The following is a 138,983-nucleotide window of genomic DNA, read 5'->3' on the forward strand; positions in this document are numbered from 1 at the left end:
CATGTCTCTCGAGTCCCCTGCGTTGGCAGGCGGATTCTTTACCACTGAGCCACCATCTCATTACTTCCCTGTTGGCTCAGAGGTTAAAGTGTCTGCCTCCAATGCGGGAGACCTGGGTTTGATCCCTGGGTCGGGAAGATCCCCTGGAGAAGGATATGGCAACCCTCTCCAGTATTCTTGCCTGGAGAATCCCATGGACGGAGGAGCCTGGTAGGCTACAGTCCATGGGGTCGCAAAGAGTCGGACACGACTGAGCGACTTCACCTCACCATCTCATTACATAGACATGATGGATTAAATCATTAACCATTGGTGATTGAATTCAATCTCCAGCTCTTCTCCCCTCTTGAAGCTGAGGGATGGGGCTGGAAGTTCCAAACATATAATCACGTGGTTGGCTCCACTGGCTACCAGCCCCCATATTTAGTTGCTTTCCAAAAGATGCCTCAGTAACATAACTATCTTTATCTCTCACTATCTTAGCACCCACAGCATCAGGCCTGGCAGAAAGTACTTCCATGGCAACGTGTGGGTGGCAACTCAAACAAATACTTGACTATCTTTTTGCCAGTTGCCCTAATTGTTGTTTAAAACTGAGTGAAAAACAAAAGACTTCTGCTGATACAAGTGAGAATACAATTGAAGCAAAATTGGAAATTTTACAGTTGTTGGAACAGTCAATTAACCTCAAGCCTTGCTTGTGAAGAGAAGTCTGAAATTAAAGGTGGCATATAAAATGTGATACATTCAAGAATGTTTCTAAAACATGAGGTGTGGTGAAGGTAGGGGAAATGAAGAGAACTTTAGATTTTTGGATTGAGGAGAATTGTCAAAAAATCATCTTTGGACTTCCTTGGTGGTGCAGTGGTTAGGAATCTGCCTGCCCATGCAGAGGACGTAGGTTCGATCCTTGGTCCCAGAAGACTTCACATGCTGTGCAGGGCAACTAAACGACAACGCCTGCACATGCTCTGCAGCAAGTCACCGAAATGAAAAGCCTGCCCACAGCAACTAGAAAAACCCTCGAGCAGCAACAAAGACTCAGTACAGGCAAAAATAAATAAATAAATTCATCTGAAAAACTTAAAAAAAAATTAAATTATTTTTGTGGTTCCAAACATAGAGAGAAGTTCCCAGATCTGCAGAAGTGATGACGGGGAGCTGTTTATTACTGACCCCTCAGAACAAGAGGGAGAAGGCTATTGCTCAACTTGGCCTTGACCATCTTTGTAGGAAGTAAGTAAGTCAAGCCTCAAAGTCAGCACTCATGATCTTCAGCCCCATTCCCGACAAGGGCATCACCAATGCCCTTCTCAGCATCTAATTAATTTCTTCTGACTGTTAAATGTCAGCTCAAGTAAATAAAGCTAATATTTTTGTTTTGAAAACTATTTGATATTGTCTCTACAGGATTCCTCATATCCCTGGGGGTTCTGTTCCAAGACCCCCCCATGGTTGCCTGCAACCTTGTAGAGTTCTGAGTTACCTGTATTATAAGCTTTTCCTACGCTTACATAACTTGTTGGGCCTCCCTGGTAGTTCAGATGGTAAAGAATCCACCTGCAATGCAGGAGACCTGGGTTCTGTTCCTGGGGTGGGAAGATTCCCTGAGAAGGGAACGACTACCCACTCCAGTATTTTTGCCTGGAGAATCCAATGGACAGAGGAGCCTGGCAGACTACAGTCCATGGGGTCGCAAAGAGTCAGACACTGACAGACTTTCACTTTCACTTTACGTACCTGCGATAGAGTTTAATTTATAAATTAGGCCCAGTAAAAGATTAACAATGTTTCCCCTACTATATAGACAGGACCTCATCAATCTTGTGCCCAGTGTTTATGGGGGTCTGTCCAAACATTAGATTTTTAATCTTTGATAGTATGATATTACAAAGAAATTGCTTTTCTTCTGTTATTGTTGAGCTCAGGCATCTTCACATATGCTTAAAGCGCACTAGTCATTTGTGTTATTTCATTTTCTTCTGTTTTTTTTTTTTCCATTTTTCTTGGAATAGCAATATCTTTGTTACTGGTTTCTAAGAACTCATTTATTTATTTTTAGATTTTTTTTAATTTGGATCATTTTCTAAGTCTTTATTGGATTTGTTACAATATTATTTATGTTTTATACTTTGGTTTTTTGGCAGCGAGCCATGTGGGATCTTAGCTCCCCGACTAGGGATTGAACCCTCACCCCCTTCATTGGCAGGCAAAGTCTTAACCACTGGACCACCAGAGAAGTCCCATAAGTCCCACTTATGACTGAGGATGTTAACCATTTGTCATGCAACGCAAATGAAATACTGTATTTTATTGCCATCCAAACAGAGGTTAACAACAGTAACTAATAATAAAACAGAACAATTTTAAGTTTACTGTAATAAAAATTATGTGAATATGGTCTCCCTCCCTCTCTCAAAATACCTTATTATTAAGATTTAATGCCTTATATTCGCAGTGATAATGTTTACTGCAATGTCACTTATCCTGCAAAGGTGAGTGTAACTTCTTTATTGTGGCTTATACTTTTCATCTTCATGATCATTTTTTTCCCATATTAATGCTTTGTCTTAGAACTTCCCTGCAGCTCACATGATAAAGAATCTGCTTGCAATGCAGGAGACCTGGGTTCGATCCCTGGGTCAGGAAGATCCTCTGCAGAGGGAATGGCAACCCACTCCAGTATTCTTGCCTGGAGAATCCCATGGACAGAGAAGCCTGGTGGGCTACAGTCCCCGGGCTCACAAAGAGCTGGACACAACTGAGGGACTAGGCACACAATGCTTTCTCCTACGGTAACAGAACTTATATTTGTTTGTTTCCACTTACCAATTTCTTTCCTATAAGTCTTTTGGAGTCATTTTTTTGGAACATAGCTTTTATAAAGAAAACATAATGGTAAAGCAATTTTAAAAATTCTTTTTATTTATTTAATTTATTTGGCTGCACCAGGTCTTTAGTTGTGGCATGTGGGATCTAGTTCCCTGACCAGGGATTAAACCCGAGCCACTTGCACTGGGAGCATTGGAATCTTAGCCACGGACCACCAGGGAAGACCCTAATTGCAGAGTTTTTCAAAAGCCTTTTCCTCTTAACTAGGGACTTACCGTGCACCATGGCCGTAATTTTTGCAGTTGGAGGTGCAACAACAAAACTAACACAGATTTTTTTTTCTTTTTTCACAATTTCACAGGTAGAAGAGGTGTACTTGTAGGTTTTAGCAGCCTCAGCATATGATTTTTTTTCCTCCTTTACTTAGTCAAGAATGTTCACCTTTTCACTTAAAAAAGTACTTTACAGCTTCTCTTTGGCACATCTGAATTGCCAGTGTCACTCCTCTTGCACAATGGGGCCATTTTTAGTAAAAAAAAAAAAAAAAAGGTCACTTGAACCCAAGCCCTGGGATACCTCATCAATCTGATAACCGAGCTGGCTCTATTAGTAAGTGACTAATGGGCAAGATATGCTGGACCACTGATGATTCACGTCCTTTGCGGGTTGCGGTAGATGGTAGGAGAAAAGGGTGCAATTTCAAACATAAGAATTATTTCTAAAATTTCTTATTTCCTATTTTCTTGGAAATCGAACCAAAGGTAAGGGATGTACTACTGTACTCGACATTCAGTCTACATTTTAAGTGCTTCAAATGCCTGTCACATATATACATGAGATAGTACGCCCCAGTTAGGGATTTTTGTCACATATTTTAACCTTCTAGGTCTCCTCCTGGGCTTTTACACATTGTACATTTTGAGAGATATTCATTTATTGTGGAATATTAAAGACACACACAGGGAGTTCCCTGGTGACCTAGTGGTTAGGATTTGGTACTTTCTCTGCAGAAGCATGAGTTCAGTTCCTGGATGGGGAACACAGCCTGGCCAAAATACAAACACACGCACACACACGCAGATTCGGTTACCAAAGGGGAAAGGAGGGGAAGCAATAAAATTAAGAGTTCAGGATTAACATATACACCCTACTATATATAATATAGCTAACCAACCAACAGAGACCTATAGAGAACTATAGTCAATATTTCATAATAACTTATAAGGAAAGAAGAACCTAAAAAAATAGATATCTATGTATGTATAACTGAATCATTTTGCTATACCTGAAAGTAACATAATATTGTAGATCAACTATACTTCAATGAAAACACACCAGAGAGGGAGAGAAACCTACAGAGAAAATAACAACCACCCATGTATTTAACCCTCCCCAGTATGGGGTCGCACAGAGTCAGACATGACTGAAGCGAGTTAGCAGCAGCAGCAGCAGCAGCAGTAGCAGTGAAACAGATGTTAAAATTTTGTGTGCTGAATGTTAAATTTAACACGTTAGACATCCCCACCCCTCGAGAGGCCATTGCTCTTCTGATTTCCAGCTTCCTAGATTAATGTCACCTGTTCCTACGAAAGGATTCATATTATACAGTTCTGGTGTCTGTCTTATTCCACTTATGACAAAGTTGAAATCCATCCACGTTGTTACCCATATCTTTGGTCTGTTCTCTTTTATTGCTGACTAGTAAGTGCTCTGTAGGAATTTACCAGTTTAGTTGTCCATTCTCCTCTTGCTGGGCTCTGCTTCTTTATTCTTTAAAAAAAAAAAATTTTTTTTAAGTCTTTTTTAACCGTGCCACCTAGCATGTGGGATCTTGGTTCATCAACCAGGGATCAAGTCCTCACTCCCTGCATTTGAAGTGTGAAGTCTTAACCACTGGACCACAGGGAAGTCCCTGGGCTCTGATTCTTTAAACAACACCCTCAGCCATGCTCCAGCCCCCCCAAGTACCCAGGCAGTGGTCTGCTCCTCTCCAGGCTCATGTCCATGCAGGGGGCCTTCTGCGGCCTTCTGTCCTGCCTCTTCCACTCATATGCAGCCTGATTCCTGAGGCCCCAGAGAGCTCCCAGGACCCTGGCATCAAGCAGGTCTCAAGGGCCGGGGGAGGGTGGTCTGGGGCAGCCAGGGAAGCCAACTCCCTGGACGTAGAATGGGAAGGAGTATAGGGCCTTTTCCCCAAGGTGTCTTTGCCCCCGCCTTTCTGTAAATAACCAAGTACTTCCTCACCGAGCCTTCCTCCTGCCACGTCAAGCCCTGACTCGTTATTTTAACTCCCCCGGAGACACTGAGCACCCTCCAGTGCTCTGCTGCCCAGTCCTCCTCTTTTTCTCTGATGAGCTGCTTGGGGATGGCCTTTGCAGTTGTGCTGTTCCTGACTGGTGAGTGGGGCTGTGAGAGGCCTTCTGTGGGTTGGGGGAGCGGTGGTCTCTGCCTGGTAGGGCAGGCAGGAGGAGCTGAAGGAAAAGGAGAGGACTCCTGTCCAGTCTGGTGTGGTGGGAGGAATGGCCTGGAATCTGGGGAGGGGCAGGAGCTGGGCAAAGCTGAGGGATGTGGGTTCACGGGTTATGCTTGGGTGGAAGGTGAGCTGCTCTCCAGGTTGCCCATGGCTTCTCTCTCCCTTCCTTTCCTGGGGGCCCTGGGGTGGGTGCTGGGAGTGAGGGGCGTCTGCCCCAGGGCCCCTGGGAGGGGAGGCCACACCATCCACAAGAGATGGCAAGACTTTAGTTTAGACAGCACTTCCTTGGTCCTGCACATCTCCTGAGTCTTTCCAGCTTCTCTTGAGAAATGGGAAGGTCTGGCTGCTCTGGGTACCAGAGTCTGGGAATGGATGCCGCCTTTACCACCCGGGGCTCAGACCCGCCCACTTCACTCTTTGATGTCACCTCACTGGCCCCTGAGGCATCTGGGTCTGAGTCTCTTGGTATCCTCTACCTGTCAGATCACAGGGGCTGCTTCCAGACTAGGAATAGAATCAATCTTTGTGAGAAAGATGTCGGACGTGAGGTTTCCTTACATGTGGACCCAGTAAGGACCAGCATCCTAAACATCTGGCCTCTGCCCAGAGCCCCAGGGTTCAGGTGTCTGGACCCTCCTTGTCACTGCCTGGCCTGATGCCTGGTCTCCTTAAAGCTTTCCTACTTTTGGGGTTGGAGTCAGCGCCTCCATCCAGAGACAACCAGGCTTCTTGGAGGAATGGAGAGGAAAGGTGATTGGTTAGGAGAGAAGGGATTGGGAAAAGCTCTTGAAATGTAAAGTGTCTTCCCCTGGGGCTTTCTAGCTTAGCCACTGGGATGAGTAAAGAATCGGGAGAGTGAGTTGGAATCCTGGTTGTGCCAGTGACCAGCTGTGTGGTTCAGAGTCATTCAGTAAATGCTAAAGTCACCTGCTAAGGGCTGGGCACTGTTCCAGGCACCAAGACAAGGCAGGTGGAGCTGTCCTTGTCCTCCTAGAGCCTGGCACCAGGAACGAGGACACGGAGAATACAAAATGACAAGTAATAAATCACAGAATTCTAAGTCTGTTTCCTAAGCCTAATGGGAAGATGCAGTAGGACAGTTTTAAGTGGGATGACCACACACCCTAGTTGCCTGGAGCCAGTACCAATGTTCCTGGTGTAATTATTAATGGTGCCCCCTCCCCTCTTGGAAGGTCCAAGTTTAGACAATAAATTGTACAGTCACTTTATCTTTAAGGGATATTCCTGCTCTATTTAACCTACCAGGAGGTGACTGGCCTAATTTCAGACTGTGGGTGAGGGGCATTTCTCTGGATGGTTGCCCTCTGTATTGTGATTAGACTATTTTTAAGGGAGGAGGAGACATGGGAACCACACAGGTGGCGATAATAAGAATGCCTTTCTCTCGGGCAGATGGGGAAGCAAGGCTGAGCGTGGTGGGTGTCATGACCCCGAGAAGTCAGGGGTTCAAAGGAGAAGGGGCTTCTCTGACTGTTCTCCCCACCTCCCCGTATTCCTCAGGCCTGGCTTCTTATCACGGATTCAACTTGGATGTGGAGGAGCCCCTGGTCTTCCGAGAGGACATAGCCAGCTTTGGCCAGAGCGTGGTCCAGTTTGACAGATCTAGGTAGGCCCCGCCCACTTTCCCCAACTCTGCCCCCTTGGCCTGCAGGCTGGCATTCTGATTGCTACCACCTGGAGGAAGGGCAGCATGGGCTACAAACCTGTCCATCACACCTGCATGAGGCGGGCGAGGTTAGGGTCTGCTGTACCTGGCTTGCCCAGCCTCTAAGGATCTGTGCTGTATTCCTGGTGTATGAAGGAGTGTGACACTAAATAGCAAATAGGAAACACCAGGACAGCAGAGAGGGAGGGCCTGTAGAAGAAAGGGAGATAAAGTCTTTTTTCCAAGAACAGGAGGGAGGCCTCATAATTTTATTTTGCATTGGGATCGGCAAATTATGTATCCACGCTGCCTCCAGAAGGGCACATTCTTGGGTCCCAGAGACCGGGACCCAAGGAGTTGAAGTCACAGTGTGATGCAAGCATAACCAAAGTCTGGAAGCCACAGGAAGGGAGACATCAAACCCAGGAGAGAACTCCAGGAGGACTTCACGGAGGCGGTGGCACTAGCAATGACCCTGAGAGCACAGGAAGTTTCAGTTAGCCAAGACAGAGCACACAGAGGTCACTGAGTCCCAAATGTACATCCCTTCCTTCTCCCTCGACTGGCAGGCTGAGGACATGGAAGCAGACGTCAGGCCCTAGAGTTTTATTTTCTTTGTTTTGAAATATAACACAGAGATTGATATGCACGAATCTAGAAGGTCCAACTCAAAAAATTTTCCACATATGTGTATCCAGGTAACAACCACCTAGAACAAGGTGTAGAATCTCTCCACCACTTCCCCCCATTGGCTTCCCTGGAGCCCCACACAACCACACAACACCCAACAAATCCAGCAGCTTCTGTCCCACTTACCGTCAATTTGTGTTCAGGCCCTATTTTTTTCAAAAATGAAACTCTTGATTGTCTGCTGTTCATCAGTGCTTTAGTCCATGGGGTCGCAAAGAGTCGGACACAACTGAGTGACTTTCCAACCAAGTATATAATATATATTGGATGACATTCTGATTGCTACAAAGCTACTGTTTTTCCTGGTTTCTGCTGAGTGATAATGAAAAGGTTGAGCTGACATGTAAGGAATGGGTTGGGGTAAAAAAAAAACCCTTGTAGGTCAATAGTTTAAAACTAAAAGTTTATTTACCCGATTGTGCCAGAAGACACCAAATGGCTACATCTCCAACCACCTGATTCAGTGTCATCCTCAAGTCTTAGACAAACAAGGATTTCAGGTTTCCATAAGGGAATGGTCCTCTAGAATGAATCTTTAAAGGCAAGTTCAACAAATCTTGCATGGCTAATCAGTTAAAATATATTAGTATTTGTCTAGTTCCCTCACCTGAATAGCGAGCTTGTTGGTAATGAGAACATTTTTCTCAATGAGAAATTAAAAAATTCTCCCCTCTCAAGGTGTTTTGCAAATAAACAGTTGCATTTATAAATGAATAGAAATGATATGAAGCAGTTTCTGATACAGCTGCTTTAAATTAAATTGTTTATCATATTTAAATTATCCAATTTGGGAATTTCCTTGTGGTCCAGTGGCTAAGACTTTCATGCTCCCAATGCAGGGGGCCCAGGTTCAATCCCTGATCAGGGAACTAGATCCCACATTGCTGCAACAAAGACCCGGAGCAGCCACATAAATAAATAAAATTGTAATTGTAAATAAATAAATAGTCCAATTAATTACAGAATTATCTATTGGCTTCAGAACATTTTTCCATTTAACTTGAGGTGACCTATTTTTTGGAATAATGGCTCTCTCAGAATGAGGGCTCTTAGGAGACAAACTGCACTGACTTGTGGTTGGGAAATGCTATTTTTTGTTCTGAATAGTTTTATTCTGAGTGAATGTTAAAACACGCACACACAATCTCCAAAACTATTTGCATATACAAATACATGTATATTTATATACGCACACATGTACCCAAACAGACAAACAGAAAGCCCAGCATGGCCTTTCAGCCTCTGTGGGTTAGACTCAGGCCCTGATTTTGAGTAGCCTCACACAGGCCAAGGCCGAGGGCTCCCATCGTGAAATCTCACTTCCCCATGACACTTCTTCAACCAAAGCGCCCCATGCCCCCACCCCTCCTGCGACTGTCTGTCCTGGTTGTACCTCCAGACTCGTGGTGGGAGCCCCCTTGGAGGTGGTCACAGTCAACAAAACAGGACGTTTGTACGACTGCATGCCTGCCACCCGTCAGTGTCAGCCCATCTCGCTGAACAGTGAGTGACTCGCCCCAGGGATTGGGTCCTTCAACCTCCTACACAGGACTGCCCCCTCCTCAGCCTCCAGCCCGGACTGTCCCCCCAAGTGAAGGCGTACCCATGGGTGTAACCCTGTGTGTCTGCCCTCTCAGCCCCCTCAGAGGCTGTGGACATGTCCCTGGGCCTGTCCCTGGCGGCCTCCACCCATCTCTCCCAGCTGTTGGTGAGTGTTTCTGGGTCCCTGGAGGGTCTTGAGGGAGAAAGAGGTTGACGGGGTTGAGGGAGAGGAGGCTGGGGCGGAGGGAAAAGGAGGGGGAGTGTTCTGGGGGCCCCCTCACCCACACGGGCCTCTGCCCCCAGGCCTGCGGCCCGACTGTGCACAAAGCCTGTGGGGATAACATGTACATAAAAGGCACTTGCCTCCTGCTGGGCTCCCACCTGCAGGTCATCCGGACCATCCCCACTGCCCTACCAGGTAGGTCCCCCAGAGACGCCAGTTCTGGGTGGAGCACGTATTGGAACCACTCATGCTAGCAGAGCATGAAACTTGGGTCCCCACCTTCTGGGTCTTTGTTTTCCTGGGCCTCTTGTGCCCCAAGCCCCCTCCCAGAGGGCTCGGCAAGCTCAGCAGGGGCTGGGGGCACAGTCTGGCCCAACAGGAAGTGAAGTCACAGCAGGACCCCCTAAGCTGGGGAGCTGTGATGACTGACGGGGCAGGAAGGAGCCTCGGGGTGCTGCTGCAGGAGGCATGAGGGTCCCACATCAGCCAACAGGTGTTGGGGTGCCTCCTGGTTTCCAGAGGAAGGGTTTTGGGTGGTGAAAACGTGAGGTGAGGACCATAGATCCGAGAATCCAAGAGGGAGGCAGTCCTGGGGCATTCTACTAGTCTGCCAAGATACCCCCAAACTCACACTTCCCCTTACAAGGGCAGAAAAGGACCCGATCATGGCGAGTGTGAGGCACAGTTTTGCCAGCACTGATGTCTCCCGCAGAGAATGGTGCCTAGGCGGGCCCTGCAGCTGTCTCTCTCTCTGAGAGTCAGTCTTTTTTTTTTTTTTCTTCTTTCTTTCCTCTTTTTTTTTTTTTCTTTTTTAAAAATTTATGGCTGTGCTGAGTCTTCATTGCTGCACACAGACTTTCTCTAGTTGTGATGAGCAGGGGCTACTTCTCTAGCTGCAGTGGGAGGGCTTCTCACCGTGGGGGCTTCTCTTGTTTCAGAGCACGTGCTCTAGAGCGCACACGGGCTCAGTAGTTGCAGCTCCCAGGCTCTAGAGCGTATGAGGTTCACTAGTTGTGGTGTATGGGCTTAATTGCTCCGAGGCATGTGGAATCTTCCCAGACCAGGGATCGAACTCAAGTATCCTATATTTCAAGGCAGATTCTTAACCATTGGGCCACCAGCGAAGTCCTCTGAGGGTCAGTCTTTACAAGTTCATCTTCTGTGTCCTTGGGCAAGTGGCTACATTCCCTGGGCCTCAGTTTCCTCATTGGTAAAATGGAACTCAATAATTGAGGTGGCTATTAGGATTTAAAAGATTTAATATACGTGTCTAAGTGCTTAGACTCCAGCCTGGCATGTGTATGTGATTGCCTTTATGACTAATTTTCTAACTGAAGATTATCTGTTTGGACCAGGAGGAAGGCACAGGAAGGAGATAAACAACCCCGTGTGTGGCATCAAAGGAAACAATGGGCCCCCAGGGAGAGCCAGGGACTGCACAAGGCACATGTTTTGTTGTTGTTGTTTACTTATCTGTTTATTCATGGCTGTACTGGGTCTTCATTGCTACGCAGGCTTTCTCTAGCTGCAGTGAGTAGGGGTCACTCTCTAGTTGTGGTGTGTGGGCTTCTCCCTGCAGTGACTTCTCTTGTTGCGGAGCATGGGCTGTAGAGCTTGGGCTCAGTAGCTGTGGCACACAGGCTTAGTTGCCCCACAGCATGTGGGTCTTACTGCCCTGACCAGGGATCAAACCCATGTTCCCTGCATTGGCAGGCAGATTCTTAACCATTGGACCACCAGGGGAGTCCCAAGGCATGTGTTTTGGCCCAGAGAAAATACAAACCCAGACTTCATGGGTTTTTAGCCAGAAGTGAAGCAGCAGCAGAAATAGCCCCCAGACAAAGTTGTGAGAGCAGAGTCTACAGAGGGGACAGGGAGAGTGGCAAAGACTCTAGTGAGTCCCAGGCCCCACCGGGGATGTCTGTGCAGCAGGGCAGGAGAGGTAGCTTTGAACACTAAGTGGTAAATGTCTTCTCTTAGATGTTTCTGGGGCTCCTGAGATGTGATGTCTGATGAAAATGGGACATACATGTGTAAAACTGGTGCAGATAAGGCAGGTTTGAATAGATATGGAAAGACTGTGCGCCAGGCAGTGCTGGGTACTGGGTGCTGGGTGTGAATCCCCTTCTAGGTCCTCATGAGATCCTCGTGGAGGCCAGGATGATCCCCGTTTTATAGATGAGAAGACTGAGGCTCAGAGAGATGAGTTTCCACTTTAGGAAGTGGCAGAGCCCAGAGCTTGAACCAACCTTGCCTGATTGGCTTGGTTCTTTTTTCAGAAGGCAATCACCTTCAGCCAGGTGCCTGCTGTGGGATACAATAAAAACAGCAAGAAACAGAAGTGACATTGCAAGGGCACTGGCCACAGGCCTGGTCTGAGAGAGCATGTGGAGAGGGAGGGTGATTTTGTCATGGAGCTAAAAAAGTGGGTACGAGCACAAGATGTGGTTACAGAGAACACCAGCTACCCAGCTTGGGAGCACCTGAGCACACGCTCAGCCTGCCATGTGGATGGCTGGATTTCCTAGGAAGACTAGAAAGCAGGGAGGAAAGTGACCTTCTATTCTTCCATTTCTTCTCAGCACTGGTGATACTGGTTGAGCAGGCAGGGTGGGGGAGGAGTGAGGAGCTGGGAGAAGGCATTTTTGCTTCAGTGACTTGAGGCCGGCTGCCGCAGCTCAGCCTCACACCTCAATGTGGTGGCCTGATCTCCCAGCACCCCGAGACCAACACAGGATGTGGGGTGCTGGTAGAGGCATCAGCTGGGTTTTGCACCGAGACCACAACCCCCAAAATAAGTTTGGGGACAGCCTGAAATGTCTTATTTCTTCATATGCATATGCTGTGTCTCTCTTCTACTGTGTGGACTCCGCAAGGGCAGGAATGAGATTTTTTATAAAACTTTGGTCTTCAGTCCGATTTCCCTAGAGACGGGCTCTGCGGCTCCCTTGAAAATATTCTCAGGAGCAACCCCCATGAGAGTATGAGGGAAGCAGGACTGAGTAGATGGACAGGGTAGACAGGGAGAGGCCTCAGTCGCCCCACCGGGAGCTTGGAGCATGGCTGGGTACAGGTTGCCCCCTGGAGCAGAAAGGGTAACCTTGGGCAAGACACCTCCCTTTTGAGTAGGGTGACACCTAGGGAGGAACTCCACTGGGAGCCATTGACAGCCAACTCCCTACAGCTGGGAATGAGCACGTCCATCCTGATGGGGGACAGGTCTTGAGAGCACACCTTAGCATCTGTTCCAGGTGTGTCCTTGGGCACAGAAAAATGCCTGGTAAATGGTGATGATGGTGATAACAACTAGCCCTTATGGGGCACCAAGCCCTGTCTTAAGTACTTTACGTACATATTCATTCCGTTTTCAAATTGGAGTAGGACTCCTTTACACTGTTGTGTTAGTTTCTGCTGTACTACAAAGTGAGTCGGTTACATGTAATCATATATCCCCCCCTCCTGCGCCTCCCTCCCGCCCCCTCATCCCACCCCTCTAGGTTATCACAGAGCACTGAGCGGAGCTCCCTGTACTGTCTAGCACACAGCATGGGAAGGAGAGGGTGGACAAATGGAGGGAGGAGCGCTGACATGCTCATTGTTTTCATCCTTGCCATAATTCTGTGTGGGCGGCCAGGTGGCTACATGGTAAAGAATCCATCTGCCAAGCAGGAGACAGGGTTTCGATCCTTGAGTCCGGAATGTCGCCTGGAGGAGGAAATGGCAATGTTTAAGTATCTTGCCTGGGAAATACCATGGACAGAGGAGCCTGGTGGGCTACATTCAGTCCATAGGATCACAAAGAGTTGGACACAACTGAAGCGACTTAGCGCGCGTGTGCACACACACACACACACACATGCACGCAGGCCACAGTATCCCTGACATGTGTAATCAATAAAAATTTGTTGACTAACAGAGTGAGGAGCCCACCCAGCCCCCATACTCTACTTCTTTCTCCCCTTCTGTAAGCCTTGTGGGAGGAGGGGAGAAACAGGGACTCTGCTAAAGGGAAAGGGGCTGAGACAGCAAATTTGGACCTCCTCTGTGGATAGTGTGGGGATTGGTCCCTGTGCCAAGAATGGCTCCCCAACTCTGTGGAGCAGAAAGGGTTTCTGGGCCCCAGGATGTGGCTGGGACCCACACATGAATTTCTTTACTTTTGACTAAGCTGGGCCATTGTTGCTACGCGCGGGCTCTCTCTAGCTGCAGCAAGCTTGCTGCGCGTGGGCGCTCTCTAGCTGCAGCAAGCAGCTGCTTCTCTCCGTTGTGGTGTGCTGGCTTCTCACTGCAGTGGTTTTTCTTGTTGCAGAGCACAGGCCCTAGGGCACATGGGCTTAGTAGCTGTGGTGCACAGCTTAGTTGCCCCGAGGCATATGGAATCTTCCCGGATCGGGAATCAAACTCATGTCCCCTGCATTGGCAGGCAGGATTCTTAGCCACTGGACGACCTGGGAAGTCCCCGCAAACATATGTTTCTGATTCCTCTCTCCCTCTGGACAGAGTGTCCAAATCAAGAGATGGACATCGCCTTCTTGATTGATGGCTCCGGCAGCATTGACCAAACCGACTTTAAACGGATGAAGAACTTTGTCAGAGCTGTGATGGACCTGTTCAAGCGCACCAACACGCAGGTGAAGACTAGGCCCTCTGAGACCTGGGGAGTGGGGTGGGGGAGGGTCTACCTCTGGGAAGGTCAACTTGGGAGGCTGCCTGGCATCACTGGGGGCTGGATCAATAGGCCTGTGCCTTGAGGAAGCTAGGGTCCAAGGTCAAGGCATGGTTCCCATGCAGGGCCAATTGGAGACCTGACCTGGGAGGAGGTTTCCCCATCACATTTACTATGTCCCCATGCGCCACAGGAAATAGGTTTTTGCTATTTAAATACATTGAAAGGAATATAAAATAATTTTGCTGTGAAATTTGACTGAAGGTAACTTGGCCAAATAATTGATGATTTCTTTATCATGTTTTGCATATAACTCATGATTTCTTTATCTTATTATTTTATTTCCCAGTAACCAGTGTGTGTGTATATATATGTGTGTGTGTGTATAAATTCTTGTTGCCCCTCTGTCCTTGGGATTTCCCAGGCAAGAATACTAGAGTGGGTTACCATTCCCTTTCCAGGGGATCTTCCCAACCTAGGGATCAAACCCACGTCTCCTGAGTCTCCTGCTTTGGCAGGTGGATTCTTTACCACTGAGCCACCTAGGAAGTCCATAAATTCTTGAGAAACAAGGAAATATAGACTTCAAATTGATTTTGTATATTATAAAAATTTTTTTAATCTAAATTTAACAAATATGGTAGTTGGCAAGGTTATTCTTTGTAAACCATGAAAGAAGCAATATTTAGCTTTGATTTCCCAGTTTTCTTTTTCTGGGTTTCAGTATATACTTGTCAGGCCTCAAAATCACATGGAACATGGTTTGTAAGTGCAAAATTATTCAAAAATTTAAAGCTTACTAAAAACACACACACACAAACAACTCCTGAACACCAGGGCCCTTTTCTTGGCCTTCACAGTTCTCGCTGATGCAATATTCAAACCTTATGAAGACCCACTTCACCTTCAACCAATTTCGGACCATCCGGAGCTCTCGGAGCCTGGTGGATCCCATCGCCCAGCTGAATGGTCTGACATTCACAGCCACCGGTATCCTGAGAGTGGTGTAAGCTCCGACCCCTGCTACCTGCAGATAAAATGCTTCCCTGCCACTGTCTGGCGCTGGGTCGAGGATCTGGAGAAAGGGCTCATGGGGAAGCGAGGGGGCCGTAGGCAGAGTCTTCCTGGAGTGTTTCTGGTCCCCTCACTGGTTGCAATTCTCTGAGGCAGGGTGAGGGCCAGACTCCTTTCCCCTTTGCCTGGCTTTGGATTGGCTGGACTCTGAGCCCACTTGGGTTTGCTTCTCGGTTCCCATCCTGGCTCCCGGCTTGCTACCTGGGTCACCGTTGGAGTAATCGGCTTTTTCTAAGTCTTGGAAAACTGTCAAATGAGGATAAATTCACAACTTGGTTGGAAGGATTAAACGAGATGACATGAGCGCAGTGCTTCTGCCCAAGAAGTCTGAGATAAACGGCTGTGGATTTTAATTTAAAAAAAAAAAAAAAATGCAGCTCCTCTTTACCTCCCTGGAAGGGACTCAGGAATTATTGCCAAGTGTCTTCTTTGTGCTTTTCTCCCCACTCAGCTCCTTTCTCTTCCCCATCCCTCATCCATTCTCGCTCTCTACATACCACCACGTGCCTGCCCAATACTGGAGGCCAGGTGGCCCAGGAAGAAAATGGCTTAGGTGCTGGGGCCAGTAATTTTTGTCAGTAATGTTATGAAGCCATGACTTAACATGCCTGAGTCTCAGGGTACCAGGCCTCCCCAGTCTCTCCAGAGGAGCTTCTAGTGCGCAAATGATTGCTTCCCAAAATCTCAGTAGAGTTACCCCCTCTTTCTTCCTTGACAGGAGAGAACTATTTCACAGTAAGAATGGGGCCCGTAAGAGTGCCAGGAAAATCATCATTGTCATCACAGACGGGGAGAAATTTAAAGACCCCCTGAAATACACCGACGTCATCCCCGAGGCAGAGAAAGCCAACATCATCCGTTACGCTATTGGGGTGTGTCCTTTGCTCCTGGCTCCCCCAGACTCAGCCTTCACCTCCCCCAGGCAGAAGGGCTGGTGGGCCCCTCCTCCTCATGTGCCTCTCTGCTGCAGGTGGGAGATGCTTTCCAGGCACCCGCTGCCAGGCAGGAGTTGAACATCATTGGCTCCATGCCTTCGGAGGACCACGTGTTCAAGGTGGACAACTTTGCAGCACTCAGCAGCATCCTAAAGCGGCTTCAGGAGAAGATCTTTGCTGTTGAGGGTAAATGGGGAGTGAGTTTGGGTGTCGGAACTGAAAGAGCCGAGATCCAGTTGTCCCCCACAGTCCCCAGGATCTGTCCCTACTCATGTTGTTGTTCAGTAGTTCCATCGTGTCCGACTCTTTGCGACCCCATGGACTGCAGCACTCCAGGCTTGCCTGTCCTTCACTGTCTCCCGGAGCTTGCTCTAACTCATGTCCAGTGAGTCGGTGATGCCATGCAACCATCTCATCCTCTGTCGCCCCCTTCTCCTCCCACCTTCCATCTTTCCCAGCATCAGGGTCTTTTCCAATGAGTCGGCTTTTCACATAGGTGGCCAAAGTACTGGAGCTTCAGCATCAGGCCTTCCAGTGCACATTCAGGGTTGATTTCCTTTAGGATTGACTGGTTCCATCTCCTTGCAGTCCAAGAGTCCTCTTTCTGGATCCCTACTCCAGCTCGCCCCAAATCGTTACCCAGAACTCAAGCCCCAAACCACATTCTCCTCTCTCTGCTCTGAATCCTCACTGTCTCTAGGTCTCTGGGAGCCTAAATGACCCATTTCCCCCACAGGAACGCAGTCGGGGACAAGTAGCTCCTTCCAGCATGAGATGTCTCAAGAAGGCTTCAGTTCCATCCTCACAATGGTGGGTGGAGCGTGTGCTTGATTAAGAGTCTCAGGCACCAGCCTGGGGCTGGGAGCCGGGACTCAGAATAAATAAGAAAGCGGACTCAACCCTCAAGCTCACTGTCTAGTCTGGGAGAGACACGCAGGCAATGAATATAGGTGCTAGAAGCACAGCAGAGAATGGGATAGCTGAGGTCCCTGCTTTCCTGGAATGTGTAACTAGTGGGAGGGGATGATAAAAAAACGAAGAAATGAAAGACTTTCAGATGGTACTAAGCACTGCAGTAGAAGAAGAGAGGTGATCAGAGGAGGGCTAAGGAATAACCATGGAGGCTGAATGATGAGCAAGGGTGAGGCCTGGAAATATCTAGGGAGAAATTGCTCCAGGTAGAGGAAACAGCAGGTGCAAAGGTCCTGAGGCAGGAATGGGGTTCCTACGCTAGAGTGAGAGAAGGGCCAGCGCAGCCGGAGCCAGGGGAGCTAGGGGCAGCATGGAGAGAGAGCTGGAGAGTTGAGAAAGACCAGACCACGAAGACCAGAGAAGTGACGGTCAGTTCAGTTCAAAATAATGATAGAGACAGACAGCGGTCTGAAAGGAAGTACATGTTCAAAATATTCAGAAGGATATTATCCAGAATAATTTTTATTGATATATTTATTTGGCTGCACCAGGTCTCAGCTGTGGCAGGTAGGATCTCATTCCCTGACCAGGGAATGAACCCTGTCTCCCTGCATTTGGAGTGCAGAGTCTTAGCTCCTAGACCACCAGGGAAGCCCCTTACCCAGAATAATTTTGAGGGCAATTGAGGGGGACCGAGAAATGGAACAAGGTTTGTCATGAGGTAATCAGTGATGCTAGGTCACGGGTACTAATGGGTTCATTACACGTTCCTTTTGACTTTTGTATATGTCCTAAATTAGCCATAATCAAGAGTTTGAAAAGGCAATAAACAAAGTATTCAGAAGAGGAAATGCCTAGCACTTTCTGAGGGAGCCAGGAACATCTCACAGACGTAACTTTGAGGTTGACTCCTCCAGAGAGAGGAGCTGAGTCCCAGAAAAAGGAGAGAGGAGTGTCCAGGTCAGAGGGTTGGTGTGTTCTGGAACACCGGGTAACTCCATAGACTTGATTGCGAAGGCTACTAAGTGCCACCCTCGGGGGTTTGATGACAGGAAGTCTCTTTGGTTTGCCAGCAGGGTAGTGGCCTCACATTTGGGTTTAAAAAGCCCAGCTCTGGGACAGTAGATGAAGCAGAGGAGAACAAGCGAGGAGGCAGAAAGGACAGTGGCTGAGAGGCGCTGGGGTGACTCTGGCAGTGGCAGTGGGGATGGACTGAGAGATGTAGGAGTCAGGGACACGAGGCTGCTGATGAGAGCTAGAAATGACAAGAGAGACTTCCAGATGAGTGGCGGAGTCAGCGGCAGGCATTTCTTCAGAACAGGCTGTCTTCTTCCCACCTGCTCACCCTGGAATCCTTTCTTTTCTCCCAGGATGGACCAGTTCTGGGGGCTGTGGGGAGCTTCAGCTGGTCTGGAGGTGCTTTCCTGTACCCCCAAAATAAGAACCCCACCTTCATCAACATGTCCCAGGAGCATGTGGACATGAGGGACTCTTACCTGGGTGAGACAAGGCTGTGGTTGGGGGCTGGGCAGGAGATGGGCTGCCTGGGAAGGACAGGGGCCTGGGGGTGGGGGATGAGGGGACAGGGGTGGGGAAGCCTCGGTGCTGACCCTGGCCCCTTCAGGTTACTCCACAGAGCTGGCCCTCTGGAAGGGGGTCCAGAGCCTGATCCTGGGGGCCCCCCGCCATCAGCACACCGGGAAGGTGATCCTCTTCACCCAGGTGTCCAGGCAATGGAGGCCGAAGGCTGAAGTCACAGGGACCCAGGTTGAGTGTGGAGGGGGTCTCCAGGGGCAGAGAAGGAGGAGAGGAAGGGGGTGCAGGGCCTCTGGGGGAGGTGTTGGTGTCTGGGGAGAGGCGGGACCTGGCCCAGGGGGCGTGTTCCTGGGAGAGGGCAGACAGGATGACTCCCGACTCTGCCCTCCAGATCGGCTCCTACTTCGGGGCCTCCCTCTGCTCCGTGGACGTGAATGGAGATAGTAGCTCTGACCTGGCCCTCATCGGGGCCCCTCATTTCTACGAGCAGACCCAGGGGGGCCAGGTGTCTGTGTGCCCCTTTCCCCGGGGGGTGAGTAGCTGATGAGACCCGGGCTGGGTGGGGTCTGGGTGTGGGTGAGCCCTGACACCATTCTCATTCTGCAGAGGACTAAGTGGAAGTGTGATGCTGTCCTGCGAGGGGAGCTGGGCCACCCCTGGGGCCGCTTTGGGGCAGCCCTGACCGCGCTGGGGGATGTGAATGGGGACAGGCTGGCGGATGTGGCCGTTGGGGCCCCGGGAGAGCAGGAGAACCGGGGTGCTGTCTACCTGTTCCACGGAACCTCAGAACTGGGCATCAGCCCCTCCCACAGCCAGGTGAGGCCCCCCAGCCTTCACCTCCTTTCCCATGTCTTAGGTTCACCTGGTGCCACCTCCTGTCCCAGTCTCAGCAGTGACCATTCCCCTGCTCCTTTTAGTGGTTTATTTCCCTGAATTGCTCCTGGCCCAGCTAAGCGCAAATGCTCTCTCTTCTCTCCTTTGACTCCAAACAGACTTCAAACTGTGTGGGCAGCTTAGTGGTTAAGAGATCACAGGCCCCAGGTCAAACGCCTGACCAGCCCTGTGGTCTGTGTGGCTTTATGCAAGTGACTGACTTAGCCTCTGTGAACCTTGATTTCCTTCTGTGAAACATAAAAGGATGAGCAAATTCCATTGACTTCATGTAAAGATAACTCGAGGACAGCACTAAGCTGTCCATTCCTCCAATATTTATGAATGAACTTACAGAGGACGAGTAAATGAATCTGTTATGCTCTCTTCATGATGCTTTGATTTTGTCATTAATTTGCATCCTCAAGGTCCTCATTGGACCAAAAGTGCTCCGATCTCTGTCTGGGGACCCTGGGGACCTCATTTTGTTTGCTCTCCACTCTTCTCCTTTTTTAAAATTTTATTTTTTATTATTATTTTATTTTTTGGCTGTGCCCTGTGACATGTGGGATGTTAGTTCCCCACCCAGGGATCAAACCTGTGCCCCCTTTACTGGAAGCATGGAATCTTAATCACTGGACCACCAGGGATGTCCCCTCCCTTCTCTTCAACTACTCTATTCAGTGTCCTTTCCAAATTTTCCTTCTCAAACCTTTCCCATCCCCTTCCCCTGACTTGCACTTTTTTTTCCTCTCTCCGGCCAGCGGATCGCAGGCTCCCAGCTCTCCCTGGAGCTCCAGTATTTCGGGCATTCGCTGAGTGGGGGTCAGGACCTCACGCAGGATGGACTGGTGGATCTTGCTGTGGGGGCCCGGGGGCACGCACTACTGCTCAGGTGACAACCCCCCCTCACTTGCCTGCCCCTTGTGTCTGATTCACCAAGCTGCCCCCTCCCTTGTTTTCCCTGCCGGAGGCCAGAAGCCGGTCCTCAGCCCCTCATGTACCCTCAGGACCCTGCCAGTGCTGAAGGTGAACGTGACTATGAAATTCATACCCCCGGAGGTGACAAAGGCTGTGTATCAGTGCTGGGATGAGCTGACCACCACCGTGGAAGCTGGACAAGCCACAGTCTGTCTCACCATCCACAAAAGCTCACAGGATCACCTAGGTGAGCTTCCTCCTGGTAGACCAGACCCTTACCTCCCAGAGGCGCCCTACCCAGCCCTCTCCTCAGGGCCAAATGGAGCCAGGAACCCAGATCTCACCTCCACGTCCACCCAACTGCCCTTCTCCCTTCCTCTTCCCACACCCAGGCCTTTAGGTTCCTTCTCCAGGATTCATGGGAGGTCTGCCCTCTTTTCCACCTTCCCAGCGGACAAGGCTTCTCCATCCCACCCTCTTTGAGCTGTGTCCACAGCTATTCTTGCTCCCTCCCACCCACTCTGCACCAGGTGTAGTTACCTTGATTGGTCCTGAACACAGTTCACCACTCCTCACCCGCTCCCATGTTGTATTTATAAAGACTAAAACTCTTGCCCACTGTGACACCGATGATTTGGCCCCCCTGCCTCTCCAGCCTCCCTTACTCCAAGCACTCCCCCTCCTTTTTTTTTCTGGCCACACCAAGGGTCTTGCTAGATCTTAGTTCTCTGATCAGGGGTCAAACTCCTGGCCCCCGGCAGTGAAAGCATGGAGTCTAGCCACTGGTCTGCAAGGGAATTCCATCCATACACTTAAAATTTTTTAATTTATATTTGGCTGTGCTGGGTCTTCCTTGCTGCGTGGGTTTTTCTCTAGCTGCAGTGTAGAGGCTTCTCTTGGTGTGGAACATAGGCTTTAGGGCGCAAGGGCTTCCGAAATTGTAGCCAATGAGGTCAGTTGCTCCAAAGCATGTGGGATCTTCCAAGATCAGGGATCAAACCTGTGTGTCCTGCATTGACAGGCAGATTCTTCACCACTAATCTACCCAGGAAGCTCTCCTCAGTATAATTTTTAATTAATGTACCAGCCTCCCTCTCCCTTCTGGTCTTAGCCACTGTTCCCCAGATATGGGATTTTCCCCTCCCCACTTTTCACCTGACTCCTGCTCATCCTCTAGGTTAGAGCTCAGACAAGGTCCAACCAGGAAGGCATCTCTGATCGCCAGATCTGAGTTAGCAAGCCCTCTCTGGTACCACTGAGGATCTGGCCCTTGCAGGGATCAAGCTGTGATGTTATGTCCTTCACGCTGATCTCCATTTCTAGGCTGCGAGCTCAGGAGGACAGGGACCATATTTATCCATCTTCTCCACCTGTATCCCAGCACCTGGTACAGTTCGTGGCCCACAGAAAGTGCTCAGCAAATCTCCATTGCATGAAAAAATGAAAACAGAACCTTCGCGTTTCTCTCACTTTTCGTCTTCCGTCCCTTCTGCTTCAGGTGACGTCCAAAGCTCTGTCACATACGATCTGGCGTTGGATCCAGGTCGGCTGATTTCTCGTGCTGTTTTTGATGAGACCGATAACTGGACTTTGACTCGAAGAAAAACCCTGGGGCTGGGAGAGCACTGTGACTCCATGAAGCTGCTTTTACCAGTGAGGACTGTGGGCTCTGGGAGAGGGAGGAAGGAGCCCAGGGCCAGCCTCTGACACCTCCACTCCCTCCTGAATGAGGCAGGAAAGGCGGGGAGTCTGGGGCAGGAGAGGAGAAAGTTGAGGCTGGGGAATCGGGTTTCCACGGCGTGGATGTGGTGGAGGAGAAATCCCACCAGGGTAGCAGGTAAGGAGGAGGAAAGCAGGTTCTTTAAAGCCCCTTCTTCTCCAGGACTGTGTGGAGGACATAGTGAACCCCATTATCCTGCGACTCAACTTCTCCCTGGTTGGGGAACCCATTGCCTCATCTCAGAACCTCCGCCCCGTGCTGGCTGTGGGCTCCCAGGACCTCTTCACGGCCTCCGTGAGTCTTCCTAGGAAGTCCCAGGGATGTGCTGACTCTTGCTGTGTCTCTGTGTGCTAAAGAACCTAGGCTGGCTCCCAGGTGCCCACGAAACCACATCACATCTAACATGCTTCCGCCCCATTCTCACAGCCTGGCCCAGCTTGGAGCCCTACCCACATCTCGGCTGATTATCCACTTTGCCCCAACATAAACTCTCTGGTTCTCATTCTGCAGACCCTTTGAACTTTTTCTTTTATTTTTTTAAACCCACATTTTAATTTATTTATCAATTTTTTTTTTATTTTGACTGTGTCACTTGGCCCATGGGATCTTGGTTCCCTGACCAGGGATCAAACCTGCACCCCCTGCAGCAGAGTACAGGATCTTTTTTTTTTTTTTTTTTTTGAGGTATAGTTGAATTGGGCTTCCCAGGTGGCTCTGGTGGTAAAGAACCTGCCTGCCAGTGCAGGAGATGTGGAAGACGAGGGTTCAATCCCTGGGTTGAGAAGATCCCTTGGAGGGGGGCAAGACACCCCACTCCAATATTCTTGCCTGGAGAATCCCTTGGACAGAGGAGCCTGGAGGACCACAGTCCATGGGGTCACAAAGGGTGTGACACGACTGAAGTGTCTTAGCACGCACACACACACATAGTAGAATTACAATGTTGTGTTAATTTCTGCTGCATAGCAAAGCGACTCAGTTATACATACATGCACATGTTTTTCATCTTCTTTCCCGCTATGGTTTATCACAGGATGTTGAGTATAGCTCCCTGTGCTATGCAGTAGGACTTTGGTGTTTATTCATTCTGTATATACCAATTTGCATCTGTTAATCCCAAACTCCCAGTGCAACCCTCTCCTTTCTCTCCCCCTTGGCAACTACCAGTCTGTTCTCTATAATCTTGATTCTGTTTCTGTCTCATAGGTTCATTCCGGTCATATTTTAAACCCCACATATAAGTGATATCAGGTGGTGTCTGTCTTTTTCTGAGTGACTTCACGACCGTCTCCAGTCAGATGCAACTTTTGAAACTGGAGGATAATTGCTTTCCAGTGTTGTGTTGATCTCTGCTGTATAACATGAATCGGCTATAAATATACATATATCCCCTCTCTCTTGAGCCTTCTTCCAGCCCTCCCATCCCACCCCTCTAGGTCATCACAGAGCAACAGAGCACCAAGCTGAGCCCCCTGTGTTATCTAACAGGAGGCATGGAGTCTCGACCATTAGACTGCGGGGGAAGTCCCCCAGCTTTTCTCATTTCTACCTCTATGTCTTTGTCCATGTTGTCTGTCTTTCTTTTTCATGTTGCAGTTCCTTTCTGTTTTCAAGAAGAGGCCCTGTCAAGTGACTACAGGTACCTGTAATTGCTCATAGTGTTCCTAGTAAGGGCAGCATAATAAACAGATGAAGACATGGTTTGGCAGTTGATTTCTATATCTTTCCAGCATGTCATATTTCTTATTTGGAAAAACATCTTCTCTCCACCTCAAAGATCTCCTCTCATCCCTAGAGCCCAGTCTTATCTCCTTCTCTTTTGAAAACCACTGCTCAGCACTTGTTACTTCTTCTCTGGCCTCCTACTGTGTCATGGTGATACCCGGCCAAATACCACGTGACTGGACTGATAGCCATCTGCCTCCACTTCTGTGGACCCCTCAGGGATTGTAGGTTCCTTGAATGTAAGCACCACCATGTCTGATTCACCTGCAGTTGCCACCTTCCGAGTGCAGAACTTGTCTCATTAGCGACTGTTAATAATGTTTGCCGAATGCTTGTTCCAGTTGAATGTGACTCCTCAACTAAACATTACGTTCTTTGAAGCCAAGGATCTTGTCTTCTCTTTCTCTTATGTTCTAACTGCCCCTCTCACACTGTCTGCCCCACCTCCTTGCCAGAGTCTAGGACAGTGAGTGCTAGGACAGAGTCTGGCACAGGGTGGGCGCTCAGTGATGCTCAGTGTTGACGGGTGTTCCTAATGAGACTGGGGATGGATTGAGACACGGATGGGAAGAGAATGTACTGTTTTGCTGCAGCTCCCCTTTGAGAAGAACTGTGGGCAAGATCACCTTTGTGAAGGGGACCTCAGTGTCAGCCTGAGCTTCTCAGGGTGAGTGAGCTCTGTCTCCTTTCATAGCCATACACTAAAGCTTTGGAGGCTCCCATCCTCATGCGATGGGAAGTCCCTGTGTTTCCCTTTGCCTCTCCTTCTAACAAAGAAGTGCTTTGGATTGGATGGTCATCAGCACGTAGCTCATGCGTTCCCACAGCCCTGCCCCCACTCCTGAAACAATTCCAACCTATTTCCCTGGAGTCTCTCTCCCAATCTTGTCCTTCCTGTTCAGGCTGGAGACCCTGGTGGTGGGGAGCTCCCTGGAGCTCAATGTGACAGTGGTGGTGTCCAATGAGGGCGAGGATTCCTATGGCACGGTGATCAGCTTCCACTACCCAGCAGGGCTGTCCTATCGACGCACGTTACCAATCCAGGTAAACAGCTCCCTCGGGCTTCAGTGGCTGGGACCTCTCTCCTGCTCCGGGTTATAATAGGTTCCTTTCATTTTTTCTATGATGAAATATACAACACACACAAAGAGAGAAGTGCACAGGGCATATGTATAGTTTAATAACAAAATATTAAGCAAAAATCTATGCAATTAACATCTAGATGAAGAAATAAAGCACTCCAAAGGATTTTTTAAAATAATAATAAATTTAAAAGATGGGGAGGATTTTCCTGGTGGTCCAGTGGTTAAGACTCTGCGCTGCCAATGCGGGGGCAGGGGATCAATCCCTGGTTGGGGAACTAAGATCCTACATCCCGCGTGGCAAAGTCCAAAGATGAATAAAAAGAAAAAGAAGGAAAAGAAAAGAAATAAAACACTTCTAGCACCTCCAGAAGCCCTTTATATAACTTTCCTCATCCTAACCTCATACTCTCTGCAAAGGTAATCACTATTCTGCCTTATAATACTCAATTCCTTGAATTTCTTTACCACTCATAAATATATCCCTAGATTATGCTGTTGAGTTTTGCCAATATTTGAACTTTATATAAATGGAAACGTGTTCAGTTCAGTTCAGTTCAGTTCAGTCATTCAGTTGTATCCGACTCTTTGTAACCCCATGGACTGCAGCACACCAGGCTTCCCTGTCCATCACCAACTCCTAGAGCTTGCTCAAACTCATGTCTATTGAGTCAGTAATGCCATCTAACCATCCCCTTCTCCTCCTGCCTTCAATATTTCCCAGCATCAGGGTCTTTTCCAATGAGTCAGTTCTTCACATCAGATGGCCAAAGTATTGGAGCTTCAGCATCAGTCCTTCCAATGAATATTAAGGACTGATTTCCTTTAAGATTAACTAGTTTGATCTCCTTGCAGTACAAGGGACTCTCAAGAGTCTTCTCTAACAACACAGTTTAAAAGCATCAATACTTCAGCACTCCACTTTCTTTATGGTCCAACTCTTACATCCATACATGACTACTGGAAAAAGAATATCTTTGACTATATGGACCTTTGTCAGCAAAATAGCGTCTCTGCTTTTTAATATGCTGTCTAGGTTGGTCATAGCTTTTCTTCCAAGGAACAAGTGTCTTTTAATTTCGTGGCTGCATCACCATCTGCAGTGATTTTGGAGCCCAAGAAAATAAAGTCTGTCACTGTTTCCATTGTTTCCCCTTCTGTTTGCCATGAAGTAATGGGATCAAATGCCATGATCTTTGTTTTTTGAATGTTGAGTTTTAAGCCAGCCTTTTCATTCTCCTCTTTCATTTTCAAGAGGCTCCTCGCGTTCTGCCATGAGGAAACATCTTGTATGTTCCTTTTTTCTGAAACTTTTAAAGTACTGTGGATTTACAATCTTATATCAATTTCAGGTGTACAAGATAACAATTCAGTATTTTATAGATTACATTCAATTTAAAATTGTTATAAAACACTGCTTATATTCCCTGTGCTACATAATATATCCTTGCATCTTATTTATTTTATAAACAGTAGTCTGCACCTCTGACACCTGATCTGTTTGCTCCTCCCTTCATTCTTCTCCCCACTGGTGACCACGTTTGTTCTCTACATCTCAGTCACTGCAGCGTGTCTGACTCTGTGACCCCGTGGACTGCAGCACACCAGGCTTCTCTGTCCTCCACTATCTCTGGAAGTTTGCTCAAATTCATGTCTGTTGACTTGGTGATGCTATCTAACCATCTCATCCTCTTCTACCCCCTTCTGCGTTCCCAGCATCAGGGTCTTTTCCAAATGAGTCGGCTTGTCATACCAGGTGCCCCAAGTATTGGAGCTTCAGCATCAGTCCTTCCAGTGAATATTCAGGGTTGATTTCCTCTAGCATTAACTGGCTTTCCTTCCCTAGATGGCCTTAATTTGATTGTGGTTGATTTTTATCAAACTTTTCCTTTGTATTTAGTATTTTATATGTGTATCATGTTTAAGAAGTACTTCCTTACTCTATGGTTATAAAGACCTTCCCCTCTATTATCTTCTAAGAGATTTATAATTTGCCTTTTACATTTAAGTCTTTCATTCAGTTGGGATTTATTCTAATGTATGGAGTGAGGTAGGGATCCAGTGTTTGCTTGTTCATGTGTTTGCTTGTTTTGTATGGGCCAGCTTTCCCAGAACCATTTACTGAGAGCTTCCCCTACGGCTTTGCAATGCCCCCACTGTTTTGCATCAGGCCTGTATATGCATGTGGCTAAGTTTTTAAAAATTCCTTCTCCTCTGAAGCAACCTGGTCAGCGTCCCCTGCGCCTGGCATGTGAGGCACTGCCCACCGGCAACGAGGGCCTGAGGAGCAGCAGCTGCAGCATCAACCACCCCATCTTCCGCGAGGGCATTATGGTCAGAGCTCCCCCCAATTCTCATTGCTCTTCTCCCTCTTCCTGACCCCCTTTCCTTCCCTCTCTCCACCACGGCCTTCCCCATCCTCAACCCTTCTTTCTTTTCCCTCAGGGCATCTTCATAGTCACATTTGATGTCTCCTACAAGGCCACCCTAGGAGATAAGTTTCATCTCAGAGCCAACATAAGCAGGTGAGCTCAGGCCAGGTAGGGTGTGTCCCTCTCTCTCCTGTTCCATGCTCTAGCTGGAGACTCTTCCTGGATACCTTCCCAACCAGGCACCCTTCTCTCCTTCCAGTGAAAATAATAAACCTACATCCAACAAGACTACCTCCCAGCTGGAGCTCCCAGTGAAATATGCTGTCTACACAGTGATCAGCAGGTACTTAATCCCTGTCCTCCCCTTGGACCTTCTTCCAAACCTAGTACCTCCTCCTGCAAGCCAGCCTGCACTTTTGAGGATGAATATTTAAGCTAGCCCCTCTGATTTCTCACATGAGAATTCTTGTTGATCAGCCATGTACTTACAGCATAGCACCATAGCTTCCCTGGTGGCTCAGATGGTAAAGAATCTACCTGCAATGCACAAGACCAGGATTTGATCCCTGGGTTGGGAAGATCCCCTGGAGAAGGGAACAGCTACCCACTCCAGTAATCTTGCCTGGAGAATCTCATGGACAGAGGAGCCTGGTGGGATACGATCCATAGGGTCGAAAAGAGTCCAACACAGCTGAGCAATTAAGCACACCATGTCCCATAATTCTTTTTTTTTTTTACTGCTATATTTATTTGCTTTTAATTTCTTTTTGGCTGCACTGGGTCTTCACTGCTGCCTGCAGGCTTTCTCTAGTTTGGACATCAGGGGCTACTCTCTAGATGCTGCGGCTTCTCTTGTTGCAGAGCACAGACAAATGGGCTTCAGTAGCTGACACACAGGGGCTCACAGGCCCTAGAGCGTGCAGGCTTCAGTCGTTGTACTTCGCGAGCTCTAGAGGGCAGGCCCAATAATTGTGGTGCTCGGGCTTAGTTGCCCCAAAGCATATGGGATCATCCCAGACCAGGGATGTCCCTTGCGTGGGCAGGCGGATTCTTATCCACTGCACCACCATATCCCATAATTCTTGGTTCTCCTCTGATGAACTGACCTGCTGGTGGGACACACACACACCTTGCCACCCCTGTGCATCCTCTCTTCTCTCTCCAAGGTGCAGACTTCCTTTAACATGAAGCCAACTCTAGCCTTTGTGCCAAACACAAAGACGCTGGACTGGATCTACTAGATTAAGAGCTGAGGCTTTTCTGAATACTCTGAAGTGGGGAGCTTGTCGCCAACAGGATATGGTCTGTCACCACACAGGGCAGAGAAAGGTCAGGTTTTCTCAAAACTCAGGGGAGAGCAGAGATGTGCGAAACTGTAGGGATGGTTTGTAAGAGCACAAGCCTCAGCAGGCCACAGGAAAGGCAGGTGAAGGGCTGCTGCTCTGGGCTCTGAAAATGGTGGAGGGAGCAGGGGCGGGCCAGGCTGGAAGCAAGACAAAGAGCCTCACCTACCTGGCTAAACTCCAGAGACTTTAGAGTTGGCCATAAGCTTATAATATTGCCATGGGACAGAGTTTGCTGCTGCTGCTGATGTACCAATTTTTAGGGGAACTAGAGAGGGGGGTCAAGCAGTGTCATTGCCCTTCCAAACTCTATGTGTGAATTTCCCCTTCTGTCCATGGGAAAGCACTAAAACTCACAATAAGAGCTTACTTTTATATACTTATGACATGCCAGGCCTTGTTTGAAGTACTTTACATGTATTTACATAATTTAACCCTTCTATTAATGGCAATGTTAGTCGCTCAGTTATGTCCAACTCTTTGTGAGCCCCCAAGGACTGTAGCCCACCAGGCTCCTCTGTCCATGGAATTCTCCAGGCAAGAATACTGGAGCGGGTAGCCATTCCCTTCTCCAGGGGATCTTCCCAAGCCAGGGGTCTTCTGCATTGCCAGCAGGTCCTTTACCATCTGAGCCACCAGGAAAGCCCAATCCTCCTACTAGGTCTAGGATACGGTTATTGTTATACCCTCATTTTAAATATTTATTTATTTGGCTGCACTGGGTCTTAGTTGTGACATGCAGGATCTTTCAGTTGCACTTGTGAGATCTAGTCCCCTGACAGGCTAAAGTTGAGGCTGCACAGGCCCATGGGGACCATCACCGATCCCCTGGGTCACATGCTGGGCCCCTTCCCCAGCACGTGCAACCAAGGATGGTCCCCGGGCTGTTTTTCACCCATAAGCCCTCTCTCTCTCCAGGCAAGAAGAATCCACCAAGTACTTCAATTTTTCAGCTTCGGACCAGAAGAGCAGAAAAGAAGCTGAGCATCGATACCGCGTGAGAGACCAGGGAGTATCCACGTCTGTCCCTACCGTGGGGATGTAGGGAGCCGGTGGGGGAAGGATGGAGAAGAGCTGGAAGCTGGAGCCAGGAAAGCGGTGGGTCTTGGGATGCTCCAGGGACCACAGTCATGTTTTGTCTCTGTTTTCTGCAGGTGAATAACCTGAGTCAGCGTGAACTGGCCATCAGCGTTCATTTCTGGGTCCCCGTCCTGCTGAACGGTGTGGTCGTGTGGGATGTGGTGTTGGTGGCCCCTTCACAGGTGCCTGCCTGCCTTTCACCACTCCCCAGAGTCTGATCCCACAATGCCCATACCCTCCAACCAGCGGATCATCCTGTAGCTATTTCTCTCTTTCCCTAGAGTCTCCCCTGTGTGTCAGAGAGGGAACCTCCCCAGCAACCGGACTTCCAGACCCAGATGCCAAGCAGTCTCGTGCTGGTGAGAAAGGTCCCACTGCAGGACCAGCTGGGCACTGGAGACTCCCAGGAAATAGACTGCTTAGCTTCAGAGCCATGTTTATGTTCTCTGATGGTTTATCTATTCCCCATCCCCAAATCAGCTAGATTCCATTCTCTCTTGTGGTTCCTGCTTAAGTGAAGATCCTCTCCAACTTCACTCCTCTCCTGTTCCCAGGACTGCTCCATCGCTGACTGCCTGAGGTTCCGCTGTGACATCCCTTCCTTCGGCGTCCAGGAGGAACTTGACTTCATCCTGAAGGGCAACCTCAGCTTTGGCTGGGCCAGCCAGGTACGTCCTTCCTTGACTCAGATGGGGCTTGAAGTGTCTGTGCCCCCCTCAAGCCAGGGTGTTTCTCTATCCCTGAGCTGCCTGCATGCCCCCCTAACCCCTATAGAGCTAGTTCCCAGATCTCCCCTTTTCTTTTGCAGTTGCTGCAGAAGAAGACGTTGGTCGTGAGTATGGCTGAAGTCACATTCAATAGATCTGTGTACACCCAGATTTCAGGACAGGAGGCATTTTTGAGAGCCCAGGTAGTGACCGTGTGGTAGGCAGTGGCCGGGCTGGTCAGGGAGCTCTGGATGCTAAATCTGTGATGCTGAGTGGTTGGGGGGCGGGGAAGGGCTTGCAAGTTTGGAGAGAGAAAGAATGGATGGAGGCCCCTGGATGGGACAATCGTCCCTAAGCCCATGAGAGCTTCTGTATGTCACCTCTTGAGGCAGAGCCTGATGAAAGAAGGAAGGGAGTTAAGGACTGGGAAACTGAAGAACTTCCCTGGTGGTCCAGTGGTTAAAACTCCACACTTCCAATGCAAGGATGCAGTGGGAGAGGGTTCAGTCCCTGGTCAGGGAGCTAAGATCCCACATGCTGTATGATGCAGTCAAAAAAAAAGAAAAGGGAATGTGGGAGGCCTGATACTTTCTGACCCCGAAATCCCCAAATCAGGTAGAGATGGTGCTAGAAGAGTATGAGGTCTACAGCCCCATGCCCCTCCTTGTGAGCAGCTCCATGGGAGGACTGCTGCTCCTGGCCCTCATCACAGCCTTACTGTACAAGGTGAGTGTTTTCATCCCACTCCTGAGACCACCAGCATCCGGCCCTGCCCTCCCACAGACAGGATCGTATAGAGGGAAGAACTCAGACAATGGAGTCAGGCTCTTACTCCTTGTTTAATGTCAGGCAAGTTGCCCAACCTCTCTGAGCCTGTTTCCTAATTTTTGAAATGATAATAATGCCTATATCACAGAATGGCTGAAACAACAGAGACATGAGGCCAGCGTATGCAGAATCTATGAATGATGTGTACAGATCAGAGCTCGGCACACAGCAAACACTCAATCGGTGGTAGCTGTTGTTCACATAAGTATCCTAACACACAAATACAAGGCTACTTAGTTCCCTTCTGTCTCAGCTTCCTCCTACTCCCAACTTCCCATTCTGCCCTCTTATCCAGATTTTCTGATTTATTTCCCTTCATAGTGTGGCTTCTTCAAACGTCAGTACAAAGAAATGATGGATAACAAGCCTGAAGACACTGCTGCATTCAATGGGGAAGATATCCACAGTGAGGCTCCAGGTCCACTTCTGTCCGAATAATCCACTTTCCCATTTATTTCTATTTCCATTGGCTGACCTTGGCTTCACCTACCAATCTGCGGGGACAGGCCCGAGCAGCTTACCAGGTACCAAGACATCTTCCCAAGGGGTCAAAAGATTTTTGTGTTTTCCCATATCCACCAGACTTCTTCAGTGATGACCCACTTTTCACAGAAGCGGGCATGATGCCAGCGTGAATTCTCTTATGTATAAGAACTGTCACATTAAATGAGGATGCTTATATGATAACTATGCTGTAAGGAAGAGCTCTAATTCAGGAACCTCAGTGCTGTTCTGCAGCCCATGGGGTCACTAAGAGTCGGACACGACTGAGTGACTTCACTTTCACTTTTCACTTTTGTGCATTGGAGAAGGAAATGGCAGCCCACTCCAGTGTTCTTGCCTGGAGAATCCCAGGGATGGGGGAGCCTGGTGTGCTGCCGTCTATGGGGTCACACAGAGTTGGACATGACTGAAGTGACTTAGCAGCAGCAGCAGCGCTGTTTTAGAAGGGTGGGGCTGTTCGTGGGTAGAGATGTTTCTTACTCTCTCAGTTGACTGGGACCTGTGAGCATAAGTGCACTGTAAGCAGTGTTAGGAGAGGAGGCCAAAAGTAGTTCTGTGTGTGTGCGTGTGTGCGTGTGTGTGTGTGTATGTGTTGGTCATGGGTTTCCGCTCAGGCTCCCTGGTAATGACAAGTGAGCTGACTGTCCTAGAAGGTGAATGAAATATCCAGAGCTTGAACCCTTGAACGGGGTCCCCAGAAGCTAGGAGAATCAGACTTCCAGAAAGGGAGCATCTAACTTCCCCCAAATAATACAGAAGACCAGTGAACGGTGGTGTAGAGCATGACTGAAATATTCCAAGTCCGGAATTAGCTCAAGAAGCCTCTCACATGGGGCTGTAGACAGTGTTTGAAATCACTGTTGTCTCCACACAGCGGGAACTCAGAGAGGCCCTCAGGGCGTGTCAGGCAACCTGTGGTACTTCAGGGCCTGCAGCCCTGAGTTCCCACCGGGCCTCTGTGAGCCGCCTGAATTTCAGTCATTTAATCTCTGAGCATCTCAAATTCCTCCTCTGGAGAAGAGAGAACCGAAATTATGCCTTGCTCCCAGGGTTATCATGAGAAATCAGCGTATGCGAAAGCCTTTTACAACCTAGAGCCCTAACCATGAATAGGTGAAAGGGGAGGGGCTATCTCCTACCTGTCCATCAAGGATGCTCTCGCGAGTCCCTGGGGAGTCAGGATCTCCGGAAGAGCACGTGGAGCACCCGCTGCACTGTGCGCATGCGCCCAGCTCGAACTAGCCCCGCCCCGTGGTCCCCAAGGAGCCGCGGACACACAGCTTCCACAATTTTATTGTATCTGGAGGCATCAGCCAAGCCTCAAGGCTTTTCATAGCCCGTGGGCAGAGGGTTGACCCGGGGATTGTGGAAAAAAGTGTGGTTGCCGTCTCCCCAGGAGAAGGGCTGCGGAGAGAGAGGGAAGGGGAGCGAGATGTCAGTTTGGGGGTCCCCCATCCCCTGACTCACCCGCCCGCTCGCGTCCGCAAGGGTGTCGGTGTACCTTGGTGCGGATGCGGAGGTGATGGTAGGGGATGAACTCCGGGCGCTCGCGGTGGCCCGAGTGGAGCCAGGAGTTGAGCGTGCAGAGGGCCACGCTCGGGAGCGCCAGCGCGAAAGTCAGGAAGCGCCAGGTGCGGGCTGCAGCGGAGGGCGGGGGAGGAAGGCAGGGGTGAGAGAGAGATAGGGGGGTCGCCAGGACCCTGGAAGGCCCCAGGGGCAGGGGATTGGGGGGGAACCGAGGGACAAGGTGAGGAAGCCACAGGTCAGGCCCCAGCTGCACTCACCTCCTGTCCCGCCATGCTCTCCCTTGGCCGCACTGGCCAAGCCCCGACTCAAGGACTTCAGAGGCAAAGCCATGTCGGTGGCAGAAGCTGGGGACAAGGGCACTGTCCTTTCCTTCTCCTTCAGTGAGGCCTCGGTTCCCCTCCCCTCTGTTCCTGCCAATCACCTGTTGAGTCCCTTGCATGGGTGGCTATTTTTGGGGGTTTCTATATTTAAAATGAGGCCTGACTGGCAAGAGGTCTTTCTCTCCAGGCAGCTTGCTCTACTGTGCCTCTTATTTTGGTAAGGGGACATTTAAAGTACAATAAGCCGTGCTTTTCTTAGTTGGAGGGAAGTAATTTTGCTCAATACTCTAGACCCCGTGATTGGCACACAGTAGGCCTTTAATAAATATTTGTAGAATGAATGAAGTGTCCTTTTGAATCTCAGGTTTTTTTCAGGTGTATACTGTATAATAATTTGTACCTTAGATGATCTCAGTGAAGTTTAAGTAATGTAACAGAGGAAGTTTTAGTAACTTGTTGAACAGTTAAATGTTATATATAGTATTGCTAAATTATTCTGGGGCCCTCACTGAGCTATAATGGAATTCTTCCTACAGTTGCTTTTTCCCAATCGGACTTTGGAATTGCTACTGAAAAGACAGGGCCTTATTTCAGTTACAATTACTTGATTTCTTTGTCCACAGGCAGTCCAAATCTTAAACCTCCTCCCTACTCAAGATTATGGCTCTTGGTAGAAACAAAAATGTAGTATTTTTACCCGAAAAGGTCCTAGGTGGCTCTCTCTCCCCTCAGAGTTTTGCTGGTCATCACCAAACAATTCCCTGGGGATTCCCATCCCTTAGTCTCACCCTGGACGATCCCACTAAGAGCTCTTCTGCCTGGTGCTTGGCCAATGGCCCAAGGGCTGCTAGCATCCTCTGCTGTTGTCGCCCTCTTGTGGCGCACATGCTCAAGTACACCTATTGCAGAAACTGATGAGACCATCCTGGCAATTTGTGATAATCTCATTACTACAGATTCTGGGCTTCCTGGATGGCCCAGTGAGTAAAGAACTTGCCTGCAGTGCAGAAGACACAGGAGACGTGGGTTTGATCCCTGGGTTGGGAATATCCCCTGGAGGAGGAAATGGCAATCCACACCAGTATTCTTGCCTGAAAAATTCCATGGACAGAGGAGCCTGGTGGGCTATAGTCCACAGGGTCACTAAGAGTCAGACACGACTGAGCAACTAAACACAGATGTGTGGGGGAAAGGCACTGGACCCAAATAAAAAGCATTGTTTAGTTGCTTTTCTATGTTATTGCTACAGAAATAACCACGATCTCATTGACTGGCAGGCAAAGCCACTGGGAAGACTTAAATTGGGTGTGGTCACTTCCTTGGTCACTTTGGTTAACTTGCCAAGTGTGTCCACATTGGAAAGAAGACAAGGATAAAAGAATCTGAGTTTGGGGACTTCTCTGGTGGTCCAGTGGCTAAGACTATGAGCTTCCAATGCAGGGGGCTTGAGTTTGAGCCCCGACTGGGGAGCTGGATTCTACATTCTACAGATTTGATTTGCCACAACTGAGAGTTCATGTGCAACAGTTAAACAGATCCTCCCTGCCGCAACTAAGACCCAGTGCAGCCAGTGAAAAAGAGAGAAAGAACCTGAGTCTTAGCATTAAAAAACCTGAGCAACCAGAAGTGATTCCTTGATTCAGTTAATATTTATTGAGCGCCTACTGTGTCACACACTAGGCCAGAGACTCTGGGGGAGTCACACAAGTGACCTGATGTCGTGATGAAATCTAATGCCGCTGAAGCAGACGCCACATCGAGTGTGATAGGAGAGTTTGGGAAAACTTTCAGTGGAGCTGGGGCTCATATAATTAGGACTTCAGGTGATAGAAAAGGGGGAAGGGCATTCTGGGAAGTCAGAAATAAAATAAGTACAAAAGCATGAAAAGCCATAGCCAGTAAAGCTGCAGAGATAGGGCAGAGCTAGGGTGAGGATCTCTGATGTTCGTGCTGGAGCATTTGACTCTTGTGCAGGCCACGCTGGGGGTGGGGCTTAGGACACAGATGCTTTGAAGCAGGGGAGTGACATCAGATTTGATGTTGGAGCCTGGGGTTTAAGGGAGCACTATCATTGGTGGATTATACAGATGATGAACTAGAACGCAAGGACTAGAGGCAGGGGAGGCTGATGAGGAGTCTTCTGCAATAATCCGGGCAGGTGATGACAACAATAGGCATGTAAGGTAGTAGTACTGGCAACAGCAAGGAAAGGATGGACTTGAGAAATCTTCCCTGAGTAGAACAAAAAGGTTGGGGACTTCCCTGGTGGTCAAGTGGTCAAGAATCTGCCTTCCAATGCAGCGGACATGGGTTCGATCCCTGGTTGGAGAACTAAGATCCCGCATGCTGTGGGGCAACTAAGCCCGCACCTCACAACTAGAGAAGCCCCTGAGCACTGCAACTAGAGAAAGCCAGAGCACCGCTCTGAAGACCCAGCGCAGCCAAAACAATAAATCAATAAAATAAAAAGGATGTGGTGCCTGAAGGCACTTGAGTTGCAGCTGCAGAGCTACGGGAGAAAGAGGAATCAAGGGCTCGGCTAGTAAGCCTGGAAATGCGATGGGCAATGCAATGAAGTATTTCTGTGCAGTCTGAATTCTCACCGGCTAACTGGACATTTTTTTTTATGCTAATAGCACATTGTTAGGAAAGCCGGCAAATAATTTGTATAAAACATAAGGGAAGTCATTTATCACTGATGTTGAGACATCGTTTAGTATTATGTTTGTCCATACCAAGAAGACACGGTTTCAGTAACTTACCTTTGCCTACCGCCTCTCCAAATCCTTCTATAAACTGTGAAGTTTGAGGGACCGGAGAGTTGTTCCTTTTCGATCTCAAAATGATGTTAGACCTCGGGACTTCCATAGTGGTCCAGTGGCTAAGCCTTCACATTTCCCATGCAGGGGGGAGGGGCTCGATGCAGAGTGAGAGATCTCGATCCCACAGGCCACAACTAAGAGTTCGCGTGCTGCAAATAAAGATTACACACGCCGCAGCTAAAAAAAATAAAATGTACCACATGTACCACAAGTGCAACAAAGATCAAATATCCCATGTCCGGCTCAGCCAAATAAATAAATATGTATTTTTTTAAGTAATAAAATAAAATAGTGAGTACTTACTATGGGCCAGGGGCTGTTCTGACAATTAACCGAGAGAGAGGCTTTCCCACTTTACAGATGACTAAACTGAGGCACTGAAAGGTCTTAACCTTGCCAGTGGATCATTCCTATGATAAATGGCAGAACTGGGACCCAAAGGGTCTGGCTCAAGAGAGTTTCCTCCTAATTCCTCTGCTACAAATGCCTGTCTCATTAGGACACTTTTGAAATAGAAACTTCCTTTTGTCCATAAGTCCACCAATTCTAAGACTAATACCTCCACATTTTCTTCAGCACGTTTAGCACTCAGCAGGCTTATTCAGGCTTTGCCAACACACCTGCATATTTAGACTACTCTACAATCACAGTTTAGCTACTGAACAAGAGAAAACCACCCCAAGCAAAAGATGAGTCCAAGTTTGCTCTTCTAAAAGGATATGTGCACTCCTTTTATTTTTAATTCAGCTGTACCAGGTCTTAGCAGCAGCCCTAGGAATCTTTACTCTTCCTTGCTGCATGTGGGATCTTTAGTTGTGGCCTGTGGGATCTAGTTTTCTCACCAGGGATCAAACCTGAGTCCCCTGCATTCGGAGCACAGAATCTTCCCCACCAGGGAAGTCCTTGTGCACTCTGTTTTTTTAACTCATGAACATTTTCTGGCTCATTCATATTCTTTCATCACGATATTTTAATGGCTACATACAATTCTTTCATTTAAAAGACCACATTTTATTCATCTCTTTCATTATTGAAATATGTCACTACTATAGAAAATGCTGAAACGAGCATCTTCACACCATGCACAGAGCTTATTTTTTGAAGCTCACATAGGAATCATCGTCAGGAGCACAGCTGATGCCCCATGTAGGCAAGGGCCTTTGGTCTTCATAAGGCAGATGTTCTTATAAAAATATGAATGGCTGCAGTTCAATTTGCTCATGTCTGAGCCTGAGCCTAGCTTGATGACCCTAGTCTGTTCATGGTCTTGGGAGCCCTAGGTAAAGCTCAGCAGCGCTGGGAATGCTCCTGAGTCAGCAGGGACATAGCCAGTGCAGTCAGCTCTTCTGACAATAAAAAGTGTTACAGGTTTGCAAGAACTTTGATCTAGTTAGCCACCTTAATTCGTTACTTTGTGACTATCCCAGCTGTCTCCTCCTATTGGGTTGGCCAAAAGATCATTAGGGATTTTCTGTACCATCTTACAGAAAAAACTGATTGAACTTTTTGACAAACTCATTACATTCCCCATCTAGCTCAGGCTTTCCTTCCCCCTTGCTGGGATTAGTTTGTTTCCTACTTGGCCTTCCTCCCAATTGCCTTACACAAAGCTGTCAAATATATTTCTTACTACAGGGCAGAGCTTCCTTTTCGCACAGCCTGGGACACCTACAAAATGTGAACAGTGATTTGTGAACCACACTGGGATAAAGGGTGGAGGCTGCTCCCAGCTGGAGGTGCCTGGCCCAGTGCTTCTGGCCATCCCAGGCCCCACCCATCTGCCCTAGGAGATAAAGCAGTGGTCTCAACTCTGGCTGCACAATAGAATTACCCAGAAGTTTTGCAAAATTCTTTTGCGTACATTGCACCGAGAGATCACAATGACACACAGGTGACTCAGACCATAAAGAATCTGCCGACAGTGCAGAGACCCATGTTCGATCCCTGGGTCGGGACGATCCCCTGGAGAAGGAAATGGTAACCCACTCCAGTATTATTGCCTGGGAAATCCCATGGACAGAGGAGGCTGACGGGAGACCATGGGTCGCAAAGAACTGGACACAGCTGAGCGACTAACACACACATAAGGTTGAGAACCTTTGAACTAAAGGAGTATCTGTTGGCCCTCACTGCAGTGCTTCCCTTCTGAGCCACAGGTCCAGGGTATTAAGAAACTAAGATCATGGTCCTGAACTTGGGTGTGCACAGCTCTCAGTAGCTGGATTCAATGCCACATGATGATAAAATTTAACTTCACCAAATAGTCTAAATCTAAATGGTTGTCTCCCAGCTGAGGGTACCCAGTGGCCTTGTGGAAAGTTGAGAAAGCGGGTCCTGCCAGAAGGCGGGTGTTTAGGTCGGTGTGAGGGGTGTGGTGGGTGAAGGCGGTACCCGGCTGGAGACCTTAGGAACAGTAGTTCAGTTCAGTTCAGTTCAGTTCAGTCGCTCAGTCATGTCCGACTCTGTGACCCCATGAACCGCAGCACGCCAGGCCTCCCTGTCCATCACCAACTCCTGGAGTCCACCCAAACCCATGTCCATTGAGTCGATGATGCCATCCAACCATCTCACCCTCTATCATGCCCTTCTCCTCCTGCCTTCAATCTTTCCCAGCATCAAGGTCTTTTCCAATGAGTCAGCTCTTTACATCAGGTGGCTAAAATATTGGAGTTTTAGCCTCAACATCAGTCCTTTCAATGAACACCCAGGACTGATCTCCTTTAAGATGGACTGGTTGGATCTCCTTGCAGTCCAAGGGACTCTCAAGAGTCTTCTCCAACACCACAGTTCAAAAGCATCAATTCTTCGGCATTCAGCTTTCTTTATATTCCAACTCTCACATCCATACATGACCACTGGAAAAACCATAGCCTTGACCAGACGGACCTTTGATGGCAAAGTAATGTCTTTGCTTTTTAATATGCTATCTAAGTTGGTCAAAACTTTCCTTCCAAGGAGTAAGCGTCTGCCGGAGTCCAACTGCAGCAGCCAGGGATTCAACCTGAAGAGCTGAACGGTGTCAGCGAATGAGACAGCCTCTCATTTTTCTATGGACTGCTTGTTTATTCCAAGTTTAAGATTCTCTTTTATACTTTTACAAAAACATTAGGCCAGAGGTTTGACATTTTCAGTTCCCCTCTTCCAGATTTATTGTCTCCATAAATCATTGTTGCTCTTCAAACAGAGTTCCTGCTTCAATGATTCTCTCGGAATCAGCCTTATCATCTATTATCTACCTCTTCTAATGTGTCCTATAGTTAACTTGTGATTACATTGTTACTCATGATACATTCCTCAGTTTACTACTTATCTTCCTAAGCCTTGTTTGCCCCTAACATCCTGAGCTCACTATCTCTTAAAAATGCTTCTAGCTATAGTGTCTCTAAAAATTCCTAACTTCTATAAGCTATAGTGTTTGCTATGAAGACTCTACACATGGACATCACCAGATGGTCAACACCGAAATCAGATTGATTATATTCTTTGCAGCCAAAGATGGAGAAGCTCTATACAGTCAACAGAAACAAGACCAGGAGCTGACTGTGGCTCAGATCATGAACTCCTTATTGCCAAATTCAGATTTAAATTGAAGAAAGTAGGGAAAACCGCTAGACCATTCAGGTATGACCTAAATCAAATCCCTTATGATTATACAGTGGAAGTGAGAAATAGATTTCAGGGTCTAGATCTGATAGACAGAGTGCCTGATGAACTATGGAATGAGGTTCGTGACATTGTACAGGAGACAGGGATCAAGACCATCCCCATGGAAAAGAAATGCAAAAAAGCAAAATGGCTGTCTGGGGAGGCCTTACGAATAGCTGTGAAAAGAAGAGAGGTGAAAAGCAAAGGAGAAAAGGAACGATATAAGCATCTGAATGCAGAGTTCCAGAGAATAGCAAGAAGGGATAAGAAAGCCTTCCTCAGCAATCAATGCAAAGAAATAGAGGGAAAGAACAGAATGAGAAAGACTAGAGATCTCCTCAAGAAAATTAGAGATACCAAGGGAACATTTCATGCAAAGATGGGCTCGATGAAGGACAGAAATGGTATGGACCTAACAGAAGCAGAAGATATTAAGACGAGGTGGCAAGAATACACAGAAGAACTGTACAAAAAAGATCTTCACGACCCAGATAATCACGATGGTGTGATCACTCACCTAGAGCCAGACATCCTGGAATGTGAAGTCAAGTGGGCCTTAGAAAGCATCACTACGAACAAAGCAAGTGGAGGTGATGGAATTCCAGTTGAGCTGTTTCAAATCCTGAAAGATGATGCTGTGAAAGTGCTGCACTCAATATGCCAGCAAGTTTGGAAAACTCAGCAGTGGCCGCAGGACTGGAAAAGGTCAGTTTTCATTCCAATTCCAAAGAAAGGCAATGCCAAAGAATGCTCAAACTACCGCACAATTGCACTCATCTCACATGCTAGTAAAGTAATGCTCAAAATTCTCCAAGCCAGACTTCAGCAATACATGAACCGTGAACTCCCTGATGTTCCAGCTGGTTTTAGAAAAGGCAGAGGAACCAGAGATCAAATTGCCAACATCTGCTGGATCATGGAAAAAGCAAGAGAGTTCCAGAAAAACATCTATTTCTGCTTTATTGACTATGCCAAAGCTTTTGACTGTGTGGATCACAATAAACTGTGGAAAATTCTGAAAGAGATGGGAATACCAGACCACCTGACCTGCCTCTTGAGGAATATGTATGCAGGTCAGGAAGCAACAGTTAGAACTGGACATGGAACAACAGACTGGTTCCAAATCGGGAAAGGAGTACGTCAAGGCTGTATGTTATCACCCTGCTTATTTAACTTCTATGCAGAGTACATCATGAGAAATGCTGGACTGAAAGAAACACAAGGTGGAATCAAGATTGCAGGGAGAAATATCAATAACCTCAGATATGCAGATGACACCACCCTTACGGCAGAAAGTGAAGAGGAGCTAAAAAGCCTCTTGATGAAAGTGAAAGAGGAGAGTGAAAAAGCTGGCTTAAAGCTCAACATTCAGAAAACGAAGATCATGGCATCTGGTCCCATCACTTCATGGCAAATAGATGGGGAAACAGTGGAAACAGTGTCACACTTTATTTTTCTGGGCTCCAAAATCACTGCAGATGGTGACTGCAGCCATGAAATTAAAAGACGCTTACTCCTTGGAAGAAAAGTTATGACCAACCTAGATAGTATATTCAAAAGCAGAGACATTACTTTACCGACTAAGGTCCATCTAGTCAAGGCTATGGTTTTTCCTGTGGTCATGTATGGATGTGAGAGTTGGACTGTGAGGAAGGCTGAACACCAAAGAATTGATGCGTTTGAACTGTGGTATTGAAGAAGACTCGAGGGTCCCTTGGACTGCAAGAAGATCCAACCAGTCCATTCTGAAGGAGATCAACCCTGGGATTTCTTTGGAAGGAATGATGCTAAAGCTGAAGCTCCAGTTCTTTGGCCACCTCATGCAAAGAGTTGACTCACTGGAAAAGACTCTGATGCTGGGAGAAATTGGGGGCAGGAGGAAAGGGGACGACCCAGGATGAGATGGCTGGATGGCATCACTGACTCAATGGACGTGAGTCTGAGTGAACTCCTGCCGGGAGCCAGTGTGAGGAATCCCGCCCGTGACAAGGTCATGAGGAAGGAAGCTGACATACGCAAGGCGTGCTCAGACTTCAGGGACCCCTCTGGAAATTCCTAAGCATGTACCCCAACAAAAATCTGCCGGCTTTTGTGCTCTGCGTTTCCACTCTTCTGACATTTTCTGGAAAAAGTCAATTCAGGGCTTTAGTCTTCTGCATTTAAAAGAGTGTTTCAATCCAAAAAACCCTCTGATGGCTTTCTAGCCTGCCTGCAGGACTCGTACAGCTGCGCGTGTGATTGTTTGAGGCCTCCTGACCGCAGGAGGCACAGGAAGCTTAAAACATCCTAGGAATGTAGGAGCTTCCGAGGAGTCAAAATCTTTAGAATAGGACTGATTAAAGGTTTCATTTGTTGAGTCAATATTTGCTGCCAAATTTTCACATCCTTTAGTTGTAGATATAGTTAGAAAAACAAGTAGTAGACCTTGTGTTAGCAACATTAGATCTTTGAGTTAAGTACCTTCTTTGTTATATCCCACTGCACCTTTGTTCTATAGAGATGTAACTTTAATGCTAATGCTTTAAGGAAATGTAGATTAAAGAAAAACACTTCAGGGGAAACAAGATTAACATTCATTAAGGAAGAGAGCCAAAAAGTGTTAACAAGCCTCTTGGCCAGAAGATGATGTAAATCACCTGAGACCTTTTGTATGCCAAATGATGTATAGAAAGAGCTTGAGCTGCGAACGCTACATAATCTTACTGATCTCTGTGTTTTATCAAAAAGTATAAAAGGCCTTCTGAACAATAAAGGATGGGGCCAGCTTCTTGGACCAGCTTCTCTAACTAGTCTCCCGGCCTGGTTTCTTGGCACTCTGGCTCCCCCCGTGTCTCTCTCTCTTTCTTCTTCTCTCTCTTTCCCTCTCTCTGCTCTTTACTTTAATTTCGGGCTGAATTTCCACCTGGAGCGCGGAGGCTCTCCACGTCTACTTACTTGCCCCGGCTGTTAAGACCCGCGAGAAAGGGAGCTTAAGGCGAGGCACCCTTAGATATTCAAGCGGGCGCCGGTGGCCCAACGTAGATGGTGCAAATTCCTTGTCTGGGATTTTATTGGCCTTCCGCGTAAACCAAGCTATTCAGCCCTCTTCTTCCACTTAATCTTCTTACTACACTATAGTTTCTTAATCTAATCTTTCATTAATAAATAAACAAGTCTTTCCACGCCGACGCCGTCCACCCTTCGAATTCCCTGGATCCACCGGGGCTGGACCCCGGCAAACTCCAGGAGTTGGTGATGGACAGGGAGGCCTGGCGTGCTGCAATTCATGGGATCGCAAAGAGTCGGACACGACTGAGTGACTGAACTGAACTGATGAGCTATAGTAAAATATGCTAACTTTACAACGTTCCTTAAATCTTTAACTTCTCAGTTCAGTCAAGTCTTCGCATGAGGTGGCCAAAGTACTGGAGTTTCAGCTTCAGCAGAAATCCCATGGCTGATCTACTTCAGAATGGACTGGTTGGATCTCCTTGCAGTCCAAGGGACTCTCAAGAGTCTTCTCCAACACCACAGTTCAAAAGCATCAATTCTTCGGCGCTCAGCCTTCTTCACAGTCCAACTCTCACATCCATACATGACTACTGGAAAAACTATAGCCTTGACTAGATGGACCTTAGTCGGCAAAGTAACGTCTGTGCTTTTGAATATGCTATCTAGGTTGATCATAACTTTTCTTCCAAGGAGTAAGCGTCTTTTAATTTCATGGCTGCAGTCACCATCTGCAGTGATTTTGGAGCCCCCCAAAATAAAGTGTGACACTGTTTCCACTGTTTCCCCATCTATTTGCCATGAAGTGATGGGACCAGATGCCATGATCTTCGTTTTCTGAATGTTGAGCTTTAAGCCAGCTTTTTTACTCTCCTCTTTCACTTTCATCAAGAGGCTTTTTAGCTCTTCACTTTCTGTCATAAGGGTGGTGTCATCTGCATATCTGAGGTTATTGATATTTCTCCCTGCAATCTTGATTCCACCTTGTGTTTCTTTCAGTCCAGCGTTTCTCATGATGTACTCTGCATAGAAGTTAAATAAGCAGGGTGATAATATACAGCCTTGACGTACTCCTTTTCCTATTTGGAACCAGTCTGTTGTTCCATGTCCAGTTCTAACTGTTGCTTCCTGACCTGCATACAGGTTTCTCAAGAGGCAGGTCAGGTGGTCTGGTATTCCCATCTCTTTCAGAATTTTCCACAGTTTATTGTGATCCACACAGTCAAAGGCTTTGGCATAGTCAATAAAGCAGAAATAGATGTTTTTCTGGAACTCTCTTGCTTTTTCCATGATCCAGCAGATGTTGGCAATTTGATCCCTGGTTCCTCTGCCTTTTCTAAAACCAGCTTGAACATCTGGTACGGTAGTAGATGCCCGGATTATAAGGCGGGGGTAGCTGGAGTTGCTTGAGGGACTACTGGGAGATGAGCTAATGGAATAACTAAACTCCAGGAAGAGAATGGAGGGTGGGAAGCTGAAAAGGGCCGTGGAGGTGCTCGTCCCGCCTCTGATAACATCCATGTGCTTTCGGGGTTCAAGGCGCGCAGCATCAATGGGGCTCGGCGGAGGCGAGTGTTCAGAGTCGCCCCCCTGCTCCGGGAAGAGACGGCTGCCCGAGAGGCTGATCGTCGCCAGCTCTTATCCACGGAGACCCCGCACCCACGTGTCTCCTGCATGACTCCCGAGGGTGCAATGAGCTAGCGTTGTTCGACCCCAGCTCAAGGAAAGCCACCCGCTGAGTAGCAAGGGCCCCCACTCCACACGGCAGAACCCAGAGGCGAGCGGGAGGCGAAGGCTGCGAGGCACGCCGCCAACTCTCAAGGCCGGCAGCCTCCGCCGGGCCTGCTGGGAAATGTAGTCCGCAAGGTGCCCTGGGAAAACGAGGTGCGTTGACCCCCTAGCCCCAAAAACCCCGAGACCCGGATGTGGAGGGCCTCGGGCATCCTTACTCAGCTTCCGGCAGGGGGCGCTCCACCCAAGGCCGCCCTGCTTGCTTAGCACCTCCCCTCAAAACGCCCCACCTGTCCCCCAACCTTCCCAAGACCTGCTGAAACGGTCAGAGCAATGAACGCAACACAAAGAATCGCGGAGAAACGGCATCCCAGTCCCTAATTAGAATGTGAAAGGAAACGGCTAGGAGCGGTTTTTCCTCAAGCGAGAGATTTTTAGATGTCACCGCACCACGTTAAGCCATATCACCTTGGCCAGGGCTCGCTCTCCTGGGCGTCCCAATCGCGCGCTTTTGTTTCATTTGCTATACAGTCTATTACTGGAATCACTGGTGTAATAAGGTCCGTTCATTAGATGATAGTACCGGAGCATGGATAATTTCCAGACTTTGATAATGTCCTTGTTTTTAGAAAATACACATTATTTAGGAATATAGAGCGATGTTAGCATTTTGAACTGGGAGGAAACAAGAGAAAGGGCCAGGGTATCCTGAATCCTACGGAAGAAAGTCGGCAAATCACCTGGGCAGTGATCAGCCCTTCCTAAAGTTGATCTGCCCCTGTCCCATCTGGGATGCGGGGACTCAGCAGACATGGAGTTCCTGTCCTCCCGGAGTGTGACTAGCTAAGGGAGGGAAGGAGGGGTTGTGGCTTGGGGCTGCGGTGCTGTTCCCATCCCTAGTGCATGTCCAAAGCACTTACCAGCCACTGTGGAGCTTCTAGGTGGGTGGGACTCTCGCTGCCAGCCTATGGCACACCCAGTACATAGCACCAGCCTCTGTACCGCCCATCAGGCTCAGAGGTGGAACCTGGGTCCCAGGAGTGGATGAGATCAGAGACAGAACTGGATGGAGTCCGAGCTCATGTCCAGAACTAAGCAGAAGCAGAGCCAGCCCAGGGGAAATGGTATTACTGACTCCCCCTCCCTCTGAGCCCACTGGGTGTCTCCACACTTTCTTGCTTCCCAAAATAGCCTTTCCAGGGATGTCTGCCGGGGCAACTCCCCCCGAGGCTCCCAGGGTCCAGTACTCACCCTCTGACCAAGGCACACGGGTTTGCCTTGCCTTGCCTAATCTGTAAGCTCTGTCCCTACCCCCTCGCAGATATGGAAAGGAGCGTCAATATTGGAGGGTGATATCTCAGATGGGGAGACAGGGGATTCAGGGGAGGAGGGAAGAGGAGAAAAAATGATTGGGGGAGGGGGCAGGAAGGGGTGACAAAAAAGAGAAACTGCCTCCACTGCATGAAGAGTCTTGGTCACTCATGAAAATGTAGGTCACTCCCAAATGCCTTTCTGTAGCAGTTAGGCAAGTAATACAAATGAAACACACTGATTCAGGGATACAGGGAGCAGTGTGGACTGTCCATGTCCCAGGCAGACATTACTCAGCCCTGTCAATAGCTGTTGCTGGAGAGAACCAGTGTTGCTGAATTTTCTGATCCTCTCCCCTCTCCCCAAACCAGATATCTAGATTGTGATGTGAAGTCTCCCGATTTAAATGTTGGCTCATGGGGATTCCCTGGCGGTCCAATGATTAGGACTTCCTGCTTTCCCTGCTGAGGGCATGGGTTCGATCCCTGGTCAGGGAACTAAGATCCCTCACGCTGCAAAAGTGCGCATATGTGTACACACACACACACACACACACACACACACACACAAAGTTGGCTCAATAGTTCACACACACACACACACACACAAAAACACACCATGAAGGCCAAAGCTAACGTGTTTGCCATCTCTGCCCTGAACACTGGTGACATGCCTGGGCATTATCACTGCCTCCCTCCCAGCTCAGGGCACAGTGAATGCTGAATAAACCCCAGTTCCTGTTTCCAAGGTCCGGTCTGCCTCCCTGCTCCAGGCAGAACGTTTCTACAACTGAGAGGATGGAGCGCAGGGCTACTTACATTAAAGTGAGAATCAGCTTCAGTTGACAGAAAGGGATTTTGCAAACAGATCCCCCTCCCATGCCCATCTCCTCCATGAACCTCACGACCATCTGCACCTACAATTTGGCAGAGAACAGAATCCAGATTTGAGGAAGCTGAAGCCTCAAGGTCACGAGTAAGAGGAAAACAGGAGCTGATCATAACATCCATTTATTGAGCGCTCACTATGGATGTGCCCGGCTCAGGCCTCTCGCTCAAACCCTGGCTTGTGCTCTTTGAAATGCTGTCGGCAACAAGGAACATTCCAGAACCCTTCCCTTCATCACAGACCCAGATTGAGGAGGCAAGTGGCATCCATTAGATGCACCTTCATGAAGACTCTTAGACTCGCTGCAGGTGACGCCCTTTCTCCAGCGCCAGCACTGGGTTCGAGTCCATCTCCTTCATGACACCACACTACCCCGGGGCTGGGGCCATCTCCCTCATTTCTGTAACCTTCAGGAGGAGGCAAAAAGTGCGCTGGTGTGATGCCTGCAGACTGACACCCCCACTGACAGGGTGCTCTGCTGGAAGCAGAGTTGGCAGCCAAGTTTTGCCGAGTTACCTCCTTGACCCAGGTGTTTCAAGTCAGTGATCCCATGGGAGCTTACTACCGTCCTGGGAGGCAACCATCACCCTCAGTTTTACAAATGAAGAAACTGAAGCTCAGAAGAGGCAGACTTGTCCAAGGTCATACAGTTAGGAAGAGATACTCTGTGCTAGAAGCTCACATCCCTTCCCTTTGGCCCTTATTCTCTGCGGTACAGTTCTACAAGCACCGAGCTGCTAAGAGGCAAGATTTCGGGACAAGGCACCAGAGGCATGGGTCTCATGATTCCTTGGGGCAGGCACTAGGCCTCCCCCAACCTTAAAAGGGCTACGTTCTGTGCCCCTCCCAGGAATACTGCCGGCTACAAGGAGGAGAGCAGAGCCCCACAGCTTAGCCTCTGCTCTGGGCGCACATTGTGCTGTGCTTCGAGAAGCCTCCCTCTGGCTCCCATAGACTGTTTTACCAACAGAAACACATTTGTTTACATAGGCAGCCCACCCCAGTGGTCAGACTACAGTGCTGTGCGCAGTCCCCAGTGTCTGGACACACTAGATTGTCATCATTTCCTCCTCTTTGACGGGTCAGAGAAAGAACCTGGGAAACCTTCGAGGGAAGAGGCTAAAGGAGAGGAAGGGGCAGATGACCAACCTCTTTTGCCCCCGCCTAGAAATGCCACCAAGCTTCCTGGTCTGTTGCTTTGGTCCTGGGCCCCACCAGCTTCACTTTGTAGACAGCTGTCTTTCAAAGGGATCATACACCCCTGAGCTCACCTAATGGTCCCCAGTTCAACCTCTCTGAGCCCTGTGCTAGGACACACCCTTCCTTCTGGTCCCCTCTGGGGGTGAGGCCCTCCCTGACCTCCTTCTTCTCCACTGTCTTCCTCACAGGGGTTTGCCTGGCATCTGGCCCCAATCTCCTAAGCGGAGGGGGCCACAACTCCTGTGTAATTCGCCCCCTCACTCCCTGGACCTGTGAAGGGATCTGATCAGCGGCTGTCTAAGGTGCTTTGCATCTTGAAGCAACCTGGCCAGTTCAGTCCATCCCCAAACTCTCCCTCCCTCTCGAGTCCCATCTCCAGGGCCTCAGAGAACATGCCCAACCCCACTTTTCTGTCCCAATTCCTCCAGCCTGGGCTTCCCTGATTCAGCCCACACATCAGCAGCCTCAGAGGAGCAGAAGAGGCCTGCTGAGAAATCCTGGTCCCCTCAGTCTCCTGAAGGACTGCACCAAAGTCAGAGCTGAAGTTTGGGCTGCAACTTAAGCCAGGAGTGTTGGCAGGGGCTGCCACCCTGGTGCGTCCGCTGTGCTGGCCCAGGTATGGACCTGGGGGCAAAGGCCTTGCCCCCAGCAGACAGAGGGCTTCTCTCCGCGGTGCGCCACCCGGTGGATGAGCAGGGGAGAGCTCTGGCGGAAGCTCCTGTCACACTGGCTCAAAGCCCAAGGTTTCTGGCCCAGGAGTGTTGGTGCGGCAGCAGATTTGAACTGTCTACAAAACTCTTGCTGCAGCTGAGTTTGGTGCACTTGTTTCTTGCCCGTGTGCGAGCACTGTATTTAAGAAGCTTGGATTTGTGGGAGAGGTTTTGCCACATTCTGGGCAGGGTTGTTCGCCCACATGGACTTGCTGGTGCTTGGTGAACTGGGTGCGCTCTTTAAAGCCACGCCCACACTCAGGACACTTGAAGGGTCACTCTCCACTGTAGGTGAGTCGGTGCCTTAGGCAGTCGGAGTTGTGGGTGAAGTTCTTGCTCCTCCTCCGCGTGCGATCGCTGGTGCTTGAGCAGATAAGAGCTGCACCCAAAGCGGTCACCACACCAGACACAGAGGCAGGGCTTCTCACAGGTGTGGGAGCGCTGGTGCTGCGCCAGGTTGGAGCTGAGGCTGAAGCGCTTGCCGCAGTCCCCCGCAGCTGTAGGGCTTCTCCCACGTGCGCGTGCGCTGGTGCTGGATCAGGCTGAAGCTAACACAGGAAGTCTTGCCACATTCGGCACAGCTGTCAGGCTTCTCGCCCATGTGGCCCCGCCGGTGTCCGAGCTGCGGCCAATAACAGGCTCCTCGCACGCCAGACACTTATGAGGCCGGAGGCCTGAGTGAGAGTGACGGTGTCGCATGAGGTTAGAGCTCAGGCTGAAGCAACAGTCACACTGGGGACAGGGGGACGGTTTCTCGCCGGTGTGTACCCCGTGCTGCTTAACCAGATCTGAGCCCCGTCGGAAGCTTTTGCTACACTGGAGACAGCAGTAGGGTTTATCACCGCCGTGGCTGCTTTGGTGGATTGAGATCGGGGAGGTAGTCAATCCACACTGCTGGCACTCGAAGGCTCCAGGGACCGCAGGAGAGTTGGTCTTGGCAGGAGTTTCTTTCTCCCCAGGGCCAGAGACTGACCTACCTAGGTACCGCAGGCCCAGCATCATTTCCCAGGCGGCCGGCTGCCCCGGCGACACCAAGGTCGCTTGCGTGAAACAACTCCGCAAACAAAAGCGGACCTTGGGATTTCCTGGGATCCAGACAACCGGTTCCCCCGCTGCGCGGCGCCGTCGGAGTCCTCCCTTGCCGTTTCTAGAGCCGGCGACTCCATAGCCGGAAGAGCGTCCCGTTTCCTAGATACCAATCACTCAACTCACAAGCACAACCAGAGCTGAAGACTCTCGGGACCCAGGAATCCGGCACCGGAAACGGAAATGTCCACTAGCTCGTGCCATTCTAGGAAGTGGCAGCAAACGGTCTCTGTGGGTTTAACCCTCTCGTTCACCTGGCGGAGCAACTGGTCCCATCTGCAGGCGCTATCAGGAACTTGACCCTTTCCTTTTGGCTCGAGGTTCAGACCCCATCGGCGCAGACTTCAGTGCCCCGGCCACGGCTGGGGGGCGGCAAACCGAGCTGTCGTTGCCAAGGACACGCTGGGGGCGGAGTAGACACGTCACCTGGAGTAGCACCTTACTGAGACTCCAAGGTCGGAGGTACTGGTCCACCTGAGGCCCTTTAGTTTCCCATCGATCCTAAGCTAGACGTGTTAAACTTGGCGCAGACTACATATCCCAGCATGCACCGCACGCGCCTCTAGGTTTCTCACAACGATTAGATAGATAACCACTACTCTCCACATTTTTTTCTGCGACTGTGTAAGTCAGAGCACCAGGATCGAGAACTACAACTTCCAACCTGCAGAACAGCGGCGGCGCTATTTAACAAGCGTCAGAGAGGCGGTGCCTGGCCACGCCCCTCTTTTCCAGTTCCGCTCCCTTGGACGAGCTGCGAGGAGAGGGGCGGAGCCTTAGGCCTGAGCCAAGATGGCGGCTGCGAAGTCAACCCCCACGGACTCGCTCTCGTTCTGCCTCGCGCAGCTCACGGCGGCGGCCGGGGAGGGTCTAGGTGGGGGAAAGGACACAGCTACCAGCGAGACACCCTTGGGCCGTGCGCTCTTAGCCCTCCGTACGCGCCACGTCAAGGCAGCCGGGGGAATAGAGCGCTTCCGGGCACGCGGCGGGCTCCGCCCCCTTCTCGCGCTGCTACGGCGAGCGGCTACAGCGGGTCCCGCCCCGTCCCAGGGTGGCGCAGGCTCCGCCCCCTCGTCGGTCGAGTCAGCGGCTTCTTCTGGCCCCGCCCCTTCGCCGGGCTCCGCCCCCTCTTCTGCGTCACCAGCGACACCCTCGCCACCAGCGCGCCTGCGCAAGACGCTGGACTTGGCGCTCAGCATCCTAGCCAACTGCTGTACTGAAGGGGCGTGCCGAGCTGAAGTGCGCAGACTCGGAGGCATTCTCCCATTGGGTAAGTGCTCCGCCCTCACTTCCTAGAAGGTTTCCACCCATACTTCTGTCTGGACCTGGGCGGAGTCTCGAGTTCTTTGTGCTGCAACCTGAAGGATTGTGCTTTAGGACGGTGCAGCGCCCTCAGTTTTCTTGTTGTTGAGATACGTGACGTCACTTCGCTTTCTAGAAATTATATGCTAGCCCTCCTAGATCCGATAATTCAGCTAATTACCTGAGTATTGCTTAAGGATCACCTCTCTCGCATCTGGGCTCAGTTCAGTTCAGTTCAGTCGCTCAGTCGTGTCCGACTCTGCGACCCCATGAATCGCAGCACGCCAGGCCTCCCTGTCCATCACCAACTCCTGGAGTTCACTCAGACTCGCGTCCATCGAGTCCGTGATGCCATCCAGCCATCTCATCCTCTGTCGTCCCCTTCTGCCCCCAATCCCTCCCAGCATCAGAGTCTTTTCCAATGAGTCAACTCTTCCCATGAGGTGGCCAAAGTACTGGAGTTTCAGCTTTAGCATCATTCCTTCCAAAGAAATCCCAGGGCTGATCTCCTTTAGAATGGACTGGTTGGATCTCCTTGCGATCCAAGGGGCTCTCAAGAGTCTTCTCCAACACCATAGTTCAAAAGCATCAATTCTTTGGCGCTCAGCTTTCTTCACAGTCCAACTCTCACATCCATACATGACTACTGGAAAAACCATAGCCTTGACTAGACGCACCTTAGTCGGCAAAGTAATGTCTCTACTTTTGAATATGCTATCTAGGTTGGTCATAACTTTTCTTCCAAGGAGTAAGCGTCTTTTAATTTCATGGCTGCAGTCACCATCTGCAGTGATTTTGGAGCCCCAAAAAATAAAGTCTGACGCTGTTTCCCCATCTATTTCCCATGAAGTGATAATGGAGGCCAAGAGGTTATTTGGTGACTTTGAAATGATTCTTAGTCTTCATGTTCATAGCAGGCACTCAGTGCCTGCTGTGTCTAGCCTTGTGCAGAGCTCTGAAATCCCATTTGATGAGCTAGACTTCAGGTGTAGTGCTTCAGAAAGTGGGCTCTGCAGTCAGCTAGACCCATCAGAGACTAGGATTATAAAATGGGGTAATAATAACTACCTTAAAAAATTGGAATAGGGAGAAAATAAAATACAAAGATGGAGCACAGGTACTCAACTGGTACTCCCAGTTATTAAAAACTAGCACGTTAAGAACAAATCCTGGAAATCCCTGGTGGTCTAATGGTTAGGACTTGGTGCTTTCACTGCTGGGACCCAGGTTCCATACCTGGTCAGGGAACTGCAAGCCTCCAGGCACAGCCAAAAACTAGAACAAATCCTAAGCCAGTGTTATAACTACAAATGGAATGTAACCTTTAAAATTTGGGAATCACTATACTGAACTGAACTGAACTGATATTGTGCATCTGTAACTTATACAGTGTACATTTGTAACTTATACAATAGTGCTTCTCAGGTGGCTCACTGGTAAAGAATCTGCCTCCCAAATGCAGGAGATGTGTGTTCAATCCCTAGGCCCAGAAAATCCCCTGGAGGAGGAACTAGCCACCCACTCTAGTATCCTTGCCTGGAAAATCCCATGCACAGAGGAGCCTGTCAGGCTGCAGTCCCTGGGGTCACAAGGAGTCAGACACAACTGAGCAACAGAGCACACAACTTATATAATATTGTGCATTATCTTCATTTCAGTTTTTCAAATAAGAACAAACCCAGAAGATAGCAAGCTTTTCTGTTTACCGGCTAAATTGGCGCCTTCTAGTGGCAACATTGTGAACACAGCGTTCTTCTTCATTGCCTGCCAGCTATAAACTTAGGCCTATTTTTATGAAATCTTTATTTTTTTTGATAAAGTAAAACATTATTTTCAGTTTTCATAAAATGTATCTGGACCATAATGTATTTGACAAGGGGCCTGGCGCATTAAGTCCTCAATAAACACACATTTTGTTGTTAGTGTATAACCCCATCATTCATTCACTGTTCTGTACTTTAAATGTCTCCTGAATCCATGCCACTGCTTTGCCTTCTTCCATCACATGCCCAGAGACTGTGCTGGGCTGTGCTGGTATCTGGGTCAGCCCATCTTCTTGCTGTTGCGACAGCTTCTGGGTTGCTCCCTCTGCCTTACTGTTTCCCCCTGTAATCCATTCTCATGACTGCCAGTTTAGATCATGTCATGTCCATTCTTAGAACCCTGTATGGCTCCCAGTGCCCTCACATTCAAGTCCTCATCTCTTGACCTGACAAGGCGCTTCGTGAAGTCATAACATAAACACTAGATCTCATTTTTGGACCTTTGCAAAGGGTGCTACCAAACCCGAAATGTCCCTTAACACTCCCATCCACCATCCACCTAGCAAACACCTACCTATCGAACCTTCCAGATCCCGCAAGTGTTAGGCCTGTTCTGGAGGCCTTCCCTGACTCTCTGAGGCCACATTCTTTTTTAAAAAATTTACTTATTTTAATTGGAGGCTAATTACTTTACAGTATTGTAGTGGTTTTTGCCATACATTGACATGAATCAGCCATGGATGTACATGCGTCCCCCATCCTGAACTCCCCTCCCACTTCCCTCCCCATCCCATCCCTCAGGGTCATCCCAGTGCACCGGCCCTGAGCTCCCTGTCCTGAGGCCACATCCTTGAGGTGGTTAAGGAGAGAAACAAGAAGGAGTAGAACCCTCAAGAGGCCAAACTCTCTTGCAGTGACTATTCTTCAGTGTGTGAAGACAGACAGCATCCAGAACCGAACCGCCCGTGCTCTGGGGAACTTAGCCATGGAACCTGAGAGCTGCGGGGACATCCACTGTGCTGGTGAGCAGGCTTTGAGGGTGGAGCCAGCTGGGGCTTGGGGATGAAAGAAGGGATGGGGGGGCAGGGGTCTGTCCTCACTCACCCTCCATCTCCTCCCTCACCCCAAGGTGCTGTTCCCCTGCTCGTGGAGAGCCTGACGGCCTTCCAGGACTCCCAGTGCCGCCAGAGTGTGGTCCGTGCCCTCCGCAACCTGGCGGACTCACCCCAGCACCGCCTGGCCCTGGCCCAGCAGGGAGCGGTGCGCCCACTGGCTGAACTTCTGGCTGCAGCGCCAGATCCTGCACTGACCTTGGCCTTGGTCCGTGCCCTCCTGGAGCTGAGTCGAGGCTGCTCCCGGGCCTGTGCTGAGCAGCTCAGTCTGGGTGGGGGACTCGGCCCACTGGTCGGCCTGGCCTCCCATCCCAAAAGAGCCGTGCGTGAGGCTACCATCTTGATCCTCGCCAACTTGTGTGCCCAGGGCCTGGTGCGGCCTGCCCTGGGCAATGCTGGGGGCGTGGAGGTGCTGTTGGGTGAACTCCGGCGGCGCCGGGGCCTCAACGGGGCAAGCCCAGCCTCCCAGCAGCCCCTGGTGCGGGCTGTGTGTCTGCTGTGCCGGGAGGCTATCAACCGGGCCCGGCTGCGAGATGCTGGGGGATTGGAGCTGTTGATGGGCTTGCTGCGGGATCCCCGTGCCAGCGCCTGGCACCCTCGTGTGGTGGCTGCCCTTGTGGGCTTCTTGTATGATACAGGGGCCCTGGGCCGGCTTCAAGCTCTGGGATTGGTACCTCTCCTGGCTGGGCAGCTGTGTGGTGAGGCTGGTGATGAGGAAGAAGAGGGAAGAGAAGCTGCTTCCTGGGACTTCCCTGAGGAGAGGACCCCAGAGCGGGCAGAGGCCGGAAGCTTCCGAAGCCTCCAGTGAGTTCCCACCTGATGCTGTGGGGTGAGGCCTCTTCACTACCCTCACTCACCCTGCCCCCACCCATTCTGTCTTTGTAAGACTTTGATTCTGACTCCTAATACCTTGTTCTCACTGAACATGGCTGCCTTCCAGACCCCAAATACACCTCTTCTCTCTTGGAGCCACCTTTGTTTGACCTTGGCTCTCTGCAGATGGCACAGTGATAACCCACCTGCCAGTGCAAGAGATGCAAGAGACCTGGGTTCAATCCCTGGGTCAGGAAGATCCCCTGGAGGAGGGCGTGGCCAACCACTCCAGTATTCTCACCTGGAGAATCCCATGGACAGAGGAGCCTGGCAGGCTGTGGCCCATAGTGTCGCAAAGAGACACGACTGAAGGGACTTAGCCTGCGTGCGTGCATGCCCGCGTGCTGGGCCTCTTTGGTTACTGTTCCTTGTGCTCAGGGCACTCCTCTGAGATGCCTTGATTAGATCTTATATTCATGGAGACTTGATTTAAAACATCAGCTCTTTCCTTACCACCTGGAAAGCTCAGCCCCCCACCCTGTGTTTCTATTCCCTTTTATTTTTTCTGCACGCATATCACTTCACACCACGCTGAATAGAAACTCTAGAAGGTCTTGATCTTTTTTTGCTTTTGCTTCTCTGTAGTACCTGAAACGCGCTTAGCATACACTAGCCAATAGGCAGTCAGGAATTGCTGGATGGGGGATGGGTGGGTGGGTGTTGGGATTCCCTTTTTCCCCTGTCCCCCTCAGGCTGCCTTCTCTTCTGGCCTCAGTCACCTCTTGGAGTACCGCTCGTTTGACCTGCTCCCTCCCCTCGGCTCTAGGTTCCTTATCCTTTCTCCCCACTGCAGGTCCTGGCTGATCTCCGAGGGTTATGCTGCAGGCCCGGGAGACATCTCTCCCGACTGGTCCCCGGAGTGCTGTCCGCCGCCGCCAGAACCGGCAGATCTGACCAGCCCCACCTCGCTGCGGACGCCCCGCGCCCTGCGCCCGCCTGGCCGCAGCCCCACCGCCTCTGCCGCCGAGGAGCCCTGGGGCCGCGAGGGGCCGGCGCTGCTGTTGCTGTCGCGCTTCTCCCAGGCTCCCGACCCCAGCGGGGCGCTGGTGACCGGCCCGGCCCTGTGCGGCCTGCTGGCCTACGTGACGGGCGCGCCGGGCCCGCCGAGCCCCCGCGCGCTGCGCATCCTGGCACGGCTCACCTGCAACCCCGCCTGCCTGGAGGCCTTCGTGCGCAGCTACGGGGCGGCGCTACTGCGCGCCTGGCTGGTGCTCGGCGTCGCCCCCGACGACTGGCCGGCGCTGCGCACCCGGCCAGCCCGCCGAAGCCAGCACCAGCACCGGGAGCTGGGTGGGTCCTGCGCCCTTCTCACCCTTCCCCTCCCACTGCGCCTCACCTGCTCTCTCACCGCCATCCCTGGGAACAACAGCCACCAAGTGGCGGCCGGGAAGGATTCTCTTCTCCATTGCCCCCACACATAGTTCTTCAACCTCTGTGTATTGGGGCCCAGGGACCCCAGCACCAGGCTTGGCCCAAACAGTTTAGAATCTGCCTCTCCTTCCTCAGTCTCTTCTCATTTCCCCGTATTCCTAACTTCTGCACTGTCCTTGACTCCACTGGGCAGCTCAGGCACCACGTCTTCCCAGGCTCACATCCTCTGAAAGTCCCCTTCCAACCCTGCCAGGGACTGCCCAGTCCTCTGTGCCCTGTTTTGGCCCTTGAGGGCCCAGAGTCATTCCCTGACCATCCCACTTCCTGTTCTGGCCCTTAACCTTCCAGTTCCTAGTGTTGGGTTGCCATCCCTCCAGGGCCTGCGGTCATCACCCTCTGCCTTGCCCTGAGGTCACCCCCTCCTTCCTCTCAGGGACCCAGGGGCCTCTCTTGCCCACCCCTACCCCCACCCCAGCTGCCAACCTGACCTGCTCCGCCCGCCCGCGCAGGTGAAATGCTGCTGCAGAACCTGACAGTGCAAGCTGAGTCGCCCTTCGGAGTGGGGGCCCTCACCCACCTGCTGCTCTCTGGGAGCCCGGAGGACCGTGTGGCCTGCGCCCTGACCCTGCCCTTCATCTGTCGGTGAGGGAGACGTGGGTACCTCGCAGGGGCAGGGGGCGCAAGATTGCTGTTCTCCAGCGCTGCCCTTTTCCAGCTTCTAAAGATTCTCTTTTTCCCTCAAAGGAAGCCCTCTCTGTGGCGGCGGCTACTTCTGGACCAGGGCGGCCTCCGGCTCCTCCTCTCGGCGCTTACCCGACCCGCTCCGCACCCGCTCTTCCTCTTTTTTGCCGCAGATTCCCTTTCCTGCCTCCAAGGCCTGGTGTCTCCCACGGGGAGCCCAGCTGTCCTACCTGCAATCCCCTTGGACCTAGACCCACCCTCCCCTTGCCTCTATGAACCTTTGCTGGGCCCAGCCCCCATGCCAGCTCCCGACCTCCACTTCCTGCTGGACTCAGGCCTCCGGCTCCCTGCCCAGCGAGCCGCCTCAGCCACTGCCTCCCCCTTTTTCCGGGCCCTGCTGGCTGGCAGCTTTGCCGAAGCCCAGATGGACCTAGTGCCCCTCCGGGGCCTGTCGCCCAGCGCGGCCTGGCCCATCCTGCATCACCTGCATGGCTGCCGGGGCTGTGGGGCCGCCCTGGGGCCTGTCCCTCCGCCAGGCCAGCCCCTGCTGGGCTCCGAAGCCGAGGAGGCTCTGGAGGCCGCTGGCCGTTTCCTGCTGCCAGGGCTGGAGGAGGAGCTGGAAGAAGCTGTGGGCCGCATCCACCTGGGACCCCAGGGTGGCCCAGAGTCAGTGGGGGAGGTGTTCCGCCTGGGCCGGCCACGGCTGGCTGCCCACTGCGCACGCTGGACCCTGGGGCCGGGGCAGTGCCCCCGGAAGCGGGCCCTGGCTCTGGTGGGGCTTGTGGAAGCAGCCGGCGAGGAGGCTGGGCCCCTGACGGAGGCCTTACTGGCTGTGGTGATGGGGGTGGAATCGGGGGGCAAAGGTCCCAACCTAGACTGATGTACCCTGGGAGGAGACCCAGGGATGAGTTAGCTAGGAGGAGGTCTCTCTCAACGAGAGGAGGCTGAGCAGAAGGAGTCACTGTCGAGGGCCCATGAGAGGATGGACCTGGAGCCCGGGTGTCTGAAGACTCAGGAGTGAGAAGCCAAGGCCAGGGTCTGGGCACGGGGCCCTTGAGGTGGAGAACAGCCCAGGGCCCCAGGCACCTGGCCTGGCCCAGCTTTATGGAGTTGAAATTAAAAGCTTTGGAGTCGGCTCCCCCTGTTGTGTGGTGTCTCTGCTTCCTTTCCTGTGGGAGTACCCGCACGTCTTAACCCATCCAGCAGGGTTGTGTCCAGGTGTCTGTGTCTCAGTGGGCTTCCCTGGCGGTGCAGCGGTAAAGAACCTGCTGCTCGTGCAGGAGACGCAGGTTCAGTCCTGGGGTCTGGAAGATCCCCTGGAGAAGAAAATGAGAGCCCACTCCAGTATTCTTGCCTGGGAAATCCCATGGTCAGAGGACCCTGGTGGAGCTTGTAGAGAGTCAGACATGACTTAGCAATTAAACAACAACAATTGAGTCTCAGTACAGACTACCCCTGGCATGCAGGAGTTTAATAAGTAACAATGTGCAGGTTCCTGGAGCCCTGGGATATGCTGCAGTTGCCAGGCTGCTCCTGAGGATGTGGTTTTGGGCCCCAGGGGAAGCCTGCTTCCTGCTCAGGCTACTTCATTGCTCAGACAGCCACACAGCTGGACACAGACCTGGATCGGGGCTGAGGGGATGTGTGGGTGGGGATGGATGTCCAAGACCTTGGCACTATCGTTTCATCACCCATCACCTATCTTGGACCTTCTGTCTCTGGGTCCATTCTCATCTCTTGGACCAAGTGTCCTGCTGTTCTGAGGGAAGACCTATTGTGTTCTTCAAGTCCCTGAGGCCACTAGTCATGCCCAGAGGGAGCTGGAACCCTAGGCTGGCATTGCTTTGTTTGCCCAGGCAGGGTCTCCATCAACCTGGCTCTCAGATCATTGACCACTTAGGTGGCGTTGACCCCTGACTTTGAGGACAGGGCCTGGACTGGGGCTGTCCACTAACTTCTGGGAAGCCAACGGGGCCCCTTGCTGCCTCTGAGAGTATCCAGGTCTTTGTTCTCATGATGTCCTTTACAATCACCCAGAGAGCTTTTTTTTTAATGGAATATATAAATATTTATTTAAGGACTTACTCATTTCTCTCTCCAGCTTTTCTTTCTTTCTTTCTTTTTGGCTGCCTGGCATGGCTCGTGGGAATCTCAGTTCCCTGACGAGAGGTCCAATCTGTGCCCCCTGCAGCGGAAGCTTGGAGTCCTAACCACTGGACCACCAGGGAATTTCCCAGAAAACTTTTTTAAAAGTGGTGATGCCCGGGCCCTTTCTAACTGAATTGGACTGAGGGGAGAGTGCCTTGGGCATCAGTATTTTTTTAAATTTATTTTTAATTAGTGGATAATTGCTTTACAATGCTGTGTTGGTTTCTGCCATACAACGCATATCAGCCATAAGGATACGTATGTCCTCTCCTTTCCAGCGGAGCCCCCTCCCCCCGTATCTATTTTTTTAAAAGCCCCCGAGTTGCCATTCCAGTGCTCAGTCGACCTGTGTCTGAGTTGAGACCCACAGTCTGTCTGCTCCACTGCTGTGTCTGTCCACACCTATCTCTAGTTTCTCTAGTTCCAGGGAAGCCTCTTGTTCCTTTGTGGCCGAAGTCTGTCTTGCTTTCTTCTCTATATTCATCAGTATCTTGGGAAAAGGCTCTTGGGGGACAGGTCTGGGTCATCTCGGTGCAGGGGACAGTTGGCTGAGGTCTGGCTGCCTGGAAGCATTTCTCCTGAGTCTGCGTGGGACTTGGGCCTCAAGTTCTGTTTACCTGTGTCTGTATGTCTGTTTCCAACTCTATGGCTTAGAGTCTGTGGATGGGTTCATCATCTCTGTCTCTCGGAGATTTCTTTGTATCAAGTTTGTGTGCCTTTTGGGATCTCTGTTTATGTCATTGTCACAGTCTCTTAGGAAAGATCTCTGAACCTGGGACCTGACAGATCCTTAGAACATCACCACCGCCTCCAACTCCAAAATTCTGTCTAGAGCAATCTTCTGGGAATAGCAGGGGGTGGGAGAGGAGTTCTGTCTAGGACTCAAGGTACTAACTTTGGGGATGGGGGGAGGTGGGCTTGGGGGCCTCAGTCCGTGTCCAAGAGTCTCACTGAGCAGAGGATCCCGGGCTTTTTCTGGAAGAGCCACTTCTCTTACTCCGACTCTGGCCGCCTGGGGCTCCCTACAGCTGAGGCCAAGGCTGGGGTGTGGCCGTCTGCGCAGCAGGCAGGCAGGCTGGGCCTGGGTGGGCCGGGGCCCTCCCTCCCTTACAGGCCCCCACCCCGGGTTCTCCCGTTCTCACCCCCCCCGCCGTCCCCCCTCCAGCCTTATCCCAGCGGGTCCCGGCTTCCTTACATGGTCACGGCTGGGCCTCCAGCTCCCGGACGTCCCCCGCCCCCCGCCCCCACCGGACACGGCCCCCGCCCTGCTCGCCCCGCGCGTTCTGCCCGCGCCCCGTCATGGAGGACCTGGGTGAGTGGGGTCCGGGTCCCCTTGTCCCCAAGCCCCTCACCACTGCTTGAACCCGCTTCCCCATCCTGGGGCCCCCTAGCACTCCCGGCATCTCTCCATCCCTGCCTCCCGGTCTTCTCGCTTCTGGTCTCTGCCGGCGCCTCCTTTCCGACTCCACGTCCCCCTTCCTGCCGCTCCCTTCCTGCCTTTGCCAGACTGGTCGCTCCCTCCCTTCTTCCTTCACTTTGCTCCCCCGTCGCTGGCTGCATACGGATGGGCTGGGAGGTGCAGAGCCTGCAGGCGCCTGGGCTTGGGAGCTCTGGGAAGGGAGGAGTTAAAAGGACCTTGGGTCCAGGGACTGGGAAAGTAGTCGGGAAAGGAGACAATGACAGTAAGTTCTGGAGAAGAAAATGGGTTTGCCCTAGGGTTTGGGGAACGAAAGAGTTAAGGGCCCTTAAGTATGGTAGGGTCAGGTCCTGGGGCAGAAAGTAAATATAATAGATGAGTGCTGAGATGCCAGCGAGAGAGGTTAAGGGTTCCATCAAGGCGCTCAGAGATGCAGAGTAAAGGGGCAGGGACTTCTAAATTCTGAAAGGTAAAGAGTTCAAAGGTTCTGGATCTGGGGATGGAGACGGGGGAGTTGGGTTGTGTGTGTTGGGGTCGAGGGGGGTTGCTGTCTGTCCCTCCGACTTGGGGCAGAGAGGAGGACTCACGCATCTCATCCTCCCTGTCTTTTGGAACTGGGGCGGGAAGGCTGTGCGCTCTGTGGGAGAGAAGGAGTTCCAGCACCCTGCGGTAGGGGGTGCTGCTCAGAATGAGTAACGGGCACTGGTACTGAAGAAAAAACCAATCAGAAAGCAGGTCCCAACAGACTCACCAATGAGGTGCATAGGGCGGAGCCCAGTGGCATCTGGAGAAGGGCCAGGGCTGGGAGGGGCCTGTTTAGGTGTAGGGGGTGTGTCAGAAAGAGCATCCAATCAGAAAGCAGGTGTCAGGCATACAGCCAATTGAGCAATTTGGGGTGGAGCCAAATTTGCCTCCAGTAAAGAGCCAATTTTGACTGCATTACCGAAGATTCAGAGAATTAGTCAGGTAGCTGAGCTTGTAAATGACTCTCAGGATAAGCCATGTGGGATGTTGTGACCGTAAATAGTCCGTGCTTCCCTTCCACATCTCTGCCATGGTCTGCCTTGAATTTCTTCTGATTCTTGACCTCTACTCTTAATACTGGCTTCTGTCCTCCTCAGACACTGCCCACTTAGAACACTTATTCTCTGATCTCTTAAGGCCCTGTCTCTGCCTTAACCTTGACCTCTCAACCTCTCACCTTGACGGCCTCTCCCTGCAGATGCCCTGCTCTCTGACCTGGAGACCACAACCTCACACATGCCAAGGTCAGGGGCTCTAAAAGAGCGGCCCCCAGAGCCCCTCACGTCTCCTCTGACACAGGTGAGCTCAGATGCTGGGGAGAGGGACAACCACTCGGGCCAGGTTTGGTGAAAGGAAAGGAAACCTGGGCCTGAGTAGGGCAGAGTACGGGCGTATCATCCCACACACATGTCCTTCTCTATAGATGGGGCCTGGGGAATCTTCAGGAGCCTCTGGGGACAAAGACCATCTGTACAGGTGAGAAGACTGGGTATGGGGGGATGGGGTGGCCAATTGAGACTCAGGCTTGTATTCCCCACCCCTGAACCCAAGCTCCCACCCTCTTTCCCAGCACGGTATGCAAGCCTCGGTCCCCGAAGCCTGCAGCCCCTGCCACCCCTCCATTCTCCTCTTCCTGCGGTGTCTTGGGCACGGGGCTCTGTGAGCTAGACAGGTTGCTTCAGGAACTTAACGCTACTCAGTTCAACATAACAGGTACCAGGGTTACTGGGACAGGCCTTGATGGAACAGGGGGCGGGGCAGGGCTGGGCAGAGACTAAGGGGGGTAGCCATTCCCTTCTCCAGGGGATATTCCTGACCCAAGGATTGAACCAGGGTCTCCTGCCTTGCAGATGGATTCTTTACTGTCCAAGTCACTAAGGAAGCCCATAGACTTCCCAGGGTAGCAGCTAAAGGGATGCGAGCCTTAACTGGGAAGGAGGCTAGCACATGGCCCCATGCCCAGTGCCCTTCTCTCCTCTCTGCAGATGAAATAATGTCTCAGTTCCCATCTAGCAAGGAGACAGCAGCGGAGCAGAAGGAGGACCAGTCTGAGGACAAGAAAAGGCCCAGCCCGTGAGTCTGGCATAGCTGGCAGGGTTGGGAAAGAGGTAGTCAGTTCTGGATGCTGGAGTTACTGGAGGAAGCGTTACCCTGAGACTCTGAGCTGACACAAGTTGTGTTCTTCACAGTCCTCCCAGCCCCTCCCCTGTTCTCCCAAAGCCTTCAGCCACCTCAGCCACCCTGGAGCTAGATAGACTGATGGCCTCACTCTCTGACTTCCGTGTCCAGAACCATGTGAGTCACTCAGGGAGTGCGGGGTGGACCACTGTGGATTTATGGCTCTCAACCCATCTGAGACCTTCTCACACATGCTGCCTTGCTGACTCAACTCTCCTGTCCTCACAACTGCAGCTGCCAGCCTCAGGGCCCACCCCACCACCAGTGCCAAGCTCCATGAGTGAGGACGCCCCCTCCCCACCAGGGCCTACCAGCAAAGGCAGCCTGGACACCATGCTGGGGCTGCTTCAGTCTGACCTCAGCCGCCGTGGCGTTCCCACCCAGGCCAAGGGCCTCTGTGGCTCCTGCAATAAACCCATTGCTGGGCAAGTAAGTGAAGTTCTGCAAGTAAGGGGGTAGAGACCCATGTGTGCCAAGTCACTTCAGTCATGTCCAACTCTTTGCGATCCTATGGACTGTAGCCCACTAGGCTCCTCTGTCCATGGGATTCTCCAAGCAAGTGTACTGGAGTGGGTTGCCATGCCCTCCTCCAGGGGATCTTCCCCACCCAGGAATCAAACCTGCATCTCTTATATCTTCTACTTTGGCAGACAAGTTTTTACCACTAGCGCCACCTGGGAAGCCCAGAGACCTATAGACTCATTTCACTGAGAGCCAGTGGGTATTATTGTTATTCATATTTTGCGGATGAGGAAATTGAAGCTGCGAGTCAGACAGCAAGTGAGTAGCAGAGTAAGGATTCCAACCCAGGTTTTATTTATTCTAGTCCTACTGTGTGCCAGACATTATGCTAGCTCCTTTACAAACCCCCATGTAACTTTTTAATTAATCAATTTATTTCATTTCTGGTTGCACTAGGTCTTCATTGCTGTGCGTGGGCTTTCTCTCCTTGCAGAGATTCAGGCTACTGTCTAGTTGTGGTGTGCAGGCTTCTTATTGAGGTGGCTTCTCTTGTTGCAGAGCTCAGGCTCTAGGCACAAGAACTGCAGTAGTTGCAGCCCATGGGCTCAGTAGTTGAGGCTCATAGGCTTTACAGCATGTGCTCAGTCATTGTGGTGCTCAGGCTAAGTTGCTCTGAGGTATGTGGGATCTTCCTAGAGCAGGGATCAAACCTGTGTCCCCTACATTGGCAGGCAGATTCTTATCCACTGCACCACCGGGGAAGTCCCCCCTCTCATTTACTCTTCACAAAAGCCTCATTGGCTCCACCCACCATCTCTTCAGGACCCACAAAGACTGTTTCTCCCTCCACCAGTCTGGTTTGGGAGCTCCAGTTCTTGGCTTATTGACTGAGCAGATGTTATGGGCAACTGTGCCCAGTGGTTGATCTAGATCCTCCTGGTAGATAAAGTGCCCTACCGCCATCCATTTTGGTGAGAATTTCCAATCTCAGCAGAGCAGGGTGACATTATGAATTTTCTAAGCACTTTCACCTTCATGGGCCCTTTCCTGCACTAAAAAATATATAAATTGCATTTTATGGCAGTTGGAGTGAAGATGAATACATTAATATTACATATTTAGTCATTTTCTTCTAGCAATTTTTTTTCTTCTAATTTTAAAAGAAATTACAACATTTTTGTGGCCTACAAAAAGTATGGTGGGCCCTAGGTACTGTGCTGGAAGCCGGCTTAAATCTCCATCGCTTTGGGATTGAGTTACTTGGACATTTGATACTTCATCCTGACTTCTCAGAGATAAGATGTGAAAAGTGCCACGTAAACCTTGGCTCACTGGACATCTGGCAGCCCCAGGGCCACTCTGATCCCCGCCTCAACCCCCAACTCGCAGGTGGTGACTGCGCTTGGCCGTGCTTGGCACCCTGAGCACTTCGTTTGCGGTGGCTGTTCCACCGCCCTGGGAGGCAGCAGCTTCTTCGAGAAGGATGGAGCTCCCTTCTGTCCTGAGTGCTACTTCGAGCGCTTCTCTCCGCGATGTGGCCTCTGCAATCAACCCATCCGACACGTGAGCCCCGCCTGGACCACAAGCCCCGCCTCTGTTTCACCCAAGGAGCCAGTGGGATGAGCCTCATCCACTTACGCGATTCCCATCCCCACCCCAGGCGCTTCCAGGGTTCTCTTCCGCAGCTCTTTCGACTCCGCGCTCTTTGATTCCCAAGTTCCTGCTTAGGTCTCCCGCAGCTTCAACTCAAACTTCAAGCCACTCATTTAGGTTCAGGGTGGAAGAGGAAGGGGAGAGGAAATGGGGGGAGGGCACGCTGAGTGTTCCCTTTCATTCCCCGCAGAAGATGGTTACTGCCTTGGGCACCCACTGGCACCCGGAGCATTTCTGCTGCGTTAGTTGCGGGGAGCCCTTCGGAGATGAAGGTGAGAGCTTGACTCCCATCTTGAAAGCCGCGGGTCCGCTGGACATCCCGCTCCGCTCCCTTTGGGCCCGCCCACTGGACTTCCGAAATCCTCGCGGGCCTGATTTTTCTCCTGCTCTCTCCTGGACAAGGCCTATCCCATCTGCGGTTTCCCATCCCACTCGCTCCCGCTCTGCCCCCAAGCCAGACCCTGTCCCTCTCCACCGACTGCGTCCTCTCACTACGCCGCTTCCGGCCCCCCAGTCTCAGATCTTTGTGGGCTCCCGGGGCCACCTCGCACCCTTCTTCCTCCTTACTCTGTTCCCGCTCCTAGGTTTCCACGAGCGGGAGGGCCGCCCCTACTGCCGCCGGGACTTCCTACAGCTATTCGCGCCGCGCTGCCAAGGTTGCCAAGGCCCCATTCTGGACAACTACATCTCGGCGCTCAGTGCGCTCTGGCATCCGGACTGTTTCGTCTGCCGGGTACGCGACTTACGGGGGGCGGGACCTTGGAGGGAGGGGCCAGTGAGGGCGGGACTAGGAGTCGGGGCGGGGTTAATATTCGGAGCGGGGCCCGGGGGAGGCGGGGCTTCACGCTCGCTGGAGATGAGAGGGGCTGCGGGAGTCTCTGGGGGCTCTTCAGTTCCAAAAGAGGATTTTTTGGTCTGGAGGTTGGCCCTGACCCTTCCTTTCGTGGTTGCCTTTCCTCAGGAATGTTTCGCGCCCTTCTCGGGAGGCAGCTTTTTCGAGCACGAGGGCCGCCCGCTGTGCGAGAACCATTTCCACGCGCGGCGCGGGTCTCTGTGCGCCACGTGTGGCCTCCCGGTGACTGGCCGATGCGTGTCGGCCCTGGGCCGCCGCTTCCACCCGGACCACTTCACTTGCACCTTCTGCCTGCGCCCGCTCACCAAGGGCTCCTTCCAGGAGCGCGCGGGCAAGCCCTACTGCCAGCCCTGCTTCCTCAAGCTCTTCGGCTGACCGCCTGCCGGGCTCGCCCCTCCCGGAGAGCGCAGCCCCAAAGACCTCGCCCTTCGCCCCACCTCGAAAGACCTGGCTTTCCAGACCCCAAGGCCTTGCTGTTGGAGCTTCGGGCTCCACCAGCCCGGCTTCTTGAGGCCCCACCCCACTGGAGGGACTGGCCCCGAAGGTACTGTACGTACTCCGTGGGCGAGTCAGAAAACCCTTAAGGCCACGCGCCTCCCAAAGTGGGTCCGAACACTGACCGATCCCACGTGAGCCCTTCACTTTGTTCCCAGCCTTGAGGGAGCCCCCCGACTGGAGGAGGGCCCTTGCAATTCTCACGAATCCAAGGCCTGGCCAAGACGTCCCTCTGCCCCCGCCCCCTCACTGTTCTGTGCACTTTTTTCTATCTACATAAACACACATTCCACGTCACATCGGTTCTGTGTCTCTGCGCGGGAGTGGCTCGCGTCGCGACGCCCCGCCCCTTGTACTGCTCTGGCCGCCGCATTGCGGCGGGAGCCGGACCTGCAGCCTCAGCCCTTCAGATGAGCCTGAGGCTGGAAAGGTCGGCCAAGTGCGCAGGATTGTATGGATGGCGGCCCGCCAGCCGGGATGGGAATTCAAGCGGAGCCCCATCAAACCTTCCTGTCCCACCCTTCGGTTCCCTGTACTCTTGAAATAAGCAGTTAATCTGTACCCACTCCCTTCACCCTTGGCACCTTGTCTGGTCTCCAGATTTCCCCCCTCCTTTAATAATTTAATTTTTTTTTTTTTTTTTTACTTTTTGGCCACACTGCGCGGCATGTGGGATCTTAGCTCCCCCACCAGGGATCGAACTTGCACCCCCTGCATTGGAAGTGCCGTTTTAACCACCTGGCCACCAAGGCAGTCCCACCCTCTTCCTTAAAAGACCCTCAGAGATGGGGCTCCATTCAAAAGTGCCAATTTATTCCCACCCTTTGGATCTGAGCATTAAATTTCAGCTTCTCTCATACTAGTATTGACTTAGAACATCTGCTTTAGGCAGAAGATGGCACTTAGTGTGGTCAGGGCACTGACTGAGGGAAACTGGGAGCTGTATGAACTAGAAAGAGGCTTATAACTCAGCTTGGAAGTCAAGGAGGGCTTCCTGGAGGAGGTGACACACGAACCAAGCCCTGCAGAGAAGGGTGAGACCAGGGGTTCTTAGGTGTGGAGAGGTTCAGGCTGTATCTGAATCCCCAAACACCAGTGGTCTTTCTAAGCCCAGTATCTTAGACCCTACAGTTCCCTAGGAAGGAAGCCTAGATTCCTGCTCTAACTACAGGGACCTTTGAGGCTAGAAACAATGGATCCCCAAAGGCCCTTCCAGCTCAAAGAGGGGCTAACAGCTAAGGAGAACAGCTATGGTGTGGGCAAGAGCCAAAGGTGAGGTTCTCTGCCTTGGCTTTGGGCAAACCACCTTCCCCAGATTCTTTCCTTTCTGAAGCTCCCCTCCTGGATCTTCCTAAGCCTCCGGCTCTTCCTCTTTCACAAATCCTCCCTGGAGAGTGCTGTCCATCCCTTGGCTTGTAACTGCCTCCTAGTCTTGAGCCATTCATTTCCCAAGAGTTCGTTGACTACGTATTGTGCTAGGGTCCATGCTGGGTGCTGAGAAACATGTTCCTTGGACTCCTGGTCTCGTAGGAGAGACAGATGGGGGGGGAGGGGTGGGGGAGGGAGAAACAAAACCGCAATGACAAGTGTGATAAAGTACAGAAACTCCCCTGATGGCCTAGGTAAAGCTGGTTCTTTTTCCTAGTTTCCACCCATAGCACCTCCCTAGTCCCTCACTTATCACTAATGCAAACAGGTATTTGTTGCTTGTTCATTTATTTATTTTTTTTACTGGCCTCTGTAGTTGCAGCAAGTAGGCTTAGGTTCTCCTAGGCATGTGGGCTCTTAGTTACCCGACCAGGGAATGGAATCCTTGCCCCCTGCCTTGGAAAGTGGATTCTCAAGCACTGAGCCACCAGGGAAGTCCCATGCTTGTTTATTTCTGAAATGAAGGCAAGCTCCTGGGAGCTTGTCTGTCAAATGACACATTTGTTCTGCTGTTATCTGTCCAGTATCCAAGTTGCTGTCTCATTTCAGTTCAGTTGCTCAGTTGTGTCTGACTCTTTGCGACCCCATGAATCGCAGCACACCAGGGTTCCCTGTCCATCACCAACTCCCAGAGTTCACTCAGACTCACGTCCATCGAGTCAGTGATGCCATCCAGCCATCTTATCCTCGGTCGTCCCCTTCTCCTCCTGCCCCCATTCCCTCCCAGCATCAGAGTCTTTTCCAATGAGTCAACTCTTGGCATGAGGTGGCCAAAGTACTGGAGTTTCAGCTTTAGCATCATTCCCTCCAAAGAAATCCCAGGACTGATCTCCTTCAGAATGGACTGGTTGGATCTCCTTGCAGTCCAAGGGACTCTCAAGAGTCTTCTCCAACACTACAGTTCAAAAGCATCAATTCTTCGGTGCTCAGCTTTCTTCACAGTCCAACTCTCACATCCATATATAACCACTGGAAAAACCATAACCTTGACTAGACGGACCTTTGTTGGAAAAATAATGTCTCTGCTTTTGAATATGCTATCTAGGTTGGTCATAACTTTTCTTCCAAGGAGTAAGCGTCTTTTAATTTCATGGCTGCAGTCACCATCTGCAGTGATTTTGGAGCCCCCAAAAATAAAGTCTGACACTGTTTCCACTGTTTCCCCATCTATTTGCCATGAAGTGATGGGACCAGATGCCATGATCTTCGTTTTCTGAATGTTAAGCTTTAAGCCAACTTTTTCACTCTCCTCTTTCACTTTCATCAAGAGGCTCTTTAGTTCCTCTTCACTTTCTGCCATAAGGGTGGTGTCATCTGCATATCTGAGGTTATTGATATTTCTCCCGGCAATCTTGATTCCAGCTTGTGCTTCTTCCAGCCCAGCATTTCTCATGATGTACTCTGCATATAAGTTAAATGAGCAGGGTGACAATATACAGCCTTGACGTACTCCTTTTCCTATTTGGAACCAGTCTGTTGTTCCATGTCCAGTTCTAACTGTTGCCTCCTGACCTGCATATAGGTTTCTCAAGAGGCAGGTCAGGTGGTCTGGTATTCTCATCTCTTTCAGAATTTTCCAGAGTTTATTGTGATCCACACAGTCAAAGGCTTTGGCATAGTCAATAGAGCAGAAATAGATGTTTTTTTGGCTAGCAGGTGGTAAGTACTTGAAAAATGTTTGCTAATGAAAGAAGGAATGAAGAAGGAAGGGAAGGAGGAAAGGTGAGAAGGAAAAAAATAGAGAACTAAGACAAGGTGGGGAAGGAGGTACAGGAACCACAGCATCAGAGAAGGCCTCTGTGAATATGTAATATCTACGTTGAGACTCTGAAGGCTGAGCAAAGAGCCTGAGGAGAGCACCCCAGGCAGAGGAAAGAGCAAGTGCAAAGGCCAGGAGGTAGTAACGAGCTTGGTGTATTGGAAGAAAGGAAAGAAGGCCAATGTGGTTGATTAGAGCGAGCAGGGGAGAGTCATAGGAGATGTGGTCAGAGAGGAACAAGGTGCCACGTCACGCAGCGCTCTGCAGGCTCTGATGAGCGCAGGTGTGTGCGTACTCAGTCACTTCAGTCTGTGACTCTCTGCGACCCCATGGACTGTAGCCTTCCAGGCTCCTCTGTCCATGGGATTCTCCTGGCAAGAATACTGGCATGGGTTGCCATGCCCTCCTCCAGGGGATCTTCCCTACCCAGGGACTGAACTCACGTCTCCAGCGGCTCCTGCATTGCCAGTGGAGTCTTTATCACTGAGCCACCAGGGAAGCCACAGAGATCTAATTTTAAGTGCCTACAACCCTAATGTGTCCTCTGATACTTGCCCCTAGATTTCTTCCTGACCCTTCACTTTTAAAAATTATTTTATTTGGCTGTGTCGGGGCTTGGTTGTGGCGCATGAGCTTCTCTCTAGTTGTGGTGCTCGGGCTTTGTTGTCCCGTGGCATGTGGGATCTTATGCCACCCGACCAGGTGGGATCTTGACCAGGAATGGAACCTAAGTCCTCTGCATTGCAAGGTGGATTCTTACCCGCTGGACCACTTGGCCAGACACTTCAAATTCATCACCTGCTGAAGCAGATGCTGTGGGTGCCCTACCTGTATCCACCTGGCCCATCTGGGAAGTCATATGCAGACACTTCCCAGACCCTCAGTGTCCCCAGATGCTTCCTGAGTTTTTGTCTGGAGGAGGGCCTGGGTGGGTGGGTGGGATTCTGTAACCTCAGAACCTCCAGCCAGTTAGAGATAGGGAATGGTGAATAATTCTCCCAGCTCTGTGGTTCCTGGGGGTCAATTCTGAGATGAGTTCCCCATAGTGTCTCAGAGGGTCCCCGCTGGGATTGTCAAAGTGGTAACTTCTTTAAAAAATATTTTATTTGTTAATTATTTATTTGGTTGCACTGGGTCTTAGTTGTGGCATGCAGGATCTAGTTCCCTGACCAGGAATTGAACCCAGATCCCCTGCATTGGGAGCTCAGAGTCTTGGCCACTGGACCACCAGGGAAGTCCCATAGTGGTAACCTTTTCATCAACATATCTTTACTGACTTTCTCCTTTCTTTGTCTCTCCTCCTCATTCCTTCACAGCCCTGACTGTGATCGGCTCCCCAATACAGTTCTTGCACCCCAATTCTCGTCTTAGAGTCTGTTTTTGAAGGGACCATGATGAAGGCATTCCTTAAACAACTCACCACCTTCCCCTAAAATATTATTCTCTGTTCTCATTTCCACCATGAACCCTACTACCATAATCAGACACCCAAGTCTGGTCAATTCTTCTAGAAAGAGCAGCAGGTATCTATTTATCAAACCATTCCCTTCTCGCCTCCAGCCCTGTGCTGAGCAATGGGACTCCAGGGATGAATCCAATCATCTCCTGCTCTTGAGGGAGTCGCTGGTCTATTGGGGAGACAGATCTGGATCCAGGCAAGGTCCACACAATGTGCTCAGAACTGTGTCAGGAAAGTCAGAGAAGTCTTTCCTGAAGAGATGCCGTGGGCTGAGCACTGAAGGCTGAGTAGGGGCTGGCCATTTGGGAGGCAGGGGGGTGTCCCAGGCAGAAGGCACAGCTTATAGAAAAGTTCAGAGGGTATGAGAATCCAGGGGCTGGGGAGGGCAAGGGCATGGGAAGGAATGTGATTTCATTCTGGGTTTGGTGTAGAGGATGGAGGAGAAGGGTGGGCAGGGGTCGGGGCATGGCAGGCCTTAAACCTTTGGATAAGAGGCTCCTGCCTCCTCCCGGGTGTGATGGAGAGCTCTGGAGGTTTCCTGAGCAGAGGAGTGACACTGTCAGATTTGAGTCCGAAAATAATTCCTTTGGACTTCCCTCGCAGTCCAGTGGGGCAGGACTCGGGGCTCGGGTTTGATCCCTGGTCAAGGAACTAGATCCCGAATGCTGTAACTGAAGATCCTACATGCCACAAGGAAAACTGAAGATCCCATGACACAACCAAAAAAATAAATATTTCAAAAAGAAAGAAAAAGGCTTAGTGGTAAAGAATCTGCCTGCCAATGCAGGAAACACAGGTTGGATCCCTGGTCCAGGAAGATCCCACATGCCATGGAGCAACTAAGTCTGTGCGCCACCATTACTGAGCCTGCGCTCTAGAGCCTGGGAGCTGCAATTAGTGAGCCCACACACCGCAACTACCAAAGCTCAAGTACCCTGGAGCCCCTGCTCTACAACAAGAGAAGCCGACGCAAGAAGCCTGCGCACCACAACAAAGAATAGCCCTTGCTTGCTGCAACTAGAGAAAAGTCTGCACAGCAACGAAGACCCAGCACAGCTGAAAATAAATAAATAAAATTATTTTTTAATCAATTTTTTAAAAAAGAAAATGATTCCTCTGAATTAGTTTGAACTGGGGGGCTAGCTCAGCCAGGTTCCCTAGGTCAAAGCTGAAGGATAGGCATTTTTAGCCAGTGAAAGAAGTCATTTTGAGCCCAAGTCTCTGGAGAATAGGCAGGGGCTAAGGCCCAGGAAGGGGAATACCCTTGAATTTGAAAGTGTCCAGCTCCCCAGGACCACAGCCTCAGCCTCTGTGAGGCCTGATTCAGCTAAACAAAGCCGGGTAGCAGGGGAACTTGTCGGCTCACTGCCCCCAGGGTAACCATTAATCCTTCCCAGGGGGGAATCCAGGGGCTAGTGCCCTGAGGGGCAGACCATGGGCAGAATGGAGGAGCACACAGAGGCAGGCTCAGCACCAGTGCTGGGGGAACAGAAGGCTCTAATTGACAATCCTGCTGACATCCTAGTCATCGCTGCCTATTTTCTGCTGGTCATTGGTGTCGGCTTGTGGGTGAGACGCTGGAAGATGCTGCTAGGGCGCCACTTCTGGAGCCTGGGGGGAAGTCTCAGGGAGCCCTGTGTGTGGCAGGGGAAGGATGCCTGGATCTTTGAGGGAGAAACCTGGTGTGGGACAAGTAATTCTTCTTTTGATAGCTTCAGGGCGGCCCAGGCCACACTCATTCATGCCTTGTCTGCCCACTTTGGGGCTGGACTAGTTTTAAGGGGTCAGCGGCTTTTCATCAGGACAGCATTCTAAATGAGGTCTCTATTCACCTGTCTACATAACAGGTGGCTGAGCAGAAACCCGTATCCAGGGCCCACAGGAAAGTCAGGCCCCATCTAGCCACACTCGGGCTTGGGGAGCTAGATGCTGGGTTAGGGCCCGGGTGGATCTGTGTCTTGGGAGGAGGCTGGGGGTGGGGTCGGGGGGAATCATCAGGGGAGCCACACGCTGGTTAATATTCAGCCTGGAACAAGGCTGAGGAATGTGTTGAGGAGGCTAATGAGGTCCAAAGATGTGCCCCGAACCCAGGCCTCTCCCCCTTCCCAACCCCCAGTCCATGTGCAGAACCAACAGAGGCACCGTCGGCGGCTACTTCCTGGCGGGACGGAACATGGTGTGGTGGCCGGTGAGAGAGGCGGGGCTGTGGAGCGGGAGGAGGCCTGGAGAAACAGCCTGGCTCACCCCCACCACTGGCCACCCAGGTTGGAGCCTCTCTCTTCGCCAGCAACATTGGCAGTGGCCACTTCGTGGGCCTGGCAGGGACCGGTGCGGCGAGCGGCCTGGCGGTGGCTGGATTTGAGTGGAATGTGAGTCCCTCCTTTTGGCCAATAACCGCCCCCTCACCCCGGAAACACCTGGAAGGGTCACACCTGGAGAGGCTCCAGGTGGAGGTGTGATACCAGAGTTGGGACTTCCCAACTGTGCCGTGAGGCTAGCCTTCAAGTGATGCTCAGGCAGCCAGCTTGGAGGCAGAAGCAGGTGGGAGATCCTAGGATCAGGGCAAGGGTAGGTCTAGAGGTGTATTAGCTGATCATATCAGCATTGAGGGTAAGATGCTTGAATTCATAGGAATGAGTCTGTTAGTAAGCAGTGTTGTTATAACAAAGTTGATCATAGTATGGCTGTAAATAAAACTGATCACATGAATGATAGTGTTCAATACTAGGATACAGCAGGTGGTTTGATTCGCTTTTGCTATGTGAGCCTAAACCAGCCACACCCTCATTGGCCTCGATTTACTCCTCTCTGAAATGGGGTGAACAGTCTCAAAGTTGGTACAGGGCTTCTTCTGATGCTCTCCAAAGCGGTGGCCTGTGAGCATCTTTAAGCCAAATGAAAGCCCCTCGCAGAAAAGGGCAGGAGAGGAAGCTCTGGGACTGAGGCTTGCCTCGGAGACTTGGAAAGATCAGGGCTTTGAGCTCAGGACTTCCTGGAGGAGGAGGCCTCTGAGCTGAGCCTTGAAGGACAGGTTTGGGTGGGTGGAGAGGAGAAGGGAGGCAGAGGCTGGGGTTGGGCTGAAGGGTCTGTACTTGGATTCAGGTGCTGGGGATGGGAGGAGGAGGAGTCTAGGGGTCATCTTGGGAGAGATGGCCAGGGGTCATGGCCCGGGGAGGCAAGAAAGGCTGTAGTTAAGGGCCCAGCAAAGTATCAAGAGCTTATCCAGAAGGCCCAGAGCCCAAGGTCATTGTCTGCATTTGTGTCCTCTGGGGTCCTGGTGCAACCTTGCCTTGGAGTAGCATGTTCCCCAAGACAGGAAGGTTCTTTAGACCCCTTGTGGGCGAGGACGGGCTCAGAGCAGGATCTCGGGCGGGGAGTCACCCTCCGATGTTGCGCTGTGCCTGCAGGCGCTGTTCGTGGTCCTGCTACTTGGCTGGCTCTTCGTGCCGGTGTACCTGACCGCGGGCGTCATCACCATGCCACAGTACCTGCGCAAGCGCTTCGGCGGCCATCGTATCCGCCTCTACTTGTCCGTGCTCTCGCTTTTTCTGTACATCTTCACCAAGATTTCGGTAAGCACCCGTGGTGGGCGGAACGGGCCCCTGGACGGGTGGGACCGCCCAGTGGAGGTCTCTAGAAAGCCCCAGTTGAGGAACAATCGCTGTAACAACCGTAATGGAGGCAGGGCCTGGAAGGAATCGGTTTCTGAGGCTACAGCCATAGTGGGAGGTATCAAAAAATGAGGGCGCTTTTGAGGTGTGGCCAAAAGTTTGGCCCAAAAGTGACCCAAAAGTTTTGGGTCGTGATTCTGGGCAGGAGGTGGATCTGGGTCCCCACCCTGGCCCCTGGATCCTGACCTGCGCGCTCGCTCCTTCTCCCAAGGTGGACATGTTCTCCGGGGCAGTATTCATTCAACAGGCTCTGGGCTGGAACATCTATGCCTCCGTCATCGCGCTCCTGGGCATCACCATGATCTACACTGTGACAGGTGGCGGGGGCGGGGTCTTAGGGCAGGGAGCCGCGCTAGGGGCATGGACTGTAGGCGGGGCTTAGGGAAGAAAACCGTCCTAGGGATGTGGAGTGTGGGCGGGGCTTAGAGGAGTCACCAAAGGTAGAGAGGGCTGGAGAAGTTAAGTGTGATGTGAGCAGAAGGATCTAAATCTCTGGAAAGCAAACTACACCTCCCCCAGCCCAATCCTCTACCGTCTCCCTCTCCCTCCCCCTCCTTCCGTCCCCACGTTCCTTGCATTGGTCCGAAAGTTCATAGCTCCCAGCCCCTCTTGGGCCTGGACAGCAAGGAAGATTAAAGTTTTTATTAACGTCTGGGAGGGGAGAGTGGACTTGGCCAGACTTCAGGATAACTCACCAATCCCAGTGCTGGCCCAGGGAGCCCGGGGTAGGGTCTGAGGCCTGACGCTGGCCCAGAGTGGGCGGGGCCTGGTGCCAAGGCCCACTGTACGGCCCGGCCCCTCGGGATGGGATGGAACTGAGAACTGGAGCTTACAGGATCACCTCCTTCTGTTACACAGACGAGAAAACCTGGACTTAGAGGAGGGCCTGTAGTGGAGGTCCTACACGGGGTGCACCTGGCATCCGTGAAGCCCCAAACTCAGCCCCACTGTGCTCACCCAGCCCTGCCTCCTGACGTCAGAGTGCAGGAGCTCGGGGAATGGGCCATCATTTTGAAATCTGCCCTCCAGGAAAATTAATTGGAAAAGGGGAACCCTTTTCCAGTTCCCGCAAAGACAGTCTATGTACTAGAGACAGCCTGTCTGGGCTGTGCCCCCTGACCCAGGCCGGTTGCAGGAGGGCTGGCGGCGCTGATGTACACGGACACGGTGCAGACCTTCGTCATTCTCGCGGGGGCCTTCGTCCTCATGGGTTACGGTACGGGCTCAGCCCATGGGGGAGGGGCGCGGAGGGCGCAGCTCTCAGAGCTCTCTTCCCGGGAGCAGGGACATCGCGCGTCTGGGCCGGGGTGGTCCGAGGGAGGGCCTTGTCGCGGGCGCCGGGTCCCCTGACGGCCTTGCCCTCACAGCCTTCCACGAGGTGGGAGGGTATTCGGGGCTTTTCGACAAATACTTGCGGGCAGTGACGTCCCTGACGGTATCCGAGGACCCGGCCGTGGGCAACATCTCCAGCTCCTGCTATCGACCCCGGCCGGACTCCTATCACCTGCTCCGGGACCCTGTGACGGGGGACCTGCCATGGCCCGCGCTGCTTCTGGGGCTTACTATCGTATCCAGCTGGTACTGGTGCAGCGACCAGGTGAGGGGTCGGTGCTGCGGCGGGATGAGAGGCCCGGATAGAACCTGCGGGGGTGCGGAGCTGAGATGGGTGGAGCCTGAACCCACCTGGGAAGCCAGGTGGAAGGCGTGGTCCGAGGTGGGGGGCGGGCGGGAGGCCTGCCAAATAGACCTACCCAGATGGAGGCGGATCCAAGGGGCAAGGTCTGTTCTTGGAACTGAATTGTCCGCCTCGAGGGGCCAGCGGCGGGGCCCGGATTAGAGAGGCGACTTGGGGCAAGGCCAGAGAGACGGCGAGTTACCCGGGACTGGACGCAGACCGTTTGAAAGCACCTCGTCGCAGGTCATAGTGCAGCGCTGCCTGGCTGGGAAAAATCTCACCCACATCAAGGCGGGATGCATCCTGTGTGGCTACTTGAAGCTGATGCCCATGTTCCTCATGGTCATGCCGGGAATGATCAGCCGCGTTCTTTACCCGGGTAACGTCAGCAACCCCGCCCCGCCCCCGAATCCTGAGCCCCATCCAGCCCCTTTCTTAGTGGAGGATACAAGTGCCCGTCTCCCATTTCCCTTCCCGTCCGAAGATTTGGGCCACCCAGTCCCGCCTTCCACCTGGGGATCCCATCTCTCCGCTGGGATTCCCGGTCCCCACTTAGGCGATCCGAAGTTCCAGACCCCGCCCCGCCCTAGCCACGTGGTGCCCTTCTTCCCGCAGACGAGGTGGCGTGCGTGGTGCCCGAGGTGTGTAAGCGCGTGTGCGGCACCGAGGTGGGCTGCTCCAACATCGCCTACCCGCGGCTCGTCGTGAAGCTCATGCCCAATGGTGAGGGCGGTCCCCGGTTGCCCCCCATGCCCACAGGCGCCAGTGTGAGGCGTCACCCCTCGCCCGGCCCGCACCCTCCGGGCGCCCCCTCGCGACCGCAGGCTCACGGCTCCAGTCCGCCCGCAGGTCTGCGCGGACTCATGCTGGCGGTCATGCTGGCGGCGCTCATGTCCTCGCTGGCCTCCATCTTCAACAGCAGCAGCACACTCTTCACCATGGACATCTACACGCGCCTGCGGCCCCGCGCGGGCGACCGCGAGCTGCTGCTAGTAGGACGGTGGGCCTGGGTTTTCCATCTCTGGCCCCACGACTCGGCCCCTGGGGAGGGGCAGTAGGGACGGGGGAGACCGGGTCCTGGGTGAAACCTCCTGATGGCCGCCCACCGCAGGCTCTGGGTGGTGTTCATCGTGGCCGTGTCAGTGGCCTGGCTGCCCGTGGTGCAGGCGGCACAGGGCGGGCAGCTCTTCGATTACATCCAGGCGGTCTCCAGCTACCTGGCGCCACCGGTGTCGGCCGTCTTCGTGTTGGCACTCTTCGTGCCCCGCGTCAACGAGAAGGTGAGCGTGTGTGCACATCGGGCGCTGGGGCCGGACTTGGACGCCCGAGGAGGCTGACGCGCTCTCCGGCCCCGCAGGGCGCCTTCTGGGGACTGATCGGGGGCCTGCTGATGGGTCTGGCACGCCTGGTTCCCGAGTTCTCCTTCGGCTCTGGGAGCTGCGTACGCCCCTCGGCCTGCCCCGCGCTCCTCTGCCGCGTCCACTACCTCTACTTCGCCATCCTGCTCTTCGTCTGCTCCGGCCTCCTCACCCTCGTGGTCTCGCTGTGCACACCACCCATCCCACGCAAACACGTAAGTGCAGGCCTCCCGTGGGTGGGTGTGGACCCTCTCCACCCTGAGACTGCAGTCTGCTTCCCACGACTCCCAGTGGGGAGGACCTGAATGTCTGTAAGGAGGTTTGGTGAGGACAGACCAAGGCGTCCAGGTTGAAGCTTTACTTGCAAAGCAAGCACAATGTTTTGATTCAAATCAAGTTTATTTGAGGTGGTTTTGAGGTGGCCTGAAGATCTGGGGCCCCCCAGAGTTTTGGCCTCGGTGGTGGCTGGGAGGGACCGAGTACTACCCCAAAAGCCCCCAAAGGGCTTGGTTTTGTGCTGCGGGAAGGTGGGTGCCCCAGAGCAGAGCTGATTGGGGCCCAGAAGGAGGGGTAGGACTCCACAGGTGCAGAAGGGGCAAAGGCAGCAAGAGGAAGCCTTCGTAGCAAACACCCACAGGGAGGAACACCGTGTTGGCAGGACTGGAAGACTAAGTACTAGAACTGAATTGTGAGTGTAGACGGGGGACATGGGGGTGATGAAGCCGAGGGCAGAGCAGGGCCAAAAGTTTTTGAACACTTAGTTGAGGAGCTTGGGTTTAGCCTGAGGGCAGCCATGGAAGGTGGTCCCGGGCTGCTGTGCAGGCTGGACAGAGACGCGAGGGAGTGCTGGTATGGACAGGAGACCTCCTGCTCTGGGGCAGGGTGTGGGGACGGCACTCCCACTCGGCCCCTGCTCCCTCCTTCCCCAGCTCCACCGCCTGGTTTTCAGTCTCCGGCACAGCAAGGAGGAGAGGGAGGACCTGGATGCTGAGGAGCCAGAAGGTCCGACCGCAGCCCCTGTGCAGAACGGGCGCCCTGAGCACGCAGTGGAGATGGAGGGTAAGGCACTGCCCCCGGGAGTTGGAGCGGGGGCGCCGTGGGAGCCGAGTGTCCTCAGACTCACTGTCAGGCCTCATCTTCTCCCAGCGCCCCCGCCCCCAAGGCCAGGCCTGTTTCGGCAGTGCCTGCTCTGGTTCTGTGGCGTGAGCAGGGGTGGGGCGGGCAGTCCCCCACGCCCTACCCAGGAGGAGACAGCTGCTGCAGCCAGGCGGCTGGAGGACATCAGTGAGGACCCACGCTGGGCCCGCGTGGTCAACCTCAATGCTCTGCTCATGATGGCCGTGGCCACGTTCCTCTGGGGCTTTTATGCCTGAGGCTCACTGTGTCGGATACCCTGAGTCACAGCCTTGAGGTGACTGGGCATGGGGAGCCAGCTGCAGTGAGAAGGGCCTGGGGCCAGAGAGTAGCAGGGAGCCCCCAGGACCCCTACTCTCTGCCTTGTTTCTGCCTTGGGCCCAGTCCATTTGACTGGTAGCCACACCCTGTGAGGCCTCGGCCAGCTGGCCACTGTGGTTTCCCTAAGAACAAATAAAGCTGCCTTGCTTAGTCCTGCTGCAGCCAGAGTGTCCTTGTTCCAGGCCCCTGTCCTGAGACCTGGGCCTCCAGCGGGGCTGCTCACAAGACCTTCTTTTCTGGGCACAGGAGCCACGTGGCCCTCCACTCATCCACCTCTAGCTGGTGCTTCTCAGTGCTCCAGCCCGCATCCTGTAGACCTGGGGAGAGGGAAGAGGGGTGGTGAGACTCTGGGCTAACCCTGAGGAGAGGGGTAAGGCGCAGCAAGGGCTGGGTGTACTGCTCAGGATCCCCTTGCCTCTGCGGGGTGATCTCTGGTGTAAAATGAGGCTAAAACCTCATCTGGTTGCCGTATAGATTCATTAAGCAGCGCAGAGAAAAGGGCTAGAATGGAGTAGGGGCTAAATGAAAGATCATCATCGGTAATTTGTGAGCCTTCCCCCTCCCTCCGAACCCACCACCCCACTCCTGCTCTCCAGTGCCAACTGGGCTTCCATAGTCTGTCAACACTGAGTGCCTCACAGACCGTCCTAACCTCCCCGTCCTGCAGACAGGGAAACTGAGACCCAGACTTGAGATCACAGAGAGAAATCCAGGTCTTCCACCTCCCAAATAGAGGGGTAGGGATGGGGCTAGGCAGGGCCTCTGGGGAGTAGGTCCAGGAGCCGTGGAGCAGAAGGATGTTACCTTTCAAGAACTTTGGGAAGAGCTTGTCCAGCACTTGGTGTGTCTCCCTGACAACAACCCAGCTCTCTTTCTCAGGACCTGGACAGGGGTGAAGAACCAGAAGCTCCTAGGTGTCCCAAGCAGAAAAAGGCTCCTTCCCCTCTCCACCCTGCTTTAGTCAGAAGAAGCCTGGACTGTGAGGCATTTACCTGCCCGTACTTGGTTCCTCAGTTCCTCCAGCTCTTCTGGGAGGGGTCCATCTCCCCGCAGGGCTCCAAGCACCAGCCCGTGAGTGGCAGCCCTTAGAACGGCCTCAGGTCCTGCCATCGGACTCAGGACAACCTGTACCTGGTCTGGAGAGACCCAGGGACAGACTGGTACAAGGGAGGGGCCAACTCCAAAACTCTCTCAGGCCTACCAGCCTGCTTCATCCCTGTCTGGCCCAAAGGCCTTGGCCAGGCATGAAAGGCCAGCTCCCACCCTTTCCTTTCCAACTTCATCTCCTGTCGCTCCCCAGTGCTCTGACCAAGCTAAAATGCCCAATTTCCAAGATACGACTTCAAGGCAGCTCCCTGAGGTGGGCTTATTTTGTATGTCTTTAATAGTTAGTGAGAATAAGCATCTTTTAACATACTACCAGCAGACCATTAAACTTTAGTGCCTGCTTCCTCAAGAGGTGACCTGAATAGGAGATGAAAGAGGTTCCTCAGGGAGAACCAAAGGTCACAATCTCATTTGTGTGTGCTGCAATGTAAAAGTGCTTTTATATAATTGCCTTTTTTGATCCTCACAAACACCCTGCAGATAATAAGGCAGGTATTACTAGCTCCACTTTACAGAGTGGTCAAGGGAACTCTATAGGGGCACGCAGCTATATAATTTGAATGGATTCAATCTCAGCTTCAAGCTCCCTTGAGGACAGCAGGCAGACTCCAAACTGTCCAGCATGTATCCAGAGCTTGGGGCCCAGGGGCTGGAGGAATGAGAGGCTGAGCCCAGGAGGGTGAGTCTGCAGCTGGGAGAACACAGCACACTTACTTCGTGACTGGTCCCAGTGAAGGAGGTAGGGTTCTTGGTGCCCCTCAACCAGGTGCTGCAGCTCAGAGACACTGAAGGAAACAAGAGTGTGCAGTCGGTGGTGGGGGAGAAGACAAAGCAGGCACGACCATCCAGTCACTGCACAGCCACCTAATCGTTAACCCAAACTGTCCTGCACCTCTTTCCCATCCGCCCCTCAGCTGTTACCCTCCCCCACATCAACCCGTCCTTTCTTCCCGCATCCAACAAACACATCAACAAACGTGTCTTCTTTGTCTTACAAGAGTCACTTGAGTAGCCCTACACTCAGGCAAGTAAACATCCACAGAGCAGAACTACTTTATTTGGTGGTTCAGAAAGGCCGATCTGGGATTTCTCTAGTGCTCCTACTACAAGGAGCATGGGTTCAATCCCTGGTCAGGGAACTAAGATCCCACATAGTCGTGTTATACACTGCCTGCCCTCAAGCACCCACAGTGACACCCCCGCCCCCTCCACCGCCAATGGAAATGAAGAACCAGAGAGGTAGGGCTTGGTCAGGGGAGGCCAGTGATAATCAGAGCAAGGAGCACAGGCTTCCCTGGTGGATGAGTGGTAAAGAATCCGCCTGCCAATGCAGGAAACATGGGTTCGATCCCTGATCCAGGAAGAGCTCACATGCCATGGGGCAGCTAAGCCTGTGCGCCACAACTACTGAGCCTGTGCTCTAGAGCCTGGGAGTTGCAACTGCTGAGCCCAAGTGCCGCTACTACTGACACCCTCGAATCCTAGAGTCTGTGCTCTGCAACAAGAGAAGCCACCACAATGAGAAGCCCCCGCACTGCAACTAGAGAGTAGCCCCTGCTCTCTGCAACTAGGGAAAAGCCCATGCAGCAACGACCAAAAAACCAAGCACAGCCAAAAATAAATAAAATTATTTTAAAAACAAAAAGAACCAGGAGCACATGGCGGGAAGGTGACAGCGGTGATGGGTGGGAGACGTTGGGACACTCACCTGGACGTCACACAGTGTAGGGGGGCCCCCAAGGATAGAGACACAGACGACCAGAAACCTGTGGGAAGCTGGAGTCAGGATGCCCAGGCAGAGGAAGGAGCTAGGAGACATAAGACTTGAGCCCAAGGGGTTGGGTCACCTGTCCACAGTGGCTCCATCCGATTGGCTGATGTGGGGCCCAGTACCTCTCCCTGCTGAAGGAAGTGCCTCAGGACCAGCCAGAGCCGCTGTTCATTCAAGGTCTCTATGACAAGGGCCCGGACCGCTCGGTAGTTGGCGTAGATGTGCAGGGCAGTGAGGAAGAAGAAACAGCCGAGGCTTAAGCTGGGGCGAGAGAATGAGGTGGTCTGTGGGAGCAGAGGCCCAGCTGGGCGCCTCCTCCCTGCCTTGGATCCCGGCTTACCTGGGGCTATCGGACACCAGGGGCAGCATCAAGAGGCTGACCAGGAGCCCTGCCAGGTTTACCAGTGTCTCCTGGAAAATGGCAGAGGGGTTTGGAGCTGCAGGGCTCCCCTCCAGGCCAGACTGAACATCCCTGAGTGCCTTTCACCATAGTCCTCCCTGCCCCAGACGCTCCCTACACCGATATGGGTGCCTAGGAAATTTTTAACATTTTCGATCAGTGAGCCATCCTTTGAGATACAATCTGCTTCTCTGTCCAGCTAGATGCAATGCCCGTGGAACATTTCTTTGTTTTGCAAACATCACTTGTGTAGCCCTACACTCAGGCAAGTAAGCATCCACAGAGTAGAAAGACTTTATTTGGTGGTTTAAAAAGGCCGATCTGGGATTTCCCTGGCGGTCCAGTGGTTAGGACTCCATGCTTACACTGTAGGAGCCGTGGGTTCAATGCCTAGTCAGGGAACTAAGAATCTACATGCTGCATGGTGTGGCCAACAAAAAGAGGCCGATCCCCCCCGCCCCTCGGTATGCAATAACAGGCAGACACTTCTGCAAAGGGGTCAACGAACCACCTAGGAAGAAATGCACAAAATCCCAACCTCCCTGGAGAATCAATGTTATCAGACCCCACTGATGGCCGAAGGTGGCCTGAGTGAGCCTACCTTAGGGGAAAAGACCCATGGCCATGACCCCCGACTCATCAGGAGGGAGAAGTCTGAACTGGGGTTCCTGCCTATTGGGGTCCCTGGGATAGGTGGTCCTGGTGCAGAGGGGTGGGCTGTGGGTGTAAACTGGGGATCAGGGGCCTTGGGAGCTCAGGAACAGAGGGCCCTCCACGGGGTGGGAACAGTCATCTCCAGCAGCCACATGAAGTGGGCAGCAAAGCAACAGCTTCAGAAAGCAGGGGCCTGGTCCTGGGCTGAGCACCGGCCTCGGGTGCCCCAGTGACCTTACCGCCTCTGTGAACTGAGGAAGCCCTGGGGCCCTGGAAAATAGGCCTGAGGGTGGAAGGGGCTGGAAGTTGGAAAGAGAGCAGGCAAGACAGCAAGCACGGGGCAGGGAGATCCTAAAAAGCAGGGCCTGGTGTACTCACTCCCTAACAACCTTGGAAGAGACAATGGGGAAGAACTCGTTCAACCATTTCTTGAGAGAAGGGACAAGCCCAGGGGGACCCAGAGAGAATCAACCTTTCTGGGTCTTTTTTGCCTCTGCTGTAGAGTAGCAACAATGACACCCTGCATGAATCCATTGTAAGGATTTCATGAGTTCAGACAAGTGAAATACTTGGCACATGGTTAATGCTTAAAAAATATTAAATTGTGTTGGGACTTCCCTGGTGGTCTAGTGGTTAAGACTCTGCTTCCAATGTAAGGGGCACAGGTTCAATTCCTGGTCAGGGAACTAAGATCCCAAACACTGCACAGCATGGCAAAAAAAAAAAAAGAACTTGTACTAATATTAAAAAGAGTTAGTTTAAATATTTTAAAAAACGAAGTTCTATTTCACAGAATAATATAAGAGATGGCCAGAAAGTAGGACTGGAGAGAACAGAGGTTTCTTTTTTTTTTTTGCCACACACCCCCGACTCCCTCCTCCACCCCCACCCCCACCCCCACTGGCATGTGGAAGCTGAGTTCCCTGTCCAGGGATCGAACCCACGCCCCCTGTAATAGTGCAGAGTCTTAACCACTGGACCACCAGGGAAGTCCCGAGAATAAATATTTCTAAATGGCTTCAGTGTCAAAACCGTGTCATACTTGTGACCTCCCTGGGCCTCACTTTCCACACCTGTAAAACAGAGACAGTAATAGTATCTATCTTAGAGGCTTGGTGTGAGTTAAAGGATTCACACAAGTACTTAGCACAGGAGTACAGAGAGATCCCATTCCTTAAGGGTTTGGCCGTAGTAATGTCCCCATCCCCACTCCAGGCTCCTCTGGTCAGGCCAGGGGCTGGGCGGGAAGGGCCTGCTACACTGCCAAGCAGAGGCCTCAGGCCAGTGACTCTAGGCACCTCACTTTCTAACTTGCCAGGAGCTTTAACATGTGGGCCTCACGTGGTCAGAACACGTACCTCACAGGGTGAGGCTCTGCTTAAAGAGGACGAGGTCCATGGCAGGGACTCACTCCTGGCCACAGGGCAGCAGGCAGGGCCTGGACTTGTTGCCACAGAGTCCGAGCCCTCACACCTGATGACCTGTCCGAAGACTCACCGACGCTTCCCCCCGCCTGTCTCCCAGCGCTCCCCCGAAGCCCTCAGCTGCGTCACTTCCTGTTCCCACACTGTGCCCCGCCCTTTCCCTCCGTGCGCCCCGCCCCTTCCCTCGGATTCCAGCTCTCACCTGGCTGCCATCCTTGGCTGACACGTCGGCCATGTTGTTTCTCCGGGCCTGATGCATGGTCAGTGCAGCCCGAGTGGCCCCACCAGCCACACCCACGAGGCACTAGGTGGGGAAAGGGGGAGTTAAAGTCAGAGGGGCTGTGAGCTGCGACAACGCAAGTGTTTCTGGGGATGAGCAAACAAATGGCTCAAACCAGTTTGAAAAATGTAGGCCTCAGGCCACCCCACACTGAAACCCTGAATGCTGTCCATTCTCACCCCGCATTTCCACTAGGCCCACCTCCCCTGTCTTGTTCCAGGAGAAAACTAAAGGTGTGCCTGCCGCGCCACCCTGTGGACCCAGCTCCAAGAAACTCACTTTCTTCCCCCAAGGTGGAGACCCGAAGGCCATTCTTAATCCAGAACTTCCCCAGCCTCCAGTGTCTGCTTTAGCTGCCTCCTCCCCTGGCGGAGCTCCCAGGTCCAGCTCCCAGGCCCAGTCTGGCTTGCAACTTGGCGCTTACATTCTCCCTGCCTGGAACTAACTCCATTTTCTTCCTGCCCCAGTCGAGGCCTAGCCAAGCCTTCCCGGCCAGTTCAAAACCCACACCAGTGGCCCTGACCACCTAGGGCTCTCCCTCTGAGATGGGAGAGCTCATCGAGTAGGACCACTGAAGGCTTTCACTCATTTGTCAAATATCTTAGGTGTCAGATAAACATTTCGGTGCTGTGGTAGACTTCAGATACAACTGCTACCCTCCTGAAACTTAGAAATCATCAGATAAATAAACCAGTGATGACATGGTCAGCATCTGTTCAAAGGTAAGAGGAATGCGGTATGAAAGGAGGCTGCGGTGATGGGTGGGGACCTGATCACACAGAACTGCAAAAGCCTCATTAAGGTCTTTATACCAAGAGCAACAGGCAGGGCGGTGACCTGATTTGATTTCCACTCTAATAAGGACTATGGGGTTGCTCTGAGGACTGAAGAGGGGTGAGAAAAGATTCAGGGAGATGACCTCATGAAATTACTGTGCTTTTTTTTAAGCAACAAGGACCCACCAGGTGACATGGGAATGCATCATAAAAGGACTGGAGAGATTTAAGAGGGGAAAATACAGTCTTGAATGCAGGCTTAGGTGAGGGTGACAGGTGGGAGGGTGACAGGGGGAGGAGGCGAAGGCATGGATGACAGGCAGGCTTCCGGTTGCTGCATCTGGGGGATGGAGGTGCCACTGGTCACTGGAGACTGGAACTCTGAAGAGGGGTGGGAAGAGGGGAGGGGGAAACTCACAGCCGTGCTGGAGTCCCTTATTTAACAGATGAAGAGACTGAGGCCCTCAGAGCAGAGCTCAATGTAATATTTCAGCAGAGGTCACAATCTGTTTTTCCTCTAGGGTTTCCTGCCCTCGAGGGGGCGGGGTGCTCACAGCGTTCAGTCCTGGGCCAGGGAGCTCAGCAGCCTCCACCTTGAAGAGCTGTCAGCTCCTAAATGTCAGTCGTGCCATGTGGAATAACACACCTGATTTTGAAGGGATGGTTGGGCCTTTGTAGATAGATCTTAGATCTTTTTTTTTTTTTTTTGCCACACCACAAGTCATGTAGAACCTCCCTAACCAGGGATCGAACACCAAGCCTCCTGTGGTGGAAGTGTGGAATCTTAATCACTGGATTGCCAGGGAGATCAATTACGTGTCTTCCTGACTCTTTACTCTGCGCCTGGTACTTAACTCTGTGGGGAAGACAGGCTGGGCCTCAGGTTCTGTCTTCGGATGAGGCCAACCTGAAGAAACCACCAGGATGAGCAGCCTGGCAGAGAGGAGGAGCCCAGATTCACCCCACTTGCCCCTGCAGCCCCGCTATCTGGTCTGCGCTCTGTCTTGCCACTGCTCTTTCTGCCCAGAACGCTCACCCTGCAGCTCACACTCATTCTTCAGGGCCCACTCTCAGGGAAGACCTTCCTACATCCCCTGAGCAGGCCAGAGTCCCTGCTGAACCCTCCTGCAGCCCCTATACTTCTCATCTGGAATACCTATAGCTATCATTCAATAAATATTTAATTACATGTAGCTTTCTTTCATGGAGAAGGCAATGGCAACCCACTCCAGTACTCTTGCCTGGAAAATCCCATGGACGGAGGAGCCTGGTAGGCTGTGGTCCATGAGGTTGCTAAAAGTTGGACACGACTGAGTGACTTCACTTTCATGCATTGGAGAAGGCAATGGCAACCCACTCCAGCGCTCTTGCCTGGAGAATCCCAGGGACGGCAGAGCCTGGTGGGCTGCCGTCTATAGGCTCGCACAGAGTCGGACACGACTGAAGCGACTTAGCAGCAGCAGCAGCAGCTTTCTTTCAAAGATGGGAGGGCCTGTATTCTGTGCCAAACATGCAGCAGGCACTCTAAATATTTCATGGAAAGAATGAAAGGTGGCTAGAGGACTGGTCCCACGGTGTTGACAATGGATCCCCTGTTCTATCTCTTGCTCAGAGGTCCCTTACCCACCCCCAGCTCCAGACACCACCTTAGACCATCTCAGACTCTAGAGGGAGTCTGGCTGGAGAGGAGGATCAGAATATACCGCTGGGTCTGAGAAGAAATATCTTAACTTTTTCACTCTTCTGTAAGTGCCTTGAACACAGGGCCCAGGCTGGGCTGCCCTCGGGGCTCCGAGTGAGCCCCCACAAAGCACCACCAGGGCAGGAATCTTGGGTAAAGGGGTGCCCCAAGATGGGTACCTTGGCCAGGTTGCTGATGCAAACAGTTACGGTGAAACAGAAGGGCAAGATGGGAGCCATTATCTCGAGGAACATGGCGATGTCGTTGAGGATGTCAGCAAACAGCCTGGGGAAGGGACAAGGGGTCAGAGGTCAGAGACCTTCATGCTAGAAGACTCCCCTCTCCTCAGTTCCAGCCCCTTCTCACCTCCACTGCTTGGCATTACAGTCCATCTTGCTCCTGTGGAGGAGAAGACATTGGTCAACAATTTGGATTTAAGGGGAAAACATCCTGTGGGCCGTGCGGCCATCCTCAGGACTTGGGAAGGTCCAAAGGGCTCAGAAGAAGAACCCACACCCCAGCCAGACTTCTGTCCCCACACCCTGTCACTGCTGCCTGAAATGCCACCATCAGCAGGGAGGACCTTCAGTGGTTACTCACATTCAGTAGTCACTCACATTTCCCCCTTACTAACCCATGAGGCACTGAAGGAAAAAACTGATTGTCCCGTGGCTGCTCCCCATCCCCTGACCCTCCCGGGAGAGAGGCCATCCTTGGGTTCCTCTGCTATCTGCCCTCCTCTCTTCCTCCTGCTTCAGAGGGTACCCAGCAATAAGCCCGCATATTCTGTAAGCACTACATTTAGCGTAAACGCTACCCTGCGTGTTACAGACAACTAGCCTGGAGAGGGGTACAACTTCCCTCGGATCACATGGAGAATGGGGATGGAACGGCCAAGAGAAAGAGCCAGGCTCTGACACCCAGCCTAGAACATCTCTATTTTGCGATACCATGGACGGTTCCCTCTTCTGCAGGTGGAGTGACTCCTGGACCCTTGTACAAACCCCCAGGGACCCCTTCTCCAAGATCCCAGTGGCAGGAGACATTATAGCCCTCGGGCGAGCTCAGACTTTACAGCATTAACACTGACCCTGAATTTGAAATCTAGACAGAAAAAGAGCATTCCTGGGTAAGGCATGGGGTGCACATGGGGAACTCCTGAGGGAACTAATACATGACAAAGGCAGGACTAGAACACAGGGGCTCCGATGCCTCAAAAAAGCATAGGCTTTAGGTTCAAATCCCATCTCACCAGTTACAGGCTCTGTGACCTGGTCTATTTTACGTCTGGACAAGGTACACATTCAATCCTACTCTACACAGTTTTTAGAAGGATTAGAGAGGATATACAGAGAGCTGGTGAGACCCAGTTTGGGTTGGTAATTGCAGCTGGCATTTGCTGAGCACTGATTACGTGCTAAGCACTTTAGATACACTAGCTCACTGCACCTCACAACCACGACTGATGGCAGATATTAAATCATTCCTGAGGTCCTCCAGTACTGACCGGAAGAGGAAGCAGGCAGCACAAGGCCCTCAGTCCCTTCTGGATAGATGGTGACATGTATCCCACATGGGACAGGGATTCTGATGACCTCCCCAAGCCCACTCTCCACAATTCAACCACGTGTCTAGGCCACTACACTGCAAGAGGGTCATTCCTTTTGAGCTGAGCACTGTCCCACCCAGGCATCTCTTTTAACAAACCAGCAAAGGATGCTCAGAGCATCCCGACTCTCTGTTTTTCCCATGATGGCCAGCAGAGGGGCCAATCAGTGCTCTTAAAGGCAGATCTCATCCCGGCAGTGGCTCTGTGGCTTCACTGCTTGGTGACCCTGGGAAGGCACCTGTACTGGGTACTCATTACACTCATTAGCTCTGATGTACCTGCTAAATTTCCCCTCCATTGGAGATGGGTAGGAAAGAGGGGGAGCTGAAAACACAGCCAGGGCTGAAACAGACATGACTCTGGATCAGGAAGAAAAACTCACCCCATCCACCAGGCAAAGACGATGCGGCCCAGCATACCAGTTGAATCTGGGGGAAAGAGGCAATGGTAAGGAACAAGCAAGAGCCTTGGGTGCTGTGGGGCCTGGCACCAAGATGGCTTTCCATCTTGGGTCACTGTCTTTGGGAGCTTAGTCCGGTTTAATAAGTTCTAGCTGCATGATGGGGTCAGAAGTGCCTAGACTTAGTAGTCCCTCAGCACGTACCCCAGAGAACTAGGTACCCATACACATCAAGAGACATGGACCAGAAGGATTCTTTGCAGCACTGTTTATAATAGCTAAAAACTGGGACACCGAATGCTCACCAATAGGAGAATGCATAAATGAATTCTGGCTCATTTACTCAGGGGCATATTAGACAGCTTTGAAAACCCAATGGACCACAACTACTCACTCAGCATGGATGGATCCTGGTATCATCATCCTATATGAAAAAGTCAGTCATGAAGACTACATACAGCACAGTATGCTGTTCGTAAAAGAAAAAAATCCCTGATGCTTTCGTAAAAGAAAAGACCCTGATGCTGGGAAAGATTGAAGACAGGAGTAGAAGGGGGCAACAGAGGATGGCATCACTGACTCAGTAGACATGAGTCTGAGCAAACTCTGGGAGATGGTGAAGGACAGGGAGGCCTGTGTGCTACAGTCTACGGGATCGCAGAGAGTCAAACACAACTTAGTGACTGAACAAACGCTCTTCATAAAGCTTGAAGACAACTGAAACTAAACACTATAGTGTCGAGGTATATATACCAATATGGTAAAGCTATTTTTTTAATAAAAGCAGGAAACGCTCTGTGGAAAGTTCAGAGGTTATTGTTGATATTCTAGCTATTAGGTTGGGCAGTGGGTTCACAGACGGTCATTAGAGTATAAATAAATGAAAAGGATTTGAACTGCAGGTTGGGGACAAGAGAGCTGGGAGTATAGGGCAGAAGGAGAGGCTTCCTCAGGCTGGGGTGAGTCAGAGAAATTTCTGGAATCCACTAGACTTTCATTTGCACAAGGGCTTACTGGCTCCCCACTGTGTGCCAGGCACTACGTGAGGGTCTGGCCGGGAGGTATATGTGTGGCAGGGTATAGCGGACCACAGTGAACCAGAGAGTCATGGTTCCAGGCTCAAAAGCAGACAGCCACCATGATGAAGGACATACACACCTGACAAGGGGACTACTCTCTTGGAGGCCATCTGCGAAGCCCTTGTCAGCTGTGGAGGCTGGCTCTAGGGTACAATAATGACACACATCCTCGCTGTCTTTCAAAGTCTGCACTGTACACCACTCTAGGAAACTTAGTTCCCACCTGGTCCTCTTTGCCTCACTTACAATTGGCTGAGCTGCAAGATCTAAAAGCTTCTGAATCCTAGTAAGGGATCAGCTGTCCACAAATTGTACTTGGCTCCCTCTGAAAACTCTAACTGGCAAAAGAGTGTGGTGGTTAAGAGTGGGACACAGGGGCTTCCCTGGTGGCTCGGTGGCAAAGAAACCACCTCCCAGTGCAGGAGACATAGGTTTGATCCCTGGTCTGGAAAGATCCCATTACTGAGCCTGTGTGCCTAGAGTCCATGCTCTGCAAAAAGAGAAGTCTGTGCACCAGAACTAGAGAGTAGCCCCCGCTTGCCGCAACTAGAGAAAAGTCTGCCAGCAGCAAAGACCCAGCACAGCCAAAAATAAATGATTTTTTAAAAAACAGCTGCTAAAAAAAAAAAGAGTAGGAGATGACATATGTACACCTATGGCTGATTCATGTTGATGTTCAACAGAAGAAAACAAAATTCCATAAAACAATTATCCTTCAATTTTTTAAAAATGTAGGACACAGGAGTCAGTCAGTGTGGGTCCAAATCTTGGCCCTGTGACCATAGGCAAATTGCTAAACCTCTCTGTGCCTCAGCTTCTCCCTCTGGAAAAGGAATTCGTAACAGCATCTACCCAGTATGGCTGTTGCAGAGATTAAGCTATATATTACACGTCAGTGTGCAAAATGACTGGCACACAGCAGGCTGTCAAAATACTGGCTGCTTGTAGTATTAATATCACTAGTTAAGACAGTTAACATTATGTTCCATAAAGAGACCTGTAACTAAAAATGACCGTATCAAAAAATTCCAAGGGAGTTTTTTATGTAAAGCTCTGCATGCAAATTTCTCATGTTTGATGGAAACAAGTATGTAACATCCTTTCTAATGAATTGGGCTTCTTTTAATATCAACAACAGGCTTTATAGTAAGGGAATATTTTTTCGTCTTAAAATGGTCTTGTCTTTTCTTAATAACCTGCCTGAGCTGAAGACATATATAAATATGTTGGTGATTAGACTAGAGTGCTTAGAATTGACACGAAACTACTGACCCCAGCACCCACTGTATTCCAAACACTTAAGCAACAGGAGTGCAATAGAAAAGATCCAAACTAAACGGTGTGGAGGTATGAAAACGTACCCTACAACTAAAACTCCTGGGTTCAAATCCAAGCCCCACCACTTACTGGCTGTGACCCTGGGCAAGTTACTGTTCTATGTCTGTTTCCCCATCTACAAATTGGACACAATGACAACACCCATCTCAGAGCTATTGTGAATGCTGAATCAATACATTTAAAGACTGGTATACTGAGACTTCCCTGGTGGTCCAGCAGTTAAGATTCTGCCTTCAAATGCAGGGGACACAAATTTGATTCCTGGTCAGAGAACTGGTATCCCACAAACCTAAGCCTGTGAGCTGCACCCACTGAGCCCTCAAGCTCTGGAGTCTGTGCTCGGCAACTAGAGAAAGCCTTCATCTCAATGAAAAGCCAGCACAGCCAAAATTTAAAAAAAAAAAAAAACAAAACAAAGACTGGTACATAAAAAGTACCGTGCAGGAACTATTATTAATATTATTAAAAGAAGAGACAACTCAAACAAGAGCCACAGATCACCACCACTTTTCCACTGACATGTACTCTCAGAGAAAGAGCTTCTTTCCAGAGATGACTCACATTTGGACAGTTTGGTTAATGCTAAGGGTACAAGCAGGAGCCTCTAGATTCTTCAAAAGATCCAGGGAGGCTCACCAGAGCTGTCTGACACAGAGCAGGCTGACGGTAGGAGCAATGAGCCTTGGGTCTGATTTAACAACAGTGAAAGACAAAGGATGGAAGAGACAACCAAGGGCCCTCCTCATGGAAAACAGTTCCCCCCTTCTTTTCTGCTTCACTCTCTAGAGGGCATGGCACCAAACTGTATCTCTGTGCACACCCCACGCACCCCCACCCAATGGTTTTTCAAAAAGCAGTATACATTTAACAGATGGTTACCATAGTTATTATTTATAGATCATCTACTTTCCCAGAGGATCCAAAACACCTTTCATTCTTACCCAAATTGCCTCTCTGCTACTCAGGACCTATTACAAAATTGTTTTTTTTCTAGAATTAACTAATTTCCCACACCCCAGGCAGTTGGCAGTTTTATTCAGTAATTGAACTTGTAGGTAGTCCTCCACAGATGAGGAGTAAAGGGGAGGGGAACGTTTTGCTTAGGGATCTGGGCTCGATGATTAAGGGACACTGAACAGCATGTATGGGGAACAAAGTGCAGCTTCAAGGCTGGTGGGCGGGATAAGGGTATTCCTGCCTTGTGTTATTCACCAGTTGTCAACAGAGACAACACAAATGTTTTACTCAGTTGAATTTTGCTTTTTAACGGTACAAGGCACTCTTCAAGGAACCGGGGAGACTTGGCTTCTGGATTTAATCAGACAGAAATGCATAAACATACTCATCACAGCTCAGAGTTAGATGTCAAAACACTAGGAGAAGGGAAAAGGAGGGGTTCGGCTTCCCCGTCGAAGGAAAAAGAGGACAGAGATGATGGCAGGGCTGAGACGAGCGGTCGGTGAGACTCCAGGGGCCCAGCTCACCTTTCACGAGCCAGGTGGCCGTGGCAGCTGAAACAGAAGCTTTTGCGTCCCCTACCCCTATGCCCAGCAAGACTGCGTGGGTGGCCAGGGAGCCCGAGAGGCTGGAAGCAAAGGCCTGGAGAAGAAAATAAGTGGGGTGAGGAGTAAACGCAGGTGCATGGAGGTCTGAGATCTACCGTCAGCCCCACATCACCGGGATGTGTGGCCTGGGACGTGTCACAGCTCGTCTCTGGGTCTCAGTGTCCAGTCTGTAAGTGGGAAGGGACAGGTGGCGCTCTGTCTCCCCTGCCCCGGCTACGCGTCTCTCCTTTCCCCAGTCGGCCAGGCTGACCTGCACGGAATCCCACAGCTGGTAGGGCAGGTAGTCCGGGCTGACGCTATCGGGGAAGCCCTGAGGCAGGAACACGGCCAACAGCCGGGAGAGAGGTGGGGAGGCAGTCCCGGGAGCCACCCCTCCGCCCCCATCTCGTCCTCCGGGTTTCGCTGTGAAGGCTCCGGAGAACCCCCACCAGCTGCGCCCCCAGGCCTCCCACTGCAGGCTCCCGTCGGGGGCGGCACGGCAGCCCCGGGCCGCCCCGGAGCCGAATTGCTCGGAGCACAAGACATCAGCCATCCTGAAACCCTCCCTCAGCCCTGCACGATGGGAAACGTGGCCACAGGACACTTCCGGCTCCACTACGGCGGCTGCAGAGGGACAATCTTCCTCCGCGAAAGGGCCTCCTGTTTCTGCGTCTGCTTTCAACCAGCGACATGGTTCCTTTCCAGCCTCCCGGCCCTGCCTCGACGTCCCGGGGCTGGTCGTTCCTTGTCCTGGTTCTTTATAGCATCTTGTCTGGGGCCGCGGGAGCCCTTTGACTCGCCAGACCCTGGAGGTACTGGTTTTGCTGTGACCCGCGACTTCCGGTTATAGGGACAAGGGAAGAGGGCGTCCCTAGGGAATTGCGTTGCGACCCAGTGCAGCCACAGGATTTTTAGCTGTGTGGCCTTGGGCAAGGCAATGTCCCCTCTAGGCCTCAGGTGACTTCTCTGCTGTGAAGCCAGAGACTATATTTTACTCCTGTTCCTAGTACCCAACACATAGTAGGTGCCTGAACGATATTTATGAATCAATGAATGCATGCGTATTGAGAACCTGAACCAAATGATCGCTGAGGCCCCGTTAAGCTTCCCTTATGGTTGGTTTGTGGGTTTTTTGTTTGTTTTCCTTCTGGTGTCTCTGACCCTCCACTGGAAATTTTCTGCCCTTCAGCCTTCCAAATAAATAGATAAAATAAAATATGAACTTCTTGTCATGACCCACAGAGCTCTGTAGATTAGGCCCTGTTCCATTGCTCAGACTTTACCGTTTACTGATTCATCCTCTCACTGCCCCCACTAGAACATAAACTCCCAGGGGAGAAGAACTTTGTCTTTGGCACTGAACTTTGTCTTTGTCCCAGGGCCTAACACAGATCAGGCGCCAACTACCTTTTTGTGAAATGAATGAATTTATTTTCTCAGTAGCCCTTGTAGGTATTATTTTATTTCTAATTTGAACAAGGAAACTGGAGTTTGCATACCCAAACTGGAGTTTGATGGGGCTTCATCAAACAGATGAAGACAGAGCTGAAAAGCGTCAAGTGTTCACCTAGTCATTCAACAGTTATTTAGTAAGAAGCTGCTAGTCTTTTGGGCTCTGAGTCAGGAGTCCAACTGGAGGCTAATGGTTTTAGAACTACATCATCTTTTTTTCTTTTTTGGCTGGCCACATGGCTTATGGGGTCTTAGTTCCCCAACCAGGGATGGAACCTGGGCTGTTTGCAGTGAAAGTGCAGAGTCTTAACCACTGGACCGTGAAGGAATTCCCTATTTTGTATTCTTTTTAAGTATTATAAAAATAATGGAAGGATACATTCTTACTATAAAATAATTCAAACGATAATGTAGATGGAGAAGGTCAAATTCTCCCTTGACATTTATCCCTCTTTCCATTTTCAACGAATACCAGTCAATGCCCAGAAGTAAGCATTGTTTGCCATTTGAGAGAGAGAGAGAAATATAGTTTAATGTTTAATGCCCACTGCCATACTTTCAGCCTGATGTAGCCTGCTCTAACTGTAGTTCATTTAACACTTCGATACCTTTCATATCAGCACATGTGTAGCTATCTCATTATTTTAATAGTTGCAAGTCATGGCTTGGTATGAATGTGCCAGTTTCTATAAAGAGTCCCCATAATTACTTTACAGTGTTGTGTTAGTTTCTGCTGTACAACAATGTGAATCAGCTATAGGTACACGTATATCCCCTCCCTCTTAATTCTCCCTCCCACCTTCTGGTCATCACAGAGCATTCAGCTGGGCACCCTGTGCTATACTGCAGCTTCCTACTAGCTATCTGTTTTACAAATGGTAGTGTGTATATGTCAATGATACTATTTTGATTCGTCTCACTCTCCCCTCCCTGGCCTATGTGTTTTTTAATTTGAACAAGTATTGTTAAATTATCCCTCTAAAAAAGCCATACTGGAGCTTCCCTGGTGGCTCAGTGGTAAAGAATCTGCTGCCCATGCGGGAAACATTTTGATCCCTGATTCAGGAAGATCCCACATGCCTTGGAGCTACTAAGCCACTCCTACTATTAGTGTATGAGAACACTCATCATAGTGAAGATATGTATTTCTATCTAAAAAAGTTCCCTTCGGCACATTTGCATTTTAAGCTCCACTCTTGTATTCTGGCCACAGATTAATGCTTTCTGCCACTATAGGTTACTTTTGCTTATTCTAGAATTTCATAGAAATGGAATTCCACTGTATATGTCTCCTATGCTTGGCTTCTTCTGCTCAGCCTAATGATTTTGAGATTCATCCATGTTGTCATGAGTGCAGCATGTTTCTTTTCGTTGCTGAGTAGTCTGTCGATTAGTCTGTTTCTTGTTCTTGCTGAGTAGTAGTCCATTGTATGACTATGGCACAATTTGTATATGTACTCACTGATTATTAGACATTTGGGTTGTCTCCAGTTTTGAGTTATTGTGATAAAGCTGCTATGAACATTTGCACTTGCATGTAAGTACTTTTGTAGACTTGTGTGGTCATTTCTTATTAACTCTATTTGGAGTGGGATTGCTGGGTTATGTGGTCAATGTATGCTGAACTTTATAAGACATTGCCAAATTATCTTTCAGACTTTTCATTTTACACTCCCACTTGTGATATATGAGAATTCTAGTTCTCTCAGATCCTTACCAACACTTAATCAGTCTTTTAAACTTTTAGTCATTGTAGTTGGTATGTAGTGGTATCACATTGTACTTTTATTTGCATTTCCCTGGTGAGTTGAATATCTCTTTATGTGCTTATTGGCTATTTGCATATCTTTTTTGTGAAGTGCCTGTTCCAATCTTTTGGCCATTTAAAAGGCTGCATTATCTTATTATTGAATTATCAGAGTTAATTTTAAATTCTGTATACATGTTCTTTGTCAGGTTGCATTGCAATTATTCCTCTTTGTGGCAAAAAATCCTTTCTACCCTAAATAAATAAAAACACATTCACGCAAAAACCTGTACACAACTATTTATAGCTATTCTATTGATGCTTACCAATAACTGCAAACAATCCAAATAGCCTCCAGTGGGTCAATGAATAAACAAGATCTAGTGCATCCTTGCGGTACACACTTTAGCAATGGAATGGAACAACTAACTCACTGTTACTTGCAACAACTTGTATGGAGCTTAAGGACATTATTCTGAGTGAAAAAAGACAGTCTCAAAGGTTACATGCTATATGATTCCATCATAGTGTGTGTTGGTCGCTCAGTCATATCCAACTCTGCAACCCTATGGACTGTAGCCTGCCAGGCTCCTCTGTCCATGGGATTCTCCAGGCAAGAGTACTAGAGTGGGTAGCCATTCCCTTCTCCAGTAGATCTTCCCGACCCAGGGATCGAACGTGGGTCTCCTGCACTGACATCCTCAAAAACACTGAACTGTAGTGATGGCAAACAGATCAGTGGTTGGCAGGGTTTAGGGATAAGAGGGGACTACCACATAGCTCAATCAGTAAAGAATCTGCCTGCAATGCAGGAGACCTGGGTTTGATGCCTGGGTTGGGAAGATCCCCAGGAGAAGAGAATGGCAACCCACTCCAGTATTCTTGCCTAAAAAATTCCATGGACAGAGGAGCCTGGTGGGCTACAGTCCATGGGGTCACAAGAGTCGGACATAACCTAGCGACTAAAACACCACCAGAGATCAGAGTGGGGGTAGCAGGAAGGAGTTTTGAGGGTGATGGAAATGTTCTGTATCCTGATTGTGGTAGTAGTTACATGAATCTATATATTAAAATCCATACATTGTATACCAAAAGGAAGTTAATTTTGCTGTATGTTAATTAAGATAATGGAATAAACAAAAAGCATATCAACATTGGTTTTTGTTTTTAAGATTTTTTTATGTGGACCATTTTTAAAATCTTTATTGAATTTGTTATTGTTTTTGAATTGCTTCTGTTTTTATATTTTCATTTTTTGGCCTCCAGACATATGGGATGTTAGCTCCCCCACCAAAGATTGAACCAGGGATGAAGTCCACAACCCCTGCATTGGAAGGCAAAGTCTTAACCACTGGACCACCAGGGAAGTCCCTGAACATTGGTTTTTGAATGGAGAAAGATGTGACAGAAAATACATATCTCTTTAATCCTGGCTACTTTGTTGGGGGAAGGAGCAAAAATGATCCACTTTTTCAGTGTGTATTTTTATAATGTTTCATTTATTTCAATTAGTATACGGTGATTTAGAAATTTGAAAAAATCTATTAAAATGGAAAACATTAGGAAAATATTTTTAAAGATGAAAAAGGGTATTTTTGCTTTGTCAAGTACCTGATGATATGGTAGAGAATAAGAATAATGTGTGTCCATTCCAGTGGAACTCAGCCTGGTAGCGTCCAGTCCTCCCATCTTACAAATGGCTCATCTGCAAAATTATGACTGTTATTGGAACTGGACTAATGGAAGCTTTTATAAGAATACATACTTTGTGAGGTGTTCATTTTTTTTTTTTTAATGCCATGCTGTGTGGCTTGCAGAATCTCAGTTCCTTGACCAGGGATTGAACCTAGGCCACAGCATTGAAAGCCCTGAATCCTAACCACTAGGCCTCCAGGGAACTCTCAAGAAAAAATACCTTAATACTGCTTGAAACAATGCCTCGCACAAATCATAACTGTAATGTTAGCTGCTATGAATATATCATTTACAAATTGGAAGAATAATTGCCATCACTTATAGGGGGATGATTTTTAAAGTTCTTGTCTTGCAGTGGGGGATCAGTCACTGTTAATTTTGTTAGCCTTTGGAACCTGGCTTCTGGGATGTGGCGGGGAAGGCAAGGCTGTCCCTGGTGTGGTTTTCTGGGTCTCCCCACTTATCTCTTCTCTTGGCTTTGCTATCTTCCTAATTTCAGGGAAACCTCTCCCTCCTTCCCCTCCCCTGGTTGACATATCACCCTCCCTCAGGACCGAAATGCAGGGCGTTTCCCTCTTTGGCTGACACCGAACCCCTTGTCTACATCTAGCTTGGCACAGAGGGACAGCCAGAGCCTGAAAAGTGTGGCTGAGACCTACACAGCACCGTTGGACTTGAAGGTGAGCCAGCCGGGGAGAAATGTGCTCTCAGGGGAGAAATGTGATCTCAGGGCAGTTCAGGGCCAGAAAGGCGGTGCAGGGGAAGTGACCCTGCAGGGCACCAGGGATCCTGGGGGGGGGGGGGGGTGGTGAGGAGATTGGGAGAAAAGGATACTTAAATTTCATCTCTTTCTCTAACCATGCAGATGGCCCTTATTCAGACCAATAAGGATCTCATTTCCAAAGGAATAAAGGAATTCAACATCCTGCTAAATCAGCAGGTAAGCCTGGTGCTGTTTCAGAGGACAGGCCTGAAGTGTTGGGAGGTGGGCGAGGACAGAAAAAGGAGAATAACTTGGAGCGGGGAGCGTAATGGTGGATTAGATGGGAACCATGAGAGACAGGGAATACAAATCAGAGAAAAAAGGAGGTCAGAGTTTGTGGTTATTCCTGAGTCACATGTCTGAGCCGGGTCTCCTGTGCCGAATTCTGATCGCCCCACCCCCACCCCCACCCCACCCTATGTCCCCTCCAGGTCTTCAGTGATCCTGCCATCTCCGAAGAAGCCATGGTGACTGTGGTGAACGACTGGGTGAGCTTCTACATCAACTATTACAAGAAGCAGCTGTCGGGGGAGCAACAGGAGCAGGACAGGGTTCTGCAGGAGTTTCGGCAAGAGCTCGATACCCTGTCTGCCTCTTTCCTGGAGAAATATAGGAACTTCCTGAAGTCCTCGTGAGCAGCCCCTCACACGCTGCCTTTCTCCTAGCCCAGAGACCCAGGCTGCAAGTCTAAGAAACCCTTAAACACTGCCTCTGTGTTCTAGTCCTCGGGCTCTGCTCCTTCATGGTGTTGCTGCACCCTGACACCTCAATAAAGACCAGTTCTGGTTGTAGTGGTCTTCCTGGCTTGTGGGCTCTTCTTTGGTTCTGATCCCTGAATCGTGAAGACAGTTGGTCCCTTTTCCCTCAGCCCTGCTTCCTAAATATGGTCTTGAAGATCAAACTTCTTAGAGCAGAGGTTTGCAGCCTTAAGTAAGCACTGGGAAGTACTAAAATAGCCTGAAGGAGGGGCCAGCTGACAGAGCGTAACAGTAAGTGCTGAGGGACAGGGAAGGGGACAAAAAGAAGGAGACAGAGGCTCACCAGAAAGCATGGTCCTGTGACATGCTGTCTAGAAGAAAGTTTTTGGAACCTCCCAGTCTCGTTTATCTTACACTGCAGCATGTGACAAGAGAGTCAAACTATGACAAAGTATGAGACAACCTCACTGTAGAGGGTTGGGGAATGAAATGTACTAATGTATCAGACTGTGGAAATGACGGAATCTATAAGACTAAGCCACAGATAACTGCATACAAGCACTGTGCCCTAGTACTGGTTAATAATTCTGATACTGTTGCACATGCTCATTGGAAATGAACAATAGGCGTAAATACATGGTGGATAATGGGAGTTGAGTTTCTCAATGTCAGAGTGGGAATTTAAGGATAAGCAAGGTTGGGGGGTGGTTAGAATAATCTACGTGGTAATGGATTGGAGTTAGAAATATCAGCACAGACAGATGGTGTGATGATGGCATATAGCCGGTGGGTTAAGTTGCTCTTTTCTCTCCCTGTCCCCTTCCTCCTTTTTTAAAAAAGGTTTATTTATTTGGCTGCGCCAGGTCTAAGTTGCAGCATGCAAACTCTTAGTTGTGGCATGTAGGATCTATTTCCCTGACCAGAGATCAAACCCAGTCCACCTGCATAGGGAGCTCGGAGTCTCAGCCACTGGACCACCAGGGAAGTCCCTCCTCTCCCTTTTCAAACAACTAAGTAGACATCCATAAGGGAACAAAAGTGCCTCTGCACACTCCATCAAGGAGCCCAGGAGGTTTCTAACCCACCTGTGTATCTGAAAATTAACAAATAGGACCTCAGTAAGGGCTGCAGATCCAAGGGAGATACAAATCTCCTCTATCTCCACTGGTCACAAGGGGGCAGGGGGTGGAAGGGTGAAGCCTGGAGATGGCAAACTGGGAAGAGACCAAAAGACTCTTCTGGAGAGACTTTTGTGGAAGTCCAGACTGCCTGGAGGGGCCGTCAGCATGTCCTTAGATCAAGGTAAGGATGAGGCTGGAGGGGAGAGGAAGGAATTCGCCAAGGCGGCCGGTCTCCCCAGGGCGACTCCACCAGGGTTGAGCTTTTCACAGCAGCAGGGTTGCCCCCCTCAGGCAAAGGAAGTGGAAAGCCTTGACCCCTCTCACAGAGTGGGTGGCAAGCGCGAGGGGTGAGTGACTGCCTCCCATTCCTAGCTGCGCACCTTCCAACTGGAGAAACCCATTTCTCTCCAGCAGTACCCAGGTTTCTGAGGAGGGATCTCCATAACTAGGGGGAGAGAGGGGAACATGGGAGGAAACATAAGAACCCGGACTTTAATGGTTCGTTTCCTGCTGTCCGCTCCAGTACTTCCGCAAGAAGTCTGCCCATGAACCAGTTGGAGAACCTCACCCAAGGAAACCCCTACAAACTGTGGGCACCCCAAGAACCCCAAGAACCCCAAGGGCTAAACCCATACCTCCTTGTACTCTGAGGCCGGCTCCCAGGCACCTCCGCCAGAGTGAGCCCTAGTAGACAGAGGGCGCTCAGGCCAAGGGGGAAAATACAAGCGGGCTGTAGCGCCACCTTCTGGAAAACAAAAGAAAGGATTCTAACAGCCTGCCTGCGGAGTTGTTAAGAAGAGAAGACTTCAAAGCTTAGTTAAGGAGGTTTCTGCTATTTGTAACCTGAATTCTAAGCAGAAAGCAGAGGCACATACCTACAAACGCTATTTAAAAATCAAGGAAATATGATTGACCTAGAAATTATCACACTAACTAATTATCACACTACATATAACGTCAGACGGTGAGCGCTGCCAGGATGAAGAAATCAGTTATAAAGGAGGCAGTAGACAAGGAGTGTGGGGGTTTTGTTTGTTTGTTTGTTTTGTTTTTTTACTGAGTGTTTAGGTAACACCAGCAAACAAGGTGACTTTTCTCTGTTGTTTTTTGGCCACACTGTGAGGCATACGGAATCTTAGTTCCCCGACCAGTGATGGAACCAGTGCCCCCTGCAGTGGCATCGCTGAGTCTCAACCACTAGACCCCCCGGGGAAGTCCCACACTTGAACACAGATCTCAAAGAAGATAGGGTTGGATCCAGGAAGTTATCTGAAGTGTATGCTTCAATGCAGCAATGGCCAGCACAACATCTCTGAGAAAGGTGCTCGTTTCAGAAAAATCAAGGCTCCAAAGGAACAAGGTATGTCAGAGAGGTGTGAGCAAGAAGGTGCATGATGAGAGATGGTGTTAGAAAAATTTGAGGAACCAGGTGGCGTCCCTGCTGCTGCTAAAAGGAAGTCAGAGGAAATCCCTCATCCACACTATGGTCCGCTTCCACACTTTTAATTTTGTTGCAAGGGCCTCCCTTGAATTGATTGGCTCTTTAGTACCACCTATTGGTTTATTTATGGTGTCAATAATGTAAGAGTCACCTTGGAATTATGAGGCCACGTACAGGAGACCCGAGTTCAATCCCTAATCCGGGAAGATCCCCTGGAGAAAGACATGGCAACCCACTCCAGTATTCTTGCCTGCGAAATCCCACGGACAGAGCAGCCGGGTGAGCTACAGTCCAGGGGTCTCAAAGAGTCTGACACAACTTAGCAACTCAACAACAACTCTGCCTTCTCATCCCACAAGGTACACAAACACCCAAACACATGCACACATCTAACCATGGTCTTCTGGGCTGTTACTACCATGCCTTTTCCATTCCCAGGTTTACTGATTAGGTGAGGAGTAAATACAACTCCAGAAGTTCAGAAATCAGAAGACGATTGCTTCTTGGCAGGAAAGCTATGACAAACCTAGACAGTGTGTTGAAATGCAGAGACGTTACTCTGCTGACAAAGGTCCATATAGTCAAGGCTATGGTCTTCCCAGTGGTCACGTTCGGTTGTGAGAGCTGGACCATAAAGAAGGCAGAAGGCCAAAGAATTGATGCCTTCGAAATGTGGTGCTGGATAAGACTTCTAAAAGTCCCTTGGACAGCAAGGAGATCAAACCAGTAAATTTTAAGGGAAATCAACCCTGAATATTCATTGGAAAGGCTGATGCTGAAGCCGAAGCTTCAGTATTTTGGTCATCAGATGTGAACAGCTGACTCATTGGAAAAGTCCCTGATGCTGGGAAAGATTGAGGGCCGAAAGATAAGATCGTATCAGAGGATGAGATGACTGGATGGCATCACTGATGCAATGGACATGAACTTGGGCAAACTTGGGAGGTGGTGAGGGACCGGGAGGCCTGCCGTGCTGCCATCCATGGGGTCGAAAAGAGTCAGACACAACTGGGCAACTGAGCAACAACAACAAATACAACTCACACCAGCCAGATGTATTATCTTGTCTCTAAGAATGTAGAAATGGTACCCAGAATTCCCAACTCGGTAGCCTCTCATGATAAGTGGAGTAAGCCAGGCAGAGAAAGACAAATCATATAATATCCCCTATATTTGGAATCTAAGAAAATGATAAAAACGAACTTCCGTATAGAACAGAAATAGACTCACAGACATAGAAAACAAACTTATAGTTACCAAAGGGGAAAAGGGGGGGATAAATTAGAAGTTTGAGATTAACATACACACAATGCTGCTGCTGCTGCTGCTGCTGCTAAATCGCATCAGTCGTGTCTGACTCTGTGTGATCCCATAGATGGCAGCCCACCAGGCTCCCCCGTCCCTGGGATTCTCCAGGCAAGAACATTGGATTGGGTTGCCATTTCCTTCTCCAATGCATGAAAGTGAAAAGTGAAAAGTGAAAATGAAGTCGCTCAGTCGTGTCCGACCCTCAGTGACTCCATGGACTACAGCCTTCCAGGCTCCTCCGTCCATGGGATTTTCCAGGCAAGAGGACTGGAGTGGGGTGCCATTGCCTTCTCCGCATGCACACACTACTATATATTAAGTAGATGACCAACAAGGACTTACTGTTTAGCACAGGGAACTATACTCAATATTTTGTAATAACCTATAAGAGAAAATAATCTGAAATAAAATATATATATACACATATATGTATAACTGAATCACTTTTCTGTACACTTGAAACCAACACAACATTGTAAATCAACTTTTTTAAGCCTTTCATGATAGATAAATCTGGGCCTCCATATTGGTATGGCCATTTTCTTTCATGTACCAAAATTATATAAATACATATATATAGTAGTTATAATTATGGATATCATTATCTTAATTATATCATTATCAATTTGCTGTTTCTGGGTGGGGACAGATGGTAGAAAATTCCTTACTGTTTTCTTGTTGACATCATCCCAAGAAAGTCCTCTGCTGCTTCTATTGCCTGTATATTTTAAATATTTACAGTTTATTTTATGTCATTATGGAGACCTGGGTTCGATCCCTGGGTTGGAAAGATCCCCTGGAGGAGGGCATGGCAGCCTACTCCAGTATTCTTGCCTAGAGAATCCCCATGGACAAAGGAGCCTGGTGGGCTACAGTCCATGGGGTTGCAAAGAGTCGGACATGACTGAGCAACTAAGCACAGCATACTCTAGTAAATTAATTAAAAAGAAAAAATGAAATGTTGGATGACTCATCTAGGATCTTTTTTTATGGTTGATAGTTGCTTCACAGCGTTTAGTTTCTGCAGTACAGTGAAGTGAATCAGCCATATGTATGCATATATCCCCGCCCCTCTGGATTGCCTTCCCATCACCACAAAGCATCAAGTCGAGTTCCCCACACGATATAGCAGGCTCTTATTAATTATCTATTCCGTGCATAGCAGTGTATCCTTGTCATTCCTAATCTCCCAATTCCTCCCACCCCTCTCAGTAGCCATACATTTGTTCTCTACATCTGTGTCTCTATTTCTGCTTTGTAAATAGGTTCCTCTGTACCACTTTTCTTGATTCCACACACGTGTTAATATACGGTATTTGTTTTTCTCTTTCTGACTTATTTCACTCTTTACGACAGTCTCTAGGTCCATCTATGTCTCTGCAAAGGACCCAATTTTGTTCCTTTTGATAGCTTGCTGCCAAAAATCTTGGCTACCTGTCTATTGAGGCCAAATAGAAATATGTAGATAGAGTTTGGAGGAAATAGAAGAGAGTAGTTTTATTTTGCCTGGCAAAAGAGAGACGTGATAGGCTAGCACCTCAAGAACTGTGTCCTCCTTCCTGGGGAAGTACATGGGGTTTTATAGGTGGAAACTTGTAGTCCAGGGTATGTGATAAGGAACAAGGTGGTGAAGGTTTTGCATTCTGCAGGCATTATTATAAAGCAGTCACTTTTGGAATCGTGTGGCCTGGTGCTTGGGTCCAACAGCCCCGTAATTGGGTCCACTCACCTCTGGCCTATTGGCCTGCAACCTTCTTTCTGAAATGCAAACAGCTATAAGTGGTGATCTGCTAGAGAGTGAGGGAGAGGAAATACCAGGTGCAGGAGGTAATTTATATAATACTAGGGATGATAGGAGGTAAGGTTTGAGATGGACAAATCTAGTTATACACACTACAGATTAGTAACTGTTAAAATAAAACTTAGATTGGTTAGCTCTTTCAGGCCATTTTATGTTTCTTCTCTAGCCTGTTCACTGTTCTCTTTATTTTCCTTGTTTTTCAGGAGGAAAAAAAACCAACTCATTTCTGTTTTTGTTGCAGCAGGCTGAGTAATATTCCTTTGTATATCTGTACCACATCTTCTTTACCCATTCCTCTGTTGATAGGCATTAAGGTTACTTGCATGTCCCGGCTATTGTAAATAGTGCTGCAGTGAACACTGGGGTGTATGTGCCTTTTTGAACTGTGGTTTTCTCAAGGTATAGCAGCAGCAGCAGCAGCAGCAGCAGCAGCAAGGTGTATGCCCAGTAGGGATATTGTAGTTCTAGTCTTGGTTTTTTAAGGAACTTCTGTAGTATTCTCCATAGTGGCTGTTACATTCCCATCAATAATGCAAGAGGGTTCCCTTTTCTCTCCACCCTCTCCAGCATTTATTATTTGTAGATTTTTTGATGATGGCCGTTCTGACCAGTGTGAGGAGATATCTCACTGTAGTTTGGACCACCCTTATGGCAGAAAGTGAAGAGGAACTAAAAAGCGTCTTGATGAAAGTGAAAGAGGAGAGTGAAAAAGTTGGCTTAAAGCTCAACATTCAGAAAACGAAGATCATGGCATCTGGTCCCATCACTTCATGGCAAATAGATGGGGAAACAGTGGAAACAGTGTCAGACTTTATTTTTCTGGGCTCTAAAATCACTGCAGATGGTGATTGCAGCCATGAAATTAAAAGACACTTACTCCTTGGAAGAAAAGTTATGACCAACCTAGATAGCATATCCAAAAGCAGAGACATTACTTTGCCGACTAAGGTCCGTCTAGTCAAGGCTATGGTTTTTCCTGTGGTCATGTATGGATGTGAGAGTTGGACTGTGAAGAAGGCTGAGAGCCGAAGAATTGATGCTTTTGAACTGTGGTGTTGGAGAAGAGTCTTGAGAGTCCCTAGGACTGCAAGGAGATCCAACCAGTCCATTCTGAAGGAGATCAGTCCTGGGATTTCTTTGGAAGGAATGATGTTAAAGCTGAAGCTCCAGTACTTTGGCCACCTCATGCGAAGAGTTGACTCATTGGAAAAGACTCTGATGCTGGGAGGGATTGGGGGCAGGAGGAGAAGGGGACAACAGAGGATGAGATGGCTGGATGGCATCACCAACTCAATGGACGTGAGTGTGAGTGAACTCCAGGAGTTGGTGATGGACAGGGAGGCCTGGCGTGCTGTGATTCATGGGGTCGCAAAGAGTCAGACACGGCTGAGCGACTGAACTGAACTGAACTCCAATAATTTAGATAAAAAGGAAAAATGCATGGTGCATAGCTAAGGGTAGCATCTGGAGCACACGTAGCTGATTCTCACTTTATAGTGTGGAAAATATCTCTTTTAACTAGACAGAAAGCCAAGTGCTATATATAGACATAGAAACAATGGAACTGATTTTAATTAATTGACATAATAAAGTCATTTTACTGTAAATAGAAGATTAACCTAAATATAGGAATGTGAGTGAGTGAGTGAAGTCGCTCAGTCATGTCCGACTCTTTGCGACTCCATGGACTGTAGCCTACCAGGCTCCTCCCTCCATGGGATTCTCCTGGCCAGAGTACTGGAGTGGGTTGCCATTTCCTTCTCCAGGGGATCTTCCCGACCCAGGGATAGAACCAGGGTCTCCCGCATTCCAGGCAGACAGTTTAACCTCTGAGCCACCAGGGAAAGCCCATAGGAATGTAGTAAACTGATAATAAATTGGAAGAGCATTCAGCCACACACAGTATGGATGAGCCTTAAAAACAGTGTAGAGACTGACCTCTGACTACAGACTCAGAACACAGGAGAGACTACAGCATACAATTTCATTGATAATAAAGGTATAATGATATCCTGCTTGATGCAAGATGACTTGTCCATGATGATCACTTAGCGCAGGGAGTGGCAGATGACTAACAAGTGGTTATAGCCCATCAGAGTCAGAAGAAAGATATCCACTAGTGCAAAGTATATGTAAAGATACATCTGGCTGATGTAACTTTCATAGGTTATAACTTTTCTCTGTCTCTGTATATTCACTAGCACCTTTGGAATTGTGGTGGTGAAAAAACAGATTGCTACAAGGGGCAGATTAGAGAGGTAGAAGTATGTGGGTGTGTGGAGGTGGGAGTCTGCACTGATGGCTGGGATGTTAAGCAAATTTCCAACACAGTGATTATGTACCTGGAGGAAAAAAGGCTCAAATAGGAGGGACTGCAGTTCTGGTTCCTTTGATAGCCCCAGAAGAAATCTTGAAAATTATGTGACGTTGCCTGGTACCATATGGTGGTGGTGACGACCAAGAAACAAAAAGTAATGACTAATTTTCGCACAAATAGACATTGCTAATACATTTGAATTGCTACTATTTATATTAAGCAGTCAAGAAATCAACATATTTATTTATACGGATCTTATCCTCTTTAAGGGCTTCCCGGATGGCCCAGCAGGTAAAGAATCTGCCTGCAGTACAGGAGACAGGAGACATGGGTTCAGTCCCTGGGCTGGGAAGTTTCCCTGGAGGAGGAAATGGCAACCTACTCCAGTATTCTCGCCTGGAGAATCTCCACGGACAGAGGAGCGGGTGAGCTACAGTCCATGGGGTTGCAAAGAGTCGGACATGACTGAACAACTAAGCAAGCAGGCATGAATGCTCTTCAAGGGATCTCCCATGACTTCTCTGACAAGGGATTCCTATCCCACACTCAGATTTTCCCCAAAGAGGTCATATATTGCAAAGTTAATGAGAAATGCTTTCATGAATTTGAGGAATAAATGCTGCATACCAACTATCTTCTAGGCAAAAGGTATAGGCACTGAGAGAAAAATTCCCTAGAATATAATGATGGTGAAAAATATAAGTAAGTAAATATTATATATCATGTCAGATGGTGACAGGTACTATCACCTGTGAAGAAGAAACAAACAGTAGATATAAAAACAGTGGAAAGGGTGTTATTTTTTAATAGGAATTCAAAAAGCCCTGCAAATAAAAATAGAGAACTCAAGGAAGACTAAATATAAGACATGAGGTTTTCTGGGGTAAATGGTTGCCCTACAAGGACAAGAGGGGCTTCCCTTGCTCAGATGTTAAAGACCCTGCCCGCAATGCGGGAGAGCTGGGGTTCAGTCCCTGGGGTTCCCTCTGGAGGAGGAAATGGCAACTTGCTCCAGTATTCTTGCCTGGAGAATCCCAGGGACAGAGGACTACAGTCCATGGGATTAAAGAGTCAGACACGACTGAGCTACTAACACTTTCACAAGGGAGAGAGACTTAGCAAAAACTCTGAAAAGGGGGCTTGTTTCAGATATCCAAAACTCAAAATGAGGCCAGTGTGCTGAGAGGAAACAAGAGGGAATGTGATGAAAGATATTGTCAGAGGATGTGGAGAAAACAGGTGACTTTTCTGCTGCAGTGAAACTTCAAGACACAGGGAGCCCTCATTCATATACCACCCCTCATACTTCATCAATATTGTTTCCAAGGAATCCTGTGGGTGGTGATGATGCTCTTATTTCCATCTGTCGGTTAACATTTTGGCATCTGTACTAAAGGTCAGATTTTGGAGCTTGTGGGCTGGGTACCACTGCCCTGAGAACTGCTCATGCCCCACAAAACACAAGGGCACACACACAACCAACATACAACACATACACACACAGAGCATGTTACCACTTTATGATTTCCTGGGGTCATGTTATTACCGGGATCTTCTCACCACTGCCACAATGATTAGGAAATAAATGATACAAGGGAAGCTGTGGACATCTGATTATTTTTACCCTGAAGAATATAGAAACAGTAACCCAATTCCATTTGGAAAGCTAACATGGCCATGGGGTTCCATATTTATATGACCAGTTTGTGTCTTATATTTAAGGAAACAAAAGAAGCATTTCAAAAACAGAGAGAGGGAAAAGACAAAGACATACAATCATTTTACTACCTATTGTGAAAAGAAAGATCCAAAATGCTCAGGAGATTTCTGAGAGATTGTGACAGGGAGAAAGCTCCTTTGGTTCTGGCAGCATTCTAATCCCATTATAACCCCTTGACATGCAGAATAACTACTAAAGCAGGAAAAAGAAATTATCCTCAAGGGAAAGGAATGATACCTCACAATGCTAAGACATCTTATCAATTGAACATGCCACTAGAAAAATGAGCAAAGGGAATCAACCCTCAATTTACAATAGAAAATTACAACATGCAATACTGGGGATTGTAAAAGATGAAATGGCAAAAGACTTTCTAAATGGTTTTAAATGCAAAACTTTGAGATCAGTAAACCATCTTTAGAATATCAAATCTACCATGTATTAGCTGTTGGTCTATAGAGAGCCAAGAAAATCTTTTAAAATGTGAGTGAAAGTGAAGTGAAAGTGGCTCAGTCGTGTCCGACTCTTTGTGACCCCATGGACTATATAGTCCATGGAATTCTCCAGGCCAGAATACAGGAGTGGGTAGCCTTTCCCTTCTCCAGGGGATCTTCCCAACCCAAGGATTGAAACCAGGTCTCCCACATTGCAGGCGGATTCTTTACCAGCTGAGCCACCAGGGAAGCCCAAGAATAGTGGAGTGGGTAGCCTATCCCTTCTCCAGGGGATCTTCTCAACACAGGAATCTTTACTCAAATGATGGGGACAGTGGTATCTATGTACTGATTTAGGTGACATATGTAAAAAGCTTAGTGTAATTCCTTCCTGTGGATGAAGATGATGATGAAATGAGGCCAAATTTTTTATTCTACCTCTCAAATGTGTCCATCACTTTCAAAAATAGGTAATAAAATGATTGTAAAGTAAGGCTCTTTAGCATACTCTTTTTCATATTAAATACAATGTTTTTTCATGTGAATATTCAGCGTGCTACCAATGCGAAATATTCATCTTAAGAACTGTTGTTGCAAAGTTATATTATGGTCTTGGATTTCTAATATATACAGAACATGCTCAAATACACCCCATAGTAAATATTTTTAAATGTTTTCAGTTCACTGCACAGGCCTCCACACCTAATATTCTATTTTGCTATTCCTCTTCAATGCAAAATGCTTCAGATATAATTTTATTGGAACCACTTTACACCTTTGTTCCCTTCTTTATTCCCCTCTGAAAGGACTTGCATTACCATTATTTAAATGTTGCAATGATTCTTACATTTCTGAGTCCAAAGGATACTTCTTTTTTTTTCTTCATTTTTATTTTTTAATTGAAATAGTTGATTTATAACATATTAGTTTCAGGTGTACATCTTTTTTTAAAGGTAATTACACAGAATCAAGTTACTCATGATAGAAGAGGCTGAGAAACTAGTCTGGAGACACTGAAGCTGTCTTTTTTTTTTTTTTTTTTACTTTATTTTACTTTACAATACTGTATTGGTTTTGCCATACATTGACATGAATCCACCACGGGTATACATGAGTTCCCAATCATGAGCCCCCCTCCCACCTCCCACCCCATATCATCTCTCTGGATCACCCCCATGCACCAGCCCCAAGCATCCTGTACAAAGGATACTTCTTCTAACATACTAAATAAATTAATGATCCATTAATCAGTCTACCTAGTAAATAATCTCTAGGCTCTGGGCTAGTTTGGTTTTTCTTTTTTCTTTTTTTTTTTTGGTTTTTCTCTCAGGTGAGAATTTCTCACAAGGGTGAGAGATGTTTTCCTTTGAAATAAAACCATAAGTACTAGCCATTAGCTTCCTGATGCCTTTGATAAGTCAATCAGGAGTTTTATGCTTTCAACACAGATTAAGAACTGTCATTTGGCCCTCCATTTAGAAAACATTTAGTTCAGTTCAGTTCAGTCGCTCAGTCATGTCCTACTCTTTGCAACCCCATGAACTGCAGCACGCCAGGCTTCCCTGTCTATCACCAACTCCCAGAGTTTACTCAAACTCATGTCCATTGAGTCAGTGATGCCATCCAACCATCCCATCCTCTGTTGTCCCCTTCTCCTCCCACCTTCAATCTTTCCCAGCATTGGGGTCTTTTCCAATGAGTTAGTTCTTCGCATCAGGTAGCCAGAGTATTGGAGTTTCAGCTTCAGCATCAGTCCTTCCAATGAATATTCAGGACTGATTTCCTTTAAGATGGACTGGTTGGATCTCATTGCAGTCTAAAGGACTCTCAAGAGTCTTCTCCAACACCACAGTTAAAAAACATCAATTCTTCAGCACTCAGCTTTCTTTATAGTCCAACTCTCACATCTATACATGACCACTGGAAAAACTATAGCTTTGACTAGACGTACCTTTTTTGGCAAAGTAATGTCTCTGCTTTTTAATATGCTGTCTAGGTTGGTCATAGCTTCCCTTCCAAAGACCAAGCATATTTTAATTTCATGGCTGCAGTCACCATCTGCAGTGATTTTTGGAGCCCAAGAAAATAAAGTCTGCCACTGTTTCCATTGTTTTCCCAACTATTTGCCATGAAGTGATGGGACCAGATGCCATGATCTTAGTTTTCTGAATGTTGAGTTTTAAGGCAACTTTTTCACTCTCCTCTTTCACTTTCATCAAGAGGCTCTTTAGTTCTTTGCTTTCTGCCATAAGGTTGGTGTCATCTGCATATCTGAGGTTATTGATGTTTCTCCCAGCAATCTTGATTCCAGCTTGTGCTTCATCCAGTCCAGCATCTCACATGATGTTCTCTGCATATAAGTTAAATAAGCAGGGTGATGATATAAAGCCTTGACGTACTACTTTCCCGATTTGGAACCAGTCTGTTGTTCCATGTCCAGTTCTAACTGTTGCTTATTGACCTGCATACATATTTCTCAGGAGGCAGGTAAGGTGGTCTGGTACTCCCATTTCTTTCAGAATTTTCCACAGTTTGTCATGATCCACACAGTCAAAGGCTTTGGCATAGTCAATAAAGCAGAAATAGATGTTTTTCTGGAACCCTCTTGCTTTTTCTGTGATCCAGCGGATGCTGGCAATTTGATCTCTGGTTTCTCTGCCTTTCCTAAATCCAGCTTGAACATCTGGAAGTTCACAGCTCACATACTGTTGAAGCCTGGCTTGGAGAATTTTGAGCATTGCTTTGCTAACATGTGAGATGAGTGCAATTGTGTGGTAGTTTTAACATTTTTTGGCATTGCCTTTCTTTGGGATTGGAATGAAAATTGATCTTTTCCAGTCCTGTGGCCACTGCTGAGTTTTCCAAATTTGCTGACATATTGAGTGCAGCACTTTCACAGCATCATCTTTCAGGATTTGAAATAGCTCCACTGGAATTCCATCACCTCCACTAGCTTTGTTTATAGTGATACTTTCTAAGGCCCACTTGACTTCACATTCCAGGATGTCTGGCTCTAGATGAGTGATCACACCATCGTGATTATCTGGGTCATGAAGATCTTTTTTGTACAATTCTTCCAGGTATTCTTGCCACCTCTTCTTAATATCTTCTGCTTCTGTTAGGTGCATACCATTTCTGTCCTTTATCGAGCCCATCTTTGCGTGAAATGTTCCCTTGGTATCTCTAATTGTCTTGAAGAGATCTCATCTTTCCCATTCTGTTGTTTTCCTCCATTTCTTTGCATTGATTGCTGAGGAAGGCTTTCTTATCTCTTCTTGCTATTCTTTGGAACTCTGCATTCAAATAGGTATGTCTTTCCTTTTCTCCTTTGCCTTTAGCTTCTCTTCTTTTCTCAGCAATCTGTAAGGCCTCCTCAGACAACCATTTTGCCTTTTTGCATTTCTTTTTCTTTGAGATGGTCCTGATCACTGCCTCCATACAATGTCATAAACCTCTGTCCATAGTTTTTCAGGCACTCTATCTATCAGATCAAATCCCTTGAATCTATTTGTCACTTCCACTGTATAATCATAAGGGATTTGATTTAGGTCATACCTGAATGATTTAGTGGTTTTCCCTACTTTCTTCAATTTAAGTCTGAATTTGGCAATAAGGAGCTCATGATCTGAGCCACAGTCAGCTCCTGGTCTGTTTTTGCTGACTGTATAGAGCTTCTCCATCTTGGCTGCAAAGAATATAATCAATCTGATTTCGGTATTGACCATCTGGTGATGTCCATGTGTAGAGTCTTCCCTTGTGTTGTTGGAAGAGGATGTTTGCTATGACCAGGGCGTTCTCTTGGCAAAACTCTATTAGTCTTTGTCCTGCTTCGATTTGTACTCCAAGGCCAAATTTTTCCATTATTCCAGCTGTTTCTTGACTTCCTACTTTTGCATTCCAGTCCCCTATAATGAAAAGAACATCTTTTTCGGGTATTAGTTCTAGAAGGTCTTGTAGGTCTTCATGGAACCTTTCAGCTTCAGCTTCTTCAGCATTACTTGTCAGGGCATAGACTTGGATTACTGTGATATTGAATGGTTTGCCTTGGAAACAGATCATTCTGTCATTTTTGAGATTGCATCCAAGTACTGCATTTTGGACTCTTGTGGACTATGATGGCTACTCCATTTCTTCTAAGGGATTCTTGCCCACATTAGTAGATATAATGGTCATCTGAGTTAAATTCAGCCATTCAGAAAACATTAGTTTGTGTGTGTGTGTGTGTGTGTGTGTGTGTGTGTATATATATATGTATATATATATATATATATAATATATATTTGGATCTTTTTATGCACCAGAAACTGAACTTAAGATTCTCATACAAATTGTCTCATTTAATTTTTACTAAAGCCCACTCTCTGAGTCCATACTGTTTGAATATCATTCTATATTTTCAGAAGTTGGGCTCAGATGGGTGAAGTAATCTGCCTTAAGTTACTAAAGGATGAGGTCTGACTGGAGCCCCATTATGTTATTTTTCGTTCTCATGCTCAAAGCCAGTGGTTCTCAACTCTGGTATTTTTGCCTGCAGGCACCCTTGGCATTTTGGGGAGAAATTTTAGTTGTCACAAGTGGGAAAGTACTACTGCCATTTGTTGGATTAAGGCAAGGAATGCTGCTCAACATCCTATACTGCACAAGGTGTTCCTATCACAAAGAATTTTCCAAGGACTTCCCTGGTGGTCCAGCAGTTAAGAATCTGCCTGCCAAAGTAGGAGACATGGGTTCAATCCGTGGCTGGGGAACTAAGATCCCACATGCCACAGAGCAGCTAAGCCCATGCACTACAACTGCTGAGTCTGCATGCTAGACCAGGGCTCCACAACAAGAGAAGCTATTTCAATAAGCTGGTGCACGGCAACAAAGACCAGCACAGCCAAAAAATAAAACAATTAACTAACTTAAAATAAGAATTATCCAACACAAAAGTCAACATTTTGAGAAATAGTATTTTAGACCAAAATGTCTCTAGCATTAATGTGTATATGAATCACTTGGGAATCTTGTTCAAATGCAGATTCTGCTTAAGCAAGCCCAGAGATTCTATATTTGGAACTAGTTCTGAGTTGATATTGGTGCTGCTGGTCCTCTTCTGTTTACCACTTTGAATATCAAGATTGTGGTCTACTGTTAGAGTCAGATGGAGGTATTTTGAGACCTTCTCTACCAAGGACCGTTCCACACCTCAGGTCTGACATTAGGTGGTCAAATGTGGGACTTGGTAGCTCAGTCTCTGCATACTCAAGTTTACACCTCCCTGTTGAATATTTCCTTAATGACAGGAAGTAAAACATTTTGGTCTTCAGTTCTTTATTGATAAACTCAGGAAATTTCACCTACATTATGAATTGATGTTAGAAGTAAGCAATATTTTAGAGCTCATGGGAAATGACCCGATACAGAGCAAGTCTGCCTAAACTGCTCTGTGGATGCTGTAAAATCCAAATTAAAATTTGTTAGGACTGCTTGATAGAAATTGACCATTATGTAATATTTATATAACAATGCAAAGAACCTATAATAGCAGAAAGAGTTTTGAAAGAAAACAAGAGAAAGTCTCATACTACTTGACTTCAAAACTTACTCTAAATGTGCAAAAATCAAGACATTGTAGTTTAGTGTGAAGATAGACATAGAAATCAATGGAGAACAGATTCCACTTTCAGTCTGTGTGTGTCTTTGGATCTGAAGTGAGTCTTTTGTTGACAGCATGTATCTGAGTATTGTTTCTGTATCCATTTGGTCACTATATGTCTTTTGATTGATGCAATTAGTCCACTTGATTTTAGAGTAACTATTGATAGGTAAAGGAGTACGTCAAGGCTGTATATTGTCACCCTGCTTATTTAACTTATATGCAGAGTACATCATGAGAAATGCTGGACTGGAAGAAACACAAGCTGGAATCAAGATTGCTGGGAGAAATATCAATAACCTCAGATATGCAGATGACACCACCCTTATGGCAGAAAGCGAAGAGGAGCTAACAAGCCTCTTGATGAAAGTGAAAAAGGAGAGTGAAAAAGCTGGCTTAAAGCTCAACATTCGGAAAACGAAGATCATGGCATCCGGTCCCATCACTTCATGGCAAATAGATGGGGAAACAGTGGAAACAGTGTCAGACTTTATTTTTTTGGGCTCCAAAATCACTGCAGATGGTGATTGCAGCCATGAAATTAAAAGACACTTACTCCTTGGAAGAAAAGTTATGACCAACCTAGATAGCATATTCAAAAGCAGAGACATTACTTTGCCAACTAAGGACCATCTAGTCAAGGCTATGGTTTTTCCTGTGGTCATGTATGGATGTGAGAGTTGGACTGTGAAGAAGGCTGAGAGCCGAAGAATTGATGCTTTTGAACTGTGATGTTGGAGAAGAGTCTTGAGAGTCCCTAGGACTGCAAGGAGATCCAACCAGTCCATTCTGAAGGAGATCAGCCCTGATATTTCTTTGGAGGGAATGATGCTGAAGCTGAAACTCCAGTACTTTGGCCACCTCATGTGAAGAGTTGACTCATTGGAAAAGACTCTGATGCTGGGAGGGATTGGGGGCAGGAGAAGAAGGGGACGACAGAGGATGAGATGGCTGGATGGCATCACTGACTGGATGGACGTGAGTGTGAGTGAACTCCAGGAGTTGGCGATGGACAGGGAGGCCTGGCGTGCTGTAATTCATGGGGTTGCAAAGAGTCGGACACAACTGAGCGACTGAACTGAACTGTGGTTCTCTTTGATTCCTTTCTTTTTCTTTGTTCTCTTCCCTGCGATTTGACAACTATCTTTGTTACCATGTTTGGTTTCTTTTCTTTTTGTGTGTGTATCTAATACATCTATTTGCTGCTAAGTCACTTCAGTCGTGTCCAACTCTGTGCGACCCCATAGACGGCAGCCCACCAGGCTCCCCTGTCCCTGGGATTCTCCAGGCAAGAATACTGGAGTGGGTTGCCATTTCCTTCTCCAATGCATGAAAGTGAAAAGTGAAAGTGAAGTCGCTCAGTCGTGTCCGACTCTTTGCGACCCCATGGACTGCAGCCTACCAGGCTCCTCCATCCATGGGATTTTCTAGGCAAGAGTACTGAAGTATAGTTTGTGTTTATTATAAAGTTTATATGTAGCAAGCTACATATATATATAAGCAACTTATAAAAATAATTATGTTAAATTGCTAATTGCTTAACTTCAAATGCCTTTTAGAACATTTTTAGTCCCTCTGCCTGTGTTTACTGTTTGTGACATCATATTTTACATCCTTTTGTTTTGCATATCCCTTTATATCTACCTACTGTGGATATAGATGACTTTACTATGTTTGCCTTTTAACCTTCCTACTTGATTTATAAGTGGTTGATCTACTATCTTTACTGTATATTTGCCTTTACCAATGAGATTTTTTCCTTTCATACTTTTCCCATGTCTAGCTGTGACTTTTCTTTTCTGCTTAGGGTTGCTTGTAAAGCTGATTTCATAGTGCTGGAACTTTTCTAGGCTTTTCTTGTCTGTAAAATTTTTATCTCACTTTCAAATCTAAGTGAAAGCCTCACTGAGTAGAGTATTCTTAGTTGTAGGTTTTCCTCTTTTTTACCACTTTAAATATATCACATCACTCCTTTCTGGCTTGCAGACTTCCTGCCAAAAAGTCAGCTGATAGCCTTATAAGAGTTCCCTTGTATGCAACTTGTTGCTTTTCCTTTGCTGCTTTTATTTATTTATGTATGTATTTAATTTTTATTTTTACTTTATTTTACTTTACAATACTGTATTGGTTTTGCCATACATTGACATAAATCTGCCACGGGTGTGCATGAGTTCCCAATCCTGAACCCCCTTCCCACCTCCCACCCCATATCATCTCTCTGGATCATCCCCGTGCACCAGCCCCAAGCATCCTGTATCCTGTATCGAACATAGACTGGCGATTCGTTTCTTACCCTTTGCTGCTTTTAATATTTTGTCTTTATATTTAATTTTTGCTATTTCAATTACAAGATGTCTTGGTGTGGCCCTCTTTGTGATGATTCTGTCTGGGACTCTTTGTACTTCCTAGACCTAGACATCTGTTTCCTTTCCCAGGTTAGTGTAGTTTACTGCTATTATGTCTTCAATTATGTCCTCTGCCTTTCCTCTTCTCTTCTGGAATCCCTATGATAAGAACATGTTAGTACACCTACTGTTGTTTCAGAGGTCTCTTGAACTCTTCTCATTAAATTTCTTTTTCTGTTTAGCTATAGTGATTTCCACTATTCTGTCTTCCAGTTTGTGTGTCTGTTCTTCGTATCATCTAATCTACTGTTGATTCTTTCTAGTGTATTTTTATTTCAGTTATTGTATTCTTCAGTTCTCCTTGTTTCTTTATATTTTCTAACTCTTTGTTAAAAACTGCTAACTTCTCACTCTATTCATCCCTTCATCAAGTTCTTTGAGTATCTTTATGATCATTACCTTAAATTCTTTATTGGGTAGATCACTTGTTTCCACTTCAATTAGTTTAGTTCTTCTGGGGTTTAATCTTGTTTCTTCATTTGGAGCATATGTCTCCATTACCTCATTTTGCATAATTTGTTGTTTTTATTCCTATGTATTTGGTAGGTTAGTTATATTTCCTGATCTTGGAGAAGTGGCCTTATGTAGGAAATATCCTATGGGGTCCAGTAGTCCACTCCCTTCAGGTCACCAGAGCTACATGGTTTAGAGATGCCCTCTGTGTGGGCTGCATGAGTCCTCCTGTTGTAGTGAGATGTCTATTGTGGGTATGGCAGGTCTAGTTGGTTGTCAGGCTGTCTTGTGCCAAGGCTGCCAGCCACTGGTTGGTGGGGCTATGCCTCAGGGTAGTCTCATTCCTGCCTGCTAATGGGTAAGCCAAGTCTTGACATGATGGCTGCAGGGCCACTCTGGTCCCAGAGCTACTGTCAGCCTGCTGGTGGGTGTGGCTGGTCCTGAGTTTTTGGTGATTGGGGCCAGGTCTTGGGTGACCAGGGCTCAGGAGGGTCCTACAGCAGCTGGCCTCTGGTGGGTGGGGCTCCATCTCTGTTCTGCCTACTTGACTCACTGTAGTTCTTTCTTTATATCTTTAGCTGTAGAAGATCTTTTCTACTAGTCTAAAGGAATATTGTTGTTCTTGTTATCATGGAGATTGTTCTCATAGTTAGTTGCTTTGTAAATAGTTGCAGTTTTGGCGTACCCATGAAAGGAAATGAGGTCAGGGTCTTTAAACATCACCATCTTCAATTTGCCATCAAGAATTCCCAACTCCTGCCATAAATTTTCATAGTGCACTGGAAAGTCAAATCAATGCAATAAGACCTAAAAGTGAAATAGGTTTTATAAAAGTCTGGTGGTTCAGACGGTAAAGAATCTGCATGCAATGTGGGAGGCCCAGGTTTGATCCCTGGGCTGGGAAGATCCCCTGGAGAAGGAGATGGCAACCTACTCCAGTATTCTTGCTTGGAGAATTCCATGAGCAGAAGAGCCTGGCAAGCTACAGTCCATGGGGCTGCAAAGAGGCAGACAAGTCTGAAATACTAACACACATTATTAGTATAAAGTTGAATTTTGCAAATAATCTTAAAATTAAGAAAAAAAAATCCTGAAAACTAACATGATACTTCAAAAATACAGAAATATCAGAAGTTTTCCTAATATATCAGATAATAGGGGAAATACCTTAATGGAAGTAAACCTAAAATATATTAAAATACTATTATCAGTAAATTAGCATAATCTACAAACTACAGGAAAGCTTATCCCAAAAGAGGCTGAGATACCTAAAGGCAAATTCTTGTTATTGGGATGGAATTCTGAATACAATAAATATGTCGATTGTTTGCAAATTAAATTTGAAGTTTAATCGAGTATTGGATAAACCCATAGTATTTTTCTTGCAACAAGGCTAGATGATTCTGAAGTTTGTTTGAAAGAGTAACCTGGCACCTGACATAAAACTATTGTAGACAGAAATAACATTTTTCCACTCATTATTTAAGCATTTTATGCAGATAGATATATAAAAATATGGCACAAAAAATAAAAATTTGACAGCATAAAAATTTTGAGCTTTTGAACTGTGGTGTTGGAGAAGACTCTTGAGAGTCCCTTGGACTGCAAGGAGATCCAACCAGTCAATCCTAAAGGACATCAGTCTTGAATATTCATTGGAAGGACTGATGCTGAAGCTGAAACTCCAATACTCTGGCTACCTGATGCGAAGAGCTAAAAGACCCTGATGCTGGGAAAGATTGAAGGTGGGAGAAGGGGACGACAGAGGATGGGATGGTTGGATGGCATCACTGACTCAAGGGACATGAGTTTGCGTAAACTCTGGGAGTTGGTGATGGACAGGGAAGCCTGGCGTGCTGCAGTCCATGGGTTGCAAAGAGTCAGACACGACTGAGTGACTGAACTGAACTGAATTGAACTGAATATCGTGGAATAGATGATCATTTATAATATGATCAAGGAAGTATCTTTAAAAACTGAGCAAGATATAGCTCTAAAGATATAGTTACCATAGTTCTAAAATGACATACTTAAAATCAATCAATATTGTCATAAAGAAAACTTAAAAAGCAAATAAATGTCCCTAAATGGGCAAGTATTTAAAGTCCCATTTCCATTTGGTGGACTATTTTGATTTGCTGAGAATGATTGATGGAAAATGTATTAATACACTAGACATTTACATGAAAAATGTACATTAGACACTGAAGAGAGTCTATATTTAGACTGTAATAAGAAATTTCATTTTTATTAAATTTATGTAGGTAATATAATAAGATAAATGAAGTATAAACAATGATTACTGATAACAATGGTTATAAAATCTTTTAGTTGAAGGAACAGCAAAGGTCCAGATAACTGTTTAGAAATAACAATAATAATGTTTTGTGCAGAGAAACAATGAAGCTTTGTAATTTTTACATTTTTTGATCATTTTCAAATTTCTTGGTCAAAGCCTAGGGAGCTCAGCAGACTTTCTCCAACCCTTTGCTTTAGGTCTATAATGAGTTAACTACACTGAGATATAAAGGGGACCATCCTTATACCCTGCTCCCTACAGATCACATCTAAGGGAATAATCCTAAACTTGATTAGAAGACACACATTGAGATCCATAGCTAGTCCCAAGAGGCATGACTGCCAAAACAAAATCAACTTTTATTTAGCTCCTTAGCTTCTAGATAATTCTAGTCCTCAGAGAACAGAGTAACAATGTAACAATTTATTTAATGAGGCACAATGAGACTTTGATCCTGGAAACTTCCGAAGCTGTAATAGGTTTCTTTTTTGGTACATCTTTGGCAATTTGACTTAATCAGTGATAGAGGAAGCACAACTGTATCTTCCAGAGATCTCATGAGTGATTTTGTCTCCCTGCCCTTCCTGGGGGCAGAGCTTCTTTTAACAATTGTTCACAGGAGAAACGGAAAAGGAGTCAGTGTAAGTTGACTCTAGTGATACAACTTGGGAAGCCAGAGAATCCTTGTAAGTGCAGAAAAAAATGAGATAAATGAGCTATGGAAGGAGGATCCCTATTAATGGTATCAACTTTCAAGGTTCCTAACAGAGATAAAGAAATAAAAGTTCAGCAAAACCAAGACTTTCCAGTTTTAAGAACCTGGAAACAGTTTTAGCATCAACTGTGGCCTATTGTTTCTTAATATGGTTTATCTGCTTTGGCTTTTCGTTCAGTTGCATGGGCTGCCCCTTCCCTCCTCTCCCAAATTTTCTCCTGTTTATCTTCCATATCCACTTCAGCTTTCCCTTTTGTTTCTGTTTCTCTTATCTTCCGCTATCAACAATTTCTATTCAAACTCTTTCATTCAGGAAATAATTAGCAAGGATTACTCTAAATTGAACATTTAACAGTGTTCTGGAATAAAGGAAGGGATAAGATGTTACTCCTTCCATCAAAGAGGGGACTAAGACCAAAAAACTAAAAGTAATATCCCATGATAAGGACTTCCCTACCAAATTGGGGTAAGGTTCATATACAGCCTAGATTTATGGTTTCTCTTGACAGTTTGAAAGATTAGACACCTGGAGGACCATATTCCCACTGGGCAAAAAATAGCTGGAGCCAGACAGCTACCATCCCTTTTAAAGGGGCATATGGGGCTTCCCTGGCGGTCCAGTGGTTAAGACTCCGCACTCGTAATGCAGGGGGCCTGGGTTCAATCCCTGGTCAAGAAACTAGATCCCACATGACACTACTAAGAGTTCACATGCTGCAACTAAAAGGAAAAAAAAGAAAAGATCCTGCATGTCACCCCTAATACCCGGTACAGCCAGATAAATAGATATTTTTTTTTTAAAAATCTCACAGTAGGCAAAACAGTGTTGACAGAGTGCAATAAAAACTGTTCAGCTCTGTCAGGGAGCGGGGGTGGGGAGGGGGGGCAATAAAGACCTAGGGTAAATCAGAGTATGCACCCTGAGAAAAATGTTGGAATGAGTCTTGATGGAGGAATTGGAATTTTCAAGGTATGAGCTCTCCTGGCAGAAGAAATTGGGGTGTAAAAATGTGGAGTAATAATAAGTGAAAGAAGCCAGACACAAAAGGCTGTGTATTGTGTGGTTTTATTTACATGAAATATCCAGGATAGACAAATATGTAGAGACAGAAGGTAGATTAGCGGTTGCCAGAGATTAGAGGAAAGGTAAACGGTGAGTGACTGCTTGATGGGTACAAGGTTTTCTTTTAGGATAGCAAAATATTTCTGGAACTAAATACTGGTGATGTTCATACAACACTGTGACTATACTAAGTGCCATGGAATTGTATACTTTCAAATGATCACAGTCGTGAATTTTATGTTATGTGAGTTTTATCACGATTTTTAAGAAGTGCATTGCATACTTACTATATGAAAAATAATCCTAAATGCTTGGAGAACAATGTGGGGGAGATAAAGAACAATAAAAGATGAAATTGGCTTGGCAAGACAAAAATCAGTAAGTGCCCTGTTATACAATTAGGGTATTTCTAAATTTAATACAAAACACGTCCAATATCTGGAGAAAGGAAACTATGATACATGAGTAGGTTTACATTGTAGAAAGATCTCTCTGGGGCCAATGCAATAATTGTGCTGGAGACATGCTAGTCTCCTGGCATTTCAGAGGAAGAGATGATAGAGGGACCACAGAGATGGGACAGAAATAGTGGGGAAGTAACTGAAATATCTGAGAGACACAGTGCATAAGAATAAGCCAGTTCTTTCTGAATATTTGTTCATGGTGGGGAAACCAGACTTCAGAACCAGGGATGTTTCCATGTCTTGGCTGTTTCATTACAGCACGGTTTACAAGAGCCAGAACACGGAAACAACCTAAATGTCCATCGACAGATGAATGGATAAAGAAGATGTGGTGTGTATACACAATGGAATATTACTCAGCCCCTAAAAGGAATGAAATAGGACCATTGGTAGAGACGTGGATGGACCTAGAGTCTCATACAGAGTGAAGTAAGTCAGAAAGAGAGAAACAAACGCAGTGTATCAACGCATATATGTGGAATCTGGAAAAATGGTACAGATGCATTTATTTCCAAGGCAGGAATAGAGACACAGATGTCCAGAACAGACATGTAGACACAGGGGTAGAAGGGGAGGGTGGGACGAACTGGGAGATTAGGATTGACATATATACACTGCCATGTGTAAAATAGATAGCTAGTGGGAACCTGGTATAAAGCACAGGAAGCTCGGCTGGCTTCTCTGTGATGACCTAGAGGGGTGGAATAAGGGGAGTGGGAGGGAGGTCCGAGAGGCAGGGTTAGGGTTAGGCTCGTCTGGGTGGACTTATTTTAATCATAGCGTTCCTTATAAAGGAGGCAGAAGCTCAAAGAGACAGAAGACCATGAGATGATGGAAACAAGAGGTTGGAGTAATGTGAACAAAAGGATCAAAGAATCCAGACAGCCTCCAGAATCTGGAAAAGACAGACTCCACGATAAAGCCTCCAGAAGGAGCCAACCATGCCAACACCTTGACTTCAGCTCAGTGAAACTGATTTCAAAAGTATAGACTCTGGAACTGTAAGAAAATACACTGGTGTTGCTTTGTGTTAGCCACCTCAGTCATGTCTGACTCTTTGCGACCCCATGGACTGTAGCCCCCCAGGCTCCTCTGTCCATGGGATTTTCCAGGCAAGAATACTGGAGTGGGTTGCCATGCCCTCCTCCGGGGGCTCTTCCCAACTCACAGGTTGAACCCAGGTCTTTTGCTTTGCAGGCAGATTCTTTACTGATGAGCCACTGTTGCTTTAAGCAGCCAGTAAGCAGCAATTTGCCTACCTCGTAGCACTATGAGGATCAAATGAATTGACGAACAAGTTGGTTAGAACCATGGCTGCATTCTTAATAGCCATGAGTTTCATAAAAGTTTTCTTTAAAAAAAAAAAGATTTTTTTTTTTTTAAAATTTGGCTGTGCCAGGTCTTAGCTGCAGCATGTGGAATCTAGTTGCTTGACTAGGGATCAAACCTGGGCTTCCTGCACTGGGAGCACAGAGTTTTAGCCCCTGGTCCATCAGGGAAATCCCTAAGTTTTCTTATATAATTCTGCATTTCTAACAAGCTTTCCAGATGATGCTAATGCTGTGAGTACATGAGTGACAATGAAGAGCAAGGAGCTACATAATTCTATCTCAGAGAAATGGTAGAAATAACACTGGCTTTGAGGAATATAGCCGTTCGTTGAACGGCTAGTTTGCATGCTGAAGTGGGGACAGTGGCAGAAGGAGATTGGCTACATTTTTAATCCTCTGAACTTTTGGGCTATACTGACTCTGATCCATTAACAAAACATAGGAATGTATTTATATTATGTGTAAACTGTAATATTAACTGTATTTATATGATATGAGCGGAGAAGGCAATGGCACCCCACTCCAGTACTCTTGCCTGGAAAATCCCATGGACGGAGGAGCCTGGTAGGCTGCAGTCCATGGGGTCGCAGAGAGTCGGACACGACTGAGAGACTTCACTTTCACTTTTCACTTTCATGCATTGGAGAAGGAAATGGCAATCCACTCCAGTGTTCTTGCCTGGAGAATCCCAGGGACGGGGAAGCCTGGTGGGCTGCCATCTATGGGGTCGCACAGAGTCGGACATGACTGAAGCTACTTAGCAGCAGCAGCAGCAGCATATGATATGAGAAATATAATCAGTAGTAGTTCAATTGGTTGATAATGTTTATTTGTTTGTATTTTTTTATTGCCTCTTTCAAGACAGTCACACCTGCTATATGGAACAGGAAAATCACACACAGTTTTCAGGGTTTCTTCTCCTTGGACTGTCAGGTGAGGCAGAGTTGCAGCCTCTCCTCTTTTGGCTTTTCCTCTCCATGTACCTGATAACTATTGCTGGAAACCTGCTCATCATTCTGACCACCATCTATGACTCCCACCTCCACACACCCATGTACTTCTTCCTCTCCAATCTGTCTTTTTCAGACATCTGTTTCACCTCTACCACCATCCCAAAGATGCTGCTGAACCTCTACATCCAGAACAAAGACATCACCTATGAAGGCTGCCTCACTCAGCTGTATTTTTTCATCCTTTTTGCAGAACTGGACATTTTCCTCCTCTCTGCGATGGCCTATGACCGGTTCGTAGCCATCTGCCATCCACTGCGCTACACAATCAAGATGAACCCCCAGCTCTGTGGCTTGCTATTGCTGGCATCTTGGATATTGAGTGTCCTGGACTCTTTGCTACGCGTTTTGCTGGTGTTGCGGCTGTCCTTTTGTACTGACTTGGAGATCCCCCATTTCTTCTGTGAAATCAATCAGGTTATCCAACTTGCCTGTTCTGACAATCTTCTCAGTGTCATAGAGATGTATTTTGCCACTGTGCTCATGGGCATTATTCCCCTCTCTGGCATTGTTGTTTCTTATTCTCGGATTATCTCCTCCATACTGAGGATTACATCAGCAAGGGGGAAGTATAAGGCATTTTCCACCTGTGGGTCTCATCTTTCAGTCGTTTGCTTGTTTTATGGCACAGGTCTTGGGGTGTACCTCAGTTCTGCCACTACCCAAAATTCCAGAACCAGCGCAATAGCCTCTGTGATGTACACTGTGGTCACGCCAATGCTGAATCCATTTATTTACTCTCTGAGGAACAAGGACATAAAAGGGGCTCTGAAAAGTCTTGTCAGCACTCTCACTTTCAATGAGTGACAGGAGTGTTTACCTTGGGGCTGGAGAAGTTCCCATAAGCAGCCAAGAACAAGATGGGCATCCAAAAAGCCTGATATTTTTGCTGTCTTCAGATGTCTTTTTTTTTTTTTCCTTTTTCTTTACCCCATGTCCCTTAAATCAATGATACCACGTTTTATTTTCTAACATTGCTTTTTTTTTTAACATTGCTTTGATGTATTGATATTTCTTTCTTCATGGTTTCTCAACTTTTTCAATATTTCAGGTTTTCCCTTTCCAACCTAAATCACAATATCCTGATGCCCTGAAAAAAATGCTGCCTTTGAAATGAAAGCAGCAAAAAAAATTACAACAGAAAAATTTTTTATTCTTTCAGGAATATGAGAAAAATTTCGGAGTAGATATACACAGACCCTCAAGGGTAGTACTTTTGCTGAATAAGTCACGGTGAAGTTCAGCCACACAAACAGATGAACTGACATTGTAAATGCAGAAAATTCAGGATATATAGTCAGAAGGAAACTCTGGAAATGGTTTTAAAAATCTACTTTATTTTCTAAAACTTTGATAACTTTAGTTTTAAGTAAATGTTAGTATGTAAGGCATAATATTATCATCCAAATGTTACTCTTGGTTTCCCATTATTCTCTGACTCTCTTTCACTTCTCAAGTTTTATTCCAATATTAGTTTTACAAGGTCTAACATAAAAGTATAAGAGTTATAATCAGAAACAGCATTTTATTTAATAAAAACTATTAAGAAATTCTTATCAGTAGAATTTTATAAGGAATATGAGCATAAGTATTCACTTTTTGTAATACTGCATGCCAACAAATCCCCTACTTCTATTAGATATGAAATAATACATATACTTGGTCACCAGAGTCACAGGTAGGGCTATGGTAAGAGAATTTCCACAAATCAACACTTTTACACTGTGCTACATACATCTTTGATCTTCTTTCATTTTAGCAAATATTTATTGAGCACGAATTCTCGGCTACTCTAGTTCTAAACCCTGATGATAGAGCATCTAACAAGATGATCAAGGTATGTGTTCTCAAGGAGCTCACCTTCTAGGGAGAGGAAATACACAGCAAACAAATTTTAAAACTTAGCATAATTTCAATCAGAATTAAGTGCTATGAGGAAAATCTTACAGAAGGATGAGTGAGAGAGTGAAAAGGCTCTACCACACACAGAGTGGTAAAGGATTATTTCTTACGCTCTTTGTCCTTCTTTATACTGGTACACACCTGACTCTGCAAGGTTCCAGAGGAGGCCTTCATTTTATAAAATGCTAGGATTTCTTCTTCCAATTGTCTCCTCTCCTCTTCAAGTCTCGTTGTCTCCTCTTGTTGCATCTTCTTAAGATGTTCAAACTTGTCCTGTAGCTGTGAAACAAACCCACAGTTGTGACTTAAAGCACCCTATCGGGGCACATCCCCAGGAACATGTTTCTTTTCTTTCTGATTATCAAACCTACCCTAATCATTAGAATAGCACTTGATCTTAACAGTAGTCTCAGTAAGTATCTCTGCTGGAGTCATATCGCTCGTAAATACATTTTCAGACCCGAGGGCAAATGAGCATCTACATACAAGGGCAAGAAGAATGACTGGAAAGGCTGGGGATGTGAGACTGTGGTACTTATAAACAATAGCAAAATCACTGAGAAAACTTTTTACTTAAATATGCTATATGTATACATATACATACATACAATGGAACATTACCCATTTAAAAAAAAGAAAAAGAGAGAGAGACCTTGCCTTTTGAGACAACATGAAAGGACCTGGAGGGTATTATGCTAAGTAAAATAAGTCAGAGGTAGATAATAGATAAGAAAGAGAAGGATAAATACCATATGATTTCACTTATACAGAGAATCTAAAGAAAACAATTCAAATGAATAAACATAACGGAACAGAAACACACTCACAGATACAGAGAACAAACTGGTGGTTGCCAGAGGAGAGGGATGAATGAAATAGGTGAAGAAGATTAAAGGATACAAACTTCCAGTTATAAAATAATAAGTCATGGGGATGTAATGTATGGCATACAGAATATAGTGAGTAATATTGTAATAACTTTCTCTGCTGATAAATGGTGCATGCATGCATGCTAAGTCGCTTCAGTCGTGTCTGATTCTGTGTAACCCTCTGAACTATAGCCCGCCAGGCTCCTCTGTCCATGGGATTCTCCAGGCAAGAATATTGAGTGGGATGCCATGCCCTCCTCATCGACAGAGGTATTTAATATATAAAAATATTGACTCAATGTTGTATACCCAAAACTGATATAATATTGTAAGTCAATTTATACTTCAGTTTAAAAAAATTCAAAAAAGCTGATTGTCCAAATGCTCTAGGAAAAATAAGATTATAGGCAATCATTTTTTTAAAGGCTGCATCCAAAACTTACATGGTAAATAGCTACTTTTTGAAGAATAGAAAGTATCCTTTAACAAAATCATCTAAACTCTTGAGATGAAAACCCTCAATTTAATAGGACACCTAAACTTGAATATGGATTATATCAAACTAGCAGGACTTGCCTCTTTTTCAGCTTCTTTAAATGCTGTTTCTTTCTCCTTTACTCGCTGCATAAACTTCTGTTTCAGCTCTTCTTCTTCCTTCTGACATTGCTCCAAGAGCTCCTGCCTTTTGGCTTCATAGATCTCTTGAAAACTAAAAAGAGATGTGTGTGCTCTTATATTAAAATGTTAATATAAATAAACATATAAAAATATATATTGTATATTAATAATATGTAACATTGTATGGAAAAACCCAAATGAACTTTTTGGCCAACCCAATATAAACAACTCCTATAACTTGAAAACAAAATACCAAACAACCCAAATGAAATACAAGCAGAAGACCTAAATAAACATTTCTCCAAAAAAGATATACAGATAGCCATTAGGCACATGAAAAGATGCTCAGCATTTGGTGGCTCAGACGGTAAAGCGTCTGTCTACAATGTGGGAGACCTGGGTTCAATCCCTGGGTCAGGAAGATCCGCTGGAGAAAGAAATGGCAATTCACTCCAGTGCTATTGCCTGGAAAATCCCATGGACAGAGGAGCTTGATAGGTTAGTCCATGGGGTCACAAAGAGTCGAACATGACTGAGCAACTTCACTTTCACTTTCATTTCTAATTATTAGAGAAATGCAAATCAAAACTATAATGGGGTGCCACCTCACATCAGTCAGAAAGGCCATTATGAAAAAATCTACAAATAACAAATGCTGGAGAGGGTGTGAGCAAAAAAAAACAAAACTTCACTGCTGGTGGAAATGTAAAGTGGAAGAGCCACTATGGAAAACAGTATAGACACTCCCCCTAAAAACTGAAAATAGTGTTGCTATATGATCCAGCAATCCCATTCTTGGGCATATGCCAGAACAAAACTATAATTTAAAAAGATACCTGGACCCCTGTGCTCATAGCAGCACTATTCACAACAGCCAAGACACCGGAACAGATCTCTGAGTTCTACAGGAACCATGGCGCCTACCCAGGTGGAGGATGATAACTTCAGGCTGAGCACAAGCATATGGACCCCAGACTGGCTGTAACCAGAAGGCTGATGATTGAACACCATCTTGTTACCTCACCACCAACCAATAAGGGGAGAGTACACACCCTACAGTCCTCCCTCCCAAATTTTGCCTATAAAAAATTCTCTCTTTGGGATTAACATGGAGGGTTTCAGGACAAGTACATATTGTGTGTGCTTAATTGCTTAGTCATGTCCGTCCATGGGACTCTCCAGGCAAGAATAATGAAGTGGGTTGCCATGCCCTCCTCCAGGGACATGTACATATTGGAGGCATATAAATGAGCCCTTGCATTATGTTGCTCCTACTAACCCTCCATTGACATCTGAAGATAATGAAAAACCACAAGATTCAGTTGGCCCAGAACATGAGAAGCAGAGCTATTCTCATTCCAAAATAATCACATCTCACGGTTGTAGGGGATTTCCAAGTCACCTATCATCTTGTTCAAGAGAAATCTCCACTCACCTAACTGGCTGGTTATTTGGACCCATATCAGTAAATCCCATTACGTGAAGTCTGTTGCGCCTGTAACGTTCATAGTGCCAAGCGTGAGTCTGTTCTTTCAAGTCTTCCATATTTGTACAAAGAAGGATATCCCGGAGCTTAACAAAGTCACAGTGGTTTTCATTTTCCACTAGGCAGAAAAATAATAAAGCCACAAAGCTTATTATCAATCCTTATCACTCAATAAGTATTCTTGAATGAGCTTAGAGCATTCTGAATAATAGCTATAAATCTTTTAACCATGCAACTATGCTTACATGGTACATGTCAATTATAGGTATAGTTTACTTATAGACCAGGAAATTTGCTTTAAACTTATTAGCCAGAAACTAAATAGGAAACAGTGAAATAATATGTTACATTATATTAGCATATAGCATCAGTTCAGTTCAGTCGCTCAGTTGTGTCTGACTCTTTGGAACCCCATGGATTGCAGCATACCAGGCCTCTCTGTCCTTCACCATCTCCCGGAACTTGCTCAAACTCATGTCCATTGAATTGGTGATGCCATACAACCATCTCATCCTCTGTTGTCCCCTGTCCTCCTGCTTTCAATCTTTCCCAACATCAGGGTCTTTTCCAATGAGGAAAAGACTCTTCTCAATGAGTTGGCTCTTCTCATCACATAGCCAAAATATTGGAGCTTCAGCTTCAGCATTAGTCCTTCCAATGAATATTCAGGACTGATTTCCTTTAGAATTAACTGATTTGATCTCCTTGTAGTCCAAGGAACTCTTGAGAGTCCTCTCCAACACCACAATTTGAAAGCATCAATTCTTTGGCATTCAGTCTTCTTTATGGCCCAACTCTCACATCCATACATGACTAATGGAATGTATGGAGTGTATACATAGCTTTGACTATATGGACTTTTGTCAGCAAAGTGATATCTCTGCTTTTTAATATGCTGTCTAGGTTGGTCATAGCTCTTCTTCCAAGGAGCAAGAGTCTTTCAATTTTGTGGTTTTGAAACTTATGTAGCATGCTGCTGCTAAGTCATTTCAGTCGTGTCCGACTCTGTGCGACCCCACAGACAGCAGCCCACCAGGCTCCCCTGTCCCTGGGATTCTCCAGGCAAGAACACTGGAGTGGGTTGCCATTTCTTTCTCCAATACATGAAAGTGAAAAGTGAAAGTGAAGTTGCTCAGTCGTGTCCGACTCCTAGGGACCCCATGGACTGCAGCCCACCAGAATCCTCCGTCCATGGGATTTTCCAGGTAAGAGTACTGGAGTGGGTTGCCATTGCCTTCTCCTTATATAGCATACGTTTTTTTAAATAATTTAGTATTTTTCAAATGAACTGATGAACTGATGCTATATACTAATATAATGTAACATATTATTTCACTGTTTCCTATTTAGTCTCTGGTTAACAAACTTAAAGCAAATTTCCTGGTCTATAAATAAACTATAAATGATCTTCTTTTAAAGAAGATAATTTCACTAAACTAAGTAATTTAATTAAATTCTGCTAACTTAAAGGCCTTAACAATTGTACATGATGTAGTTATTAAATCATATTTGTATACCATATGTATGAGAATGAATTAGTCACTTTTCAAAATCACTCAATAAATCCACATGGCCCTCTCCTGTGCCTGTCATATCCAAAAGACTGATCACAATATTTTGGTTATTGGGTATGATATTGTAACCAAATATAATATTCATTAAAATATGTTGTCTTTATGTACACTTAATAAATTGAAAAATTTATAATACATTAATTGAAAATAACATTTGGAACATTATCTCTACAGATAAAGAGAATCCAGTCCTCAATAATTAGTATCACAAGTATATGAATCAGACAATAAATGACTGTTATGACAATATTCTAATTTATCATGATGCTATATAACTAATATAAATGTCTCCTACTGCTGCTAAGTCACTTCAGTCATATCCGACTCTGTGCAACCCCATAGACGGCAGCCCAGCAGGCTCCCCCGTCCCTGGGATTCTCCAGGCAAGAACACTGGAGTGGGTTGCCATTTCCTTCTCCAATGCATGAAAGTGAAAAGTGAAAGTGAAGTCTCTCAGTCATGTCTAACCCTCAGCGACCCCATGGACTGCAGCCTTCCAGGCTCCTCCGTCCATGAGATTTTCCAGGCAAGAGTACTGGAGTGGGATGCCATTGCCTTCTCTGAATATAAATGTCTAGGTATAATTTATCCAAAAATAAATTATATTACTTTATTTTTGAAATAGTTTACCATCCCTTTTACTAGTAACCACTTAAAAGTGCTTTATGAATTGGGTAGCAATGAACTTTTATAACATGTTTCAAGTACCAATATTTATGCTTCCATATTGTTCAAAGTTCTTTTGTTCAAAGAACTTTTCAGCATTCTGAATATGATGGTTTAGCACCACAGAGATAATCTGCATATGGCAGACTGAGGTAAATGAGAAGGTTCTGCTCAGTTTCTGAATTTAAAATCCCCATGAGAATAAATTATAGTCAAAATAATCACTATCTCAAATGAAACAGAATCTGTGCTCCTTATCAGTAACTGTTAATTTGCTGTTTAATGAGAGTTACCGATATTGATTCAAGTTAAAATATTTTGTGTTATATATTTATAGTTATATTTTACATAATTTTAAAATTATATGTATTTAAGCATAATCACTCCAGAGCAAGCCTTCTTATGGAGGTTTGTTATGCTTACCTTGTAAAATTCCCCAGGGGTACTGACGTCCTCTGACTGTCCTTTTTCCAACTTTCACTTCATCCGTACTTCCTACTACAGCAAAAGGTAAGAGGCTCTAGAAAGTAAAAATGAATTTCATCATATTTTCTTATACCAATATGACTTACTCTGCTACTCTTATTTCTGTTATGCAAATAACAGAGACAAGAATACATAATAAGTTTATTCAAACAAGTGATTTATCCTGCCTCAGATTTTATGACTTAGCATTAAATACGTGCAGATTAATTTCTGCAAGTATTTGTGTGAGTATTTCTATTTAACATAATATTAGAAGTCTAAGCCACAGCAGTCAGACAACAAAAATAAATAAAAGGTATCCAAGTTGGAAGGGAAAAAGTAAAACCGTCAGTATTTGCCAATGATATGATACTATATACAGAAAACTTTAAGTCTCTACCAAAAAAATCACTAAAAATGAAAAATGAATTCAATAAAGTTGAAGAATAAAGGTTAACACACAAATTTCTACATGTTGCTTTTCTATTTACTAATAACGAACTATCAAAAAGAGAAATCAAGAAAACAATCCATTTAAAATTGCATCAAAATGAATAAAATACCTAGAATTTGGCTTAAAAGACAAGATGAAAAACCAATATTCTGAAAAATATCAGACACTGATGAAGGATATGAAGATGACACAAATTAGTGAAAAAACATACCATGTTCATGGATTGGAAGAATTAATAAAGTTAAAATGTTCATACTATTCAGAGTAATCTACAGATTTAATGTAATCCCTATCAAAACACACATGACATTTTCCATAAAACTAATGGAATTGTTACATAATACAAAATAAAATTGTATGGTATTGCAAAAGAGCTCAGATAGCCAAAGCAATCTTGAGGAAAAAAGAATAAAACTGTAAGTATCACACTTTTAATTTCAGACTATACTATAAAACTACAGTATCAACATAGTATGGTACTAGCACAAAGAGACACACAGATCAGTGGAACAGAACAGAGAACCCAGAAATAAAATTACACACACATGGCCAATTAATCTACGACAACAGAGGGGAAAATATACGATGGGAAAAGACAGTCTCTCTTCAATAAGTGGTGCTGGGATAACTACATGATAACTACCCAGTTAATATGTAAAGGAATGAAGTTTGAATTTTTCTCATAAGATATACAAAGATAAATACAAATTGAGTTAAAGACCTAAATGTAAGACCAGAAACCATGAAACTCCTAAAAGAAAACTCTAGGCAGAACACTGACATAAGTGGTCACAATAGTTTTTAGATCTTTCTTCTCAGGCAAAAGATACAAAAGCAAAACTAAACAAATGGGACCTAATTTAACTCAAAACCTTTCGCATAGTAAAAGAAACTGTCAAAAAATGAAAAGTCAACCTACGGAATGGAAGAAAATATTTGGAAATGACATGTCTAATTAGGAGTTACTACCTAAAATATATGAACAGCTCATACAACTCAATATCAAAGCAAACAACCCATTTTTTTTAAAAAGGGCAGGTCTTCCCTGGTGGTCCAGTGGTAAAGAATCTTCCCGCCAATGCAAGGGATAGGGTTGACTCCTGGTCAAGGAAGACTCCACATGCCACGGAGCAACAAAGCCCCTTGTGCCACAACTACTGAAGCACCTCGAGCTCATGTGCTGCAACATGAAGATCCAGCACAGCCAACAGAGAAATATATAAATAATTTTTTAAAAAATTATAATGCAGCTTTTCAGGAAAGGCTACTGTTTTGCGCTTTGGCACTAGCATTTCATTTGGGATTTCAAATAACTTGATTTGAGGAGAGAAGAGCCTCACCTGACTTCTTTGAGATTAACACAATGCTTTGGGGTCCTTTGTTTGGCAGGGAGATTAGTAAAATGAGTAATGCATTATTTAGAAGATAAGCCTAGGCAATTATGAGATGTATATGCACAATATTTAACCCAGGAATTGCACCTTAAAAACAAGCAGAGAAATAGTGTTCTGTTGCCCAAGTGCCTTTCGAAATGTATAGGGAATTCCAGAGACACTTGGGTGCAGGCAGGTCTGGGGACAGTATAACAGTGACCTAGAAGACCCAAGAGACCTGTTCAGGTTTCCTATCAGGTGAAAACTTGATGTAATGACACTAATATTGGCTTCTTTACCATTCTCAAGTAAAAGTAGAAAGCAGCTGCCCATAACAATCTACATGTCTTAATAAAGAAATCCATGTCAGTACTCACAAACTATAATAAAGATGACTATACACACACACAAAAAACACCACAGTGCAATAGCAACTCATATCCATTAAGATAAGCTATCATTTAAAAAAGAATAGAAAATAACAAGTGTTGGTATGAATGTGGATAAACTGGAAACCTTGTGCACTTTTTGTGGGAATGCAAAAATAAGTGAAGCCACTATGGAAAAAAGTATGGCGGTTCCTCAAGAAATTAAACCTACAATTATCATACAAGCCAGCAACTCCACTTCTTGGCACAGACAAGAATTGGCCCAAGGGAATTGAAAGCAGAGACTCAAAGAAATATTTTTACAGGTAGGAAAGGACAAATATTATATTGACAAATATTATATAAGGACAAATATTATATTATAATTCTATCTACTAGAAGTACTTTGAGTAGTCAAATTCATAAAGTTGATGGAAGGAATGACAGAGAATTATTATTTATTGCAGAGCCTCAGTTTTTCAAGATGAAGAAAGTTCTGTGGATATAGTTGGTGGCGATGATAGCAACTATACTATGAACAGATAATGCCACTCAACTGTGAACTTCGAAAAGATTTAGGTTGGGGACTTCCCTGGCATTCCAGTGGTTAAGACTTTGCCTTCGAAAGCAGGGGTTGCAAGTTTGACCCCAGGTCATGGAGCTAAGATCCCACATGCCTCACAGCCCAAAAAAACCAAAACATAAAACAGAACCCTAACAAATTCAGTAATGACTTCATAAAACCATAACAAATTCAGTAAAGACTTTTTAAATGGTCCACATTAAAAACATTAAAACATTTTTTAATTAAAAAAAATTAAAAGTTTAAGTTGGTAAACTTCATTCAATGTATATTTTACCACAATTTTAAAACCTCTAAGAAGGAAACATAAGAAAATCTTTATTACCTTGGATTTGACAAAACAGTCTTAGATATGACATCAACAGCACAAGTAACAACTAAAATAAATAAATCAGACTTCATCAATATTTTTTAAAAGCTCATGTTTCAAAGGACACCAGAAATAAAACGAAAGAATGACTAATAGATTAGGGGGAAATAATTGCAAATCATATATCTCATAAGCAACTGGTATCTAGAATACATAAAGAGCTCTAACAACTCAATTTAAAAAAAAAGAGCTCATTTAAAAATGCACAAAGGATCTGAGTAAATTTTTCCCCTGAGAAGACATACTAATAGCCAATTAAAGCATGAAAAGACCAAATACTATATAATTCCACTCATATGATATCCAGAACAGAAGGATCTGAAGAGAAAGATGTTGATTAGTGGTTTCCTAGGGCTGGTGGAGAGGAAGGCTGACAGGCAGTAGGGGAGAAAAGCTAAAGAGTATGGGGCTTCTTTTTGAGATAATATTTCTATTTCTATTATATAATGAAAATGTTCTCAGTTTGGTTGTGGAGGTGGTTGCACACATTGTGAACAGACTAAAAATCATTAAATTGTATACTTTCATGGGTGAGTCATATGGTATGTGAACTATATCTTTCTAAAAGGATTTTTTAAAGAATAAAATGCTTCTTAAAATAATTGATTCTCAGCAAGTATTTTTCAAAATCAAGAAAAAGAACCACTTTCCCACACTGGATTTTGGGGAAATATACCTTATTTATAGTCTCTTTGCCAGATAAAAGTGACAGTATATCACTAACATTGTTGTTCAGCTGCTAAGTCATGTCCGACTCTTTCCCTTCACTATCTCCCGGAGTTTGCTCAAATTCATGTCTACTGAGTCAGTGATGCCATCCAATCATCTCATCCTCTGTTGCCCCCTTCTCCTCTTGCCCTCAATCTTTCCCACCATCAGGGTGTTTTCCAATTTCTTCTGTATTGCTAATAAGGTTACTTATAAATTATATTTTCATTCCCCCCGTCAAATAGAATTGAGATTCAATAGTTAGAGGCTTACATTCATCGAGGAGTTCATGTGAGTGCTAGTTTCATCATCTGTTTGGAACTGATATATCTGGATGTCATTACTAATCAATTCATTCATTATCTTACACTTAAATGTCTGTAAATCACTTTTAGAAATTGCATCTGCTTTGGCAATCACTGGTATAATGTTCACCTATTAAGAAAGAAAAAAAGAAAAACTCACCATTGAGAATTAATTATTAAATGTTATTTTTACAGTGAAAACCTCACAATATCTGACAACACGTTTTTGTAACCAAATAACCCCTAGCTTCATGACTTCTTCATAAAATTGCTTTCCAAAATCATCAGTATTTTTGAAGATTAAACTTTAATCAGAAATCAGGTTTAGAAGGATCAGTTTTTTCTCTTCTCAAATTTTCTTACACTTCCAATGCATCTGGGTTTGGTAAAATGTAAGTAGCAAAATGAAGTATGATCAATTTAATTTCTTATTCAATTGAGTATTAAATGTCAGAAGAGACTTTTCATCAACATTGTAGAACAGATCAACTTTTTCCTTCTACTTATCATTCATTTGCATCATCTAAGGCCATTAAAATAGCATTAACCCAGTTCCACCAGTGTCCTCATAAAAATGGGAAACTTGGACACACAGAGACATCACATGTGTGTACAAACAAAAGATCATGTGAGATGACAGTGAGAAAGTGGCCATCTACTTCCTGAACTGAGAGGTTTCAGAAAAAAAAAAACTTGGTGACACTTTCTGGAACTGTAAGAAAATAAATGTCTATTGTTTAAACCACGTTCTATTGTTAAATCACTAAGTGACATTTTGTAATGGTATCTGTAGAAAACTAACACAAATGCTTTAAAGATTAACAGAAAAAATGATATATATGTGAAGTCACTCAGTTGTGTCTGACTCTTTGTGACCCCATGGACTGTAGCCTCCTAGGCTCCTCCATCCACAGAATTTTCCAGGTAAGGATACTAGAGTGGGTTGTCATTTCCTGCTCCAGGGGATCTTCCCAACCCAGGAATCAAAGCTGGTCTTCCGCACTGAAGGCAGACTCTTTACCATCTGAGCCACTGGGGAAGTCAAGTTCTTGTGTGCAAATGCTTTCAAGATCTGCACTGTTTCTTAGGTTCAGTAGTTGTGGCACATGGGCTTAGTTACCCCATGGCATATGGGATCTTCCCGGACTAGAAATCAAATCCATGTCCTCTGCACCCACAGATGGATTCTTAACTACTGGACCACTAGGGAAGTTCAAGATTTGTATTGTTTCAAAATAAGTATCAAATCTTGATAGGCTGATGGATTTACCAAACGCACCTTGCTGTCAATGTTCTTCATGGTTAATATATCAAGAGACTTCAGAGAATGTCCTGTAGGTGAAATGAAGTAAAGGCACACATGGACGCGGGAATCATGGTAGTCACCTAAGGAACGTTTAATTTTCAATTCTTCTTGAAGATAGGACTCAAACTGAGCATCTAGGTAGTCAACAATTGGCTGGTAGCTGGGAAAAAAAAAGATTATTCAAACATTTAACATAACAGATTAATATCATCTGACATCTGTGATTTTATCATTTACTATATAGTGAATATGTGCACTCACTAGCTTGCCACAGCAATTAAAATATTCATAACATGTCCTTACAAAGATAACAATTATAAACCAATAAGAAGGCCCATTATTGGACTTGACTGGTGGTACAGTGGTGAAGAATCTGCTTACCAATGCGGGAGACAGGGGTTAGATTCCTGATCAAGGGAGATTCCACATGCTGAGGGTCAGCTAACCTTGTGCACTGGTGAGCCCACACTCTAGGGCCAGGGTTCTGCAACTATTGAGTCCGAGTGTTGTGACTACTGAGCCCACATGCCTAGAGCCCATGCTCTACCACAAGAGAAGCCACCACCACAAGAAGCCTGTGACCCACAAGGAAGAGTAACCCCCACTTGTCACAACTAGTGAAAGCCCATGAGCAGCAAGGAAGATACTGCACAGTCAAAAATGAATAATTTTTGTAAGGACCCACTATTTACAGAAAAGGCAAAATGCTCTCTCAATTCAATGAAGCCCCAATTAGAATCCAAGTGTTTTGTATGTATACATATATATAAGTGCAAAGAACCAAGAATGCTCAAGACATACTGGGAAAAAAAATGAAGAAGATATATTCTTCCTATATTAGGACTTACTGTGAAGCTAAACTAATTACTACAGCATGGTATCAGCACAAAGATAAACTGACTAAACCACAAGATAATTTTTGGATGTGATAC

At 47.8% G+C, this 138,983-nt stretch overlaps 9 protein-coding genes across 20 annotated transcripts in view; 6 read left to right on the plus strand and 3 right to left on the minus strand.

The window, feature by feature from the left end:
- The first annotated feature begins 5,111 nt into the window (after positions 1-5,111).
- On the plus strand, positions 5,112-31,884 carry ITGAD (integrin subunit alpha D). Of its 3 annotated transcripts, none has more exons than XM_069569364.1 (30): positions 5,112-5,228; positions 6,827-6,932; positions 9,061-9,164; positions 9,299-9,369; positions 9,507-9,621; positions 13,927-14,057; positions 14,953-15,098; positions 15,885-16,038; positions 16,137-16,287; positions 16,838-16,911; positions 18,384-18,513; positions 18,638-18,780; positions 18,941-19,081; positions 19,156-19,365; positions 20,184-20,314; positions 20,430-20,587; positions 21,839-21,993; positions 22,223-22,354; positions 24,379-24,452; positions 24,688-24,829; positions 27,088-27,201; positions 27,313-27,392; positions 27,499-27,582; positions 29,501-29,579; positions 29,737-29,844; positions 29,944-30,021; positions 30,217-30,330; positions 30,471-30,572; positions 30,985-31,095; positions 31,519-31,884. In XM_069569364.1, the coding sequence occupies exons 1-30, from the start codon at positions 5,183-5,185 to the stop codon at positions 31,633-31,635; spliced, it is 3,501 nt and encodes a 1,166-aa protein (XP_069425465.1). In that variant the 5' UTR covers positions 5,112-5,182; the 3' UTR covers positions 31,636-31,884. The 3 variants fall into 3 exon arrangements, 2 of the variants coding, with proteins under 2 accessions (XP_069425465.1, XP_069425466.1); XR_011252536.1 differs by having other exon boundaries at positions 5,121-5,228; positions 29,924-30,021; XM_069569365.1 differs by lacking the exon at positions 29,944-30,021 and having other exon boundaries at positions 5,134-5,228.
- A 1,092-nt stretch (positions 31,885-32,976) lies between these two features.
- COX6A2 (cytochrome c oxidase subunit 6A2) lies at positions 32,977-34,334 on the minus strand. Its single transcript, XM_069569380.1, has 3 exons — positions 33,486-34,334; positions 33,203-33,339; positions 32,977-33,105 (listed from the first exon to the last, which is right to left on the minus strand). Exons 1-3 carry the CDS (start codon positions 33,556-33,558, stop codon positions 33,022-33,024), a joined length of 294 nt encoding a protein of 97 aa, XP_069425481.1. The 5' UTR covers positions 33,559-34,334; the 3' UTR covers positions 32,977-33,021.
- A 12,336-nt stretch (positions 34,335-46,670) lies between these two features.
- On the plus strand, positions 46,671-58,167 carry ARMC5 (armadillo repeat containing 5). The gene is made up of 6 exons (XM_069569366.1): positions 46,671-51,199; positions 53,909-54,016; positions 54,124-54,910; positions 55,773-56,269; positions 56,860-56,992; positions 57,095-58,167. The coding sequence occupies exons 1-6, from the start codon at positions 50,722-50,724 to the stop codon at positions 57,909-57,911; spliced, it is 2,820 nt and encodes a 939-aa protein (XP_069425467.1). The 5' UTR covers positions 46,671-50,721; the 3' UTR covers positions 57,912-58,167.
- A 1,989-nt stretch (positions 58,168-60,156) lies between these two features.
- TGFB1I1 (transforming growth factor beta 1 induced transcript 1) lies at positions 60,157-66,558 on the plus strand. 5 transcript variants are annotated; one of them, XM_069569372.1, is made up of 11 exons: positions 60,157-60,491; positions 61,819-61,919; positions 62,044-62,096; positions 62,191-62,333; positions 62,606-62,693; positions 62,810-62,915; positions 63,033-63,227; positions 64,650-64,823; positions 65,104-65,185; positions 65,498-65,646; positions 65,875-66,558. In XM_069569372.1, exons 1-11 carry the CDS (start codon positions 60,479-60,481, stop codon positions 66,139-66,141), a joined length of 1,371 nt encoding a protein of 456 aa, XP_069425473.1. In that variant the 5' UTR covers positions 60,157-60,478; the 3' UTR covers positions 66,142-66,558. The 5 variants fall into 5 exon arrangements, with proteins under 5 accessions (XP_069425473.1, XP_069425474.1, XP_069425472.1 ...); XM_069569373.1 differs by having other exon boundaries at positions 60,252-60,491; positions 61,758-61,919; XM_069569371.1 differs by lacking the exon at positions 60,157-60,491 and adding an exon at positions 60,705-60,861.
- A 5,718-nt stretch (positions 66,559-72,276) lies between these two features.
- SLC5A2 (solute carrier family 5 member 2) lies at positions 72,277-79,227 on the plus strand. Of its 4 annotated transcripts, none has more exons than XM_069569369.1 (14): positions 72,277-72,476; positions 73,024-73,095; positions 73,172-73,276; positions 74,315-74,479; positions 74,790-74,895; positions 75,714-75,794; positions 75,946-76,175; positions 76,497-76,632; positions 76,869-76,976; positions 77,103-77,253; positions 77,365-77,533; positions 77,611-77,826; positions 78,541-78,670; positions 78,758-79,227. In XM_069569369.1, the coding sequence occupies exons 1-14, from the start codon at positions 72,342-72,344 to the stop codon at positions 78,982-78,984; spliced, it is 2,031 nt and encodes a 676-aa protein (XP_069425470.1). In that variant the 5' UTR covers positions 72,277-72,341; the 3' UTR covers positions 78,985-79,227. The 4 variants fall into 4 exon arrangements, with proteins under 4 accessions (XP_069425470.1, XP_069425471.1, XP_069425468.1 ...); XM_069569370.1 differs by having other exon boundaries at positions 72,308-72,476; positions 76,000-76,175; XM_069569367.1 differs by having other exon boundaries at positions 72,308-72,476; positions 78,541-79,227.
- On the minus strand, positions 77,992-93,969 carry RUSF1 (RUS family member 1). Its single transcript, XM_069569376.1, has 13 exons — positions 93,401-93,969; positions 93,070-93,184; positions 89,151-89,196; positions 87,526-87,558; positions 87,339-87,444; positions 84,625-84,726; positions 82,285-82,355; positions 82,021-82,205; positions 81,882-81,939; positions 80,888-80,958; positions 80,059-80,202; positions 79,871-79,948; positions 77,992-79,383 (listed from the first exon to the last, which is right to left on the minus strand). Exons 1-13 carry the CDS (start codon positions 93,680-93,682, stop codon positions 79,286-79,288), a joined length of 1,389 nt encoding a protein of 462 aa, XP_069425477.1. The 5' UTR covers positions 93,683-93,969; the 3' UTR covers positions 77,992-79,285.
- On the plus strand, positions 93,721-99,583 carry AHSP (alpha hemoglobin stabilizing protein). 3 transcript variants are annotated; one of them, XM_069569379.1, is made up of 5 exons: positions 93,756-93,941; positions 97,595-97,803; positions 98,575-98,703; positions 98,889-98,963; positions 99,218-99,583. In XM_069569379.1, the coding sequence occupies exons 4-5, from the start codon at positions 98,889-98,891 to the stop codon at positions 99,419-99,421; spliced, it is 279 nt and encodes a 92-aa protein (XP_069425480.1). In that variant the 5' UTR covers positions 93,756-93,941; positions 97,595-97,803; positions 98,575-98,703; the 3' UTR covers positions 99,422-99,583. The 3 variants fall into 3 exon arrangements, with proteins under 3 accessions (XP_069425479.1, XP_069425478.1, XP_069425480.1); XM_069569378.1 differs by lacking the exon at positions 97,595-97,803 and having other exon boundaries at positions 93,721-93,941; XM_069569377.1 differs by lacking the exon at positions 97,595-97,803 and having other exon boundaries at positions 93,752-94,244.
- A 25,289-nt stretch (positions 99,584-124,872) lies between these two features.
- LOC138429780 (olfactory receptor 7A5-like) lies at positions 124,873-125,852 on the plus strand. Its single transcript, XM_069571507.1, has one exon. It carries the CDS (start codon positions 124,873-124,875, stop codon positions 125,809-125,811), a length of 939 nt encoding a protein of 312 aa, XP_069427608.1. The 3' UTR covers positions 125,812-125,852.
- A 287-nt stretch (positions 125,853-126,139) lies between these two features.
- Positions 126,140-138,983, minus strand: part of SEPTIN14 (septin 14) — a 16,283-nt gene continuing 3,439 nt past the window's right edge. The window contains exons 3-8 of the mRNA XM_069571506.1: positions 138,025-138,211; positions 136,714-136,875; positions 132,543-132,639; positions 129,829-129,997; positions 128,352-128,484; positions 126,140-127,185 (exon numbers count right to left, since the gene is read on the minus strand). Coding sequence (XP_069427607.1) covers positions 127,006-127,185; positions 128,352-128,484; positions 129,829-129,997; positions 132,543-132,639; positions 136,714-136,875; positions 138,025-138,211 — 928 coding nt within the window. The 3' untranslated portion in view covers positions 126,140-127,005. The remainder of the gene's footprint in view (positions 127,186-128,351; positions 128,485-129,828; positions 129,998-132,542; positions 132,640-136,713; positions 136,876-138,024; positions 138,212-138,983) is intronic.

Source organism: Ovis canadensis, chromosome 24 (genome assembly GCF_042477335.2).
Source record: "Ovis canadensis isolate MfBH-ARS-UI-01 breed Bighorn chromosome 24, ARS-UI_OviCan_v2, whole genome shotgun sequence".
NCBI lineage: Eukaryota > Metazoa > Chordata > Mammalia > Artiodactyla > Bovidae > Ovis > Ovis canadensis.

Bases quoted from the DNA above. Each gene is read 5' to 3' on its own strand.
- TGFB1I1 (XM_069569371.1), top strand. From the start codon at position 60,744: ATGGGCTGGGAGGTGCAGAGCCTGCAGGCGCCTGGGCTTGGGAGCTCT. The intron at 62,694-62,809 runs GTGAGTCTGGCA...TGTTCTTCACAG, and splicing joins GACAAGAAAAGGCCCAGCCC to TCCTCCCAGCCCCTCCCCTG. The intron at 65,647-65,874 runs GTACGCGACTTA...GCCTTTCCTCAG, and splicing joins CGGACTGTTTCGTCTGCCGG to GAATGTTTCGCGCCCTTCTC.
- ARMC5 (XM_069569366.1), top strand. From the start codon at position 50,722: ATGGCGGCTGCGAAGTCAACCCCCACGGACTCGCTCTCGTTCTGCCTC. The intron at 56,270-56,859 runs GTGGGTCCTGCG...CCGCCCGCGCAG, and splicing joins GCACCAGCACCGGGAGCTGG to GTGAAATGCTGCTGCAGAAC. The intron at 56,993-57,094 runs GTGAGGGAGACG...TTTCCCTCAAAG, and splicing joins ACCCTGCCCTTCATCTGTCG to GAAGCCCTCTCTGTGGCGGC.
- ITGAD (XM_069569364.1), top strand. From the start codon at position 5,183: ATGAGCTGCTTGGGGATGGCCTTTGCAGTTGTGCTGTTCCTGACTG. The intron at 5,229-6,826 runs GTGAGTGGGGCT...CGTATTCCTCAG, and splicing joins AGTTGTGCTGTTCCTGACTG to GCCTGGCTTCTTATCACGGA. The intron at 27,583-29,500 runs GTACTTAATCCC...CTCTCTCTCCAG, and splicing joins GTCTACACAGTGATCAGCAG to GCAAGAAGAATCCACCAAGT.
- LOC138429780 (XM_069571507.1), top strand. From the start codon at position 124,873: ATGGAACAGGAAAATCACACACAGTTTTCAGGGTTTCTTCTCCTTGGA.
- COX6A2 (XM_069569380.1), bottom strand. From the start codon at position 33,558: ATGGCTTTGCCTCTGAAGTCCTTGAGTCGGGGCTTGGCCAGTGCGGCC. The intron at 33,340-33,485 runs GTGAGTGCAGCT...CCTCCGCTGCAG, and splicing joins AGAGCATGGCGGGACAGGAG to CCCGCACCTGGCGCTTCCTG. The intron at 33,106-33,202 runs GTACACCGACAC...CTCTCTCCGCAG, and splicing joins ACCTCCGCATCCGCACCAAG to CCCTTCTCCTGGGGAGACGG.
- AHSP (XM_069569377.1), top strand. The intron at 98,704-98,888 runs GTGAGCCAGCCG...CTAACCATGCAG, and splicing joins CAGCACCGTTGGACTTGAAG to ATGGCCCTTATTCAGACCAA. The intron at 98,964-99,217 runs GTAAGCCTGGTG...TGTCCCCTCCAG, and splicing joins ACATCCTGCTAAATCAGCAG to GTCTTCAGTGATCCTGCCAT.
- RUSF1 (XM_069569376.1), bottom strand. From the start codon at position 93,682: ATGGCTGATGTCTTGTGCTCCGAGCAATTCGGCTCCGGGGCGGCCCGG. The intron at 93,185-93,400 runs GTCAGCCTGGCC...TTTCTTCTCCAG, and splicing joins AGCTGTGGGATTCCGTGCAG to GCCTTTGCTTCCAGCCTCTC. The intron at 82,356-84,624 runs GTGAGAGCTGGA...GCCATTTTCCAG, and splicing joins CAGCCAAGGATGGCAGCCAG to GAGACACTGGTAAACCTGGC.
- SLC5A2 (XM_069569367.1), top strand. From the start codon at position 72,342: ATGGGCAGAATGGAGGAGCACACAGAGGCAGGCTCAGCACCAGTGCTG. The intron at 73,096-73,171 runs GTGAGAGAGGCG...CTGGCCACCCAG, and splicing joins GGAACATGGTGTGGTGGCCG to GTTGGAGCCTCTCTCTTCGC. The intron at 73,277-74,314 runs GTGAGTCCCTCC...CTGTGCCTGCAG, and splicing joins TGGCTGGATTTGAGTGGAAT to GCGCTGTTCGTGGTCCTGCT.